Source organism: Antechinus flavipes, chromosome 4, assembly GCF_016432865.1.
Source record: "Antechinus flavipes isolate AdamAnt ecotype Samford, QLD, Australia chromosome 4, AdamAnt_v2, whole genome shotgun sequence".
Classification (NCBI taxonomy): Eukaryota; Metazoa; Chordata; class Mammalia; order Dasyuromorphia; family Dasyuridae; genus Antechinus; species Antechinus flavipes.
In genome coordinates, this window is record NC_067401.1 from 54828151 (window position 1) to 54972329 (window position 144179).

Below are 144179 nucleotides of genomic sequence, written 5' to 3' on the forward strand. Positions count from 1 at the left end.
CTGAGCTGAATCATGCAGAATCATGGAGTTCACAGATAATTCAGAAGATGGTCCACCCTCTCTGATCTCTCTAACAAGTGGTCATCTACCTTGACGAAAGGATATGGAATTTATCTCCTCAAATGAAAGGCTGGTTTACTTTATCATTCACTTCACAACCTTGGGCTGCAGACATGTGAGACCATTGCTGTTATTACTGTTCCTAGGACTTTCTGCCTATTGATTCTTCTATGTTACTGGCAGTCTCCACTGATATTTTTCTTTCATCACAACCACACCTCTCTGTGGTATTCTGCTTAGCAGATGTATGTGGGAAGTGTCACATTATCTCGGAGGCCATAAGAGGCCGTGGAAAGTTTCACAGCTGGGAAGTGATAAATCTTTAAGTCAGGAAAGATCATTTTGGTTCTAGATTGGATCCATTAAGGAGGCTCTTCCTTGATCTCATCAGAACATCATCATCCCTGCAGGGAACCCATCGCTACTCAAAATGAATCCTTTAATTTAAATAGTACTGAAATGGATTGTAGATCAATCGCTCATTTGGGGAGTTCTTTCCTATTGCAGATCACAGTGAGGTGGTCCTATGTGGCTCTCCATCAGGGAAGTTACACTCAACGTGCTAGAGGCCCCCGTCGCTTGCTTTATCCCAAGCTTCCCAGTGCACAGTTCAGGTGTTCAGCCATCATCCTTGTCCCTCTCATGTAACACTTATCTTCTCTCTTATCCTCCAATTCTGTGATGGCTTCCTGTACCCCTGTTCTGCTGGGGCCTGCTGACACCCACTTCCATCTCTCTCCCATTCAATTCCTTCTGCCTTCTGGCTCTCCTCCCCGAGACCTGGCTCCTCCCTGATACCATAGCTTCCCTTTCCCAGACTGACGGCCCTTTGGCTCATTTCCCCCCTCTCCCCCTCACTAGTGGAGGTGGGGGAGTTAGAATACTCCTTGGGCCCTTTCTGACCTCTCCCTCCACCATCAGAACTCGGCAACTTCTTTGAGGTTCATTCAACTCTCTTGTCTTTGGTTTCCCATGACTCTGGAGGGAGTGACTTTGTCCAATTCGGCCTTACTTAAATCCAATTCAAGAGCACTTGTGATGTCAATGGTTCCCTTTGAGAACAAGTCCATCCTTCACTCAGCTGTCCAAGTGACCTTCCAAAAGAGCAGGTCTGACCAGATTATATCCATATTCAAGAAACTCTAGTTGTTCCCTATCATCTCCAAGATCAAGTATACAATCCTCTGTCATTTGGAGCCCGTCATAAAATATCACCCCATTACCTTCCCACCTTCTGGTACATGACACTCAGCCCCTTTTAATCTAGAATCCAGTAACATCAGCCTCCTTGCTTTTCTTCAGATAAGATGTTCTCTTTCCTAATTGTAAGTCACACTTGGAACTGTTGCTTCCTCATCTCACCTCCTGACTTCCCTGTTAAATCCCACTTTCTACAGGAAATCTGTCTTGATCCTCTGTAATTCAAGTGCCTTCCCTCTGTTGGTTATCTCCAATTTATTCTGCATATAGCTTGTTTGTAGATAGTTCTTTTCCCATTTTCTCCTGAATTAGGCTGTCAAATCCCTGAAATCAGGTACTATCTTTTGCCTTTCTTTGTATTTCCAATGCTTAGCACAGTGCCTGGCACATAGTAGGTGCTTAAGAAGTTTATGGACTGACTGACCTATCACATACCTCTATGTTTCTGTTTGTGTGAAAGTTGTCTTAATTCTTTGGAGGCAGGTGGCCAAGTTTCACTGCCACGTGGCAACACTGGCAAATTATGAGAATTGGAAAGGTGGGCCTTTACTTCCATGGAAAGTTTTGCAATTTCCTGAAAGTAAGCCAAGTCTCTCCTCCCTGTTTTCAGTTCTTCTGGGCTCGTTGTTTATCTATCATAGGTATACAAACTAATGTTGAAGTTCTATAGGGTATCTGCCCAAATGCCTGCTGAAATTGGGACAATATCCATCCTTCATCTGCTTGGTCTTTTCTGTGCAGATGGATAGGTTAAACTCCTTTGAATGTTAGATTTCTTCCAGGTGTTTAAGCTTTTTCAAATAAGTTTAAATTCACCCATGAACAGAAGTATCTGGAGCATTTCACTATCTACATTTAGGGAATCCCTCCTTACCCTGGACTCTGTCCTGGAGCTCCTCCATAACAATGCAAGTAAACAGTTCTCTGTTTTATGCCTTATCTGATGTTTATTATCAGTTAAAAACAAAAGATAGTAGTAATAATAACAATTAAAAACAAATAGCCATTCCTGGGGGGTTGTTGGTTTGTTGTGTGTGTGGTTTTTTTTTTTTTTTTTTTTTTTTTTCAGTTTCCAGGGAATTCTATATGATCTTGAGGTATGAATGACCAGACATCTTGATGTTAAAGAGTCTTTTAGATGAGATTTTGATAGAATTAAAATAATAAAACAGACAGAGATGGGGAGAAACTGAGAGGGAGGGGGGAAGAGAGAGAGAGACAGTGAGAAATTGAGAAAACCTGGTATCAAATCTTCTTTTTGACAGACTGGCTGTCTGAGCAAGTCACAACTTCTCAATGTCTCAGATATTTCTCTGAGACTATAATTTGCAAATAAGATGCTGTTCTTCATTAGCAGAGAGAGTTTTGTTGTCTGGAAATTTCTGATACCAGTAAAATTATAGAATCCAGTCTCTATCCCTAAAATAACATGCCAATCGAATGTAATATTGCTACAAGGATCTAATCTATTTTATACAAGAAGGATCTTGGTTTCAACGAGGGAGGGGAAGCAAAGGACATTCTTGATTAGGGTCTGAGACCTTTGAGGTATCCCCTAAACCCTCAAATTTCATGGTAGTCTGTCTTTGACTCCACTCAAGCAAAGATGGGCACTGCTCCTTCTTTGATCCAATCCAATGTAAGGGAATACTGCATTAGTTAAGCTTTTCCTGACTCTCACCTCCAGTGTATCTACCATCTGTATAATTCTCTTTTTGGGATTAGGGAAGACAGGATTGAATTCTGCCTTGGACAGTGGGCAAATCATTTATCCTCTCCCAGACTCATAGTTTTCTTATCTGAAAAAATGAGAATAACAACAGTGTCTACTTCAGAGGATTGTTGTGAAGATGAAATGAAATAACCTATGTAAAGCATTTTACAAAACCTTAAATATGTTATGACTCTGATCTTTTTTTTTTCCTCTTTTTTTTTTAAATTTTTTATTTAATAATTACATTATATTGACACTCGTTTCTGTTCCGATTTTTTTCCCCCTCCCTCCCTCCACCCCCTCCCCTAGATGGCAAGCAGTCCTTTATATGTTGGATATGTTGCAGTATATCCTAGATACAATATATGTTTGCAGAACCGAACAGTTCTCTTGTTGTGTAGGGAGAATTGGATTCAGAAGGTATAAATAATCCGGGAAGAAAAACAAAAATGCAGATAGTTTACATTCGTTTCCCAGTGTTCTTTCTTTGGGTGTAGCTGCTTTTGTATGACTCTGATCTTGATAGGAGTTTCATTCTTTTGATCTCGTGACTTTCTCATAGAAATCAATGAATGATGTGTAAAAATATTTGTAGCAGCTCTTTTTGTGGTGGCAAAGAATTGGAAAATGAGTAGATGCTTATCAGTTGGGGAATGGCTGAACAAGTTGTGGTAAATGAAGGTAATGGAATAGTATCATTTTATAAAAAATGATGAACAGGCTGATTTTAGAAAAGCCTGGAAAGATTTACATCTTTGCAAAACAAGCAAAACCAGGAAAACAACATATACAGCAACAGCAATATTGTGTGATGGTCAACTATGATGGACTTGCTTCTTATCAGTAGTTCAGTGACCCAAAGCAATCCCAATAAACTTTGGAGGGCAAACACCATGTAAATACAGAGAGAGACCTATAGAGACTGACTGTAAAATAACATGTGCTATGTTCACTTTTTCTTGTTTTTTTTTTCTTGTTGTGGTTTTTCCTTTTTGTTCCAATTTTTTCTCTCCCAACGTGATTCAAAAGGAAATATATATTTAAAATGAACGTACTATATTGTCAACCTGCCATCTGGGGGAAGGGGTAGAGGGAAGGAGATAAAAAGTTGGAACCAAAAAAAAAGTTGGAACAAAAGGATTTGCAACTGTCAATGCTGAAAAATTACCTATGCATATATTTGTAAATAAAAAGCTATAATAAAAAATGAATGTACATATATAACCAAAAAATGTTATTTCTATATTTAACTAGGGAAAATAAAATGAGGGGAAAAAAAGAAATTGACAAATGGAAAACAAATCAGTTTGTTTCCTCCCCTTGATCTATGGATCCCCATCAGCCATCAGTTAGGATCTCTCTCTTCCCTTTCATGGGTAAACTCCTTGAAAAAGCCATCTACAATTAGTGTCTCTACTTGTTTTCCCTCTATTCTTCTAAACTCCCTGTAGTCTGGCTTTTCACTAAAATGGTAAATCAATGTTCTCACAATTGCCAAACTTAATAGCCTTCTCCTCCTCCCCCCCCCCCGCCCCCAGTCCTCATCCTTCTTGCTCTCTCTTCTCCGCACCCTTTGCCCCAATCCGTCACTCTCTTATCCTCAACACTCTCTAGGTTTTCATGACACTACTCTCATCTGCTTCTCCTATCTTTCTGACTGTTCTTTCTCACTTTCCTCTGGATCTTCATCCAGATCATGCCCACTAATCTATACAGAGCCTGCTTCTAATTAGGTGATCTCATCAGCTCCCATGGTCTCCATGACTATCTCTATACAGAAGATTCTCAGATCTATTTATCCTGTTCCTCTTTGGCATTTCAAACTCAAAAAAGATGTCCTATAGAAGTCTTCAATTTAGCATATCTAAAACAGAACATATCTTTTCCTGCCTCCCCCCAAAATAAAACCCACCCCTTTAAATCTCCAAATTATTGTCAAAGGTACCACCATCCTCCCATCACCCAGATTTGTAACCTTCCTTCTGCAGGACGATTTTCCCAGTCTTGTTCAAAGTTTCCCCTGAGATCACCTATAATTTATCCTGTTTCTATAGTTGTTTGCATGTGGTCTCCTCTATTAGAATACAAGCTTCTTGAAGGTATTGTTTCTGCCTTTCCTTTTATCCCCAGTGCTCAGCAGATGGCTGTTAATAATCGACTTGACTTGTTTGAATTTCATGTGGCTACTTACTCTAAGTCTCCAGGATCTTCTATAATCACCATTCTTTTACCCTCTGGGTCTATGGCATTAGTTACTTTATTGGGTCTTCCTGCAAGCCAAGCCTCCTCCCTCAACCTGGAGGACTAGATTTGGACTCTGGGAAACCTGGTTCTGAATCTAGTTCAGTTATTTACTGAATGAGCTTGACCTTGACCAGTAAAGCCTGTTTTCCCCGTGTACCCCGGGGATTAGGTGATCTCTGGGGTCAGTTCCAAGAATTCTAAATATTTGATCCCACAAAAAAACAGCCTCTCTTTTCCCTCCCCTCATACTGTCAATAGGGCCTCCTTTGTTGGTCAGATGCTTCTCTGCAGATACTGGATCCAAAAGGGAGAGCATCTGTGTAGCTGTTGAGAAAGATAATTGGCTGGGGGTAATTTCCCAGGCCTCACCCAGTGCCTGGAATATCTCCTTGCCTCAGCTTGCTGAACTCTGTCTCTACTCCCTCCCACCTCTAAACTTCTATAGGCCATTCCTCCCAGCCACCCACCCACCCACCCCCAGCCCTATTGCCAAAACATCATTACTCTCTCCTCCCTAGCCTGATAAGGCTTTCTTGCTCCAAGAAGTCACAGACCTCACTCTCTGGCATGTACCACTGTACTTAATAATATACTTGCTTCCTGTGTGTTTGTTCCTTACTTCCTTGCATCTTCTTGATCTGCCCTCGCCCCCAATTCGTTGCATTGATCTGTCAGTCATCACCTTTCATTTGTTGACTACCTCCTATAGCCCGGCACTTGTGTGGCTGACCGACTTCCACCATTAAAACATTTAAAAAGCTTGGGAGATGCCCAGGTATCAGGAATCCTTTTTTCCAAGTCGGTGGAAAACGAGGGTGTTTCCCTGGAATCCCCTGGGATGCTTGCTCCCCTGCTCATCTGGAACTCCCTAGTCCTTCCGAGGTTCAGCTCAAGTACCACTTCCATAAGTGGTATTTTCTGATTCTTCCAGGGAGATCCAGGTCCTGCTTTGGATAGATATTCATGGGGAAAGCACACATGAGTGGCCTTGGGCATCCTCCGAACATTGTACGTCAAAGAAGAATCGCTGATCTGAGTTGGTAGAGGGAGTTTTACTACAAGGAGTTCTCCACGTTGTTATAATTAAAAGGCTAGACCAAGAAAATCCCCCAAATCTCCCACATCCCACTTCCCCCTCACCCCACCTCTCCATCTTCTCGTCTTTGCCATTTGTCATCTTGAGCTCCTTAATTGGCTTTCCCCATCACGTGGGTGGACATAAAGCCCCCAGAACAGAGAAAGAACTCGTCCAGAGCTGTAGTCTGCTCTCTCACCTCGACCCGGCCCTGGGAGAACCCTCAAGAGAGCAAGGAGGTAGCCGAGGAAAGAAGAGCAAGATGGGGAGTGGAGCCAGTTCCGAGGACAAAGAACTAGCCAAGAGGTCCAAGGAGCTGGAGAAAAAGCTTCAGGAGGACGCGGACAAAGAGGCAAAGACTGTCAAGCTCTTATTGCTGGGTGAGGTAACCAGGGGTTGGCAGGGAGGGAATGGGGAAGGGAATCGCATTATCCATCACTCCATCACTCCCCTATGACTCAGCCATGGTACCTCAGCTCTCTGGCTACTCCTGTGGGCCCCCCTTCCCCTGGAGAATTCTCCTTGGAACCTCCATTTCTGAGAAGGGCCAGAGACCTCATTCTCTGGACTTACCATCCCACCCTCTTCTCCCGACCCAGATTTTCAGCATCCTTTTTATGTTTGGTCTTCCCTCTTTAGAATCTAAGTTCCTTGAGGACAGAGACTTTTTTGCTTGAATTCGAATCCCCAGCATGAGACACATAGTTAATACTTAATAAATGCTTCTTGATGGACTGTTGCTACCCCAAGATTGTTGGTTGATTCTTGCCTGTTCTTGGAGAGAGGGGTTCCCTTATTCTCAGGGTAGAAGGCTCCTGGGAAGAGTTGGAGAAGGTACCAGGATACTTAAATTCAGCCCTCCCATCAGATAGAGCAGGTATTAAGCCTTGAAAACTCTGAATGTGGACCCCTCCCCTCTATGGAGAAGGGATAATTCAGATAAAAAGGACTGGACTAAAAGAACCCAAGTATGAGGCAGGCTATAAGATCTGAATTAGAAAGGGATTCTGGATCATTTATTCCGAGCCCTATGGATGAACACCATTTCCAATAAGTGGTTATTCGGATTTTGCTTAAACCCTTTACTACTTCATCAGAAAGTTCATCCTCCAAGGGATGCTTCAGTGAAACCCAGGATTTCAAGGTCTCAAAACCAGTCATATCTGGCCCAGATATGACAGAAGAAAAAAATTGGGGGGCAACAGAACTGAAGAGCTTTTGGGGGGCCCAGACAGTTGGAGTCCCCGCCAAGGGGATGGGGGATTGCGGCTTGATGAATTCCTCGTAGGCCTCTTGTATGAACGCCGAAGTCTCTCAATCTGTCTAACCACAATTACATCTGCGCCCGAGATGGAAGAGCTCTGCTAAGCACGGGGTCAGCGGGCACCCGAGGCTGAGCCAAACTAAAATGTTCTGAATCCAGGTGGAAGGCTCAGGTCGGCCGCAGGAACCTCAGGATTAATTGGCCGCAGGCAGGCTCCCGATACCACCCTTCCCCCAGCCCGCGGAAAGGAGACATCAGGGCCACTAAGTGATCTCTTCTTAAGCCCAAGCAGCTTTCAGCCAATTCAGAATAAGCTGCTTAGAGGAAAGGTATAATGTGGTGATGAAGGGTGAGGAAAATGGAGAACTGGCAGCAGGTGGGGTAAGGAGATGGCGGCTGCTCCCGAGTCACAGAGGCCACATTCAGCAGAGTCCCTTAGAGTTGTGGCTACAGTGACCTGGGGATCCAGAGGGGAGCCCTCCCCTGGAGCCACAAAAGGAAAGCAGAGCAAGGAAGTGGAGGAAAAACTGCCTCCAATCTGGGTCTACGGGAACAAGCACAAGGGAGACAGGGAAAAGTCCCTTCCTTCTCCTCGGGTCTGAACCCAAGGATAGCAGGAGTATTTCTTTTTGGGGGGGATACAATTTTTGTACAGATCCCTCTCTGTGGAGTAAAGAATTCACAAGGTGGGGTTCAAGGCAAATTGTTGTCTCATTCCAGGTGCTGGGGAGTCAGGAAAGAGTACCATCGTCAAACAGATGAAGTGAGTGAGGACCTCGGCGGGGAGTGAGGGAGGAGGGAGGGGATGGGGCCCAAACATCCAGAATGCAGCAGAGGGATGCTCTGACCCATTCTCCCAGACCCACAGGGGTTAATCCAGCCATCCCTCTGGACCAGGCTCCCAGGGGTGGATTCCCGCGGGAACCCCAGGTCCACCTGAGAACCAGGGTCTTCCTCTCTCCTCTAGAATCATCCACCAGGACGGCTACACACCAGAGGAGTGTCTGGAGTTCAAGACCGTCATCTACGGCAATGTGTTACAGTCCATTCTGGCCATCATCCGGGCCATGTCCACCCTGGGCATTGACTATGCCGACTCAGCTCGCGTGGTACGTGTCCATCCAGGGGGCGAGGCGTGAGTCCTGCTAATGGGGGAGGGGGAAAGGCGGGAAACCGGGATCATTCCTAAGTGACCCAAGGGTGAGGAAAGCGGCTTTGGGGTTGGGGCCCTCGGGCAGCAAAGGCTCCTTTCTGACCTGCTTTATCAAAGTGTTCCTCTCCTCCGTGGTCTGTGGGGTCCCTCAAAATCTATGATCCTATAAAGTCAGGGAACCAAACAAGAAACAAGCAGCCTTTTCCTCTGCATCCCGATGGCATCCACAAGATGCCTCATTTTACCACTCAATGAGATACACGGACCAGCCGAAGCCATACAACGGCAGAGCACAAACCGGAACCTGCCCCTCAGGACTCGCTTCTTTTTCTCTGTGCTTCCCCATCCCCCCATTGTACCACACTCCCTTCTCCCGAAATCCAAGCCCCAAGTCTCCTTTAGTCCCAGAGAAGGCCGTGTGGTCAATCGGCTCCTAAAGAGCCCCACAACCTGGGGTGGTTAGGAAGCATCTCCATCATCATCATCACTTAAAATCCTATCTCAAGGATGCTTCTAAACTGTCCTGAAGCTAAATCCGGTGTCGAGACACAAGCTCCTTCGAACCCTTCGAACCGGCCTTCGATTGCGGGGCCCCCACTTTTCCCCTCGTGGCTGCCGTCTCTAGCCTCAGCCCGCGGGACCCCTCGCCCCCTTTGGTCGGCGTCGCCCCCCAGACCCTTCCCACTGATCCCGCTCCCTGGCTCTCCCGCCCGCAGGATGACGGCCGGCAGCTCAACAACATGGCCGACTCCATGGAGGAGGGGACCATGCCCTCGGAGCTGGTGGTCATCATCAAGAAGCTGTGGCAAGACGCGGGCGTGCAGGCCTGCTTCGAGCGGGCTGCCGAGTACCAGCTCAACGACTCTGCCTCCTAGTAAGTCTGACGCCCGCAGGTCCCACTCTCCCAGGGAGACCAGCTGGCTCCTTGCATTGCTCAGGAAGCCCAGATTTAAAATGGGGGGCAACTGGGTGGTGTAGTGGGGAGAGCAGGAGGACCCGAGTTCAAATCTGGCCTCAGACACTTAATGGCTGTGTGACCCTGGGCAAGTCACTTGCCCCCAATGGCCTCAGGAAAATAAATAAAATGAGATATATGATACTGATATAAGCGCCAACAGTGTCACATTATGGCCAAAAAACAAAACAAAAAAAAAAAACCAAAAACAAAAACCCCAACTGAGCTCTTGGGCTGAGCTGGAGGGCCTAGCTCCCAGGCCCGTTTCCAATCTGCGCTGGTCAGGCCTCCTTTGCTTCCTTCTGGCCCGCACACCTCTTTCTATCCAGGTTCCACATGTGAAGCAGAGCTCTCAAGTCAGAGGCTTGGGTTCAAATCCCACCTCTGGTTTATCCCTGGGTGATGCTGGATGAGGTATTTGGGCTTCCCAGCCTCAATCTCTCATCTATAAAATGGGGGCATAGGATCCCCTTCCAGGTCTGGATCTAGGTCCATATTCTTCTGCCGTGCACACCCTGAGAAGTGTGTAATGAAGGGGGCTCCACGGGCCTGGTCAACGCCGTTTGCCATACTGCACCGACCGGAACCAGGTATCATGTTGGTAGTGATTCCCAAGAGTCGGGAGATCTGGGGTTCAGGCTCCCGGTGGTATTCAGTCTTGTCTGACTCTGTGACCCCATTTGGGACTTTCTTGGCAAAACACTGGGGTGCTCTGCCATTTCCTCCTCTTGCTCATTTTGCAGATGGGGAAACTGAGGCAATCAGGGTTAAGTGATTTGGCCAGTGTCTCACGGCTATTAAATGTCTGAGGCCAGATCTGAACTTGGGTCTTCCTGACTACAGGCTCAGTACTTGGCCACCTAACTGCCCTCTTCTACTAATTGCTCTCGGTGGGACCATGGACAACTCTCATTGTTTCAATTTCCTCTTTTGTAATTAATTGAAAAAGGATTAAGGGAAAGGGAGGTATAGAAACACATTCAACAGTATCAATGAAGATTCACATAAAAAGGAAAATATAATAACAAATATAAGATAAAATGCATTATGTTCTCTACGTATATATTTTATATCACTTTTTTTTCCCTGAGGCAACTGGGCTTAAGTGACTTGCCCAGGGTCACAGAGCTAGGAAGTGTTAAGTGCCTGGGGTCCTATTTGAACTCAAGTCCTCCTGACTTCAGGGCTGATGCTCTAATCACTGCACCAACTAGCTGCCCCCAACATCTATTTTTTGACATTATCATAGTCTCTATTAGTCTTTCTTTCCTCCCTCTCCTCACTCCTGCCTGTTGAAATCCCTTCTCTCAAGACCCAACTCAGATGTGAGTCATTTGAAGTTTTTCCTGATTTTCCTCAGTTAGACCTGGTTTCTCTCTCTCCTTGAATCTCATGCACTTTGAACTTCAAGTCAAACCAGATAAAGCATTTGCGACAGCTAAGCAAGGATAGCTAGTTGGTGCAGTGGACAGGAAGCTGGGCCTGGAAAGAATCCAATCCTGACACTTATTAGTCACTGTTTTCCTCAGTTTCCTCATCTGTAAACTAAGCTGAAGGAGGAAATGGCAAACCACTCTTGTCTTCGTCAAGAAAACCCCAAGCGGGGCCACAAAAAGTGGGACACGACTGAATATCACAAGCCAAGCTCTGTGCTGGGTCAGATAAAAAGGCACGATAGTCTTTGCCCTCACATAGCTCACATTCTAATGGAGCCTAAGTTATAAACAGCAGCTGGAAAGCAGAGGCCCGAATCCTACGGAGTCCCGCTGAGTGGTTCCAGAGTCCAAGGTTCTACAGAGGAGGAGGAGTGATGAACTGAAGGCGGCACGGTCTGGAGATGGCCAGGAACTGTGTGTGTGTATGTGCATGTGTGTGATACACACACACATATACACACACATCTATATATATCCTTATGCATATGTTATATATATTATTCATTTTATTTTTTAATTAAGTTTAACAATTATTGATATTAATATATATTGTGATCTCTATATATCTCCTTTATGTATGTATATTATGATATATATATACACACACCTCTATATATCTCCTTTATGTATGTATATTATGATATATATATACACACACCTCTATATATCTCCTTTATGTATGTATATTATATCTATGTACACACACCCCCCTATATATATATCCTTTATGTATGTTATATAGTAAATTTTTAATAATAATATTATATATGATATATATATATATATCTATATCCTTTGTATGTTTTATATATATATATATAATGTTATATATATATATATACACACACACACACACACACACACACACACACACATACACATCTCCATATACCTCTATAGCTCTCCTTTCTCCCCTTTTAGAGCACAAGCTCCTGGAGGCAGTGTGTGTTTTATTTTGTATTGTACCTTCAGGCACTAGCACGCTGTCTCACACACTGCAGATACTTAATAGGGGTTTGCTGAACTGAACTCCCATTTCAGAGCTGCCCCCTTCGTCCTATCCTATTTAAAAAGCTTGGGAAACCATGGAACAAAAGCAGTTCCAGGTCTGGCCAGCCCTAGGAAATGAGCTCAGTCTCCTGGGCCTGGGCTCGGCCCTTGACCTCCTCCGCCTGGGTGGAAGCAGTGGCCCGAACGGCTCCTGGGCCTGGCATTCAGGGCTCTCCCACTTTGGGCCCAATCTACGCGTAAGCAGTGGGTGTGAGGTCAAGGTCACAGAGACCCTCTAGTTCAAGGTTGGCGGAAGGAGCATGTGTCCCAGGAGGCAGAACTGGAGTGGGCTTTGGGGTGTCTGGGGATCGGAGAACGCAGGCCTTTCGAGGGCCGCAGCCACAGTACTGTGCTTCTCCTTGTGTCAGTTCTGTGCTCTCAGAAAAGTCGCCTCCAGAGGCCGCAGTGTTAAAACACAGGGCGATGGCGGGGCCGAAATTAAAAACATACACTAGAAACGCACGTTCCTGACCACCGGTAACGTCGGCCCCCACTGTGATCTCTCGTCTAGCTATCTCAACCAGCTGGATCGAATAACAGCCCCCGACTACCTCCCCAATGAGCAGGATGTTCTCCGGTCTCGGGTCAAAACCACAGGGATCATAGAGACCAAGTTCTCAGTCAAAGACCTGAATTTCAGGTGGGTGCTTCTCTTGGGCACACAGACCAGAGCAGACACGGGCAGCCCTAGGCCGCGAGGGCCCCAGAGCTGCCAGGTGCTTCTCAGGGGCGGCTGCATCTCCACGATGAGCATGGGGCTTTGGGTCCCAGATCAGCAGCACCTCTGAGACAGCCGCTTCTTCCCCCCCCAGGATGTTTGACGTGGGAGGGCAGAGGTCCGAGCGCAAGAAATGGATCCACTGTTTTGAAGGTGTTACCTGCATCATTTTCTGTGGAGCCCTAAGTGCCTATGACATGGTACTGGTGGAAGATGATGAAGTGGTGAGTAGAATTTGTGCTAAGAAACTCTGGGACGGCCAGTTCAACCAACCCTGTAGTGACTTTCGCTTTAAGCTCTCCTTCTAGGATTCCCCAAATTGTGTAATTTCAACCAGTGTTCATCTTCAGGATCAGATTTCTTTGTGCATCCGCAAAAACAAAAACCCTGCTCTTACTACTCCAAACTCTGGTCTGAGTTTTAGAACCTAAAAAATCCAGCCATTTTTCTTTTTTAGTTCATTTTGTTCATAAAAATATAAAGGGTATAATCTCAGAGTATTCAAGGACTGGGAATATCAGGAGGTCACTAACAGAACCTTTCTTTTCTGCCTTTGTGTGTAGGGAGAAGAGAGGGAATAGGAAAGGACAGAGGAATAGAGAAGATAAAAATGATAACCAGGAAAAAAAAAGGAAGTAAAGCTTGCCTTTTTGTTCAACCTTCCTAGCAAAGGTTGTACAGTCCCACTAGAAGTCTAATAGAACTGCCCAGAGCGAACAGAACTAAATGGGCTAGTAGAGTATGAACTGTTTTTATCTTTGTAAGTACATGTTGAATTTAACTAAATGCTTCCTGGAAAGCAAAAAAAAGAAAAAAAAACTGGTGGAATGAGTTCTCAGAGCTAATTCCTATTGAACTTTTAGAATTCTGCTCAACAGGAGGGGAAGAAGTTGTCAGGTTCAGGCCAACCCCTCATACTGGAGTCATTTCAAACTCAAAACGCAGAGAAAAGTTCTTTTCTCCCAAGTGTATACTCCAGAAACAGGAGAGCCATCTTCTGAAACCATTTCTTTGTTCTTAGGGCCCCTGGCCTGTATCTGTTATCAGTGAAACAGCGTCCTTGTTCTGAATTTATATATTCTGATCCAAGCTTCTCAGTGGCTTTGAAGCAGTGTTAGACATTTTCTGGCTGCAACAGCTGAGCACAGGCCCAGTCCCTATGTACACTAACAGCCTGTGAAGCTTGGGGCCTTAATAGCCTTGGACACAAGTTGGTTTGTAACAGGCTGGGGTGAGAGTGTATATTCATGGAACTCAGATGACAGCATCATTCTATTTAGAACCAGAAGTGAAAAGGGCTTCCATCTCTCACCTTGTCTCTGCCCCTCAGAAGCCTTCTCCAAAACTTTGTTAAAGCACCATTTACCCTCTCCCTTCCTCTTTTTGGTGCATTCACCCTCCTCAAATGATCTATCATACCTGGGTATACAACGTATATTCCTTTAGGAGAATACGAGTTCCTTTTGGGCAGAGACTCTGGTCTTTCTTGCTTTACTCCTGCATAGTGACTGGCCCATAGTAGGCATTGGTATTTGGTAAAGTGAATACTATATTGTTTAAACCAATTTGAGCATGGAAGGTTTTAGCCCTAGTTGCTGAGCCTGAAAGACCTGAGTTATTATACCAGGGGGCCCATCATCCCAAAGTGAACATACAAACAGCTCTATGGGAGGTATGGTCTTTGTTGTAGCATTGAGAGTGAAAGCTTTGTCCCTCTCCCACTGCTGTAGGGCCTGAGGACCCCCAAATTTTCTTTTGCCCCTGAGGCTTGGGAGAATTTACCTAGAATCTGGAGCCAAGTCTCAACCCCACTAATCTAGTATACACTGTCACCTTAGCACAGTGCCTGGCACATAGTGAGCACTTAATAAATACTTGTTGACCCAATAATACTCAAGACCCTCCCTTAGAGATGGGGTTGGGATCTGTGAGCCCACAGCTTCTGCTCTAAACAATGCACAGGAGGAGGAGGGAAAGCAGAAATAGTAACACAATCATGTTTATCAGCATCTTTTCTCCTCCCCAACCATCAAGCTAAGCTGGGTTCCCAGGGAGAGAAATTCCTTAACCACCCAACAACCTGCAATACTACTGTTAACTACTGATCTGACCTCCTCCCTACAGCTGAAGCAATAGCATCTGTGCTTTCCCCAATAATAATCCCTGTAGGAGATGGAGATGTAGCTATTGAAACACAGTGTGGGAGCATCTCCCCTCACCCCCATCTATAGAAAAGCTTTTTTGTTGTTTAAAACAGCTGGTTAAAATTAAGTCCAGCTTTTTCTATAAATTCATAATTATATAGTAGCTAAAACTCAACAAGTTTATATGTATCTAGATAAGAATTTCCCTGTTCCTCTCAAATTTGGAGATCTCAAGATCATAGGAGTCTAGATTTAGATCTGGAAATGTCCTTAGGGAAGGAATTGTTATTTTGCAGATGAGGAAACCCAGAAGGTCTAAAGTCACAAAAGTATTAAGTGGCAGAACCAGGATTTGGTTCCAGATGTGAGTCTTTCTACCCTATCATAGTGTCTCCTTGAAGGGAGATAGGATAAATATCAAGTAGTTGAAGGATTATCACAAGGGAGTAGATATATCCTGTTTGGTCCCAAAGGCAAGCTGCAGGGAGAGAGATTTCATGGTAAAATTTCCACCAGTGGAATGGGCTGCCCAAGGAGATAGGTGGGGTTCCCTCTCACTCCAGGGCTCTGAAGCAAAGGCAGAGAGATGGCCAGGTGTTAGGTCCACTGCCGGGAGTTACAGATTGCCCCAGGTGACTGCTAAGGTTTTCTCTCCATTCTGAGAAGGTGAGCTCCTAAAGGTCTCAGTTTCAACTGATTCCCTGCATGCTCTTGTCTACCTGTAAGAGGGAGGGAGAATCAGGAGCAAGTGTGAAAGGTGTCTGACTTTCTTGTCCACCAGAACCGCATGCACGAGTCTCTGCACCTGTTCAACAGCATATGCAACCACAAGTTCTTTGCGGCTACTTCCATCGTGCTCTTTCTCAACAAGAAGGATCTCTTTGAGGAGAAGATCAAAAAGGTTCACCTCAGCATTTGCTTCCCCGAGTATGATGGTAAGTGTCTCAGTGACCAGCTGAGAACCCTTGGCTAGCAGGGGTAGGGGGTGGGCTCTTATTCAAAAGGCTTATAAAACTCCCGACTCGGGACATCAAGAGCCTGGAGGAAATAACATTTCATTCAGTTGCTCCTCAAAAACATCCTCAGATGTTAGATACTAAAGACTTCCTGAAGATGACCAATGAGGAGGAGGGAAAACCATGTTGTTCAAACCCCTTTTCATCCCTTCACTGCTTTGTTTTTTCTGGAAAAACAGGGAACAACTCATATGAGGATGCAGGAAATTACATAAAGAACCAGTTCCTTGATCTAAATATGCGAAAAGATGTCAAAGAAATCTACAGTCATATGACTTGTGCAACAGACACCCAGAATGTCAAATTTGTGTTTGATGCGGTTACAGATATCATCATCAAAGAAAACCTCAAGGATTGTGGGCTTTTCTAGTTCTCATCAGTCAGCAGATACCCATCTGAAAAAACAGGCAGGGCTGGACACTTGTTTGGGAAATCGGAATGACAGGCCAATGGATAATGGATATATTACCTGCCTTCTTGGTGGGTGGGGGAGGGCCTGGAGAGACAGACAGAATTTGGAACTCAAAGGAAATTTTCATGTTAAAAATGAATGTTTTAAAAAGATTAAAGGTGAAACTGTAGTATGTTTTGTTTTGCATTTTAAAAAAGAAATGATAGGCCGGGCAATTCCCAGGAACAAGAATAGCAAAGCCATTCTCCACTGGAGATGAAGCATGCTTAATTGGCTCTTCCACAACAATCTGTGGCAACATCTTAGCATTTTCTGATGAGGGAGAGGGTTATTACAAGCTAATGGACTTTTGGGGCTTCCTTTTAAGTTGTATCTTAAGCTTTCACAGTGGAAGAGCACAGACACATGGTGCCATTTTTAAAATTCAACACTCAATTTTGTGGAATGAGACATTCCAATCAAAACAGCTTATAAAATGCCTCCAACTGCATGTTTCCATGTACTACACCGCTTTGGTTCCAAGGGGACCAAGAGCCCACGTTAGGTTTTGCAAATTTGTGCATTTTCACGACATACAATGGGAAATTATGATTTTTTTAAAAAATCCTATTTGGGGAAGTCCCAATGAGAAGTTGTAGCCCCCATTTTTTAAAACAGCAGGCACATTAATTAAAAATTATTAAATTTTTAAAATTAAAAATCATTCTAAATGCTGAGGAAATGGAGGCATCGGCAGCCAAGAACTTCAAAGTTTTCTATACTTTTGGGAAGAATGGATACGATTTTATCAATATAGGATGGAAATTTTGGGTATGTAAACTCTTTCCAATACACAGCAACACCTTGCCTGGAACAATGCTCATGGTGGATTTGCTCATAGTGGTAGAATCAAAATGTGTTAAGAGATGGTACCTAAATCCAGATCTTCTGTCTACTATGTAACACTACCTTGTTAGGGAAATGACAGTTGTTTAACAAATGGTTGTCAAATATTGTATTGAAAGCAATGGAAGGAGCCTCCAAAGAGTTACCAAACAAGCAAAAGTAGGTAGTCTCTAGGAAAGGTCTAGGACCACATCAAAGCTATCCACACACTATCCCTGTACCTCTCACAAAGAATACAGAATGGCCTTGAACTCCTGACCATCATTTTGCCGCCTATGTCACAATACATTGGAGGGCGAAGGAAGCTGTTTTTGGTTTAAGCAGAAATAAAATCAAGATAAATTACAGTATGTTAAAGCTGACAGAGATTTTAGATTTCATCTAAGTTCAACCTTCCTTAGTTTACAAAGAGAAAAAGAAGGCAAAAATTCTAAGTAACTTGCCATTGCCATAGTTCTGCTAAGGGCACAGCTGATACTCAAACCTGGTTCTTCTTTTCATCCTACAGAACCATGGATACACTTCCCGGGACTTCCTCTTCTACATTCCCTGCTCTCTTTAGAACCTGGGAAGAAACTAGCTTTACAGTCTGGCTTTCATATACCCATTGTGAAAAGCTCTCATTTCAACTACTGCACATTCCAAGAGAGAACAAAAAGGCAGCAAGTGTTGATTTAGGCAACAGAAAGATCTGCAATAGGGCCCACGTAATGTTGATTGCAAACAAGTAATATCCCCTGTCAGGCCAAGAAAACTGCTCCCTTGAACTCTTGTTGGGGGGAGAGGGGAGGAGGGGAAGGGAAAGAACCTTGGAAATAACTTGACAGGAGGTGTTTAAGTAAAATCCAGATTTAGCAATTGCAAATACCAGTGAGGAATGTTCTTGGCAGTCAAGATTTAGTATATAAAGGAAAGTGTTGATTAAAATGAAAACCTGTCCTTGCCAGAAACATACATTCACACTTTTGTCTGCTACTACCAATATTGATACTATGGAGCCATATGAGCCTGAGATTCACTGAAGAAGAAATGTGTAGCTGTTACAATTTTGTATTTAATGGTCTTCCCCTTTTTCCATTTCCCAAAAAAAGAAACATATTTGTGAGCAGAATCACCACAGAATTAAGTGAAAAAATGTTCAGACTACTTTTTTTTTTTTTAACAACCTGCCAGAGACTCCTGTCCTTGTTACACATCCAAACCCCAAACCAAATCCACCCAAAGCAAACTGTTTTCCCAACTTCTATGAAACTCTAGCTTGTTTTTTTTTTTTTTTAATTACTGTGACCTTTACACACACACACACACACACACACACACACACACACACACACACGGCTTAACATGACTTCTCTGAGACCTGTCCTGATCAAATTTTAAAACAGTATAAAATTTAAAATATAAAAATATTTAGGTTTATTTAAATTGTATCCTCAATAGTTCACATCACTACCAATATGTGATAGAAAATATGCCAAATTCAGAATCAAAAAGATCCGAGTTTAAATACTATTCTGCTAACAACTACCTACGACACAGGACAAGTTACCTACCTTTCCTATACTTATTTCCTCAGCTCTAAAATGAGGGGACTGAACTGGATGACCTCTGAGATCATTTTATGTGATAACAATATCCTAAGGGCAAAAACCATAACCAGACCATCCTTAAGAGTTCCAAGCAGAGAGGTTTAATACTTTTGAGAATAATAATAAGTTATTTATAAGCAAAATTAAAGTTCTCAAAGTATCAGAAATAATAGTCCATGGTTTTACAGTTGAGAGCTGGAGAGGAAGCCCAAGAATTTTAAGCCATAGACAAGACAATCTTGACCTATAACAGTTCTGATTTGTGACAAGAAATCCACCAAATCCCCTGAACCAGTTTTCGTTGCCAGATGCTATGGATGGAACAGACACAACTGAGACCAACCTGAGTGTGTTAACCTGGATGGATGAAGAAGGGCCCGAGCTGATCCCAGCACTGCTTCAGTGTGGACCCTAGTGCCTCCAGTGGACTTGTAGTCCAGCCTGGTCGAGAGGTTTTCTAGGTAGACCAATAGGAGACTGGGAGAGAAATTTACTGTCTCCTTCAGGCGACAGTGATAGGAATCAAAGGTAAACAACGTTCTCTGTCCCACTTAAGTCAAAAAAGCGGAATAACTATATTCAAGCAGAATTCCACTTTAGTCTTCTACTTGTGGTATGATGGAGGAGGAATGCCCTAAAGCTTATTGTAATTATCTGGATTGATCACAAACAGGTAGCTTTTGGACGAGGGAGCTGTCTTGGGCAGCTTGGTGAAGTAAGCAGAGGGCTAGACTTGGGGTCAGGAAGAACTGAGTTCAGATCCTCCCTTCTTATATGATTGTACCTATCAAACCAAGGTAACAAAAAAAAGAGAGTCTTTCTATTTTCACACAGAAATGGTCTCTCCCAAGCTGTGTGAGAGCAGTATTTAAGAAATATGTATAAGATATTACATATCTTCAGTTCAAACCCAGCGCTGGCATTGCACAAGTCCCAGCCTTAAGGGTCTTTCTGTGAATGGGGACAATAAGAACTCCACAGGACTGCAGCGAGCACCAGGTGACAGCCTGTGGAAGATATCCCATAACTGAGTTCTTTTTATCCCTTCTGCTGATCCCACTAGTTTTCACAAAGACAAAAAAAAAGCATCAGAATTTACAAAGTCCTTTATAACCAGACCCCTCCCTCATTGATTCCAATGGCTTCCGCCCCAAGACAAAATAAAGGAACAGCAGAGCCACAGGACAGCAACTCCCCTTTTATCTTAGTACTTCCACCACAGGATTTCCTTTGATCGTTTCAGTTTACTACGCTACTGGCTTTTGCTCTCATCGCTTCCACCTGAATAGCACAATAATGCAAAAAAAATAAGAAGTAACATTGGATTTTTAAAGTTTCTTGTTCATTCATCAGTAGTATTATTCTAAATAAAAATCAAAAGTAGCTAACACCTGTATTGTGCTTGCTTACTGTGGGTCAGGCACTGTGCTAAATGTAATAGCAGTTAACATTTATAGAGCCCTTACCATGTGCCAAGCACTATTGCTGAGTTACAAGAGTGATAATAAAAGCTAATAATGTTTATACAGTGCTGACATGTCAGGCACGGTACAACTGTTATCTCATCGGAGCTTCACAATGACCCTGGGAGGTAATATTATTAGGATGTTATTTTATAGATGAGGAAATTGAGGTAAACAGATAAAATTGGGATAAAGTGACTTGGCCAGGGTCACATAGCATCTGAGGCCACTTGGGTTTGGGTGCTATAGTGAATAGAGCACTAGCTGAAGTCAAGAAGCTGAATTCACATCATTCAACCTTTTTGCTTCAGTTTCTCATCTGTAAAATGGGGACATACTGCCGAAGGCAATGGGAAAACACTTCAGTATCTTTACTAAGAAAACTCCAAACGGCATCATAAAAAGTTGGGTATGACTGAAAAACAACTTTCTCTCAGCCTCCTACTTTATCCACTCTGTCACCTTGCTGCTCAAAATATGGAAGAGTACTGTTACTTTAATGCAGGCACTTTTCACTAACTGGTTCCACATTAATTTCTTAAGTGGGAGAATAGAGTCAAGTACGTATATATCAACAAGCCAGAGGTAAAAGCTTATTTGTTAGTGAATTCTGGGAGAAGTTGTTTCCTAATAAAATTCTTTTTGATGCCTTCTTGGCTAGCCTTTATTTACTGGCATATTTCATTGGTCTCTAGTGATCCTCTTTAATGAATCTTATGTGGCCATGTAAGGGCAGAGAATTGGTCTCTAAGAGAAAACAGAATGGGAATAAACTTGAAAAGGATAAAAATCTAAGAAAACTACAATTTTAGGAAAAAAGTAGATGCTTATGAATTGTTTTATATGATTGTATAGGATTCTATTCCACAAGCATCTGCTGAGAGCCTAGCTATTATTAGATGCTATGGATACAATCACAATACAATACATATCCCCTCAGCACTGCAATACAATCCCCTCAAGAAGCTTCCAGGCTATATCACAAATGTCAACCCTATTGTATGTTGCCTGACATACAATAATAAACGCCCCCCAATATTTATTGATTTAAGAAGTTATGAGTTTGTGGGCAATCATCTCTTATTAACTAAAATAAGCATTCCCACTTTATTCTAGTTCAACCACACCAGCCACCTATTAAGAGACATAAGCCAGCTCTATGAGGACGACCAAGATGGTCACTAAGCCAAAACCATGTCACCCGAGGAGCTAGGCATATCTAGTTTGGAAAAAGAGACCGTGAGGGATCTGATAGGTGTAGTCAATGTGGCTGTAAGGGACAACAATGAATACACTATCTAACACAACTAGAGGAACTTCCAAAGAAATCCAGTCATTTAAAAACAAAGTAGTTGCGTCAAGAGGAGGTAGTTGCCCATAAATGGAAATACAAGTCACTGGGGATGCTGTAGAGGGAAATTCTCATTCGGGTATGGACTGGATTAAATGATCTTTAAGATTCCTTTCAAGTCTAAGTAGTTCTTAATTATTAAATAGTTACCTCTCTTGTGTCCAGGTTCCAGGGAAGGCTGGAACCAGGCTTATTTCTACTTATTCTGAAGCCTGCTAGCCTTTAGCGGAAGACAAATTTATCAAGGGATTATACAAACACATAAAACAAGAAAACAAAGTCCCTGTTGTTGGACGAATTTGGAGTCCACTTAAGTAATAGGGCAATGGAGGGGGTGGAGGGTGAGGGAGGGGCGGTCAGGGGAGAGGGCCCGGAGAGAAAGTCTGTCCCTGGAAGGCCGTGGTGTTCCCTTCTGTCACATACATCAGCACACTCTCTGTGGGCAAATTTACTCCAGCACGCATCTGGCTGGGCTCAAGTCAGCCATAAGCCCTTAAGCTAGCAGCCTGTGCTTGGTGAAGGGTTCCGGCCTTCCCCACCACGGCTGGGGAGAGGAGGCCCACTGGGTTGCACCTGCCGATCGACAGGGACGGTGCAAGGAAGGGTATGAGATGTCTCATCCCGGACCCCGTGGCCAGGACTAAAGCAGCTCTCCTGTTCTCTCCTAGAAGAGGCTGTCCAGACATCTGGTTATTTCCTCTTCTCCAATTCACTTCCCCATCCCCAGCTATGGGCTTCTGACATCACTACTTAGCTGAAACTGCTCTCCCTAGCCAGATGATACCCAGCATTCACGGACCCTCCCATGGTTTGGAGGGAGCTGCCGATGCACCCATTTCACAGACCAGGAAGGCCCTCTTCTCCGACATGCCCAAGATCACCCCTGTCAGTGTCTTACTTGAAGCAAGGCCCTCCCAGGCCCCGCGCTCTGCGCCCCCTACCTGCCAACACTCACAGCTGAGGCTCCTTTTCTCCCACACTGCTTCCCCCTCCCCCCCTTCCCACCAAGGGCTCTCCCCCCATACTCCTCCCTCCCCCTCTCTCCCTGCCCCCCCAGCCTAGTGCTGTCCCATTAGCCGCAACCTGCCTTCTGAGGTCTTCCCCCATTACCAACGTCACTGGACATCTGCATCCCGCCCTCTGGCATCTAAGTAGAACCCATCCTCCCAACTTCCCTCTTTCTCCCTCTTCTCACTACCCCTCTCCCAAGGACCACACCCTCCCTGCTGTACCTGCACACCTCAGGCCCATCCCCTCACACATGCCCTCGCTGCCTCTTGCCTGGACTTCTGCAACCAACAGCTTCCAGGCCTTTCTTTGAGTTCTTCTCCTTGCAGCTGTCTCCCCCCCCAAAAAAAATCATCCTAAAGCCCAACTCAAACCATGTCCCACCTATACTCAAGAAACCTTAGGATAAAATGAAAAACCCAATTTGGCGTTTGAAGCCCTGCAATATCTGTCTCCAGATTACCTTTTCAGCATTAACTATTAATTCTCTTCTCTATATTTCTAGGAAGGCTTGAACCAGTCTACCTCTACCTTTAGTACTATCTACCTAGAAGTAAATCCTTACTTATTCTGAAGACTGCTAATGCTTTATCAAAGGGATAAGCACGCTGAAATAAAACAAGAAAACTTTTTTTTTTGTTTTCTTTTATATACTTTATGTCCGAGTCAAACTGAATTATATATACTTTATGTCCGAGTCAAACTGAATTATTTGTGCCTTGAATTGGACATGACACTCCCCCGTCTCTGCCTCGACACCCTGGTCCCCCACATCTGTTTCCTCTGAGGATGACTGTTTCCTTCACAGTTCAGCTCCTATGCCAGTTCCCATGAGAAGCCTCTTCTCATTTCCCTGGGACCACCATGGATGTATTTTAACTGTTTGCACCAGCAGAACAAAAGTTTCTCATGGACAAGACTACTTTTCATTTTCCCTTTAGTATCTCCAGAATCTAATACAATGTATTATATACAGCAGGCACAGAATATGAAGATTGGATTGGACTGGAAGCTGATTATCTCATGCTTGTGTCCTCCAGTGTCTGTCCGTGGCTAGTCCTTCAGCAAAAGAGGATGCCTCCATTTCTGCATCTTGTTCCAAGCACAAAAATTCCTATACCTCTGCCCATAGGGAGTGGGAAATGGGATCAAAAAGGTGGTGGGTGTCTGTCAACAGCAAAATTATTGGAGTTGTTCCTATGAAGGCACGTAGAAAAAGTTCCTGATTTATTAAACTTTCATTTTCTTACCTTTTCTATGGCTAACTTATTAATTACTCTTATTACCAAGATCATTCTTCGAAATCTTCAGATTCTTCCTGGAAATCTGGCTAGCCCACTTTCTTTCTGATGTCCTTTAGAATATCCCTTCTATTGTCAATCATCTCTCTGAAGTTCATTCTGGTAGTTGGGAAATTCCTTCCCTGTATAAAGCACTTTTAATCCTAAACACTTCAAATTACTTCTCTTTACCCTGAAGGAGTATATGCAAAAAGCATTCCTAATAAAAGGCACATCCCCAGAACATCAAATAAAAACACAAAAATGCATTGGAAAGCCAGCCACTTTTGATTCTTGGTCATTTTAGTGATGTACATACTATTCTGCTGATAGTAACTTATGGTATTCTGTTCCTATGTTTTACAGCCCCTTCAGGGGAGCCCTCTTCTCTCATTCCTTAAAGCCATCTACAGAAGACATCTCCACTTCTCCCTCTCACTCCTTCTTACCTCTCTGCAGTCTCATTCCCACCAAAACTGCTTCTCCAAAGTCACCAATGATCTCTTAGCTGCCAAGCCCGAGGGCCTTTTCTCAGTTTTCCTGCCCATTCTGCAGCCTCCAACCCTGCCCACAGCTCTCCTTTAGCTGCTCACCTTCACCCACCTTCACCCAGGTCACGTCCATTAATGTGGCTCTCTTCCGAGGCTGCCTAAGGCCTCTCCTTTCCTCCCTCTCTGCCCCGTTCCTTGGTACCCTCATCAGCTCTAGCCCTTTCTCTTACCCTCCGGTCTCACATCTCAAACTGGACAAACCTCAGACGCTTTAAACTCAGTGTACTTGATCAAAAATTCCCTCATCTTCTCCCCAACTCTCTTATTATTATCAAAGGCACCCCATCTTCCCAGTCCCTCAGGCTATAAGCCTTTATGTCATCCTGGGCTCCACTCATTCTCCATCTCCAACCTACCAAGGCCTGCAGATACTACCTTTGCAATGTCTTCCCTATGCACCCCTCTTCTCTGATATTGCCTCTATACGGGTTATGGGCCTAAGACCTCACATCTAGAGTACTTCTTTATCCCTTCGGAATACTCTCCCTACTTCCAGTCTCTCCCCCAAGTCATAAAGCACAAGTCTGACCATGCATCTTTCCCCCACCCCCCACACGTCCAGAATCAAAAATAAGTCCTCCATTTGGCTCATACAGTTTTTCATAACACAGCCTTTCTTGCCTTTCCATCTAACTGAGTTCTTCTGGCTTCCACAGACCCTAGGATCCTCGCTCTTCCTTGCACTAGTGCCTTTTCCTTGACCACCCTCAATGTGCAGGATTCTCTCCCTTCTGGAGTCTTTGACTCTGTCCCAGGTAAGATCCCACTTTTTACAAGCAGCCTTTCCCCCCATTTATTTTCTATGTGTTTTGTTTGGGAAGAGCTGTTAGCATATTGTCTTTCTTGTTAGACTGTGGGCTGTTTCTGAGAGAGGGCTGTCCAGCAATGGGCCCGCTGGCTTGAGAGGTCCAATGTGGACAAACCTACTTACTGAGACCACCAGTCACCTGTTGTAGCTACAAAATCTTTTCTATTCAAAATTTTCTATTTTTAAGAGACTTTTATGAAATATCATTCAATACCAATAGTTTTAAGGTTACATCACCAAGTGTTAAAAGTGCCAAGAATATGCTGCTGTAAGTTTTTGTCCCCAAAGCACATGACTACTATCCTGTTATTAGAGGAAAGTTACATGGCTAAAGGGTACAAAGGATTGGAAATAAAGTCATTGCCATGGAGACTTTCATTTTGCTCTAGAGTATTTGATGACAACTGCCCTATAAATAATACAGAAGGAACCTCTCATTAGGCCATGGAAAGAATCCTCCATTTGGAGTCCCAGGGCCTGGGTTCAAATCCTGCTTCTTCTACCTTACTACCTGAATGACTCTGAGCAAGGGCCTCTGCCATTCTGGCTGAAGTCCTTTCTACTATAACTGTTACCCTGTGACAGTAAAACATGGTGGTGGTTTGGCCCACAGCCAGAAGACGAACTTGAAAAATGGCACTGGACTATCACTTGTATCACTATGGCATAGGAACACTGGTTAGGAAATGGGGAGCCGCACCAAAACTCAGCCCTTCTCGGCCCTTGGCCAAATCAGAGTTGACAAGAACAAAAGAAAAGAGAGCAATCTCTCCAGGAAGGACTTGTTAAGCATCAGGAGCAAAGTTGACTCTTTACTCACCATTTTAATACTGCTGACAACTATAACAGAGGGAAATCTGTACAGGCTAACAAAATAGGAGTGAAGATGGGGGGGGAGCATCCCAAGTTGCAAGTTTCAGTAAAAGATGATACTGACTCAAGTTTACTAGAGTTAACAGGACTACAGTAAAAACAATGGCAAACAGGAATTTGGCACCACATTGACAAAGCAAAGGCATGCACTGCTAATACAGATTGGATGTCTCTTCAAAGAAAAAAGGCCACGAAAGATTAAAAACAAGGTGCACCTTTCCCAAATCTCCCCCACTGACTTAAGACAAACATGTAAGAATCAAAGCGGTCAATTTAGTAGAGGTGCACCCACAAAGTCTTTCATCCAGTTTGGAATTTAGCAATTCCTCTCTCTAATCAGCAGCTGTCCGGGATGTGCCCACGCCCAAGAAGCTGGCATTTACATACTACAACAGTCTTAATCTGAAAAGTAGTAATTTGGTTATCAGCATAAACCAGGTCAACCCTCAACCATAAGCTTAAAAAAAAAAAAAAAAAAAAAAAGAGCTATAATCCTACTGCAGAAATCTTCAATATCATTTTCTTTTAGAAATTGTTGTGGTTCTTGGGAACAGGATGGAAACCAAGCTTCATTCAAAAAAAGCCATCGTGGCCAGAACTTAACTTTCACTTGTGGTCATATTAAATTATGATCATCCCAAAAGTTAAAAACAAAGAGTTCCTACTAAGAAGAATACTTTCAAAATGATCTGGTCATATCATGTGCATAGTTAAGTGTTTGGGTTTTTTTTTGTTTGTTTTTTTGTTTGTTTTTTTAAATAAAGTTTCTTTTGCAAACAAAGAAATAAAATTTAGTAGAGTTATATTTTTTAGATGGAAAAAAAAACTTTAAAAATGGACTAGTGGTGGTCTGTTAAAAGAAAAAGAAACAAGAATAAGCTACATATTGAAGTCGTGGAATGCAGCACCTCAAATTTACACCGGCTGTACACGCCTGAGATTGTGAAACCCTCATGTTATGATGATCAAGTCATACTTTAGAGCTGCTCCATTTTCAATGTCTGACTTTAGCATTGCATGTCAATCAAGAGATCTCTTTTACAGAAGATTGTGCTAGAGAATGTGAAGATTCTGCATGTTGCTGTCATTCCCCTGGTCCCGTTCATGCTTGCACAGATGCCCCATGGGGCAGTAAAAGAAGTCTGGTTCTTATACTCCACACCATAATATCTGGGGGGAAGAAAAAAAAAACATATATACATATATATATATTTTAGTTAGTGAAGGTTCATCTGAGCAGGCCAAAATATTATTATAAAGTATGGATACTAAAAACATACAGAGTTTTACCTTTATGAATCCCATTTAATAAAGTCCACATTCCTTTAAGTTGTTTTTAATGATGACATCTGTAACAGCATCAAAAACAAACTGCACATTTTTGGTGTCAGTGGCACAGGTGAAGTGGGTATAGATCTCCTTGGTTTCTTTTCTTCGGTTTAGATCTTCAAACTGACACTGAATGTAGGCAGCTGCCTCCTCATATGTATTAGAACCTAAAAAAGCAGAAGATATTAGATTCTTTCTGATTCATGTCACTGAAGCTATATAAGCTCAACTAAATAAGACAAAACTTCTAAATACTATTACCATTTACTTGTGATATTGGAATATAGGAAACATTACACCAAGATGGTAGTCTTTTTGTGAAAGCACTGTGTAAACCAAATCTTTATGGCATTAATTTTGCATATCTACTACATTTAGTTTGTTCAACACTGTAAAAAGCATATAATTTTCTCAATTATCTTTTTGTCATTTGTTTGATTTGTCATACTTATGTTTGATTTGTGATTGTTCATGGAATATTGAAAATCATTTATCACTATTTTCTCTATTTGTTAAATATTTCTTCACAAATTTATCTGATGTTATTTAGTGTGTGCTTATTTGAAATTTGTAAGCTCATCCTGATTTCTTCATTTATCTTGTATATCTTTCTTTGCATTAAATTAAATGTTTCAAATAGACAAATATTGTTAGGATTCTGATTTTTTCATCTATTTCATAACCTTTTTTTATTGAGAAATCAAATTTATTTACATTAGAACTAGAATTGCTTAAATCCTCTACTATTCTATTAAAAACACTTTATGGATACTTAAAATGAATTTTTAATGTTAATTTATCATTCTTATGTAAATTGTTTTCTCAGAATGAAAAGCAAAAATCTCCTCTTTTATTTCTACCAGTAAATCAAATTGACTAAGACTTCTAAAGGCCATTTTGAAAACTTCATGGGTCCTCATAACCAAATAATTAATCATCTACTGACCAATCTCCTAGAGATGTGTCTCTATATTTGGTGGAACCAGACACAATCTATTTCCAAAATTAAACAAAATTTCTATATTCTATGTTAATAACTCTTTAACATCTAGATACATGCTCCTTTGTCAAAAATAGTAATTTCCTAATGAAACATGTTATCTGATATTAGCCAACAATCCCCTCCCCCTTTTCATCTTCTCCCATTTTTATCTGCAATAAATAACTAAATAAAGAATTCTACAACAGAAACAAGCTAGAATATACACGAAGACTTTAAGTTACTAACAATCACTATAACCTAACAATCACTATAACCCTACAATCTCTAAAAAGTAAAAACCCTCAGGTGGCAACCAGAAAAGGGGGAAAAAAGGGGTGGGAGGGCAGGGGAGGGTAGGAAGAATTGCTTCAGACCTAGAAAAAGAAAAAAAAGAAACTGGGAATAGTATTTCTTAAGTACAATTTAGCCATTCACAACCAAAAATACGGAATGCTCATGCTTCCCATGCTCACCTTCAAGGATCAGTATAGTTTTAAAAGAAGTTAGTATTGAAACTTTGTATTAATTGAGGAGAAGTCTGATAATTCCATTTCAGCCACATTTCCAATTTCTAAAGATAATGCCTGTTACATGTCTGTTTCTTATAAAGCCATGACTATAGACCAAGAATCAATGAAGTGTGAGGGAAGATCAACCCGAACATCAAAATGAAATTTCACTGTACTTTTCATCACAAGTGGAGTGACAAAAACACAGATAACTAATTTTATGAGTGGGCTCATATACCAATCCTAGAGAAATAAGCCACAGTGCAAAAGGGAAATTGCAGGGCTTTTAAGAAGTACAAGCTGCAATTCAAATTCTATTTAAAATAGAAAAGTCGGAAGGAACAGAGAAGTTTTTATCAAAACAAGTGTTTCAAGAATAGAAGGAAAAAAATTGGTGAATATTAACTAGGGAAGAGATTCTCAAGGCATGACAGAGTCTGGTAATGGCTGGAGGGAGGTGGCTCAGCACACTGTGCCTGACCACACTCACCCCCAACTGGAAGGGAGCGTCCTCATTCAAGATGTAAGCAATATTTAATAGATGCCAAAAATCCATTGACAGGAATTTGGATTTAATATGATAGTTGACTCCTCTGATAGGTTTGTAGGAGAGAAGTGACATGGTCAGAGTAGAAGAAAATGATTTTGGCAACAGTATTCTGCATGTCTGGAGCTGGGAGAGGAATAGAGACATTGATCTGGCATAAGATTATAGCAGTGGCTTCTTAAAAGAAGCATCTAAGAGAGTTTTGTTGAAATCCATCCATACTGATGGATAACCAAGATTATAAAAATTCTATAATTGGTTCAAAGTTAGTTCTTTCCAACATTCTATATTTGGCCCGATATTTATCTGTGAGCATGTTAAAATAAAATATAATAGAGTTGAATTTTTTTTTTATTACCTAAAATGTAAGAAAGTATTAGATGCAAATTATGAAGTAACAACAAAGTTTTCAAGAGACTTTTTGGCAAGGGTAACAACATAAATTCATTATCTATCTAAAAAAAGAGCATCTCTCATCTTAAGTCTTAACATATTTCCTGGAGGGTAGATATGTTGAAAAAGGTATACAAGTTCAAAAATCTAGATCTAATAGAAGAAATGGATTCTAGTCAGCTGGAAAATGACTCCACCACTTGACCAAAACTTCCCTCTCCATAAACACCATAAATTTTTTAACCTAACAATCCAACATGGCCTCTCCTCAGAATCTCCTTTCATTTTTAATATGATTAACTACCACATCTTCTTGTACACCTTTTTCCCTTCAGGACATTACACTATCTTGGTCTTCCTCTTATCTGTCTGACCATTCCTTCTCAGTCTTATTTTTACTGCATTATTATTGCTCATACCTTTCTCCTAAACTCCAAGCTCTGTTCCAGGCCCCTTTCTTTGCTCCTTTCAACTGTCTGCTACACATCTTCTCCTGGATGTCCTGTAGGCATCTTTATTGATACCTAAAATGGAACTCATTATCTTTTCTTACTAAACCTTTTCCTCTCTTTCTGTTGTGGTCTCAGTTATCCAGGTTTCTGACCTTGGAATCAGACTTGATCTTTCTCTCCCCAAGCCTCACACCTAAATGTTTGACACATCTTATTGCTTCTTCAAGACCTCCAGCCTCTCTCCTTTTTCTACTGAACTATCCTCATACCTCTTACCTAATTGCTGTCACAGCCTCTCAACTAATCTTCCTGCTGCAGTCTCTCTCCTCTACAATATATTTTTCAGATTGCTGTCAAAACAATTTTGTTCTAAGGCATAGATCTTATCCTGTCCATTGTCCACTACTTAAAGAAAAAGAAAAATAACAAAAAACAATTCTTTGCACCCTAGCATTTAAAGCCTTCATAATCTTGGGTTACCTACGTCTCCAGTCTTAACTTCATATTCCTCTGTACAGGAATTCTATATGCCAGTCAAACCAAAACATTAGTCATTCCCCAAATTCATTATTTCATTTTCTAACTCAGTACATTCAGCACAAACCATCCTCATACCTAAAACAAATTCCCACATTTTTTATTTCTTAGAAGCTTCTTCTTCCTTCAAAGCTTCCTTCAGGTGCAACCTCTTCTACAAAGTCTTCTATGAAAGTCCAGTTGATAATATTTTTGCCTCCTATATTTTTTTTAACTATATGCTTTTATTTGTATGGATTATATAGACTGGCTCCAGAATATGGAGGCTCCTTGAAAGCAAAAAATGCTCCATTTCTGTCTTTGTATCCTCAGTATCTAACATAATACTTTGAACATAGCAGGTCCTTAATATATGTTCCAACTAAATTGAACTGTTGAAAAAATATATGGACAAAGAGTCACTTGTTATTAATCAAATAAGGTTACATTTAAAAAGGACTCTGAAAACCATAAAGCATTGTATAAATAAATATTACTATTATTAGTAGTAAAATCCTCAATCAGGATTATATGTACAATTCTATTATCAAATAAAAATGTCTGAAGTAAAATCAACTTAGTTTGTTAGCAGCATTACTAATTCTTATTAAGTAATGACAAATTCTAATTTTATATGTGTGTATCTTATATCTGTGACAGGTAATCTATATTCATACTCATATGTGTTTATATTATCAATGTCCATTCTCAAGATACCAAACTTGCTGAAGTTACTAATAAACTTTATTAAGAATAATACCTTCAGGGATATTTAATAAGTATTTGGTGCTTTTAACCATATCAAGTGATGCACATATAAAAAGCACATATATAGTTCACAATGAGATATGGTTTATGTGATCAGAAATGCTGATCTAAAACTATTCTTCTGAACCAGGTTGTTTATTGATTTTTTTACCTGTATACTCTGGGTAACAGATGGTTAGTGGGCTCCTTCTTATCTTTTCTTCAAAAAGGTCTTTCTTGTTAAGGAAGAGAATGATTGATGTGTCTGTAAACCATTTGTTGTTACAAATGCTGTCAAAGAGTTTCATACTTTCATGCATGCGGTTCTGAAAAAAAACACAGATTAACATAGCACTAGTAAAACAGATAAAAAATTGACCATTTACCAACTTAAAAATAATATCAAGTTTTAAGAACACAAGCTATAAGAGAATAAAATTCAAAGGAACTCAAGTCAAGCAACAAATTACATAAAAGAATATTCCCCAAATACAGAAATTAGTTTGCATTTTTGCAATGAAAATAGGATTTAATCCTGTCTATGCGCTGAACGCTATTAAATATTTCATTTCATGTTATATTTAGGCAAAAGGTAAAACCAATCAACTTTAGACTAGACAATTTGTGAGATTGCTTCTAACTCAATAAATTATGGTTCATATTTAAAACAATCTCACTGAGCAAGAAAGTAAGTAATGGAATGTGTTCCTGGCAATAGTGAACATTAGTGCAGTTAACACTATGGACTCTATGTGGAGAAGAAGCAAGAGAATCAATCACAAAATTACCAATGATAAAAGGCAAAAGATTAAGAAGGTAAGTCCATAGTTATAACAGTAAGAAGCTAAACAGATATCAAGGCCTTCATGATTAGAGAATGTAGTAGATGGAAGAGAAATATAAAGAAAATATGGGTATCATCTATTCAGTGGTAGATTCAATGAAAAGATAAAGGGACTCTGTTGGGCTCTTGGAAGTTTAACATGAGGGCATTAGTTTCCAGTTCAGTGAAAATTTAGATACATGAAATCACAGAGGTTCTACCTAAGGAAAGACTTTTTAAAATATTCTTTTCCTCTTTTACTCCTCATGCCTTACATTTTTTGACTTTACTTAGAAGCCTATTCGTTATAATTTTATGCAACGTACCATCTCTTCATCTTCAGCTAAGACAAGATCATAATCACTGAGGGCCACACAAAAGATGATTGCTGTCACACCTTCAAAGCAGTGAATCCACTTTTTCCGTTCTGATCGCTGACCCCCCACATCAAACATCCTGAGAGAAGATAAAGAAGAATTCAGTAGAGTTACATAGTCATCCTTGCCTAGGCTCAAGTGGTTAGAAAATTTCTCAGTGAAATTTTCAAAACCCTTATTTAAAGGAAAAGGAAGACCAAACAATGAGCTAATGAAATTCAGTTAATTCCAATTATCTAAGATCATGGAAAAAGGGAATTGCATAAGAAAATGAAATGCAAAAATAATCCCCATGCCTAAATTGATATTTTTGCTACTTCTACTCACTGGTCTTCTAGATTACAAACAACATAAATCTAATTTCTCCTTCACACAATAGCCCTTGAAAGAATTAAACCACTGTTATAACTGACCAACTCTTTTCTCTAGACTAAAATTTTCTGGTTCCTTTGACCCAATTCTCTTATGTCATGAACTTAAAGTGTTTTACTATTCTAGCTGCCAGCCTATGGATAGTCTAAACTTTTAAAATGTTCTTCTTAAACTATGGTGCCCAGAATTAAACACAATGAGATCTGATGATAGCAAAGTACAGTGGGATTATCAGCTCCCTATTCCTGGAAACATGCTCCTCTTAATGCAGCCCAAAATGTTATTAGCTTTTTTGGCCGTCACAGCATACTGCTGACTCATGATGAGCTTGCCAACAATTACAAACTCTAGCTCTTTTTCAGAACAGCTACTGTTTATGTATGCTCAATCTTATATTTGTGACATTGATTTTTTTATATCTAAGCACAAGACTTTATATCTATCCTTATTAAATTTCTCTAGTCTATCAAGATCCTTTGAATTTTGACTATCCATTTTGTCCGCTATCCCTCCCAGTTTTGAATTGTTTGCAAATCTGATTAGCACACCACTAAAACTTTACCCAAATCATTAATAAAAATATTAAACAATGCAGAGTTAGGCACTCGGGACTCCAATGCAGAACTTCTGTCACACTGACAATGAATCTTTAACAACTATTCTCTTAATCTGGAGATTCATCTAGTTGTGAATCTCATTATATTCTCATTTGATCCAAGTCTCCCCATCTCCAGAAGAATGAGATATTTTACCAAAGGTTTGCTAAAATCTAGCCTTCATTGACAATATGTCCTTCATTTATACAAGAGTTTAGTTAACAATGTCAAAAAAGGAAGTAAGGTTAGTTTGGCATGGTAAAGTTATGTAGGCTCTTTATAATCACCATTTACTTTTCTGAATATTCTTGATCCATTCCCTTCAATTACCCTTTCAATAATTTTCCCAGGAATCAAATTTTACTGGCCTATAGTATGCAGATTCTACTTTTCTTCTTTTATATTTGAAAATCAGGACATTTGTCCTTTTCTAATCTTATTTTTTCTTTCCTATTTTTCAAATATCACTGACAGTGGCCCAACAATCATATCAGTCAGTTCCTTCAGTACTCAAAGATAGTGTCCCAGGTGATCTGAATTTAATAGGGGCAGTTAGGTGCTTTCTTCCTATTTCCTAACTTGGATTGGGAATCAACTTCCTATTGGTCATTTTTGTTTTGTCATTTCCAGTATAAAAGTAGAGGGAAAGCAGAACCAAAAAAGACTCAAGCAGCCTAATTTTTTATTGTCCATTATTATCATCCTCTCTATTACTGATTAATTCTACATGGAGGGAAATAGTCCTTTCCCTGGGGAAGCTCACAAATCTACTGCAGCAACACACTATGTTATTTTTTGTTAATCAAATTCAATAGAATTTGAAGCAGAAAGCTGCTTCCTTATTTAAAAAATGGCCAAATAAGTCAAAACCACAACTAATGGCTAATAGTGCCCAAAAGTCTTTTATAATGTCTAAATTTAAATTCTATAAAGGAACAAAAAAGCCTTTGTTATAATAACAGAATTGCAATCTGTTAGAGTGGAACCACAATGACCAATGAATTTAGCTTATAACTGAAAAGAGAATCCTGAAATAAATCCTCAGTAAGCAGTTATTCAGTCTAGAGTCTTCCAGTGGGAGAATCCCTCCTCTCTAATCAGCACACTTTACTCTGGGATAGACATAATTGGGAGAAGTTTTTCTTGACTTCTAAAGCTTAAATCTGCCTCTCTGCAACTTCAACCCATTGCTCCTGGTCCTATCCACTGGAACTAAGAGACCAAATTTAAATCCTCTTTCACATCAGATACCTGATTATAGTTAACATGTCCCATTAAGTCTTCTTCTCCAGGCAAATTATGCCCAGTTCCTTCAACTGACATGGTCTCAAGTCTGACAAAAGTGTCTAATTTAAGGATGGCCTTACACTCAGAACCAAACACGACACAAAAGGGCTCTCACCTCCTTCTTCCCAGAAGCTCTGCCCCTCTCCCTCTCTCTTTCTCTTTCTCTCTCTAAAATGGCAGGGGAAGAGAGTGATTACAAAATTGTGAGAGAGACAGAGACAAACACAGTGACACAAAGAGAAAGACAGAAACAGAGAAGACAGCTTCAGTCTTTAAAATTCTTTTTAATATTATTTTTGGTATTCTTTCCTTTTTCAAATTTAAGTTCCATATTTTCTTCTTCTCTTTCACTCCTTCTGAGATGTCTCTTTCAATGCAGATAAAATCGTATTAACTTTCTTGGCTGCCAACATCATGTTGTTATTTCCTATAGAGCTCATGGGCTTCTAAAAAATCACAGATCTTTTTTCAGACAAATTCTGCTACCTAACCATGCCTCCCCAGTTTATTCTTGTGCTATTAATTATTTTGGACTCACAAGTAAAGCTTTACATTTATCCTTACTGGATTTTATCTTTAAGGTTCAGCCCAACATTGGCCAATCAAGATCTTTTTTGGGTCCTGACTTTGTAATCCAGTGTGTTAGTCTTGTATTATATGAAATCTAATGAGTACGCTATCAATGGCAATCTAAGACATCAAGGGAAATTTGCAAGGTCTTATAAACTAGCTATTTGTAGTAAGCATTAATTAATATTTTTTTCATTCATTATTAAAGAACAAAAAAGATTCTACTAATAGACAACAGCTTAATCAAAACCTGCATATTAGAACAAGAAATTAATTTAGGAGTGGATTAAGAACTGGAGTAAGGGAGAGAAGGGCATAGAAAAAAATCTCAACTTTAGAAATAAAACAGACAAAAAAGGAACCAAAAGCCAGCTCTGATACATATAAAAGTTGTATAAAGAATAATATAACAATAAAATACCTAAACTGTTCGCACTAATCTACTATATGCAAAACTATTGTATTAGACTAAAAAAATTTCTCCCTCAGTACTTCCCCTTTCCCCAAAATACTTTTACTCTTAAGCTATCTCTACATATCACTATTTGAGAACTTTGCCACACATGATGCCGTGCATTGTATCAGTCCAAGGGCCAAGACAGTATCAGCTCCATTAGAAATAAAGGAAAAAAATGCCGAGCAAACAGGAAAAGGATAAAACTATTGGCAAGAAAAAGCACTGATCTTATAAAAGCAAAAAAGCAGGAGAATGAAAGCTGAATAGTTAAACCAGAGAACTGGTAAAGTTCCCTTTAATATTTTTAACCTGTGAAACAGCAAACCATTCAATACCTGTATTGATGATTCCAACGAAAAAGCAGCTGAAAAGATTAAAATTAAAATAAAATAAACTAGTATTCACCAAAATAATTTTACTCATAGGCAAATTTAAATTTCATCTACAACCTAAATCCAAAGAATGAAGTTATTTAAAATTACTTAGGTAGAAAGTATGAATAGCTGAATGCTTGTTTCAATCAGCATCATCAACAGAATGAGAAGTAAATTACTGATTAATAATTATGAAAATATTCAAACTAGGTAGGAATACCCCAGGAGAATTTTGCCCCCCCCAAAAAAAACTACTCAACAGGAGTTGAGAACTCTCTGGAAAACAAAAAAGTCACTTACTTGAAGTACAAGTCTTTGAAAGTGAAATGAGTTTCAACTATGCCTGTTGTTTTCACTCTTGTCCGTAGAACATCTTGCTGGGTTGGAATATAGCTGGTTTGAGATATTCTATCCAAGTCATTTAGGTAACTAAAGTAAAATACAAAAAACTTGTTTTAATCTATGACACCAACCACACACCAAGCAAATTAATAGAAAATGCTAGTAAACTTGTCACCAAGACAAAAACTTCATTATACTTCATTAAGGAAGAAGTACAATATGATCTTTAATCTCAATTTAAATAAGGGGGAAAAAAGCAAGGATATAAAGCTCACCTGAGAGCTCATTTGCAATGACATCAATTTTAATCTCAAAAGTGAATTTCAACTATACTCTAATACTAATGTTCCACATCTCATAGTCAACCACCTGTGACCAGGATTAGGGATAAGATTTATTTACAAGTGATTAGTACAAGAGGATTCCCAGAAACTTATTACAAGTGCCAGTCCCAATGACTGGCGATGAGAGAAAAAGAAAACATAATTCTAATTTCAGTCCATAGCTGACTATTGGTGCGAAGCACTGATATGCAGCAGTCCTTTGGGAATTGGAAGATAGCCAAGACCCCAGCTGCAAGGGATTTTTCCCTCCTCCGCTTGTTCACAAGAACATGGTTATAATTTCACTATGCCAACAAGCTTCCCTTCAAGTTCCTGGAAGGGTTCTACAACACTAAAATGAAACAATTTTCATGAAGCATGCTAGACAGCTGTCTACAAAATGTCTCCTATGCAGATCTCTCTTCAGAGATGAACTTTGGAACTTCTCTGGGGTTCAGAGCCACAGTTATTTCCAGCTATGTCATCACCAAGGAAGATGACTTACTATGAGGCAGAATCATTGAGCTGATATTCCCTTGATCTGCTGAAGCAGGCTTGCACTCCGCCATCTCGCCATAACCGTTTAATTACTCCTGCTAGTTCGGGAGTCATGACCCCCTCTTCAGCACTACCAGCTAAAACAAACAACTGCCGAGCATCATCCTGAAGAAAAGCATTTAATGTGGAAAGATAAATGTTAGGTGAGTCTTTTATTTCCTAAAACACTTCAAGGTTGTCAAAGAAGATTTGTCCCACTGGATCAGAAAGATATGAGAAAGACCAAATCAACTGCCTCTTCTTCCCTGGGAAGATAATTTGAGAAAACTCAAACTCACTTACCTTTCTTCCCCCTTCAATCCCATTTTCTACCTAAAAGGCATTTTGTCAAAGAAATCTTGTGCTGAGTGGAGAAATGATGGTCTCCCTGAAAAGGAGCCCATGGATCCTCCCTGTAGCCACTCAGGGTTACTTATATAGCATGAAACAGAAAGACCAAACAATGAAGGCTCCATGTGTACATCTCCTGGAGACAACAGGTTGTGACTTTTTTGAAACCCCTATGTAGAAAAGTGAAATAGAACCTCTAGGATTCATTAAAAGGAATAAGTAAATTTTTATTAAGAAGATGGGAATAGGTCATGGCTTTCAGTGAGTTTAATGATTCTTAAAATTATCTTTCCCCAATCTATTTTCAATATCAATTGTTTTTCTTATGAAATATTTCCTATTTTCTTCTATTTGTAAAGTCTTTTGACTTTATTATATTGTTTCTTGATGTCTCAGGGAGTCACTTGTTTCTACTTGACCAATTCTAATTTATAAGAAATTATTTTTCTGGGACAGCTAGATGGTGCAAAAGATAGAGCACTGGCTCTGGAATCAGGAGCACCTGAGTTCAAATCACGCTTCAAACACAACACTTTGTAGCTATGTGACCCTGGACCCTAACTGCCTCACATCCTCCCCTCAAATTTATTTTCCTCAGCAAAGTTTTGTACTTCCTTTATCATTTGGTAAATTCTGATTTTTAAGTAGTTAATTTTTTTCAGTATGTGTATATAGACCCACACACATATATGTGCTCTCTTTAACCAACCTATTTATATTTCACAAATTTTTTTACACTGTTCTTATTTCTTTTTTTTTCTCTACTACTAATATTTGATTTTTAAAACAATTTTTAAAAAAAATCTCTAGCTCTTCTGAGAATTCTTACTGGGTTTGTGTACAATCTGCATCTTTCTTTTGAGGCATTGCTTATAATAGTTTTCATATCATTGTCTTCTTAGTTTGTCTCAAACTTCCCTGTCATCATAAAACCTTTTTATGATCAGGGTTTTTTTTTTTTTTTTTTGGCCTATTTTTCGAACCCGTTTCTTGACTGTTCACCTCTGGGAGGAACAGATTAATGTCTGACCTGAACTTCTATTATATCGTTCTGCTTTCATAGCTCAATCTAGCAGCATATAGTTTTTAGTGCCTCCAAAATGGTATGATTTGAGGAGTGGTCTGCTTATTACTTTCTTGGGGGTTTGCACTTTAATCCTTAATCAAATAGGGCTCCTGCTTCTCTATAACCACTACAGTTCCTCTCTGCTCTGGAGTAGTGACCCAGACCTGAGTAATGGGCAACTGAAATGCCAAATGGCACCTGATCCTATTCCTCATCCCTACCCTCCACCCCCTGTGCTGGCACAGATGTCACCTGGGATCTCTTTCTGAGCAGCTATTTGCTCCTCTTACTGACAGTCCTGGTCCTCATGTTGTGAATCCCTCCTGATGCTATCCTCATTTACTGTGTTCAAGGTTTACTTCAACCCCAGTGTCCACAAATCTTTCTGTCCTCTTCAAGTTTCCTAGGGCTGGAAAAATAAATTATTCTGACTTTTCCAGTAAGAATTCTGTTCAGCGTTTTCTGTGGTTGTTCTCTAGGAGAGCTTTTGGAGGAGGTTTGGCATATGTGACCTCTTACTCCACCATAATGACTCCATTCCTCCATCAAGAATGGGAATAGGAGAAAATTTTAGAAGAAATAAGACACTATAATAGATCCATGAAAACAGTTAATTCCTCTAAAGAACTTACATCTAGAACACTTAAAAATAATGAGGCCAGAAAGAGAATACTGCTGATAACCGTAATCTTTTCTTAAATAAACACAGACTTTCAGGAGTTATTTCCTTAGCTAATATCTAAGTTTTCCTCCTATCACAAAGAACAGTGTCTCACTAAACTTAAAAGTGTACACAGGATACTCAAAAGAAATACCATGCATTATTAGGAAGAATGTGAATAAGTAGGAAGGCTGATTTATATTTCTTAATTCTAATTAGAATAATTGTAATTCTAATAGAAAGCAAGTCAATTAACAAGCAACATATTCAGAAAAGGTAAAATTAAGACTGGGAGTTCAAGTGACTTGTTTCTTCCAAGAGTTCATCAAAATGAATTTTCTAGAACTACCCATTTCCTTCTCTTTTTATCAGTACTTTTTAGTCAACACTGTCAATCAACCCTTTTTTGCCATGACGTTTTCCATTTACTATAATCTCTTTCCTCTTCTATGTGTAAGGCTTTTCTTCCTTCATTCAAATTTCACTTCAAAGCCCCTCTCTTTCAAAAAAAAACTTGTCTGTTCACTTGTGTCAGATATTCTTTTTGTGCTGATAGGGAAAAGCTGGAATAAAAGTACTAATCATTAGAAACGTTGGAAAACTCTTGTGCTTTTAAAACATTTTGCATTCACTATTTTCTTCTATACCTACAATGCGAAGCTTTGAGGGCAAGGCCCTTATCTACTTACTTTTTAGGGGGATAAGTTTGAGCCATTTCCCAAACAGTTCAAAATATGTTACAAATAATCTTACAATCATATAGTATGCTATTTTAGAAACTGGCTGTAAACACTTCTCCTCTACTATCCAACCAATTTCTTTCTGGTTTAGTAAGCCATCTAACTACAAATAGCCCCCTTCCAGTGCAATAAACTCCCTACCTGTGTAAGTAGATAAGCAAGAACAGCCCCATCCTGCAGCTGGCTTTGTTCCTGGCCTTCTCTCTTCCAAACCAATCATAAAACAGCCTAACTTCTGACCTGTTTTAGGTAAAGTCAGGCAGCCAACAGGGAAGAACAGAGAGAGGATAGAATAACACTGTGTGCGTGTATAAAAGAGAGAAACATTAAAAATAAATTATAAATGACAGCAGGAAGTACTCTCTGTGTGCTAGAGAACTCAAGGGACATATAAAGTCTAAGAAGGATTAATGGTATCAACAGTGTTTGGTGAAAAAAGTGGCCCATAGATTAATAAAAAGTAATTTGTCAAAGTTAAAAAGAGTGAAAGAGATAGAATAAAATAGTGGGTGAACAGAATTATTACTGTAACCCAAACAGAGGGGGAGAGGTAGCTGTTGCTCAGTCGTTTTAGTTGTGTACAACTCTCTGTGACCCTTTCTGGGATTTTCTTGGCAAAGATGCTGGAGTGAGTTGCCATTTCCATCTCTAGATCATTTTACAGATGAGAAAACTGAGGGAAATTGGGTTAAGTGACTTGGCCAGGGTCACAAGTATTTAAGGCCAAATTTGAACTCAAGGTTTCCCTGATGCTCTATCTGCTGTGCCACCAGCTGCCACCTAATGCTTACGAATACAAAAATGATTTTTTACCCATTTATCAACAATGTCTCTGCTCACATTTCTTCTTACAAGTTAGGACTCTCTGGTTCTCTTTTCTCTGCTTCTGACTTACCAAAAGCCTGCCTTGTCCTTTGAGTTCTAATGCCTTTCACAATCACCCCCCCCCCCCCCCGGATGGCACACTTGCCTTCTCCCCTCCACCTCTCAGAATCTCTTGGCTTTTTTAAAGTTTAGGTGCCACTTCTTCTTATCAGTTCTCCCAGAAATGATTTTGTATTGACTTTTTTACATTTTATACATTTCACCCCCAATACAGAGATACTTAACCTGGGGACCACAAACATTTTTTAAAAAATATTTTGATAACTGTATTTAAAAATAACTTGGATTCTTTTGTGATCTTTTCTACTTTATTCTAGGCATTTAAAAATATTATCCCAAAAAGGGGTCTAGAGGCTTCCCTAGGTTGACTGAGGAGACCATGACACCCAAAAGGTGAAGAAGCCCTGTCCTAATTAGCACAATGTAGGATCATTGAGAGTGGGAAAGGTTCTTGACTTTGTACTCCCAGAGTCTAAACACTATACCAGAAGATATTTAAATAAACTGTTGAATGACTAATAACCCAACCTGATTCAGAAAACTTCTTTAATTTTACATCCCTTCACCCACTATATCCTCAATATCTAACTAGATTAAACTGTACTTTTTGATGCAGTGCTTTTTAGGATATTATTCTTACATTGCTTCATGAATACAAGCTATGCTCCAACTAGACTCAAGGTTTTGTCAGCACCTCAAATAATATTAACTGTCAATTCCAAAAGGCTACTCCAACTCATCCCTATCCTCCTAAAAAGCTGTTTCTAGCCATCACAATTACTGATGATGTCAACAAAGATCCACACTGGAATGAGAGATTTTGATGGCAAAGTTGAAGAGCTGGAGTCAGAGCTCACAAAATCTAACCTAAGATAGTCTACTTCATAGTCTAAACAGCAATTTTTCCTGTAACATTCCAGCAAATGGTCATCCAGGTAATGCTTTAAGACCTCTAAGAAGAGAGAGACTACTACCTTTCTAAGGTTAGATTGCTATAAGGAGCTCCTCCCAGAAGTGATCATAATGCTTTATATGTGTTTCGACTAGTTAAAAATTAGTGCAGTAGGACTCTCACCCTCTGAACATTATACTTTTATTAATGCAGTACTAGACTGCTTAAGTCTTAGAGCTCATGATTACATCAATCAACAGATTATGAATAGGCCTAATACAATCTAAAACATAACACAAGAATCTTAAAATCTAAAATTTTCCACTTCCTCAAATGACAAAATTATTAAAGAGAAAGGGGTCCCTTGAAATAAAATGAAATGAGAAGAGCAGCTGAAGAAACTGATTAATTCAGAGAGTCCTTGGTGCCATTCTAAGCTATTTCAAACTTTTGGAATACCTTCCATAAAAATATCCATTTGCATTTTTCAATCTTCTCTTCATACTTGTCCTGTGGCACCTTCTACAGTGAGCCAAAACTTCTCAGGTTACTACATCTGCACCACTGGCCTATGCTATTGCTTCAACTCTTGTTCCTGACAGATGAAGCAATTTCTGCCTCTCATTGAACAGGACCTACTGAAGAAAAAGAAAGCTATAGGAAGTGAGAAACACTCACGGCTCTGGCAGCTTCCCCAAAATCAATCTTGAGCCGTCCCATGGCCCTTATAATTGCAATGATGGACTGGATGGTATTGCTGTAAACAACAACTTTATACTGTTTACATTCTTCTTCAGAATATCCGTCTTCATGAATGATTCTTAAAAAGAGAAAGAAAACCAAAACCCATTACTACTGCTAAAATGAAAGAAAATAAAATATTATAGATTTAAAAAATGCTAAGTGAGAAAATTTAGCTTTACAAAAGGTTACATTCCAACTTACTTCATTTGTTTCACAATGGTGCTTTTACCAGATTCGCCAGCACCTGAAATATACAGAAGATATACTTTAAATTTTTCAATTACCAAATATTTTAGGTATGACAATCTTATATAAATGATCTCTGTCCCAAAATAATACTTTTTAGACTTCAGTATATGTGGCTCAGCCACAAAATTCAACTTAGCAGTGTATTACAGCCTATTTCTTGGTATTACTAGCAATATATATAGAATAAAGTATTACCTCAAACACGGAAACAATAATGGTTCTCATTTATATAATGTTTGTAGCTTTAAAAATAACACAACTCACACCAACTTTCTGAGATAGGTATTCCAATTGTCATTATTTTAATTTTATAGATGTGAAAACTGAAACCCAATAAAATTAAGTGACTTGCCAAGGGCAGTCACTAAGTAAATGTCAGAAATGGAATCTGAATGTATGCCCTCTAACTATCCAATGGTCCTTTTACTGTACATGAAAACACCATTTTCTATCTGGTCATCTGTCATCCATGCAGAGATAATAAGTCCACACATGATCCAATTTAGGTTAAAAGTCTACCGATTACTCACAACATATTTAACATCACTTCCCTAAGTCAAGGTAATGCAATCACTAAGGCAAATATTAGTTATATAGTTATTTGCCTGAATTTAACCACTGGAAGGAATAACAATTCAACAGTTTCTCTTTTGTCAGTCAGTACACACACAATTTTATCTTGTTTTTGGTACTCACAATCTGAAACTCAGAAGTTAGGAATTAAATTACAAGGCAGAACCAAAAATATCCAACAAAATATTTTCAAGTTAACAGAACAGAATTTAGAGCTGAATAGGATCATCTAGTTCAATCCTTTCATTTTACAGAAAACTGAGGCCCAAAGATGTACAATGATTTGCCCACGTGGCAAAACTAGTATTTGAATCCAGGCTGTGTAATATCAGACATAGTCCTCTTTGTACCATCTACTATACAATTGCACACTCATTTACTTTTCTCCCAGATGATCACTAAAAATGAGACGCACTTTTGTGTCTCTCACAAATCACAAAATTTTTGTCTTCTGACAGCCAATAATTTGATATTAAGAATGAAAGCCTAGGGCAGCTAGGTGGCGCAATGGATAGAGCACCAGGAAGAAACTGAATTCAAATCTGGTCTCAGACACTTAACACTTCCTAGCTGTGTGACCCTGGGCAAGTCACTTAAACCTAATTGCCTCAGCCAAAAAAAGAAAAAAAAAAAAAAAGAGTGAAATATATATTCACTCTAATATAGTCAAAGCACCATACCTACCTGTGTTATACTGTACTCTTATTTATTTTTTATTATAACTTTTTATTGACAGAACCCATGCCTGGGTAATTTTTTACATTATCCCTTGCACTCACTTCTATTCTGACTTTTTCCCTCCCTCCCTTCACCCCCCCCCCTTCCCCAGACGGCAAGCAGTTCTATACATGTTAAATATGTCACTGTATATCCTAAATACAATATATGTGTGCAGAACCGAAGTTCTCTTGTCCCCAACTACATTTTAATCTGGGTATTGAAGAATCCTACACTTCTGTTTTATGCCATTTTTTCTATGAACTATCAGTTCAGCAAACAAAAGAAAAAGTACAGTTAAAGCACACAGCTAACATCATGAAAACTATTTAAGGAGCAGAAGGCATATGTCCAGTATAGCTTTAATCACTACTTTATTAAGGGGAGGGGGAAAGGGGGAACGAGTTTTACAAGATGTTTTCTTATCTTCTGGCAAAGCTAGTTACTTTCTGAGACCAAAAACAATCAATCTGATTAAAAAAGGCTAAGGAATATCCAAGTTGTTGATTTCCTACTGTGTCCAGAATACCTTTGACTACTTCCCTGGAACTGTGATAGTGTACCTGTCTTCTGAATGGTCCTTCTAAAAGTTGCCATCTTTGCCAATTTGATGAGTGTGAGGCAGTTTTTAATTGTCCTATCCCTTTAGTAGTCCTGTGGAACACTTTTTTAGATGACTATTGATAGTTTGCATGTCTCCTTTTAAGATATACTCACACTCATTTTAATAATTTTATCTACCAAGAAATAGCTCTTGTTTTTATAAGTTTTAATCAGTTTTTTAACATGCTGCGAAGGTTCCTTTGCAGACTCCCCCACTCCCAATCGTTTCCTTCTGTTTCTATCTTGTTTGTACAACAAGCTGCTTCAATTTTACCTAATCAAAGGTGTCCATTTTATTTCTCTGTGATCCTCTATCCTTTGTTTGGCAACTGTTCTCCTGTCAATAATCACAGGGCCTTAGGTTGTGGGTCTACTTCGGGTTCTCTGTGATATATTTGATGTTGATCTAAGCCTGACTTCTCCCAGACTACTTTCCAATTTTCCCAGCAACTTTTGTTTAACAGTTTGTGTTCAGTTCACTTTTTGATATAACATCCTTTTTTTTCAGTCTTGTTCCTCCTGGATTTCTCAGTTAACACTGGATAGAAGGGCCACTCCCTAATCTTGGTTTAGATACTACACTCTTAGATTCTCTTTCTACCTCTCTATTCCTTCTCCAGCTTCTTGCTTTATTTTCAGCTTTTACAAATGGGTCTTCCACAGGCTTTGGACATCTCATTTTTTTCTTGCATCCTCTCCCTTAGGCAATCTCCTTCATTTTTACAGCATAGAATTAGATGCCTCCCCAAATCTGTATCTCCAACTATAGGCTTTAGATTTAAATCACAAAATATTAGAACAGAAAAGAATTGTAGAAGCCATGTAGTATAATCAATATACCAGAATCCCATCTATAACCATTTCAATATCTGCCAAGAAAACCCCAAATGAGGTCACAAAGAACCAGACACAATTGAACTGACTGAACACTATCATTGTCATCATTAACTACAACAATATCCTATTATTCCTCTGATCAATATTAAGTGGGTTTCTATTACCTGCCAAGTAAAGTGAAAAATTCCTTACCTGGTAGTCAAGGTTCTTTGGTATCTCCTTACTTTTCCAATTTATTATATTTTAATCTATATTTCAATTATGCTAGAGTAGTCTAGCATCCTCCCTTTAAATATAGCCTATATACATACAATTTATATTTGATATAATCTATATTTCAGTTATTCCAGACTACTATCTGACTTCTTAATGAAGCCTACATTATTTATGTCAAGTGTACCACGACTTTTCAAATTACCCAAATTTATAACTTATATAGTATTCCTCATCCTCTTTCACCCCACGTCTTGTCATTTCTCCAAGTCCTTGTGATTCTATCACTTTCTCTCCAATCACATCATTACCCTAACCTAGGACCTCATCAACTGTAGCCTGTCCTACTGCAATAGCTTCCTAATTCAAGTCCCTCCCCACTCTATTTGATAATACATGACACTTTGGTCTCATTATCAATGTGCACTGGTGCTGGCTATCTCCTATGACTGGAATGCACTCACTCCCATCTCTCAAAATCTCTAGTCTCTCCCTCAAACACCATCTTCTGCATGGACCCTTCCTTCTCCAATCTTCTCTGCTTGTAGTAGCTCCTCTTGTACCTCAAATTACTTTGTTTATGTTTTGTTTATACCCGTGTATGTACATATTTCCTCAGATAGAATTAAGCTATTTGAGGGCAAGGACTGACTCATTCTTGTTTTCTGTTCCAGTCCTGTATTGGATTTCAAAGGAGAGATAAATATGCAACACGAAGTAGACATGGTACAGGCAGCCTGGACAAAGATTTGAGATTGGAATTGAACATAGGGAACAAATCGAACTGGGAAGTAGGGAATGTAGTGGAGGTCTATAAAATAAAAATTAACCTTGTGTCTAGTACAGAGGATTTTGCATCCTGCATAAGAGTTTGAACAATGTCTAGCACAATGCCTGACATAGCAGGTACTTAATGTTTACATATTGATTTTGCTCTCCTACCTTTGTTCATGCTGCTTCATTACATCTAGTATATCTTCCCTCTCCTTCACTGGCTGTTGAAACCTCACCTTTTCCATGAAACATCCCAGTTACCTTTCCCCCTAGTCTTGACTACTACTTTGTTTTAACTTCTCCAAAGCATTTATAATGTATTATTGCAATTTTTTATCTGTACACATGTCTTATCCCTCAACTAGGATGAAAACCATCAGGACAGGATTCACAGTTTATTTGAACTCTGTGTCTCCTCCAGCATCAAGGGCTGTACTTATAACATGGATTTAATAAATGCTTAAAACAAATTTCTCTATCCCCTTATTGGCTATTCATTTCCATCATTAAATCTACATCTCAGATTATTGAAGTATTTACTTTCCAAGTACATCTAATGACAATTTAGTAATTAAATCATGCTTTTTCCTTTATTCCAAAAAACTAATTTACTTAACCAGTTTCTTTCTTGATGACTATAGAAAATACCTCCACCAAACTCCTTATCTTTCAAGCAAAATCTAGTGAAGTCATCTGTGACTCCTCACCACCTCTGCTTTCCTTACATCAAACTGTAACAAAATCCTGCCTCTTATATGCACGAGCATAGCAACCTTCTCTTCTCCATCACCTCTACCAAGTCTCTGAGCCAGGCTGTAGCCATATTGTATCTTGTACTACTGTAACTGTTTAAAACCTCCAGCCTAAAGTCTCTCATCACTTCAATAACATCACTATTAAATAAATTAAGAGCTATTTTAAAAAAATTATTTCTTCAAATTCTTCAAGGGATGCAAAATCCTCTGTACTAGACACAAGATCAATTTTTATTTTATAGAATTCCACTACATTCCCTATTTCCCAGTTCGATTTGTTCCCTATGTTCAATTCCAATCTAAGTCTTTGTCCAGACTGCCTATACTATGTCTATTTCATGTTGCACATTTATCTCTCCTTTGAAATCCAATACATGATGAGAACATCCTATTCTGTTTCTTCTTCCCTCACCTCTAACCTATTTCTTCAAGTATTTAGTGATCTTTTTACCTAATACCCAATTTCCTACTCTCATCCTTTACTCACTACAGATTATTTATCCCCATTTTCTATTTGATATCGTTTCAAACAACTACAAGATTTTTACCTCCTACAGGATATTTTTACAAATCAGAGGAAATATATTTTTCCCCATATCTCCTTAGTCCATCTTATAAAACCACAATAACTTATTACTTCATTCCTTACCCTTTAAATATAACCACTCTCACTTTGCATAAAGTATAGAGTCTTATGTTGACTTACAGGGTTCAACTGTTTAATTACCTATCTAATTCACCTGGATTTATTCAGAAATATATCTTAGAAATGAGATCTTTATCAGAGAAACTCAATGAGAAAAAATAAACCCCTCCCCCATCTGTTTCCCTTCTAATTTTTACTACATTAAACTTTGCAACAACTTTTTAATTTTACATAATAAAAACTGTACATTTTATCTTGTGATCCTCTTTCTATAAGAATACCATTATATCATCTATAAAAAAAGAGATATTTTTGCTTTTTTTTTTTTAATGTTTATCTCAATTTCTTGTTCCTGTCTTATTTCTATAGCTAGCATTTCTAGCACCATACTGAATAGTGATAACAGACATGCTTGTTTTTTCTCCTGATCTTACCGGAAAGAAGTCTAACTTTTCTCCATTCACAGAAAATGTCTGTTTCTGAATTAGATAAATACTATTTACTATATATATTTTTAAAATGTCCTTTTATTCTTGATTTGTAATTTTTAATTGAAATGTTAAAATTCTTTTCAACATTTATTGATATAATGTTTTTTGTTATTTACAGTTAAAATGATCTATTATATCTAGTCTTATGTTGAACCAACTCTGCAATTCTAGCATAAACCCAACTTGGTCATAATGTATTGTGTGTGTGTGTGTGTGTGTGTGTGTGTGTGTGTGTGTGTGTGTATAATCTTATACACTGTCATAATCTTCTAAAATTTTATTTAACAATTTTTGTCCATTAGGAATATTAAGTCTATAGTTTTCTTTTTCTTCTTGGGATCTTCTTGGTTTAAGTATCAAGACTATAGGACTTTATATCACAGAAAGAGATTAGAAGGATTCCTTATTAGTGAAAATCATTATTGTAACTAATTTTTCTCTGAATGTTTGAAAGAATTCACTTATGGATTCTATCTGGTCCTGGGATTCCCCTCACCTTTTGGGAATTCATTTTCCTGATATAGCGCTATTTAAATAGTCTAGAGAAAGTATTTACCTTCTCTAAGCCCAATTTTATAATTGGGCAAAATTTTCTAATAATTTATTTTCTCTCTTTTCTATTGTTTTAAAGTTTTCCTTTTTTAAAAATCAGATTAGCTATTTGTCTATTTTATTAGTTTTTTAAACCTGTAATTTTATTTGCCAATTCAATGTTGCTTTTTTCCCTTCCAATTTAGTCTCTTATTTAATTTTCAGAATCTCTACTTGATATTTATCCAAGATGTTTTTTTTAATGTCATGACTAATTTACTGATTTATTCTTTTTCTCTTTTGCTGATAAAACTATTTAGATATATAAATTTCCTCCTACTAACTGTTCTAATGACAGTTTTTGTAATCTTCTAAATTTTGGTAATTAACTCATTATTACTGTTTTCTTTGATGATATTTTCTACTGTTTTTATATGTTTTTAAATGTATCAACTAAAAAGCAAGGACAAAAATGCAAAGACAAAATAAAAAAATAGGCTTACAGACCCCAGGTTAAGAATCCTTGCTCTACTCATTATACCAGGTTTCCTCTAAGATCTGTTAATAATGTGATTAAAGTCAAGCAATCAATAAACATTTATTAAGTCCCTATTATATACCAGAAACTGCTAAGCACTGGGGATACAAGAGGAGGCAAAAAATAGTCCATGACTTCAAGGAACTCACATAAAACTTTCAAGATTACTAAAATTTTGGCTACAATCTCGTAAGTGAAAGAAACGTTTGTCTACAAGGCTAAGCCAAACTTAATACATGTCTACAAAAACAAACCCAAGCTGGTATCCATTGATAAATCATTCACAGATGAAGAAATATTAACTGTCTTCTTTGGACATGCTCTTTGCCTTGGTATAATATAAATCAACGCTGTCTTATTTTGTAAGCATCATAAATGTCTGAGACTATTTAAATAAATGAAGAGACTTTATTCTTCCACAAATTCTTTTTTTTATTGGGGACAGGGATGGGTAATAGAGAGCTGAATCTCCCTATCTTGTCTAGCTGTAACTGCAGCAGACATTTCCTTTTTTATTGGAGTTTGACACCATCATGCTAGTACACCAAAATGTAAATAAATATAAGGAAAGAGAAGGCACTAAAAATTGAGAGGATCAGAGAAACTTCAAAGAGAACATGGAGCCTGACTTAAGTCTCTATGAAAGTGGATTGTGGAAATTAAAGCTGGAATGGAGAACTAATAACAAGATGCAGTGTCAATGAAAGGAAATAATGCAAAACAAGACTAGAAAGGTAGGCTGGAATTAGATTGTGAAAAGCCTCAAATATCTCTGGTCAAAGAGTTTGACTGAGAGGAGGAGAGGTATTTCTTAAGCTTTATGTGTTACAGACTCCCTTGACAGTCAAAGTCTATAGACACTTTCTCAGAAGTGTTCCTTTAATTAATGAAAGGAAATGCAAAGATGCAATATTTCTCCCTCCCAAGTAAACAACCTCCTGACAGCTGTCCATGGATGTCCATGGATTTCAGGTTAAGAATTTCCACTTCAAGAAGCATATGAAGCTTTAAAGGACATGTCAGAGAGATCCTTGTTCAAGTGTGGACTTCTACTCTTGAGATTCTTTGAGCTACTGAGGGTTTTTGAGCTGGGGATTGACAAGGCAAGATTTGTGTCTTAGACAATTTGTCTTGATATGGATGGATTAGGAGAAGGTAGAAACTAAGACCAAGAACAATCAAGAGGTTATTACAATAGTCTAGGAGAATGTTGAAGAGGGCTTGAACAGAGGTGGTATCTAAGTAGACAGAAGGGAAAAGATGAAGAGATTTTATAGAAGTAGAGCCAACAAGAATTAGATGTCTTAAAAGCACTGTTTCTTCCTCAAATGCCTCCCTAAATCCTTATCTTTATTCAAGGATTCAGTTGCCAACTCCTTGTGAATTATTTCCTGATGCCAACATTGTTAGTATTCTTTTTCTTCTCAAATTATCTTGAATTTACTTATCTATGTATAAACCTAACCATCATCATTGGTTTCTCCTTCTGCACCCAAAAGAGCTTGAAATTCCTTCAGGTAAGGATATTCACTTTTGACCGTATATTCACAACATTTAGTACATAATAGCTAATAAATAACTGCTAAATTGGATGATGGCAAGACTTCACTGCTTCTTTAATTCAATGCAATAAAGTATTTAAAATCAGGCATTTAGATAAGGTAAAAAGCTATTCACTCACCAAGTATTTAAAGGCCATTTGCTTTGCACTACACTAAGGTACACAGTGCTATACTTAATATAAAACTACTTAGTCAATAAAAAAGAAACAATAAACTACAGAGAAGAATCTTTTTTTTACTATTTTCATAATAAGTATCAATTAAATTTCCTAAGTGAATGAACATTATATGGTTTTTTAAAATGTGCGTTAAATTATTTGCAACTAAAAGATTTAAATTAATGACTAGTCTTCAACAATCTCTTTTTCATATACTCTAATAACATTTTATAAAAGGCCAATAAAGTGAAATTCTTAAAAGTTGGTTAACTGAAAGAGAAACAAAAACTGCATTTGCCTGCTTCCAGTTATTATTGTTGAACTCTAAGATCACGCTTTAGGCTTTGCTCTCAACTTACCCCTATAATGGTTCTAAAATGATAGCATGCCTTTCACAAGTGGAATACTGAGTTCCACTTGTACCCCCTTGCTCTAATTAATTTTCTGCCCTCCCTCAAGCTACCTTATATTGTCTTTTAAATTTTAAGGACTATTCAGTGACACACCAATTAAATTACCAAAAGATTCCTTTAGGGAAATAGAAATAATGAAATTTATCTGGAGGAATAAAGATCAAGAATTTCAAAGAAAATAATGGGGGAAAAAAAAAGAAAGAAGGGGACCTACCAGTATCAGCTATCAAACTGTATTATAAAACATTAATCATCAGAATGATTTCATACTAGTTAAGAAATGGACAGACCCACATATAGAAGGAAGTGAACACAGTGGTCTAATGTCTAATAAACCCAAAGATCCCAAGAAATAATTTTGTAAAATGCAATTTAAAGCAATTCTAAGGTTCTACTTCATTCCTATCCATCAGATTGACAAAAAAATGATTAAAAAAGAAAAAATAACTACTGTTTGATGGGCTCTAGTAATATTAGGCACACAAATATGCTGTTAGTCGAGCTATGAATTGGTCCAGCCATGCTAGAAAACAATTTGGAACTATATCTAAAAAATCACTAAGCTATGCAAACTAGGCCTATATCCCAAAGAGATCAAAGAAATTTTTAAAAAGTCCCATATGTACAAAAAGTTGTTTTTGTTATTGCAAAGAGCTGTAAACTAAGAGAGTACCTACCTTCCTATCAATTAAGGAATGCCTAAACAAAGTACAGTATTTGAATGTTATGGGTATTGTGTTAAAAGAGATGACATAGAGAAATTTGGGGAAACTTATATGAACTGATAAAGGTGAAGTTAAAAAGAACCAGGAAAATAACCTGTATAATAACAACACTATAAAAACAAATACTTTGAAAGACTTTTAAGTATTAAGATAAATTAAATGAGCCAATATGACTACAGAGGATCTAGAAGCATTCTACCTATCTCTTGACAGAGGCTTCTGATTCAAAGTACAGAATGAGATACATTTTTTGAACATGGCTAATACAGAAAATGATTTTGTTTGACAGTGTATTTGTAAAAAGAAAAGTATTTTTAAGAAATTAAAATAACTAACATTCATATAATTAAAGTTTGTAAAGCACTTTCTGCAAGGTAGCCATTGTTCCTAATAGCTCCATGAGACAGATACTCTAGGGTATTATATCCATTTTACAGAATCCAACTAAGTCCTGCCTGAAAGAGTCGTTAAGAGACTTGCTCAAGGTCACACTAATATCAGAGGCAGCTCTCTTGGGCAGCTTTTTGAGTCCCAGTTCACTAAGTACCATGTAAGCCAATAGTACCCATCCCCCTACACTTCAATGCTTTATTCCCCTTAGCTACTCAAGAGGCTCTTTGGGGTAAAACTGACACTGGTCATACTTTCTCCCAGCTCAGAAACTAGTGAATAGAATACTGGCTAGCATATGAATTCAAACCCAACCTCAGACACAAGATATGAGACCATGGGCAAAACACTTAAACTTTTCTATCTGGCTCAGTTTCTTCAAGTATAAAATGAGGATAACATCTCCCATCATGGCAGAAAAAAAAAAAAATTAAGCCTACAGTTCAAAAACTTATTCTAAAAGCCGTGTAGAATATTACTTTTTCAAAATCTTGCTTCCTTTATAACCAGGTTGCTCACAATCCCATTGAGCCAATCCAAAAAAGGCTAGCATAGTAGCTTACTAAGGTTAGTCATTCTTGCATTTATAAATCATTTGGAAAAAATATTAATTTGATAAGCATTTAATCATTTAGTTGTTAGGGTCATACCTGAACTAGATTTCTTAAGTGCTAAAGTAAAATGAAAAAAAAATTAAAAATAAAAATAAAAATAAAAACCTCCAACAAAACAAAAGGAAGCAGCCAAAGGGAAGAAAAGCTAAAAGTCAGGTAAGTTAATCAAGGAATAATAAAATATAAACATGGCTACTTGGAAAAGATATCATATCACTGTCAATTGTATGACTATAACATAAAAAATAACATCAGTCACGGACCAAAGGTGACTTATTCTTTTCCAGACAACAAAAACTCATAGCAGTTTAAGGTTGTACAGATCCAATTTTTACTTGACCAAAAGAACTGTCTGTAAGGCAATCAAGTTAGAAAAAACTTCCTCGAACTTATGACATCACATCCCCTAAAAATGCCACAATGAGAGCCACAAGGCTATTCCTTCTTCTGGTGAAAAAGAAAAAAGCCCACATCCTACACCATGTCAATACTCACATACTTCATTAGAGCCACTGTTCTAGATAGTCATTTCTAAGGCAGTTTAAAAAAAAGTCCCATTTCACTTTTGCAGAAGTTCTTAACAGTTCTGTGTCATAGATACCCACGACAGTTTGATGAAACCTATAAATCCTTCTCAGAGAAATGTTTTTAATAAAGATACCTAGGATTATAAAGTAATCATACTAAAGCAATATCAAAAGTTAAAAAAAAAAAAAGTTCAGGGCCCCAAGATTAGAACTCCTGGTTTAAGGAAAGACTGAAACTTCAAAAGTTGTGTCCCAAGAATACGCTAAAATCAAACTTTGGGACCTGGGGCACAGTAAGAGAATGGTATGCGTACCTATTTTGACTGGTAAATTGAAATTAAGCCAAAATTATATAGCATAAGAAGTATAGTATATTTTTATAATGTAAGAAAAAATTGTTTTGACTTTATAACAATTACTATTTTTTGTATTTTGAGACATTTCTGAACCTGATCCAGAGATTGGCCACCTGAAAAGTAACCAGAAGGGATATTAAAAAGAGAAAGATCTTTAAAAAAGGAGGGAGGGGGAAAGGGAGAGGGCATGCAAATTATAAGAATCTTCCAACAAAGTTTTGTGCATTTTCAAAGCAATGCAAATAGGAGAAGTCTAAGTATTAGGGTGGAGAAAAGAAGTTAATTTTAGCATCACAGAATAAAATAGTGAGGAAGTGGTCTGGGACCTAATTATATGACACTTAAGGCAAAAAGCACTTTATTCCCACTGAAAACTCTTCCTCCCATTTAAGAAGAAATTCTGTTTTGACTTTTAAGACTGTTAACTATTACTACTTCAATATTTAAATGACTTCAAAAAAAATTATTATAACAATATATAACATGGGAATAATTTGTTTTGACTTTTAGAACTATTACTACTTTCAGTATTTTCAGACATTAACTCCTTTTTGAACTTGATGCAGAGATTGGACTTAATCTAAATTAACTCCATTTAAACAGAGGAAGAATTCAAGTCTAAAAGCTGACTCCTGAAACATCTAAGAGAACTGAGCCTTAATTCAAGAACAAGCCCAATATAATTAAATTCTTTTTGGAATTTAATTTGGACATCAGATATATTAACGCTTGTTACAGCATAACAACATGTCATGGAAAATAGGACATTTCATTTACATAGGGCACTGTACCAAAACTAGGACAGTTAACAATGATCCTGACACCATGTTATTCAGTTCAAACAGCTTGAATTACAGAAATGATATGATTGGTCACTAAGCAGGTAACAAGATAGTCTAGGATAGATGCAAGGGTTTAAAGATGACTAAGTTGCTGAGCACCAAAATAAGATTACACAAACTGAAAATAGAAAGAAAAATGAGAGATCATAGAACACTATTCCTAAAAGCACAAAGTTGACAGAGAAACTATTTCCCAAAAAGTATTCCTCTTGTGAATTTATGTTCTTAACTACATTTTTAAAAATAGCATCAGGTTTTAGAAACAATGCTTGATAAGGAGCTTCATAAGGGAAAATATTAGTGATAAAGAGTTTGTGAAGTCAGAAGTCAGAAGAACTGCTAGTTCCCTAATGCAAGTATCTTCTCTCTGCTGATTATCTCTAATTTATCTTGTCTATATCTCATTTGTACATAATTTTTGCATTATAGTCTCTCCTATAAGTTCTTTGAGAAAAAGGATTAGTTTATGGCTTTTTTTCTAACATTCTCAATGCTAAGCACAAAGCAGATGCTTTAAAAATACTGGTGGATTAACTAATACTTAGTAATAATGGGCAAATCACTAACTAGCTTTCTCCTTTTCCTTATCTATAAAATGGACATAATTCTCTAGAATCTATTTAACAAGATTAGGAAATTCAAATGAGATATGTTTTGTACAGAAGTACTTTGCAAACTAAGAGACCCATGTAAATATCAATTATTACTATTACAATCAAATTAAAGCAAAATTTTCAGAATCAAAACATCATAAAACAGGTTTTTCAATAATACATTCCATCTAGTTATAAATATTAGTTTTATAAAAACCTCAAAATTTTATCAGTGAAGGGCACCTTAGAGACCTCTTTTGATCCCCTCCCTTTATATATAAAAATTATGAGCCACAAGATTAAAAGACTTGTTCAGAGACATAGCTGAGCTTAAGAATGAAATCTCCTGACCTGCAGGTCGATTAATACCACTATAACACCTATTTAGAAGATATTATAGATTCCAAGAGATGCTCAGTCTCTGACACTGAATAGAACTCAATCTACTGTATAAAAGTTTTAAATACAAACTAGTGGAACCTCAGAAAATCAGTACCTTTGTTGCTTTGAATATAATTAGCATTACAGTTATAATGCACTGTATTGCTATTTTATTCTGTATGTACTCCTTGACTATTTAAAACTCTTGGGGACAGAGATGACAAGGAATCTGAACAACTATTAAAAATAAAAGTCCATTCTTGAAAAATGATTTAAACTAATTCATTCTTCCATAAAACCTTTTCATCTTTTTTTTTCCCTTGTCCTAACGACAAGCAATAAAATTGAAGAAAGTTGTTAAGAAAGGAGTATAACAAAGGGCTTAAATTAAATCTGTAACAAGCTGAAAAAATCAACTTCTAACCCTTCTGAACTGGCTATTCTGACACAATCAGTAAATACCTCTAAATTCTGACTCAAATGTAGAAGTATGCAGTATAGCAACAACATAATACTCATAATTTACTGGGGTATTGTTCTTATTAACTGAGAGAACATAGGGCTGTGCTATAATGGACAATTCTATAATATCTCCATGTTTTCAGTGAAAAGCAGAACGCTTTAAACTAACAAGTGAAATTCCATAATATTTTAAGAGGCATATAGTGGCTCATCACATCCCATGTTTGCTAGCATTATGTGTCCATGTATTTATCTGTCTCTTATCAGTATCACTTTCTCCTAATCAAAATTAGAAGACCAAAGATTATATGAGAGACAATCAAAGGGGAAAGAGAAGAATGTCAAAACCCTATTTTTTTTCTTTTTCATTCACAAGGAGGCAGAGGAAAAACAGATGAACTGAAGACGGGGAAAGTTGTAATTACTATCATAGATTTCTAGACCTATATTTCTAGAAAGCACCTTTTTGGAGAAAAATAGGGACAATTTTTAGGTCAAGGTTAATATGTCAAATCTTTTTGATATAACTGTTCATTTCCTAACTATAAATAAATATAATAAAGGGAGAAGCTAAGAACTGCTATTCAAGAAAATAAATTGTATCCCTGATGATCAATATTAAATATATTTGGTTCTTCAGCAATTCAAGTATCTATTGAGCAACCATTGTTCATTATCCCTTAAGTCCTATGGAAGAAAAAAGGTCCCCTACCTCCCCCTAAAGGAATTTAACATAGACATAAAACAATTAAGAGCACAATATGATTAAATGTTAATGTAAGCAGCACAAATAATGTTATAGGCAGTCAGAGGAGAGACCAATACTAGATTGTGAAGGCCTCAGTCTTCTAATTCTCCAAATGGGACTTGTGAAATATAGAAGTATTGACTGAATTAACTGGACGGGACCCTCAGGGATCGTAGTCTGATTTCCCTCAATTTACAAACGAGGAAACTAAAATCATTTAAGTGATTTATTCAAGGTCACACAAGTAATATCTATCAGTGGGGGAAGGATATTAAGGGCTAGCGGAACACCAGACACTAATACAAAGTATTACATAAGTGACTCAGATTGTTACCAAACAAAATGTTATGAAATTGAAAGGGGGAAGGCTTTTACCAACCAGAGAGACCAAGAAAGGCTTCACACAGAAATGTCTTTTGAGTAGGAAACAGCACATGAAAAAGTCAGATATAAGAACACAAGAGTATATCCATGGTATCAATTTGGCTAAGTATAGAAAATATGTGTGGAAATATAAGATAAAGCTAAAAAGAGAAGATGGCACTAGATTATAATAGGCCTTGAATGCCAGGCAAATAAGTTTAACCTTCCTTTGTTTAGCCCGCAGTAATAAGTCCCCAAAGATCATGGGGCAGCCTCCTCACTCTGGAGATGTCCCGATCACCACAGCTTTCTCCTCCAATTGGTGAGTTTCTACCTGGAATAACTATTCCATGAAGTGCCAGGCCAACCATGTTCATCTGTCTCCTAGGTTTGATCTGGACTCTCTAAATTGCTCTCTAAATTCATCTTCCCTAACTTCTCCAGTTGCCATTTTCCTTTGTTTGAATGTGAGCTCCTAGAGGGTAGAAATTTTTCACTTGAATTTGAATTCCCAGAGTTTAGTAAACTGCCTGGTCTGAGTAAAACCCTTAGTAAATTATCTATCTAGAACAAAGCTTCCTAAACTGTGGATCATGATCCCATATGGGGTTGCATAATTGAATGTAAGGGTCATGAATTTTGACTTATTATCAGAAAAGGCTTGATTTCTATGCTTTTTAAAAATATATATATATACCCATATACCCCAGGATTATGTAAAAATTTCCAGGGGCAAAAAGGGGCTGTTAATGGAAAAAGTTTAAGAATCCTTAATCTAGAACAGTGACATGCTCAAATTTATACAGATTCAGGTTTTTGGGAGATAAACTGAATGGAAGAAAGAGAGACATGTTAGGAAACTGATGCAGGTAAGTAATACCGAAAATCCCTTTTAGATGGGAGCATTTAGATGGCATAGTGGATAAAGCCCTGAAATCAGGAAGACCTGAATTCAAATGTGACTTCAGACACTTAAATGTTCCTAGCTGTGTGACCCTGGCAAGTCACTGCCTCAGGGGAAAAAAAAAGAAAAGAAAAAGAAAATCCCTCTTAGGGTGGATGGTGGCAATGGAAATGGAAAAGAAAGAGCAAATCTGAGTAATTTAACCATCCCACAAAAATTTACTAAGCACCCACATAGGAGGTACATAAAGATGTGAGACATAAAAAGTTCCTACCAACAAGGAATTTATGTTATCAGTTGACAGCATTTTATAATTGAATATAAAAGGTAAGAAAGAAGAAAAATCAAGGGCAAAGGGAATATTTTGAACAAGAAGACAAGAGAAAATGTCATGCCAAATAGAGAAAAGAAAATAAATTCAATTTTAGATATGATGAATTTAAGATGTTGGTGAGATATCAAAGTATGAATAATTATAAATAGGAGATTTGAGTTCAAAGAGATCAAAACTAGAGATAAGATATCCAAGAATCACTGATATAGAGGTAGTATTTGAAACTTTGGAAGTGATTAACATTGTCAAAGATCAGAGCATAGAGGTAGGAAAAAAAAAGAGGGTTAAGGATGGACCCTCAGAGAATCTTACATTAAAAGTCAAGGACAGCCCAATCCCTATATTTTTGTCCACCGGCATTTTTGATTTCTTTCACAGGCTAATTGTACACTATTTCAAAGTCTGATTCTTTTCGTACAGCAAAATAACGGTTTGGACATGTATACTTATTTTGTATTTAATTTATACTTTAACATATTTAACATGTATTGGTCATCCTGCCATCTAGGGGAAGGGGTGGGGGGAAGGAGGGGAAAAATTTGAACAAAAGGTTTGGTGATTGTCAATACTATAAAATTACCCATGCATGTAACTTGTAAATAAAAAGTTATTAAAAAAAAAAAAAGAGTCAAGGATAGTAAGAGGCAGCAAAAAAGAAAGGATAGTTTGAGAGGTAATAGGAAAACCAAGAGAGTGTGGATAAGAGAGAGAAGAGGGTCAAGGAAAGACTTTTTTCTTTGACAAAATAGTAATCAATGACAATGCAATATATGTCTCTGGAAACAATTTTTAAAATGTTTTCTATCCAATCAAACTTTTTCACAACTAATGACACACAATTCATTAAACAAGAAAATAAAACAATTAAGAAGATCCCTAAAATGTGGAACCTTAAAAATTTCCTACAATTATTGTTATCCAAAAGTGAAATGGCTTGCCTCAGAAGGGGATGGGTTTCCTTTCACAAGAAATTCTCCATCAGCTAGATTTCTCAACTAAATTGTAGGGTGGGTTGGGCTGTCCTATTTTTGGTCACAGAACCTTTTGAAATTTATGGATCCTATTCTCAGAATAATTTTAAATTTTAAAAATAAGTAAAAAATTATAAAGAAAACCAATTATAATGAAGATGGAATTTTTTTCCCTATTCAAGTTCATGGATCACCTGAAATCTATTGATGTTCCATAGACCCCAGCTTAAAACCTCTTCTAACTTCCAGATTCTGTGATATTCATCTAAAGAAATATCAGTCTATAGAATAAAATGTGATATCATTTTTATGAAATTATAAAATTATTTCCTTTAATAAATAATGGATGCTAAGCAAGCATAAATGACTGTGAAGTTTTACAAATTTAAATATGCATAACCTGTTTTACAATATAAGAGTTTAAGTGAGTCAGAGGACTCAGATTCTCTGTGTATTACTTCACTTTGTAAAATTACTCCAACAATAAAAACCCATAGAACTATTCATTAATTATATGGTTCCCACATAGTAATGATTTCTCAAAGAGACAAAAGGCTGGGAAGGGGAGGGGAAGAAGAAAAAGATTTTAAAAGGTAGCTGAGTAGCTAGCTAGCAGATAAAACTACTAGATCACTTTGTTATCTGAAAAAAAAAAAAAAAAAAAAAAAAACCCAGCCAATCAACAAACATTTCTCAAGCACTTAACTATGTGCTCAGGCACATAAGTACTGGGGAATAGTAAGATAAAATCACAAGAATCCTTATCCTCAAGGGGTGGTTGTTTTTTTTTTTTTTTTTCAATTGGAGGAAGAAATCTTGTCTAAGCAAACAAACATATACTATATCTATGAAATGAATACTGTATGAGGTAGTTTTAGGAGGAAATGTATAAGCTAGAGGGAAATCAAGGAAATATTTACAAAAACCTACCAGTTGAGGCTTGAAGGAAATCAGATGAAGTTAAAGAGGAATGTCACGCACTTCAGGCATGGAAGACAGCCAACATAAAGGCATTAAGAAGGGAGATGGGTTGCTAAATGTGCAAAATAGCTATTAGAAAAGTGTAGTCAGATCACAATGTGTGGAGGGAAACAAGCTAGAGAATACTAGAAAGGTAGAAGAGAATCTAATTTCATTTCCTTCATATAGCCAGGTTTAAAAAACAAAACAACAACCCACAAGCACAAAATCCAAATTGCCATTAACAGTTAAATAAATTCCCCGTATAACTATCTTCAAAAAAAAAAAAAATTAAAATGGGAGTAGGGAAAGGAGGACAAAAATTAAAATACAGATTTAAATAACAAAGATAAACAGAAAATCAGGCCTGGTGATATAAATTTTCTGGAATCCACAATACCTTACATTTGACTAAAAAAAAAAACATTCAGTGAAGTGGAAACATCTGAGCAATATTTTAATGATACTGATGACAAATGTACTCATTTACTTTTCTGAGATGAAGTAATCTTCATGGACGTAATACTCATTAGCTTCTAAGAAAACAGAAAATTCTTAATTCCAGAAAAAATGAATTTCAGAGTACAATGATTTAAAATGTTAATGAAATTGGTTTGTCTTAAATTCAGTACCTTTTTTTTCCCTTGCAAATTTATTTATTTTTAATACATATTGGAATCATATTGGGAGAGAAAAATCAAAGTAAAAAGGAAAAACCATGGGAGAGATTTAAAAAAAACAGGAAAAAAAAAAAAAAAAAAAAAAGAAGTGAATATAGCATGTGTTGATTTACTTTCCGTCTCCAAAATTCTTTGTCTGGATGCAGATGGCATTTTCTGCCAAAATCTACTGGGATTGCTTTGAATCACTGAACCACTGAGGAGAACCAAATCTTTCACAATTGATCATTCATTGTACGTTCTTGCTATTATTGTATACAATGTATTCCTGGTTCTGCCTGTTTCACTCAGGATCAATTTGTGTAAATCTTTCGAGGCTTTTCTAAAATCAGTTTATCGCTTTTTAATAGAACACTAATTATTTTCATACACCCCAACTTATTCAGCTGTTCCCCAATTAATGATCATTTCATTTTCCAATTCTTTACCACCACAAAATGAACTGCTACCAACCTTTTGGCACATGTGGGTCCCTTTCCCTGTTTTATGATTTCCTTGGGATACAGACCCAGTAATGGCACTGCTGAATCAAAGGACCCTTTGAGCATAGTTCCAAATTGCTCTCCAGAATGGTTGGATCAATTCACAACTCCACCAAAAATATATTACTGTCCCAGTTTTCCCACTTCCCCTCCATGTATCATTATCTTTTCCTGGCATCTTAACCAATATGAGAGATATGAGGTGGTACCTCAGAGTTGTTTTAATTTGTATTTCTCTAATCAACAGTGCTTTGAGAGTATTTTTTTCATATAACTATAAATAGCTTTAATTTTGTCATTTGAAAATTGTTCATATCCACTTATGAATAGAATGACTTATATTCATATAAATTTGACACAGTTTTTTATACATTTTAGAAATGAGACCTTTATCAAAAACATTGGCTGTAAAGATTTTTTCTCAGCTTTGTGCTTCCCTTTTAACCTTGTTCTATTAGCTTTGTTTGTGCAAAAACTTTTTACTTTAATGTCACCAAAGTTGTCCATTTTGCTTTTCATAATGTTCTCTAATTCTTCTTTGGTCATAAATTCCTCCCTTCTCCAAAGATCTGATAGATAAATTATCTCTTCTTTTTCAAATTTGTTTATGGTATTATCCTTTATTATTCCCAAATCATGTGCTCATTTTGATCTTGTTTTGGTATGGGTATGAAATGTAGGTTTATGTCAAGTTTTTGACATATGTTATTTTTCAGTTTTCCCAGCAAATTTTTGTCAAATAGTGATTTCTTATTCCAGAAGCTGGAATTTGGAGATTTATCAAATACTAGATTGCTATAGGCTTTGATTATTGTGTCATGTTAACTAATCTATTCCACTGATCTACCACTCTTATTTCTTAGTACTAAATGATTATGATGATTTCTGCTTTATAATATAATCTGAGGTTTGGTACTGTTAAGCCAGCCATCAGTCTTCATAATTTTTTTTCATTAATTCCCTTCATATTCTTAATTTTTGTTCTTCCATATGAATTTTATTATTTTTTCTAGTTCTATAAAATAATTTTTTGGCAGTTTGATTGGTATGGCACTGAAAAACAGAATTTAGGCAGAATTATCCTTTTTATTATATTATATTCAATACTAACAACTATATTATTTGATTGGCAATACTGAATATTTTAAAACTTTAAGGATCTGTAATTTAATCGAACTACTGCAACTTAATGAAAGGTATGCTGGATTTCAACTCAGGAGAGGCTTGGACTGGACTTTTGCCTTATGACAAGAGATATATTGGCTTTGAGAAGTCCCTTAACTTCCTCGGGCCATGATTTCCTAATTTGTGAAATCAAGATGACAATACCTGTAGATCCTACATCACAGAGTTAGTATAAGGAGCAAATAAGATAGAACAAAGCACTATGTGAATGTGAGCTCTTTTTGTTATTCCCTCCACTAACAATCTCTCTATAATTTTGTCGATGGCCTTAGTTGCAATGACCAAAACAAGAAAAAACAAATAAGCCATCATTCCATAAGCAATCCTCTTAAAACTTAGGTTGGTTGTCAAGCAACAAGAACACAGTTAGTCTTGAGCACATTCAAAGTTTTCCAGTATGGCAGTAGCAGCCAAGGCTTCAAAGAACACCTATACATTATAATGAGGTACCATTAGAGTATAACTTTAGTGAAATGACAAAATTGAATACTAAATTGTCTTTTTAAAAAAATACTAAATTATTAATGGCATCTATATGTTTGTCTAATAAATTGACTTAAGAGCTGCTAATTAACTTAGTGAAATATTTCCATAAATGTACCCTACTATCTTATTTAACATGGTGCTCACTATTCAAACCATTCTACATTTGTTAGTCTAACTATCTCCAAAGCTTACATCTATCAAATAAAGTATTGTGACCTGTGCAAAGTCTTCATGTCACAGGTAGTGTCTGAGCTGAATATTGAAGGAAACCAGGATTTGAAGAAGTGGAGGTTGGGAAAGAAGGATGTCCCAGGAATGGGAGCTAGCCATGAAAAGATATGGAGAAAGGAGATGATTGTCATGTATGCAGACCAACCAGCAGGCCGATGGTCTCTGAAAAACTGTGAGCAGGAGAAGCACCAAGAGGCAGAAAGCATAAACTGTCCAATTTTCAAAAAGAAGACAAATGTCTTGAATTATAATTTCTGAGCCTAAAGTTGGTTCCAGATCAAATTCTTAAGCAGATGAGATAACCTGTGAACCCTTAGAAAGAAAAGAGATGATTTTAGAATCATTAAGACTTAAGAGCTGGAAGAAATATCACCTAATTCAAGACTAACATTTTACAGACCAGGAAACAGAATCAGGGAAACTACATGTCTTGCTCATGGTGACAGAAGTAGTAAATACCAAGTTCAGGATTTGAACCTACATCTTTGAACTGAAGTCAATGATCTTTCCATTATATAATGCTGCTTCCCAACTTAGATTTAATGATAACAAGTCAAGTCAGTCTAATCTAATTTCTTAATTTAACAGGATTACTAGACTCATGAATTAGGGGAATGATACAGATACAGGTATTTGACAGTTTTTACTGTTATTCTTACTAATAAAATGGAAAAGCATAGGACCAATGTTAACCTGAAAAATCACAGGATTTTTTTCAACTTTTTTTTTTAATCACCGTTCTAATTCTAAAGGAAGGGAGGTATATGTGGGTGGGTATGAGAATGGGAGGTGTATACATACACACAAGTTTTATCAAATTTGCAGAAAAAACATAACTGAGAGTGTACAATATACTGCATGGCTGAATTAGTATTCAAAAAAAGTTTGACAGGTTTAAATGCTGGGGTAGAGCCAATAATATGAAATATAATTGAGATAAATGTAAACTCCTGCACCTGGGTTAATTTAAAAAAAAAAAAATCAACTAAACAAAGAAAGGGAAGGAGTGTTCTTAGAACATAATATGTAAGAATAAGATGGAGAGATTTAATAGGTTTAACATTAAGTCTGTAGTGTGTTATTCTAGCCCCCCCAAATAATATTGATCAAATCAAGCTGTTTTAAAGTAGTATAAGCAGGATAATTAGGTGACTCAAAACCATGCATTAAAGATCAGTTGTAGAAAATGGAAATGTTTAGCCTAAAGGGAAAAAAAGGCTTAAGAGGAAATAAATAAGTCTTCAAATATCTAAAAGACTTCTAGATGAAAAAATTTATTTTTGTCCTGCTAAGTTCCCAAAGGCAGAAGTAGGAACCATAAACAGAAGTTAGAAGGAAGCAGATTTCAGTTCAACCTAAGGAAAAATGTTCTAAATTATAGACAGTAAAAAACTGGAAGGGACTTTCTCAAGAAACAGTTAGTGTTCTATCATTAGAAATCTTCCAGAAGAAGTTGTGGGCAGGTAGTATGGCATAGTAGGTAGAGAACTGGCCTTATTATCAAGACCACTTGGGTTCCAAGTTTATGTCTAGTACTAACTGCATAACCATGGGCAATTCTTTTAACCTCTTTTCTGCCTCATTTTCTTGATCTGTAAAGTAGAAATAATATTAGTTGCATGTACCAGTAGAACTTCCCTCACAGGGATTTTGGAAGATTCAAATGAGATAATATAAGTAAAACTCTCTTTTTTTTTTTTTTAAATTTTTATTTAATGATTACTTTATATTGACAACATTATCCCTTGCACTCGTTTCTTTTCTGATTTTTTTTTTTCCCTCCCTCCCTCCACCCCCTCCCCTAGATGGCAAGCAGTCCTTTATATGTTGGATATGTTGCAGTATATACTAGATACAATATATGTTTGCAGAACCGAACAGTTCTCTTGTTGCATAGGGAGAATTGGTTTCAGAAGGTATAAATAACCCGGGAAGAAAAACAAAAGTAAAACTCTCTTAACTACTTTAAAATGTTATATTAATCATTACTGTCATCATTATTATTGCATTATTATTGTAAATAAGGCACATCATAGAGGCATTCATGACTTCAATAAGGATTGAACTGAGGTCCAGTTTATAGAATTCTATGATTAATCTGGTGAATTAAATTGCTTACAATTTAATGTACGTATGGAAGTCTTTTTCATAGTTTGATCTATAAACACTAAAGATTAGACTGTGAGATCAATGTCCAACTTCAGCTGGCCAATGCTGAACTATATATAGTCTACCACCAGTTGTTTAAAAAAAAAAAAAAGAGAGAGAGAGAGAGAGAGAGAGAGAGAAGGTGGGGGAGTGAATAATACTTAAGAAATAGTTTTAGGATTAACTCTGAGGTTCAGATAGTCAAATTTTAAGATTAAGATCCAATACTTATTTTTAGCACTACAAAATAATGTAGAGTGTGAACATGAGTAAATTTGGATAATACACAGTGTTAGTTTTGAGACTTTAATAGATGTTAACGTTCCCCATAGACATCTCATTTCAGACAGGTTTTTTTACACTTGGCCTGAGTACCCATTACTATATCACTCAATCTGATTGCATAAAGGGATGGAGAAGAGAAAAAGGAATTTTTTGATTGGATTACGGTTTTTCATAGATTCATAGATCTGAGCCACAGCCTAAGATATGGACTTATAAAAAGAAGCACACAGATGATCTACAACAGGAGGTAAAACTGACCCAGTACAGATACTAAGAAATGAACATAGGTACCTGGGAGAAAGAGTTTTTCATAAAGTCCACCCCAGGGATAACAGATGTTTTAAGAGAATCCACATGACTCACAGCAACAGAAATAGCAATAGCCAAAGCAATAATAAAACAACAAGAATTCCCTTGATCTAGCCTTCTGGAGTACAAAAGAAGCTTTTCATTGGTATTTCTGAACCAAGACTTGTAGAAAAGAAAAATTTAAAAAAAAGAAAAGTAGAGTCACATGACCCTAGTGACTAAAAGAAGTGCAAGAGACTGAGCCATAACATGACAGAGCAATTTACATCTTTTCCTCTACTACTGAGCAGGTGCAATGGAAAAAAGGCTGATTTAATTTCACTTTCCTTTCTTTTTGTGGGGGAGGAGGGAAGAAGGGAGAAGTTAGGAAAGGCATGACTGGGTCTAGACCACCAATGGACCCAACTCATGGATAAACACATAGAGTCTGACCTGCTCTATTACCAATATGGGTCAGTTTTTCCCCAGACTGCTAGCTCCACCCCACCACTCTCCCCAGGATACACCATATCAATGCTAGACTTTTTGGAGACAACAGAAGAGTTTTAGCCCTATTGCTGCTCAGAACTCCTGAGCTCAAGTGATCCACCAGCTATATAACCTACCTCTCAAGTCTCCCAATAAGATTAAAAGTCATGTCTTATAGACATTAGACAGTAAAATGTCTATATTTTTATATTATTGCTGCTCTTTGGGGACTAGAGTAGCATTCTAACTCTCGAGATCTGTACAGGTTCCTTGGAGACAGAGAGATAAATGAGTCTCTTTCAAAGATGTCTCAAACACACAGTTGTGTCTAGAACCCCCCTGCAGAAAAATAGTATTTAATAAAGAAAAGGAGGAATATACCTTGTATGTGTATGGATTTCTACGAATCCTTTGTGTTTTTAAGTACTTCTGGAGGACAGAATAAAGATTGTTCTATATTTTATGTGATTTTCTTCAAGAGTTGCATTGGAGTTGAGGGAAATTTTATTCATGCATACAGAGATCTTACATGAACTATATTCTGCTGTAACTCTGAGGGACAAAGCACAATGGGGAAAGATATAGCCAAATTCTGAGGTGAACAGAATAATCTCAGATTGAGTATGTGATTCAAAAGGTAATTTATGAGAACTTCCAGATTGAACTCAATTGTGTAAATTCAAAGTATGGAATAATATATCCTAGGTTATACCTGTAACCTGAAAATATTCAAACCATAAAAACAAGTACAGTTGGGGAATATGGCAAATACTTGAAGATCTAATACAACTATGCTTACTTATGTCCTATACTGAGTTCTCTAAAGTTATTTTACAACATCATGAGATTTATGTAATTTCCTTTGAGGAGATTACTCCATTCTTCAGGAGTAATTCAGTTTCAAAAAAAGGAGAGGAAGAAGGAAGCTATTCCAAACCTTCAAATTTTTTTATTCCTAATGAACCTGTAGAAACAATATCAAATTAATGTTGTCTGATATACCAGAACCCTAAATGCCAATTTATTCTGGATGATTATTACAATGTTTGATCCCAAAATACTTCAAAAGTTCAAAGGCAATCTTGCTGAGTGAAAAACATATCTGCCTTCAAAGAATACCACTAAAACCAAATTTCAGATGTCAGAACTGTTAATTTCAGGCTTTGTTTTAAGGCTCTCAGAAAAAATAAGAGAAGAACCAGTCCTCCAAAAGTTTGTTACTCTTTAAAGAAAAAAAAAAACATCACTTTATAGTTGATTTCAAAGTTTATATCAACTTGGATGACTGATTTGTGTTAATTATCCTTTTCTTTCAGTTCAACTCACTCTTAACAGAAAAGCTACCTTTTCTCTTCACAATCTCCTGATCACTCCTTGGAGCTTATTCAACCATCTATAATTCAAAAGGGGGGAAAAAAGAAGTTGCCTGACAAAGTTAAGGCTACTGATACTTCTGTAGCAATTGCCTCAGACATACAGAAGCAGTAGTCTCTCAATGCCAAGACACTTTCCTCTACTTGCAGAGAGTCCTGCCACATAGCCATGACGGTATTGATCTCTCATTCCCACCCAAGCAGGTACTTCTTGTTAATATTCCTCTCTTCACCTTGCTCACTAATCCTAATGTCTATTCTCTATACAATTAAGCAAGATAGAGAAAGAGAGCTGCATCTGAGGTCGGGAATGAGCTGGGCTTAAATTCTAATTCTGACCCCAGCTAAATGATCATGAACAAGGGACTGAACTTTGTTGAAGCCTCAGGCTCCTCCTCTGCAAAAATCAGATAGCAAGAGTATTCACCTCAAAAGGTTGTAGTGAAATTCAAATGAGATTTTTTTTTTTGCCATACACAACAAAAAGACCTTTATCCTTATGTCTGGGGGAAAGGGGAACAATAACAAAAAACCTTTCTTGTGTCTGGTCTTTCTGTGTCAGCATCCTTATATATTTGTGAAGTGTTTTGCAAGTTTTGGAGCAGGGGGTCAGAAAGTATTTATCTGGCTCCTCCTGTGCTAAGTGCTGGAGATACCCTCCCCCAAAATAGCAAAAATGGTGCTCTTGTTCTTAGGGAGCTTTGGGGGAAACTGACAAATCTATCAGCCACGCTGAGCTATTATAATTATTATTACTACTAAAATTATTATAGAGATTGCTCCGGTAAGACAGTCCTGTCCTTCCCTTCCTCCTATCCCCCAACCTCCGCATACAACTTAGCCCTGGTCGGGAGCTACTATAGTCCCTCCCTGGACTTCGTAGGCCATGCCCAGGCTGGGCACCTTACCTGGACAGCCTGCTCCGCCCCTCCCCCACGCCCAAGGGGGGCCCCGCTCAGCTGCTCACTTCGGCCCCCCAGCCCCACCCTCCACAGGCGCGCACACACGAACACGGATACACAGACACACACACCCCGGCCACGCCCTCCCCAGCCCCTACACACACCCCTCCGGTTACGCCCTCCCAGGTTCACAGACTCCCGCACCCCCAGTTTCGGTCCCCCTCGCTTCATCCGACCCCCCGCGGAGCCTCCTCACCAAGTAGCAGTAGCTTCACCTCCTTGGCCGCCTTCTCGCCGTCCTCCCGCAGGTTGCGGTCGATCATCTTGCTCCGCTCCACCGCCGCCTTGTCCTCGGCGCTCAGCGTGCAGCCCATGGCGGCGGTGGGAGAGGGGACCGGGCCCGGGGTCACTCACACAGCACGGAGACCGCGGCTCCGGCTCCTGGGGGATGCAGCTGAGACGGCGGCGGCGGTTACTCTCGCTGGGCGGAGGCCCCGTCCGTCACCTTCCGTAGCTCCCGGGGAACCGGATATCCTGCAGTGACGACACTTCCGGCGACGCCCCGTGGCCGTTACCGTTCGAACTAGGCTCTCGGAAGGAGGAAGGGAAGGAAAGGGAAGTCCCGGCAAGGGAGAGCCTTGCCCTAACTTGTCGGGGGCTCCTAAGGAAGAGTACGGTAACGAACCCCAAATTCTTCCGTCATCATCCATTCGGCCCTCCTACCCTAGCGAGTCACAGGCTCGCCCAGTCCGAGCTGGCTTCTCGGCCACTCTCTTCGTTTTACAGATGGGAAAACTGAGGCCCACAGACATTGAGACTAGAATTCGAACCCCGAAATCCGATACTTTGATATGCTTGCTCTCCTTTTGTCTGAATGGCTACCTACTTGTCAGGATATCCCAGGATGTCATCTTAGAGATCATCCATTCCCACCCTCCTGTTTTATAAATGAGAGACGTGAGTTCCAACGGAAACATGGCAGGATCTGAAGTACGAGACCCTAGATGCAGATCCTGGCATGGAGACTTAGGGGAAGTCACTATAGCTTTGCGAAGCCATTCTGATGATACTCCTAGGCTGAGAACTGAGCGACGGTCTGAGTTCGAATCCCTCGCTTTAAGAATGAGGAAACAGACGGGAAATTAACAAGCTCCTGAGTCTACATTCAATGCTCCTAACACTATACCACATTTCCTAGTTCTGTGACTGGAGACAAGTCCGTGTCCTCACCTGTAAAATGAGCCTTCTAATGCCTCATAGGATTCTTAAGAAGATTCCCAAGAGCATACATTTGTGAAAATAAATATAAGCACAATTATAGAGATATAAATATATATAGCATTATATACATATTCACTATATCTTTTATATTATTATATAATTGTATATATGTATACATATAGTGCACTTATTATAAACCATGTTTCCAAACCTTAAAGCACTATATCACAAATACTAGTTATCATTATCTTTCCTTGTCCAAGGTCACATGTAGAGGGTTCTTGCCATTAAACATCCTTCATTTCAAGCCTGATTCAGCCCTGACATAAAATCAATCTTTCTCTCAGCCAGTGAACATCTTGGTTCTTTGCCCAGTAAAAAGGATTGCTTTGGAAGGCAGTCAGATCACAAGAATGGGGGGACTAAGTCCAAGTCCCTTTCCAGTTCACAATGCTCATTATTTTGGACCTCAAGTCCAGTGCTGTTTTTATTCCATAATGTCTTAGCATCCTCATTTATTGGACTTATGTGCTTTGTACTATGAGTACTTCCACTGAAGTAATGTGAGAGCCTCTTCACTAAAGTTCTAAACTTCCTTAATGTTGTCATCTTACTTTGTAGTACAGTTAGTGCTAAAAACTTCTGTTGCACAAGCAGAACTTTGCAGAGGCCCTTACACATTGAGCCATTTATTTTGCTGTTACCAACACATTATTAAGTCATGTCAGTTTCAACAACCTAAGAAGATTGTACATTTAAAGTTGGGGATCGTGCTGGCTGACACAGAAGGTTGATTCCTTCAGTAATATAGTAGAACAACCAAAGAGACACAGCCTCGTCTGTTCTCATTGTTACCCAGCAAAGACAATTCTACCAGCTTCTCCACATTCAAACAGATTTTCTTTCATTTCTAAATGGTCTTCATGCTAGGAAGGACCAGCTGGTCCAGGTAAATGAGGGGAAAAGAGTTGATTATAAGGCATTTGCATTGGATAGAGAGTTATTTTTGGTTGAGATCTATGAGAACACTGTGAAAGTAGAAAAGAGATCACGCCTAAGAGTCATCCTTCTTGGTCACTTCTCCTTTGGCAAGCTATTGTAATGAAAAGTTCAGGGATTGAGGCAGGAGTAACTTTTACAATGTAGGATATGACAACAAACTCTCTTCATTAATTAATCATCTTAGTGACAGGGAAATAGAATTGTACTGACATTTAGTAAGCACATACTGTATGCAAGGCACTGAGACACAGTTGGACAGCTGAGAGGAATCTCAAGACAATAGATTGGTCCTTACTCTTCATGGGTCATCCAGACAGGGACAGTCTACATAGCAAACTAATCTATGCTTCCCTAAGGTAGTGTGATACATGTACCCTGGAAGAGCACTAGCCCTAGAAGAACATTTGGGTTCATATGCTGTCTCTGCCAATTGATACTTGTGTGACCTTGGAGAAATTTCTGAACCTCATTTTCCTCAATTGTAAGAAATGAGGGAAGTGGGTGATAGGTGAAATGGTCGCTGAGGACCCTTCCAGTCCCAGATCTTTGATCCTGCGTACTCTTCTTATAGCATGGCACCAATAATAATGCCTCATATACTTTCATACACCTTATCACTTTTGACTCATAATAAATCTATAAGGGTTGGAATCATAATCTCCATTTTTTGCAGATAAAAATACTGAGGATTTGAGTAATTAAGTTTCCTGAGGTCAATGACTAATAAATGGCAGAGCCAAGACTAGAACTCAGATATTGCATCTAGTTGAGTGTTATTTTCATAAAACTCCACTGCCACCCAACACCATTGGATTGTGGTGTGAGAAACTTGAGGTGTCTTAGACTGAAAGGTTAGAGAAAGCCTGATCCTTAAAAAGAAGTTCTTGATAAATGTGAAAAAACAAAGGTTGGCCGAAATAATCAATTGAGTGGGCAAGATTAGTTAGCAAAATGGCTCATGGGCACCAGGGGCAGGGGCGAAGGCAGCTCTATTTCTATGTCTTACAGTGCCACCTGCTGGCTCTTTCTGGGAGCTACAAGCCAGCAGCTGTTGAGGAAGCTGCAATTGTTCCACACCTAGTAGAAAGCATCTTCTACATCCACTCTTGTCATAGGAAGGAAGAAAAGAATGTGGAATCTTTCTCACTCCCTTTTTTATCAATAGGCTGGGTGTGAAGTAGGTGCTTAATCAATGCTAGAGAGCCTGCTATTGTCTGGGAGTCATGTCCCATATTTCCTTTCTGCCCTGCCTATCTTTTGCACATTTACACTCAGCACAACCCTTAGAATTTATTATATGATACAGGAAATTGGATAAAAGAATTCAGGCCATTTCTTCAGCCTCTGCTTGAATATCTGCTGAGGGGGAACCTACTGGCAGGCAGGCCGTGTGCCTTTTAGAAAGTTTTTCCTAACATTTAATTCTAGTCTTCCTATAACTTCATCTCCTTGCTCCTGGTGCCGCCTTCTAGGGCCAAGCAGAACAAGTTAATCTCTTGCACTGGACAACCCTTTATATGTACCCCATCTTCTCTCCAGAGTAGAGCACCTTCATGTACTCCATTGGAATCTTGTGGCATATTCTTCAGCCATTTCACTACCTTTGATCTATGGCATTATGAACAGCATTAGTTCTTTTGCTTCCATGTTAAACTACTGACTGATATCTAGCATGCATCAACCAAAATTCCCTGACTTTTTCCCCATAAACTGTTGCTTAACTTCAGTTTTTTGAACCTTACTGCAAAACTTTGCATTTTGTTTTATTTAATTTTATCTTACTCAATTTAATCCATTGTTCTAACCTGTTGAAATGTTCGGATCCTAACCATCATTCAACTTGTTAGCCATTCTTAGCATTGTGTCATGAAAATTTCACAGGCATAACTTCTATGGATTCATTCAACTGACAAAAACTTTGAACAGTACAGGGTCCAATTTCCTTGGACACATCAGTAGAGATATCCCCCTGTTAAGTTGTAATGGAATAATTGATTACTCTCTGAATATGATTATTCAATCAAATTTGAATCTACCCAGCTGTAGTCTCATTTAGCCTAACCTAGCTCTATCTTGTCCAAAAGAAAAGCATGAGACTTACAAATGCTTTGTTGAAATCTAAATATATCATGTATACAGCATTCTCTGATGTAGTTATCCTTTAAAAAAAAAAGGGTCATTCAGCACCTTGAGGACAGGGGTTATATCTATTCATTAATCTGTTTCCCAAATGTTTTCTATAATTTTTCTATATATACTCATCTAATCTGTGAGTAAAACTGCCTGCTGACAGAGAGATTAAATTGAACTTTAATTTCTTGGGACAGGAATTATGCAACCTGTACCCTCTGTCCAAAAATATTCTGTAGGTATTCAATAAATATGTATTATATTGAATTGATAAAATCATTAGTGGTTGCAACATAACTTTTTAAAAAAGAAAACATTTATTGGCTGCTCAAAGAGAAGAATGAGCTCACTTTCTCACTTCACTTTATGAGCCAGAAATTTGGTCAGGTGCTGGCCCCATTACTCTAGTTCTGATGTGGCCCTGTGACCATGTTGAGATACTGTGGGCTCACCCTATCCACCAGTAAAACCAGGAAGAATGGAGTGCGCAGGAAGCTACTGGTAGTTTTCCTGTTCTCACTTATCCCTCCCTCTAAGATTTGGCCACCAGTGGAGACTAACACTATCATTCAAGTCCCAGTTGGTTAACATCTGAGCCCAGTGTCCTGTTTTTCTCTCTCCTGCCCAGGTTCTTGGTAGGAGAGACACTTAAGTCTTTGTCAACTGAAGATGGTTCTGAGATTGATGGGCAGGAGTAGAGAACTAACTGGCAATGCCAGTGTCTGGAAACCCCATTCTCCCCATGCCCCACCTTTGTCTCTTGTACCAGATTGTCCAGGGGGCTGAAGGTGGGTCACTGCCATGAGGAGGGAGATCAAAGAGGCCAGTCCTGGAAGGAAAAGATCATCAGTGTTACTGGTCAGGATGACCACCTGGCTACTATCCCTACAATTATTTTTCATCTATCTGTCCCCATTCTCACCAGTATCTCATTCCCAGCCTCCCAGTACCCCAGCCTTCTAACTCACCAGAATCCCCAGTCTCCCCACCTAAAAGTTAAGGGTTGAGGCCATGCTGTGTTCTTTTAGTTAAACACCCACACTCTTTGCCCTCAGAAAGACAGGGACAACAAAAGGGTTGTTTTGGTGGGATAGAAGAGAAGGGAGCCAAGCAATTAGGAGGAATTAGGACCAGTGAAAGAGTAGCTATCCTGTTTGGGAGCCTCTTTTCTCTTATTCAAGAGGTTTAAATTTTTCCTGCCTTCTCCATCACCTTCCTTATAACCTAAGAATAGTTTCTAGGGTCTCCACTGCCCTGCATTCTACCTCTTGCTGCCTCCTCCCAACCTTATACTTGATTCTGGCTAGATTGAGTCTTGGAGGGCATAGCTTCTACTAGTCCTCTGAAGAAGTCTTAGATATCAAACTAAAAGAAGTTAAAAACTGAAATAGGAACACACAGCCACAATTGTTTTTGACTTAATATGGAAATGAAAGGAGATCGGGGCCATTTTTTCCCTCCCTTGGTGCAGTTCTTGCTCTAGAAAATGCCACTAAAAATGAAACGCCTCAGCCGGCCCCCGAGTCACATTGGAGCGGTTCTGGAGTTTCCCCAGTCCTAAGGCAGGAAGGGAAATTCACTAATAGAGGGGGTTTCCCTTTATGTCTCTTTACTCTTTTCACACACTACAACCACAGCTAAGCACCTTCCTTTAGAGACCCCTAGCTTATTCACACTGAAGCCAAGACTCCTCTCTCAGCTCTGCTTTCTCTCTGCTTCACAAAGCTGTAGGCACCGACCATATACAGGACCCATTACTGGCCACAGCTGGCTAAAAGAAGAATATCCAGCAAAGCAGTCCTTGCTCTCATCCCCTACCCCAGCCCATCTCCCTTCGGGTACTCTGGGCTGCATCATGGTTCAGGCTGGGGTGAGAGGGTCGGATGGAGGAAGCCATCTGACACAGTGATGTCACTAGGAAGCTGCTGCTCCAAGAACTCAGAAGTCTCTTCGGCAATCTGGCCTGGGATTCGGAAGTCCACAGCTGGTGGTTCCTGCTTTGGGCTGACTGGGGTCTGAGGAGCCCAGGGCTCAGTAGCACAACCAGTCCCCTGAAGGAACTGCAGGAAGTTCTCCTCTATGGAGCCCTCCCGGCTGGGGAGCCTCAACTCCTCCTCTGGGGACGGCTTGAAGAAGCAAACAAACTGCTTGCTGAGCTCCCCCCTGATCTGTCGGTTGAGGCAGCCATAGAAGAAAGGATTGGAAGTGAAACAGAAGTAGCCAATCCAGGTCACCACACTCTCTACCTGCTGAGTAGGAAGGGGCTGGGCACTGAGAGCAACATAAAGATGGAAGGAGAAATAGGGGAGCCAGCAAAGTAGGAACTGGCCTCCCACAGCCAGCAGGACCACAGCTGCCTTCCCCCCACCAAAGGTCCTATGGGGGGTGGTCCGTGGGGGCCCTGAGCTGGTCACCATGGTGGAACGGCTGCTGAGTGACTCAGATCGCCGGCGAGGAGTCTCCATCCAGGTTGGCAAGGGCCCGTGCTGCATGGCAGCCACCCGGGCCACACGGAACATACTGCAGTAGACCACAAGAATGAGGAGCAGGGGCAGCAGAAAATAAAGCACAGCAAAGACCACCACAAAGAGTTGGCAATAGGCACTGTGGCTCCACTGGAGGGAGCAGCCAGGAGGGAAAGCGGGGGGCTCACGCTCTGGTGAGGCCCTCCCCAACACCGGCACAGAGGCCATGGCCACCGCCTTCACCCACACACACACCAACACTGACGCCACCAGACCCAGGGTCATGCGCACCTCGTAGCGCATGGGGTGCACCACGTAGTAGTAGCGCTCCACATTGATGGCGGAGACGGAGAGGATGGCCAAGCTGACGAAACAGACACTCAGGAACAGGTAGAGGCGGCAGGCGGTCTCCCCAAAGAGGGCGTGGTCAAAGAGGGCCGAGCTGGAGAGCATGGCCAGCGGCATGAGCGTCAGGGCAGCCAGCAGGTCCACCAGGCAGAGGTGGAAGACAAAGACAAATTTGCGCAGGGCGGGCGTCTTGGCAATGACCGTCATCACAGCCGCATTACCTGCCACAGCCGTCAGGTCCAAAAGGAGCATGAAGAAGAGGGCCACGGACTCGGAGGCCACGTCCCGATGCCCAGCCTCTGGGCTGCCGTTGACCCCTGGGGGGCCCTGGGGCAGAGGGAGCAGACCCAGAGTAGAGGAGTTCCCTGAAGGCTGGGGGAGAGGGGAGGACTCCATGAGGCCGGAAGGGGAGGACCGGGGCACCTGCTGTCATAGGCCCATCAGCCATACTAGTCCAGTGCCCCCTGCGGACCCAGGCAGGAGAGACGGCGGGAACGGCATGCCCAGAGCCGAGCCTCCTTGGTTCCGTGGGGGGCAGCTTCTCCGGCAGTCTCCCACAGTGCTTTCATCGCCAGCCTTTTCGCCAGTGACAAAGTCCTGGTCCGGGTTGGCCGGGGGCTTGGGGCAGCGTGGGCTTCCACCTTTGCCGGTATCACAGCTCCAGGGTCTGGCTCAGAGCCTAAAGAGAAACATAAGCCATGAGTGACTATGGGCCCTGCCTGTCCCCACGCCCCGCCACCGTGCACTCAGCCACCCTTCCTCTTCTCAGCCACGCTCTTTTTTCACAAGGGCACGGAAAGCTGTGAGGAAGGACTGCAGAAGAAAAATGGGATTGTCTCTTGTTTGGAAGGACAACCCATGTCAGTGCTCCATGTTCGTGGCTGCGTGTGGCCCTAACAAACCAGCCTTCCATCCCCAGGACATTACTGGGAACAGCCAACCCAAAAGTTCAAGAAAGGTGGGGTGTGCAGCAGGGGCTGTCTTTCTGCTTCCTCAAGACCTCCTTGTCATGCAATAAGCATGGTATGGATTGCTAATTTATAAGTCTAAGAGTTCTTCAACTTTAAAAAAGACTATTGCAGGCAGAAGAACTGGGCTTCCCGGTCCCCTGTTCCTTGCTTCCTTGCAAGGTACAGTGGGAAAGGAAGCTGGTTTTTGGTGTTGCCAGTGACACTGTTGGTATCAGAGTCCCTATGGGGTAACTTGAGAAGGATCACACAGGCCAATCTATAAAGAAAAGCATGATTGTCAACATGGGCAAATGATTGTGATCGTCAAAGTATAAATGGAGGAAAATATGGGGACACTGAAACAGAAGAAAATTTCTGTCTTGGATTCCATGCTTCCTGATCCAATATAGAAGTGAATTGATAAAATGATGTTTTTTATATACCTTTATTCCTTCTATGCAATAAAGCCTGTACTTTTCTTCCAAATTAGACTATATAGTCCTTGAAGGCAGATGCCATATCTGTGTCTTTTTTTTTTTTTTAATTCTCCAGCACCTAGTACAGAGCCTGGCATGTACTTAATTGTTGGTTATTTAGGGTGTCACTACTGGATTGTAATGCAATTACAATAGATAATTTCATTGATTTATTTTATATGTCCTTTTTCTGAAGTCAGAGCCTTTTAAATTCAAAATATAAATTTAAGCAGCTTAATATGCAAACTGAGGACAGGCTTCTGTTCTGTTAGTCTGTCAAGTATAAAGTCAAAATTCTAGTCAGTCTACAGTTAATTTTATTAAAAGCAGTAGAGCATGCCACTATAACTCTTTGCTTTCCTCATTTTCCCTAAACTCACCTTAGAAAAAAATGGTAGGCTACCAAAGTTTCGAGGGATACAAAGAAAAATGAGCAGAGTTCTTCAACACTGAGGACTTCCTTGTTCCCCATCCAAGGTGGACCATTAAAACTTTTTCCACCTAAAAATACCTGGTTGGTTATATGTCGGGAGCATTCCACAGAGCAGAGGGGTCCTGAACCCCAGAATGAATTGACCACAAAGTTCACATCACTGCTAAAACACATTCAGCCTCTGCAAAGATAATCGAAGGTGATGAGACCAAGGGAAGGACAGTGGTAGGTCAGCCACCTAACCCCAAAGTGGCTAATCACAGGCTTAAGGAGAAGCTCAGGATGGGGCAAAGGGTTGCGTGTTTTGGGCCTTCATCCCCATAGCAGTCGGTGCCCAGGAGTTGGGGCACAGAAGAACTGGCAGCAGCCACGCCGACAGCTGCTACCACCATCATTGTCCAACTTGATAATGGCAATGACCCTGTCTGGACAAATACCCTTGGAGTGTTCAGGCTCAAACCAGAGCGCCGAAGGGTGGGGGAAGGGGGAGCAACGACAAAGGGCACCAGCAGTGAGTGGAGCTCAGAAGAGCCCTGAGAGGCCTCCCCGGGGCCTACCGCTCTCCTTCCCGGGGCCACCAGCATCCCGATGGCTCCCGAGCTTCAGTGGCTCCTCGCCACCTGCTCAAGGCTTACTGCCCCTTCCTTTCACCTCTCTTCTCCGAGTAGGGAGGGGTTCCCTGATAGATAGGAAAAGGGGCGGCCCGGGCTCAAAGGTCTGGTGAAGGGAGCTCCAGGGACCCTCCCCCCTAACCCCTCCTGGGTAGTTCCTACCATCCATGGCCTTCGCTGGCCACTCCCAGCCCCCTGCCTGCAGACGCCTAGCGGCCTCCTCAGGGAGGGACCCCAGCCTTTCCCCAAGTTCTGCTTGTCCCGAGCACAGAGGTGGGCATGCTGCGGAGGTGCCCTGGCCCTGGGCTCTGTGACACAGACACCTGCTCCCAGGTGGAGGCTGTTCTTCCCAAGGACACCAGTGGGGCCTGTGCCCAGGCTGGGGGTGCCTGTGGGGTCTCCAAGGAACAGAGCTCTTCCTGGGGCAGAGACGTCTGTGCCCAAGCAGAGGTGCCCATTCAACCGGGCTTCCAGAGGCCCCACCTAGGGTGCAGCCATCAATCTCTGGCACACGGGAAAAGCTCACTGCAAAATGCACAGTGCTCCTGCTGGAAAGCCGGCAACATCCCATCCCTAGGATGCAAATGCTCTCATCCCTGGGAAAGATTTGCCAGCTGTCCAGCCGTGGAGTGCCCCCCATACAAAAGACCCATCTCTGGGATACCTGGGCACCCACCCCCTAGCCGGACACCCTCCCCAGGGCGCACGCGGCCTCCCTCCGGGCCCCGCTTGGGCCCCGGCTCCTGGCCTAGTCACGACTCCTACCTTCCCGAGAAGCTTTCCGGTTCCCTGGTACCAGCCCCACTCAGCTGATGCTCCTCTCTGCCTGCCGAGGCTCAGAACCACTGCAGTGAGGGGTGAGAGGCAGCAGGCAGGGAAGCAGCAGAGAAGGCTTCTGGGTCCTAAGGACCTCCTGCTTCCTGCCTCAGCCCTTCAGACTTCGAGGGGCAGGCAGGACCCCCAGGGTGGCCCAAACCTAGAGCGGAGGAGGGTGGTGACAGGGCAAGGCCTTTCCTCCCCTTTCTTCCTGAGGAATGAAGCTAATTCCACAGAGCAGGGAGCAGCCCTGGGGCAAAACAAGATGGACCCCCAGCTTGGGTGAGCAAGTGACTGGGGACCCCAGTGCCTTTTTCCAAGACTCTGCTTCCAGAGAGGTCCTTGGTAAAGAATACTCGTGAAAAGGTCAGTCATATGTCCCTTAAGGGGATACCCCACTTTCAAACAGGGGATGACCTCTCCCAACCCATGGGGAGGCAGTCTCAGGGCCCGGAGAGGCCTGCTTTGGGATTAGCTGCTCCCCCTCTTGTGCCCACACTTGGAAAAGAACAAAAAGGGCTCGTGGCGGAGAGAAGTGATGAATTATCCTGCTGGCACCCTCGGCAAAGGGAGGCCTCAGGATGGGCCCAACCAAGCCTGTCTTCTCTCCTACACCCAAATTGGAAGGAAGGGAAACATCCCCAGCCAGGTAAGCAGGAGCAAGCAGGCACCCGTGCCCTCGGTAAGCCACCATCACCATCAATGAGTGGGAACCCCCATTCTGACAAGAGAAGGGAGCTGGGTCCCAGTGGGCCCACCTGTCTATTGTTTCCTCCAAGGCCCCTAGGGTATATTCAAGCTGCCTCTTCTCCAACCAGCCCTCTACCCCTCCCTTACACTGTTCCCCACTTCTCTTTTCTAGAAATGTCTCTTTGCTTGTGTAGTTGGGGCCCCAAAGAGCAAGTCTTCTAGCATCTTCCAGCTACATCAGAGATGGGGAACCAGTCAGATTCCTCTGAGAAAATGCCCCTCCCGTAAACTCAGGATTCTCTGCTACCTTGCCAAACTGTCCCAGTAGGGGGGTCCCAAGAGGGGAAGAACTTGGTGAAACTTCCCCCTATCAAGTCTAAAGGCCACCTTTCCAAAGGACCATCGCTGATCCAGCAAGAATAGCATTTCCATGACCTGAAAACCATTGTGCTTGAGGCCCCAGAAGACTCCGAGACTCAGAAGTATCCTGTCTACTGAACCCCACTTAATTAGCCTCCATTTCCCTAGGCCAAAGAGCTGGATTGTCTCAGGTTAGATCATGGGCATTCCCTTATGGCAATTAAATGATAACGCCCTGCTGTTTTAAAAATTTCTAGCCTGACATTTAGTGAAAACCCCTTCACTATAGCACGAAAGCAGATCACTGCTATAGATGCAGGGGGCTCATCTTCTCATCTGGAACATAAGATTGGATTAGGTGGTCACTAAAGTCCCCTTTCTCAAGAAAATGCTTAGGATTCGTAAGCCTGACCTATGTATAACTACACTGTGCATAAGGGGCAGTCTATAGAAGTATTCTGTGTCCTTAGAAATTGATAGTATTAAACAGGCCCATTGCTACAGATACCTTGAGAAGAAAGAAACAGTAAAATAAGTAAAAATATTATTATTTAATATGTAAATTATAAAATATATATTAAAACTAAAAAATAAAAAATGGTTAAACCAACAAATGCAGAATTTGCTTATTTTCTTATAGTATGCCCAAAGTCATAGGGCAGCTTTAGGTTTTATTTGCTTAAAAGCTTTGAAGACATCCCTTATATTGCAGAGATTGAGAGGTTAATGGGTAATTATGTTAGAGGTATATTGAGAGGTAATGGGTAATTATTTTTTTAAAATATTGGCACAAATAGTCCAATTTTAGCTAAATTCTTAGAATTCATGTGGGAGCAGATTTTATCTATATTTACATGGAAGTTTGGGGGATAGGTATGGTCACGGAACCCAATTCAAGAATTGATCCTCATCCAAGCACCTTGGTAAATGGACCCTGGGAAACATCAAAATGGGATTGCTATAATGATTTCTGGTCAACAAGCAAGTACTAGACACTATGTTCAACATGGGAGAAATAAAGGTAAAATCACAGCTTCTGTCCTCAAAGAATTACCATTCCATTGGAGGAAAAAAAATGTAAATACAAAATATATACAGAGCAAATGCAACCTTGGAGGCTTTGGGAAGAGCCTTCTGCTGCAGCTGGGATTCCAGCTAGTTTTCAGAGAAGTCAAGAAAGAGAGAAAGCAGCAGGGGCAACCATTCAAAGATACCAAGTTGGGAGGTGAGTATCATGGATGGAGAATATTCAAAAAGGCAGTATAGCTGGATTGGAGAGTGGGTAAAGGGAAGTAAAGAGTAAGAAACCTGGAAAGATAGAAAGGAGTCACGTTCTAAAGTACCTTCAGTATCAAACAGAGGACTGTATTTGGACTAAGATGGCATAGGAAACTGAGATTTATTGAGTAGAAAGGTGACATGGTCAGGCCTATGCTTTAGGAAAATCACTTTGCCAACTGAGTAGACTGTGTATTGGAGCAGGAAGAGACAAGACAGGAAGACCACAGAATACAAGTGCATTCATTCTGATAAGAGACAATAAAAGCTTGAAGTAGGGGGTGACTATGTGAGTGTAGATAAGGGCAGGAAAGTTACTAGACACCAGTGTATTAGTGAAGTTTAATCAGATTCTTCCCGGAGAGTGGTTCTGGCAGGATATAGCACTGGTAGTCAATAGCACTGGTAGTCAAGGCAGGGGGGAAAGAGGAAAATGTGCAGGAAGGGGGGTTAAGATGGCAAGACTTAGCAGCAGATTGGACACACAGGGAGAATGCAATCAGGAGCTGAAGACGACCCTGAGCTGGCTCACTGGGTGCCTGGGAGGGTGGTGCTTCCCTCACAATAGCAGGGAAATCCAGAAGACAAGGTTGAGGTGAGGGCGTGGGGAAGACGAGATCTGCTTCGGACAGGTGTAGTTTGAGATGCATTTCTATGGTACATTTAGTTCAAGATGCTCAGAAGACAGGTGGGCTCAGGGGGCAGACTAGGATCACATAGATCTCAGAATCATCCACATAGAGAAGAGTCGGACCCATGGGAACGGATGAAATCTCCAAGTGAGATAAGTAGGAAAAAGAGAAAAGGGCCCAAAGACAGAGCTTAGTGGGAATGACCTGGATGTAAATTCAGCAAAGGAAACTGGGAGAATCAAGAGAGTGGAATATCATGAAAACCTAGAGAGAAAAGGGAGCCCAGGAGAAGGAGATCCATCTCCCTCCAGTGTGTTCCTGTGGAAGGTATACCGGACCAGAGACCTATATTCTAACCCTTGCCTTATGACATCCTAGTTATACAACCTATGACAAGTCCCTTAAATCTTCTGCGCCCCAAACTCCTCATCTATGAAACAGAGGCAGTAATTGTGGTCCTGCCCTGCCTACTTCACTGAATTGGCATAAACATTAAATGAGATAATGAATGTGAAAAATCTTTTAAAAACTATAATACATATTAAATGTAAGAAGTTATTTTATGACAACTTCAATGACATTGACACAGGATCCTAGAAGGCAGGCCAGTTGGTAAAGGACAACCTACAGAGGTTTCCATCCCCTGCCCAGATCAGGTGAGATTAGTCTTAGGGAAAGTTCATCGTGCTAATGTAATCAAATGTAGATTCTCAGGAGCAGAAGGATAGAAACCAGGGTAATCAAACAATCCTCACACAGAAAGAATTTGTATAGCTTACTAAAGACCAAAAGACACTATGATTCAGTCCCTGACAGACAGTGGCTCCCAGGACAAGGGACTCAGAGCAAAGAGCTTCTGGGGGCTAGACATCCAAGCCCAAGAATCTGGATCAGAGAGGCATAGCAGAGAGCCAGGCAGACAGCCAGCTTGGACCAAAAGCCCCTGGGAGCCATGCAGAGTCCCAGGAAGGAACCCGAGAAAGTCACATACACCCCTCAGGAGCCTGGAGCTCCGAAGGGAAAAACCTGGGGAAGCCTGCCCCTCACCCTTCTGCCCATCCTTCAGAAAGAGCTGCTTGTGTGACTTCCTTATTGGACTTAGGACGTTCGGGCTACAGTGATCTAGTGATTTCTCTTTTCTATCCAGGCTTGCTACTTGGTGCAAGTCTTTAGTGTCCCTGGCTTTATACTATTTTATTCTCTCTAATTCTTCCCCTGGCAGGACCAGTCTCAAAAAATATTTTTAACTTCTACTAAAATGCTAATAACAAATAATACAATATATATTGCTTCTCTGATGAGTATTTGCACTTTAACAAGAAGCAAAAATCTTAAGGCAAAGGAAGTAAAGGTGTGATCATAGAATAATGGGAAGAGGAAAAAAGGATGGGATATTTTGATGATATTATGAGGGTCTTCCTTCTTGATGTCCTTAAATCATACCCAGGGAGACCTCTGCTAGGGTCTCTTGGGAATGTCAGCATCCTAGATCCTCCCTCCCAGACTAACCCCCTGTAAACAGCATGGCTTGCTCCCAGCTGAGCTTTCCCCATGACAGACCAGCTGCCAGCTCTCCAGGTCCACCTCAGGGTGATACCAGCTGAGCCTCCTACCCAGCCAACTCCCCCCCAACCCTAGCTAACACAATTGGAGGATGCTAGGGTGAGAAGGGGGGAGCCCTTAGCTTCCCCTGCAGTCTTAGCCCACACCCCCCCTAGCTGGAGCCAGGACCAAATGGTATATTCAAGCTGCAGCTGCTACTGGTCATGTGAGCCCATTGCTAGGTTACAAGGACCCAAAAATAAATCCTTCTCAACTAGATTAGAAACTGGGGGCCTCCTATGAACTGGGCTCCAAAGAGTGGCAGGAACACCCACAGTACAGATACCAGACCTGGGCTGAAGTCAGGACAAGGAGCTCCTTCCCACTCCTTCCTTCCATGAAGCTATGGTTAAATTATAAGTTCTCATGTCAAAAATTCACAAAAGGGATTTCTTGTTCTTCATTAACTACAAAACAAACCGCTATCCAGGAAAGAGGAGCCCCAACCCCACTGCAATTCACAGGAACGGCATTCCTACTCATGTGCCCATCTCTTCCTACCCTATGTCTTTCTTTTGCTTCTTCTGGAAGAGCAAGGCTTCCTCTGCCCCAGGCAATAGGTTTAGTGACTCAGTGGCTGTGAGATGATCCTCATTTGGGGAGTATTTTTAGGGAAGGGAGAAAACAGTAAGTGTGGCGATGACTTGGGGACATCCCCCTCTCCTCCTCCTCTGGAAAATTCTTCTGGTGCTTGTTTTTTGAGGGGGATCTCTCTACCTGGCCTGTGCCGGGCAGGTCAGTCCAGCCCAGCATCCAAAAGGCTTTGCTTTCTAGAAGCAGCTTGTGAGATAGAAAGAACATTGAATTTGGATTTAAAGCCTCTTGATTTAAATCAAATCTTTGTCTTTCCAAGACAAAGCATTCAGTGGACACCCCATCCAGCAAAGAACACAGACAAGATGACTTATGAACCCATAAAAGACCATAAGCATCAGCCCTGCCTTGGCTTGATGACCTTGCCCTAGGCCAGAGAATCATCCTGGGCTATGGGCTTTGCTTCTGGCCTCAGCTCACTAGGGGAAAAAAACCATCGTTCTTTCCAAACTATAACTATGGCCTGAACCCTCAAAGGAAAAACATACAAATATAGCACTTTATAAAGTGCTGTGCACCCCAAACTCACTGGATTCTCCCAATAATTTTGTGATGCTGGTAGTTTAGATATTGCCCCCATTTTACAGATGAAGAAACTAAGGAATGGAGAACAAATTCTCTTGCTCAAAGGTGACTTGCTGAAAGTCACTTACAAATGACAATAGCAGAATACAAAACCAAGTCTTCCAACTCCAGATTCCAACAGAATATAAACTCCTTGAGGAGCAGCGTACTTAGAAGAATGCCTGGCAGATAGAAAGCATCATGCTTATGTTTGCTGGATTGAAATTCAATGTCTTTTCCACAACAGTATCTTCTCCAATCAATCAATATTTATTAAGCTCTTTCTACATACCAGACACTATGCTAAGCACTGGGGATACAAAAAGAAGGAAACGATAGTCCCCGGTCCTTAAGGAGCTTTTAGTCTAATGGGGAAGACAAAAAGCAAACAAATATATACAGGAAATAAGTAACAAAGGGAAGATAATGAAATTAAGAGGGGTTAGGCCGGATGGGATTTTAGTTAGGGTTTAAATCTAATTTTTTTTTTTTGACTAGGCAATAAGGTTTAAATGACTTATCCAGAGTCACACAGCTAGTAAGTGTTAAATGTCTGAGGTTGGATGCTCTATCTACAGCACCCATCCAGCCCGCCCCTAAACATAGTCTTCTTGACAAGAATCTAATCCCGTCCCAAGTTGGCAGCAATTGACCCTGTGACTATGAGCTCTGCAAGGGATTCTAGGCTGTGAGCCCTGCTGCCAACTTCAGGGTCAGGAGTATCTCTATCAGGGTATCTTGGTTTTAGCCCCCAAACAAACTTCTCCTTTCCTTTGCATTCCAGACCACTAGTGATTGTTTTTCAATGAATACTTATTTACAAGGGCAAAGAACACTCAAAGAAATATTAGTAGTAAGCTATAGGTAATAAAAAGGGTATATAAAAAAAAAAAAGTCTACCATAGACTGGAAGGTTCCCAAATTTCCTAAACTATCCTATCTAGCTAACATTTCCTCCAGCTGAATCAGCCTGCCCTGATTTCTCTAGAGGCTCAGAATGTTCTACCCAAAATAAAAGCTAGTGGTTCCCCCCTCCCCCCAGAACACCCTACCACCGAGTTTCCTCCTCTGTAAACTGGTTAACTGGGTAATCGCTAAGGTTTCCTGCAGCTCCACGTCCTCCCATCCTACAATTTGGAATCAGCCTAGCCAGACTCTGAAATGAGGTTCATTCATCCTGCTTGCATTCCCAGGCTCTCAGCCAACCAGGAAGCCTCCTGATGATGGTGGGCTTTTAGTGAGCCAACCACACTTTCCCACTTAACCACTAAGAAACCCCAAGGGAGAGCGTCACGTGGCCTGTGATACAGCATTACAGGAACCTACAGAAGAGAATTCCAAGGGTATAAACGCTGCCCCTCCCACCTGCCCAAAGACTCTGCCCTTGTTAAAGTTCCTTCTATCCGGAGCCTGAGTAACAGCATTTTCCCTGAGCTCAGTTGAAGATGGGGAAGATTTCCCTTTGTACTGTTTTGCATAATGTGTGTGTACTTCCCTGCTAAGCCCCATCAGTCTGGTCCCCCAACGCCTCCAACCCCAGGGTCCTATGAGAGACCGGGTGATTTCCTCCGGTCCATTGATACACCATCTTTGACCCAGGTTTTTATACACAAGCATTCTCTTCTCCAGCGCCAGGAGCTTTTAGATCTCTTAGGACACTTCCTAGCTTTTCCTCTTGCCAAACTCTTGGTCTCCATATCCTTTCCCCTTCGTAATTAAGCAACTTTCTTATTCTCTTTAGAAATCTGAACTTACTATCTCTAAGGATCCCTAATCAGACTCCTTTTCCCACTAAAGTAGTTCCAAGGAGCCAAGAGAAGTTGAATTTCCCAACCTATTTTTTTCCTGAGAATGGACTTCTCGGTTCCAGAGGTGGGTGCTGGGTATTGGGAGCACCCGTCATCATGGCTAATCCGTCCTTGCCTTATATGGACACTCTCACTTGGTCCTCACGTCGGCCACGTGAGGCGAGTACTACAGTTATTATCATGCCCACTTTATAGTAGGAAACTAAGGCTGAGTTTAAATACTTGCCCAAGATTGCACAGCAAGCTGGTCGGGGGAAGGGGGGAGGGGAAGGCTAGGATTCAAACCCACGTGCAAAGCTTCTCCCGCTTGTACCACACAGCCTCTTCGTCCTCAATAGCCGTCTGGGTCAGCCTCAGCTCCAGTAACAATCTAAGAGAGGAAAGCAGCCAAACAGCTTCCAACTAAACCACGAGACTCCCAGAAGTGGGGTGAGATGAAGGAAGCCTCCAGACGCCGTGGTCCCAAACTGGATTTTCTGAGCCGCCAGGGAGCGCAAGGAATAGCTGGCCGAATCACGATTACAATCCGAGTCCCCTCCGCCTGCAGAGCCACCCTTCTCTCCATTGCCGCAAGTGGCTTCTGTGGCTGCCCAGTTCCCCTCCCAGCCAGGCAGGACTTGGGGGCGCACACTGAGTTGTTCTCGCCTCCACTCCTGGAGAGTTGGGAGCGAGAGCCTTCCTTCTCGGGTTCCCAGCCCGACACGGGGGAGGGGTCCCCCAATGCTTCCCCTTCCCATGGAGCCTTCTTGCCAAGAGTACCCATATGAGGGTCCTTTACTCAACCCAGTTTCCTCAGCTCCTGCTGTCTGGGGGGAGGGGGTCCCCGGGGAAGAAAAAGGCTGAGCTTTCTCTGTGCTCCTCGGGGGTCATGGAGCCCGGGCTCTGGACTCTAGGGGGCGCTCCTGCTCCATTCTCTCCCGGACCAATCTGCCTGGGCAGCATCTCTAGTCAGAACCAGCCTCCTCTTAGGCGCGGGTCCACTAACCAAGCCCCAGGGAAAGCCCTGAATGTGGGCGCAGGACCTGGGTTCAAATGCCGATCCTGCCCTATACGGACTAGGGGACTGGAACAGCAAAGTGAGCTTCTTTGGACTTGTGGGTGCTTGGTTCTAAAACGAGGCGGCGGAACTAGATTATTTTTGAACTCTTCAGTTAATTCCAGCATTCTGTTGTGTGGTCCCAGGGTAGCCTCCCCCTGCAGAGACTCCGCGGTCCGAGGGAGGGCGCTTGACCTCTCATGCAGCCTTTCCCAGAGTCCTCTGCAGCTCCAACTTCAGAAAGAACTCTAAGGGAGTCTTTGGGGGGAGGCAGCTAGCAAGGGGAGAGCCCCACTCCTAGGGGCGGGGAGATGGCCAGCGAATCCGAGGGGGCCCCCAGGAACGAAGAGCTGAAGGCGTGGCAGGGGGCTGCCCATCAGCCGCAGGATTCCGAAAAGCCTTCCGGGGCAAGAGATCCCAGGCTGTGGGAAAGCTAAACTCCCCAGGCACTTGCTTGAGCCAAGGTTCAGTTAAGTGCCCCGCGTTGCACTTGCGACTGGCAGCCACAGTGGGGCAGTGTTGACTGCAGAGTCGGGGAGCCGGCTGGCACTGCAATGGCGGGGGTTTAGGGGAGGGGGGGAGAGGTTTCCCTCTCCTTTGCAGGCAGCGGACGCTTGGCCTTCCCAGAACCACACGACGCAGCCGTGAGGACAGGGCCCCGGGACCCCGCCTGTCGTTGCGTCTCTCTGCCGTTTACTTATGACGTAAAGGTCCCGCCTGATGTAGTACTAGCAGCTGACATTGACACGGGGCTTTTACACATGATGACACCTAACTATCGAGACAGGCTTGTGAGACACTGTCGCTGCCACCATAGAGAAGGGGAAACTGAGGGTTGGCGAGGCCGCGTGGCCGTGATAGAAGGGGAAACTGAGGGGTGGCGAGGTCACGTGGCCGTTACAGAAGAGGAAACTGAGGACTGGGAAAGCCAAGTGATCGTTAAAGAAGGGGAAACTGAGGCTTGGCGAGGTCACGTGGCCATTATAGATGGGGAAACTGAGACTTGGCGAGGTCAAGTGATCGTCACAGAAGTGGAAACTGAGGACTGGGAAGGCCAAGTGATCGTCACAGAAGAGGAAACTGAGGACTGGGAAGGCCAAGTGATCGTCACAGAAGAGGAAACTGAGGATTGGCGAGGTCAAGTGGCCGTTACAGAAGGGGAAACTGAGGCTTGGCAAGGTCAAGTGGCCGTTACAGAAGGGGAAACTGAGGCTTGGAGAGGTCAAGTGGCCGTTACAGAAGAGGAAACTGAGGCTTGGAGAGGTCAAGTAGCCGTTACAGAAGGGGAAACTGAGGCTTGGCAAGGTCAAGTGGCCGTTACAGAAGAGGAAACTGCTTGGAGAGGTCAAGTGGCCGTTACAGAAGGGGAAACTAAGGCTTGGCAAGGTCAAGTGGCCGTTACAGAAGGGGAAACTGAGGCGTGGAGAGGTCAAGTGGCCGTTACAGAAGAGGAAACTAAGGCTTGGCAAGGTCAAGTGGCCGTTACAGAAGAGGAAACTAAGGCTTGGCAAGGTCAAGTGGCCGTTACAGAAGAGGAAACTGAGGCGTGGAGAGGTCAAGTAGCCGTTACAGAAGGGGAAACTGAGGCTTGGCGAGGTCAAGTGGCCGTTACCAAAGGGGAAACTGAGGCTTGGCAAGGTCAAGTGGCCGTTACAGAAGAGGAAACTGAGGCTTGGCAAGGTCAAGTGGCCACTTCAGAAGTGGACACAGAGGCTTGGCAAGGTCACGTGTCCATTATAGAAGGGGAAACTGAGTCTTGGAGAGGTCACATAGCCACTTCAGAAGTGGAAACAGAGGCTTGGCAAGGTCACGTGTCCGTTATAGAAGGAGAAACAGGCTTGTCAAGGTCAAGTAGCCATTACAGAAGGAAAAACTGAGGCTGGATAAGATTGAAATTCATCTAATTTAAGTGTCTGAGGGTAGGATTGGGTCCAGAACTTCCTGATTAAGTCATGATGCCTCTTCAGAAAAGAAAGAGCACCCTGATGTAGGCTCTCTGGGTACCCAGTGCCCCTCATGGCAGAAGCGTCATCAGCTACAGCAGAAGGGCCTTTCTGCCGCCTCCACCCAGATGCTTGGGAGAAAGGAGCTCTTAGTTTTAGGACTGACAGAGTCACTGCTGACTGGCCTGTGAGGAACTCCAGGTGGTCTGAGCTCAGCAGATCCAGTGGCCTCCATGGGCATCACAGAGTTATGACGTGGCAACAAAGAGCTGGACAGCAAGTCCAACAAAGGGAGAGGTGGGAAGATAAAGGGCCCTTTGGGAAAGGGCCCAATCCCTGAGCCTCCTTGGGTCAGTCCCGGCTCCAGGAAGAGCATCAGAAATGCTCACTGGGCATCTCGGAGAGCTGAAGAACCAGCTGAATGAGGTGAGATGAAGAAAAAGAGAGAGGAGAGGGAATTAATAACCTAGTATTCAGAACATGGCACACTAAACAATAATCAAAGTATGGTAGCCATTCTGGTCTTTGTTCTAAGGACCAACATTTGCTGGGATGGGAGGAGGGAGGGGGAGAAAAGGACAAGGAAATAAAGATTTCCTAAGTGCCTACTATGTGCCAGGTGCTTTGCTGCAAGCTTTGGTCCTCATTTGATCCTCACAACAAGCCTGTGAGGTGGGTGAGGAAAGCAGAAGTTTAGGTGATTTGCCCAGTGTCCCAGATTTAGTAAGTGAGGTCAAATTTGAACTTGGGGTCAGGGCTCTGTCCAGTTCACTACTTAGCTGCTGAGCTGTATAGAAGGTATGGCTGGTGCCAACTTTATCTCTGAGAGCCCTTTGGGCAGGCAGGGCTAGGGGCACATGGGTGGAGAAGGGGGAACAGTGTTATTAGCTTACATGGTATCCCCTTGTAAAGATGAGCTCTTTAAGAGAGGGGACCCAAGAGAGTATCTACCAAAAGCTCAAGATGCTCCAATATAGCCTAGAGATCAAAGGAGCTAGATTGGAATGAGTGTGGACACTCAGAAAGAATCCTAACATTTGTATTGCCCCTCACTGTTTACTGTGCACTTTTACATCCATTATCTCAATTGAACCTCAAAATAGCCACAGAAAGCATGTAGGAAGGCAGAGCAGGGATAAGTTTCATTATTTTGAAGATGAGAATACAAAGACACTAAGAGTTTCAACAATAACACAAATACTAAGCCTCAGAACCAGGGCCAAAACTTCTCACACTTAGGTCTGGACTCCTCGCTACGCCATACTGCCCCATTCCCTCTTGGGATATTTTCTCTCATATGTACCCTCTTAGTTAGCCTTAATCCTTATTGGGTTTTTCCTCAATCAAACTTGAGACCAGTTAAAAATCTTTGCTTAAAAAAGATCTCATTTGATCCAAGGCCTTCTCTAGTCGTCCTGATCGATCTCTGGCCACTGGGCCCAGATGGCTCTGGAGGAGAAAGTGAGGCTGGTGCCTTTGCACAGCCCTCACTCAATTAAATCCAGTTCACTTGCATGTCACAGCATCACCTCCCTGATATTATGGTTCTCCTCAAGAATGAAGGATAATACAATATCCTAGAATCTCTCACCCCTCCCATATTTTCCCAGTACCCTCATAGCTTTCATCCTTTATCCTCTCTCACTTTTTTTCTTTGGGGGGAGGGGTTGGGGCAATCGGGGTTAAATGACTTGCCCAGGGTCACACAGCCAGGAAGTGTTAAGTGTCTAAAGATTTGAACTCAGGTCCTCCTGACTTCAGGGCTGGTGCTCTGTCCACTGTGCTACCTCTAAGTTATGGAAGCTAGTAAGTGTCTGAGGCTGAGCTTGAATCCAGGTCCTCCTGCCTCCAAGGCGACTGCTCTAGCTCCTGCTCCATCGAGCTGCTCCCCTCTCACTTTCTTAGCCTCTCCTTGGCTCGGTTCCAGTTTGTCATTGCTCCACTCGAGGTCGTTGCCTTCTTTTCCTATCAGGATCCTAGGAGAGTAGACTCTCTCCTTCCAAATGAGCCATTTCTTATCTAGAAGATAAGAGAGCTCTTACCTCAGGCCACCTTCTCACTTTCATTTTTCCTTCCCCTTAGAAGAGACACACAGATGTGTGTGTGTTCATAGGCCCAAGTACACACGTGTGGATGAACACATACGCATATGTATTAGACACAACAGACAGAGGAGCGCACAGTTCCGCTTCTCTCGCTCCCTGCTCTGGCCATCTATCCCCCCCCACCCCACCCCTCCTCCCCAGCAACCAGCAGATATTATTCTCACTTGTGTAATTCCACACTGACCCCGGGCTCTCCTGCTCAGTGCCCCAACTTCCCTGCTACAGCAGCTGATGCTTTGCCCGCAGGCAGGACTGGACGAAAGGGCCACCAGGGTTAGAGCTGGAGTCCCAGATTTACTGTATCCCTTTTCTTTATCTGTCCATCTCTCATCTTGTGTGTGCACATGCGCATACACATATCTATCATATCTATATATACATAGAAATAGTTTCTGTTTCTCTTTTTTGATCTTTCTCCAAGTCAAGATCTCTGTATCTTATTCTGTGTTTTTCTGTCTTTTTGTCTTTTTTTTTTTTCTCTTTACTGCTATGCTGTCTTTTACCATTCATCTCCATTTGTCTGTCTGTCTGTGTCTCTCTTGCTCTCTCTGTCTCTGTCTGTCTCTCCCTCATTTTCTCTGTCTCCCTCCTTCCCCCCTCCCTTTCTCTCTCTCTCTCTCTCTCTCTCTCTCTCTCTCTCTCTCTCTCTCTCTCTCTCTGCCTCTCTGCCTCTCTTTCTCTCTCTATCTCTGTCTCCTTCCCTCTGTCTCTCCTCTGTCTCTTTGTCTCTTTCCCTTTCTTTTTTCCTTTCTTTTTCCCTTTCCCTCTATCTCTGTCTCTCTCTTTCCCTTTCTTTTTTCCTCTCCTTTTCTCTTTCCCTCCCTCTTTATCTTTCTGTCTACATCTCTGTGTCTTTCTGTTTCTCTCTCCCTAGCTGTCTCTCTCTCCCTCTCTGTCTCTTTCTTTCCTATTTCTCTTTTCTTATCTCTCTCCCTCCCTCCCCCGCTTTTTCTCTCTCGCATTGTGTCTCTGTCTCTTCCCCCTCCTCTCTCATGTTTTCTTTGTCTCTGCATCTCTCCACTCTCACTTCCTCTGCAGATTCCTGTTAGTACATTGAGAATCTGATCCAACCCATCCCTGGTCTCAGGGTATAAATAGCAGGAAAAAAGCTGGGCTTGGAGCCAGACTATTTGCCAGCATCTTTCTTGCAGTCCTAGGGCCTTGAGCAATCAAGATTAGGAGTAGGAAAAGCACATATAGAACAGAAACTTCAAGGGGCTAAGAACTAAACTTTAGACACCTGGGACTCTGAAGAGTCTGAAGAGATCCATGAAGGGGTTGAGAGCTATTCCCTGACCTGGGAGGTGGAAGGGGGGAGGAGGAGAGAACATCTGAGGGAATCAGGACAGAACACAAACAAGGACCATGCTGGAAATAGGGCCAAGGAGTTCCAATACCAAGGTGAGCAGTCTCACCACCAAGAAGTGCAAGTACATTCTCTCTCTGATCCAGCTCTGGAATGTCCAGTTCTCCCAGTAACAGGATTTGGATGATCATTTGTCCCCTCCCAATAAAACAAAAGGGGCCTTAGGGAATCCCTTTTTGAGACTTTCCCAAAGGATCCAGGAGAGAACCCCTGACCTTCTCTCCTCCACCCCCAACCAGGAACCTCGAGCCAGCTGCCAGAGCCCAGGTGGCTGCCAAAAGCAGTGGAGGGTTGGCGTAGGGGAAGCTGTGCCTTCAGGAAAGAGACTCCATTCCCAACAGAGTCTCACCCAAGCCAGCTCCCCAGCTTAATTAGATACTGGAACTGGCATTGATCTGTCCCTGAGCTCATTATGTCACAGCTGGAGAACATCTGGCCAGTATTTTTCCAGGCCATTAGCTGTTTTCCGGGGTGGAGGGGGGGAGTGGGGTGTGAGAGAGCACAGGAATCAATATTGTGTCTGGCTGAGCTGGTCCAGGAAAGGAGCTGCTGGGGCCGCCTCCTTCAGCACTTCTGGCTCTGCAATCATAGGAGCTGGGATCCTTCAGCTCAGACACAGAAGCTCCCTTCCATCCCTGTCAGGAGACTGGCTTCCCGGGGCCCCGATTTATGTTTCCTCTGAGGTTTGGCCTGGGGTCAGTGAGTTCATCCTGGAATCTTCAAGCAGAATCCTTAAGAATCCTTCTTGCTACTTCCCAATAACTTCCCAAACAATTGTCCTTGTTGGCTAAAAGCTCTCCATTCTCCATCCTGGGACCAAGTCGAGTTTCATAGTGAGTTTCATAAGAACCGCTCAGATTCTTGGTGGGGCAAAGATAAGAACCCATATTTGCAGACAAGCATTCAGCTCCTGGAGGGGATGCTGCTGATCGGGAGCTGTCCTGGGGCTGCAGATCCTCAAGAACATGACACTCCAAGGGTGGCTGAGGGTCCTTTTATTCAAATAGGGTTTTGTTTTTGTTTTTTAGTTCCTATTCAGTTTTAGAGCTGGCCTGTTTCTATATATCACAGATTCTTTCTTCTTCAGGGTTTTACATGTAAACTTCAATCTAATCCTAGAGATTGTGGGAGAGACTGGTTTTTTGTAAGAACAGACTTGCTAAACTTTACCTCTGTCCTAGCCCTGCCCGAGTCTCCCTTAGTGGTGTCACAAACCCCAAAAGTCCTGGATCTTCCAACTTTGCCCATCCTGCTAAGCAAGTCATTAACTCTACCACCATCACTCCTCTCCTCCCCCATCCCCAGATGCTACAAGAACTTTACATAATAATTTTAACTCAGAATAGCAATCTGCCCAACTTGTTTAAAGTTTTTTGAGCTTCCAAATAAAACAATGCTTGACTTCGATCCTCCCCATCCACTCTGAGTATTTTGGAAGTATCAGATGGAACCCACCCAGTGGAAATTCCCTTTGCTGCTGCCCAAGTTGATCCAGTCCCAGCTGAATACCTTGGGTTGGGTTGATCTGGCCAGAACTCTCCCAGAACTTGTTCTCATTAAGTCACAGGGCAGGGGTGGGATGGATATAGGCAGGGAGGGGAAGATAAGTCTTGGTTTGCTACTATTCAAATTACCTCAGTAAATTTAGCTGTAGGTTCTCAGGAACGTCCCTCACTGTCCAAGGTGTAGTTGAGTCTAGATCTATTAAGTAATGATCAATCAACAAGCATTTATTAAGCATTTCTTATGTTCTAGACACTATGCCAGATGCTGAGGATAGAAATATAAATGTGTGACAGTCCCTGTCCTCAGAGTTTATATTCTACTGGATGGGGTGGGAAGGGAAACGTATATAAATCACATTGGAGATTAGTGGCCAAGGAAGGAAAGTTAGGTCTCCATAGTCATAGAGATCTTAGATTGTCACACATTTACAAGCAGTAATGTTAACATTTGATTTTTATTCTCTAAGAGGGGAAGAAGGAGAGTGGTTGTGCATTGGGACCAGGAAGATGGCAATATAGTTCTATTACCTAGACCCTGTTATTCTGGCAAATGACTGGATGGGATGCCATATTCTCCCATCTCCCAACAGCTCAGAATGAATTCTGTCCTTCATGTTCTCCAGAACAATGATCCTGGACTCTGAAGCAGGTGCACTCTCCTCTCTGCCTCCTCCACCTCCACCATTGTTGATAGACGTGAACTTGGGAAATCTCTATAAGTCCTGCTTAAGGCCCATTCCCAGACCTCTGAATATTGCATTTAGTAAGTTCTTAATATATGTTTGGTGAAGGAATGAATGAATGCAAAAAGCCTAACTGGATTTATTTTGACACAATGACTTTGAGATTCCTTCCATATACTCAACATATTATACCAGAATTACTGAAAAATATTTTTTAATCTTTCTGTCAGATAATGGGATAATAGTCCAGGTGTTATCTCATAACCCTGAGCTGCTAAAAGAACAAGAGTCGTCATTTGATAGAAATAAAATTGATAAAGAAATGGACTAAGAATAATGCTGTTAGAAGGTATAGACAGGTTCCAATCTACACTGTTAGAGGGTAGAAGTTTTCAAAAATTTTGGTCTCAGGATTCCTTTATACTTTTTTGGGGGGAAATTTTTTTAATGTATATATTTTAATTGTAAAATAATTTAACATTCATTTTTTAAAATTCTGAGTCTTAAATTCCTTCCCTCTATCTTCCCTCTTTCCCTTCCTTGAGAAGGCAAGCAGTTTAATGTAGATTATACCTTTACACTCTTAAAAATTGTTGAAGACCCTAAAAGGCTTTTATTTATGTGGGACATATCTGTTTATATTTACTGCATCAGAAATTACAACTGATACATTTTTTTAAAATTACTTATTAATTTAAATACAACAATAAAACCATTAGACATTAACAAAAATATTTTCATGAAAAATAACTATTTCCCAAAACAAAACAAAAAATCTCATAAGTGTCTCTGACCTAGGCCACTTGGTTCAATCTCCTGTGACACGGACCTGGTTGCATCAAAATAAAATCTCATCATACTTCACCACCACTTCCATTTTATTTGTGATTTTTGAACCTAAGTGTAAGATTTTACATTTATTCTTGTTCAATCCAATTTCATTAGATTGAGTCTCATGTCATAGACTTTTTTTTTTCTGATCCTGACTCATACATCCAACAAGTTAGCTATACCTTTCAGATTTATGTCCTCAGCAAAATTGATTAGCCTTTATCTAAGCTATTGAAAAAGTCAAATAGCACAAAGCTTGAATACAGATCCTTGTGGCAATAGATATGCTTCCAATTCAAAATCAAACCTTAATCAAATGCTTTTTTGGCCTAATCATTAAACTAGTTTTGACTCTACCTAACTGTACTTTCATCTGACCTCTTTTCCATAATAATGATGTAAAAAACTTTGTCCAATGCTTTGCTAAAACTCTAGGTAGAGTGTAGGAACAGCATTCCTTTGATCTACCAGTCTTGTCAGAAAAGAAATGAGGAAAAGGAAAATTATGTCATGATCTATTCACGATGAAGTTATTTTGTTGCTTAGTAATCACTACTTTCTTTCCTAGATGTTCACAAACCTTCCCTTTAATAAAACATTATAGAATTTTGCCAGAAATCAAACTATAAGCCTATTATTTGCAGATTGAGTAGCTTATTGTTTACAGACTCCATTTTTCTTTCTTTTGGGAAGTTAGGTCATTTGTCTTTCCCCCATTTTTACAGCTACCTCTTTATGATCTTCCACAGATCACTAATAATGGCACAGCAACCCCAATCTATCAGTTTTTTGTTTTTTTTTTTAAATGTCCTAAGATTAAATAGTTCCTCTTTCCTCCCTTGTCTTCAGTTTCCTTGAAGAGGATTTAGGCCACTAGATTTCTAAAATTCCCTTCAGTTCTAACCATTCTGTGAGTCTTTGAATTTTACTAAATCCTAATAATAGATTATTTTAATGTCATTACTAATAGGACCAGGTGCTATTATGATTTACATCCAGACTTTCTGAGCAATTAAAATAATAACCATTTGTATTTATATAACACTTTAATAAACCTGCTTTCTCATTTTTTCTTCATATCATTTTTGTCGATTGGGTGGAAATAGGGACTACTCTGCATAGTAGATAAGAATAGCCAGCATTGCTATATCACCTTAAAAGAGCTTTACATCTTATTTCCTCACCATAGTGCTGAGAGGTCGGTGCTATTATTATCCACATTTTACAGATGAGGAAACTAAAGCTAATGAATCATCCAGGGTAACAGAGCTAAAGCATATAAAAGATAGGATTTGAACTGGGATTTTCCTGATCCAGCTCTAGCAGTTTATCCACCATACCACCTAGCTACCACCTACATGGGGAAATCAAAGTCTGGAAAGAACAGGAGACTTACCTAAAACCATACAGCAAACCAGAGATAAAGCAAGCGTCAAACAGAAAGCTTTTCCCCTCAGTCAGTCTTGGAAATCTCTTGATGGGTGATACTGAATTCATGTCTGAGTCTGTTAAAAGTTCTGGTTTTCCAAGTGCCATTTTGCCCATTGCTAGTCCCACCTTCTCTCAAACTGTTCTTTGCCTTGATGAACTTGCAGCCCAGGCTTGCTCTGTTGTATTAGAGTTAATTGTCTAGGAAATGTTGAGAATGATTTGTGTCTCAGCTACCTCAGTGACTCAGCTGTCTTAGAGGAGGCTGGGTGGCACAGTGGATAGGCTCTGGACCTGGAGGTGGGCAGACCTGAATTGGCATCCAGGCTTGGACATTTACTAGCTGTTTGAAGTCTGATCCTGGACAGGTTAGCCTTTGTCCTACTCAGTTTCTTCATCTGTAAAATGGAGATACTAATTACACTTACTCCAAATGTTGTTGGGAAGATCAAACGAGGTATTAATTGTAAAGCACTTAGCACAGTGCCTCAAAAGTAGTAAAATTTTTTTTCCCCTCCCTGCCAATTCATTTTCTATTGGTCGAACTTCTTCCACACACGTTGGTGATGCAGATCCATAATACCACAGAGGAGCAAGGAAAGAGTTCCTCATTTTCCTATCATGGGTTTGCATATGGACTGCTGCCTGGAGAGAGATAGAGTAGGGCAATCAATGTACATAAATATCATACCACCATTTCCCCCGTCCCAATTTCCCTATCCTCTTGCCAGTTTCCTAACTGATAGCTAGTCTCCCAGGATCTCAGACCTCAGACTCCTTGAAGTCTTCCTGAGTCAGAGAGGGAGTTCCCAGCCTTCTTTGCTCTGGATAAGTCTTCATGATTGAAAGAGCTGGAGACAGGGAGCTTTGGTAGAAGGAGAAGTTAAGGACTAACTCAGCCTGATCAAGTGAGCAAGAGACCTTGGAACTTCACAAACCAAAGGGCCCAAGTGGAGAAGAATGAAAGAACAGGGAGACTCATCAAATGTCAGAGCCCCAAGGAACTCCCCCCCTCCCCCCGCCCAGGTCTCCTTGCCTATCCCCCTCGTTTTCCAATTAAGGCCTCAGAAGACAGAACAAAATACCATGGTCACACAGGTAGGTTAGTGGCGGAGCCCAAAGAGTAACCTAGGTCTCATAACACCCTGCTGGCTCTCAATCAATGGGAATGTCCTAACACAGGCTGGAAGAAACGGTGTAAAGCCTACAGCTCTCTGCTGCTCCAGTCCCCAAAAGCCCCATCTCTCAGTCAGGGGCCTTCCTAAAAGTGTTATCCATCATAGAATGGGTCCCTGTCACCGTCATGATGAAGATTCCCTTGGACCAAGTGAGAATGTCTAAAATAAATGGCATGAAATGGAAAGCAGAGAGACTCGGAGGCTTGAGGAAAAGAGGATGTCTACCTCCATGAGACACCAAGAAAGGGAGACTGAAAAGGGATGGAAATTTCCCCATCCTAACTAAGAAGCAGGCTTGGAATAGTATCAGCCTGCTGCACCACCACTCCAGCCCAATCTCGTTAGTAAAGGCAAGCAGCAATCAGGGAGATAATTAGCTTGCTGTTATTTATTCCCTGCACTAATCAGCGGCCCACTGCTAGCAGAGCAGAGAGGGCTCCCGCCCCCAAAGCAGTAGGGGGTTCTCGGGGACCTTTAGTAACCAGCCAGGAGACAACAGGCAGAAGACAAAGGGGATCGGAGGCAGAGAGAGAGGGAGGGAGAGAGAGGGAAGGAGGAGGCAGAGGCCGGGACCCAGGGACTGAGGGTGTCTACACAGTCAGGGCCGTGCTAAGAATCAGGCTCAGGTCAATACAGGAAGGCTGCTCCCGGCTCCCTGTTCGGTTTCACTGCAGTCAAATCTCCTCTTTCCAAAGCGGCTTTCAAAAAAAAGATGACATTTATCAAAGCCTGCTGAGTGGTGACCTTGGAGCCAGGGAGGGAGGCAGAAAGGGAGGGAGGTGGCAGGCAGTGTCTGCAGGAGCAGGAACGGAAAGGGGATGGAGAGGCAAGGGAAGCTGAAGGGAGAGAGAAGCACAGGTGCTTCTTTAATTAAGAGAGGTGCAGGTAGGGAGAGCAGGGTTTTTAAAACCTTAAAGTGATTGGGAAAATTCAGGGTAAAGATCATGGGTTTTTGATGATTTCCCTTCCCTCTCTATCCAACTCCCGTCATTCTTCTTTCCTGTAGGTATGCAACCTCAGCCAGTTACCGTCCAGTCTAAAGAAATTGGCCAAAGATCAGGCTACCAGGAGGTTTGGGGGAGGCAGAGATACCTGCAGGTAGCTCTGAAAGTTCTAGGTTCATAGGATCAGTTCACTCAAATTTAATAAATATTAATGCAAGGGAAATATGCCTTGGGCCCCCAATCCCCTCTGCAGGGATTATCCTCTTGTCTGCTCATCCTATTATTGATGTTCCCATTAGGATTGTGGACCATGTGGTTGAAGCCTCCACACCATAATCCTTAGTCAGTTGCTTTCTATGTGGTTCAGTTCAACAAACACTGACCTAGCACCTGATATGGTTAGATTGCTTACTATCTTCCTCCCCACACTCACCTATCTTCCAAATTTCCCTGTTTCTGTCCAGATTTGCAAGTTTTGTCGTCTTCCTTAGCTCCTCTCTAAACTTCCTTCCATCGCAGGTCAATTAACTGCACATCTCATGCATCTGTCTCCTTATTTACACATACATAGCCATACACTTCAGAATGTGTACATACACTCCTCGCTTCATTCGTTTTTTAAAAAATTTTATTTAATTTTAATTAAAGCTTTTTATTTACAAAACATATGCATGGGTAATTTTTTCAACACTGACCCTTGCAAAACTTTCTGTTCCAAATTTTCCCCTCCTCCTCACCCTTTCCCCTAGCTGGTACGTAGTCCAATGCATGTTAAATATGTTAAAATACATGTTAAAATCCAATTTATGTATACATATTTATACACTTATCTTGCTGCACAAGAAAAATCAGATCAAGAAGAAAGAAAAAGAAAAACTAAGAAAATAAAACGCAAGCAAACAGAGAGTGAGAATGCTATGTTGTTCTCACTTCATCCTTGCACCATTGCAATGACTTAATTGTGTCTCTATTTTACAAGTATGCAATCACACACAGAATCTCATCACTTCATCCTTGCAATGATTCCTGCTTCAAATCTCTCCCCATTCCAATCCATTTTCCCCACAGCTACCGAAAAAAACTTTCTAAAGCATAAGTATTACCACGTCACTCCCTTGCCTAATAAACCTTGTTGGTGCCTTAATACCTCTAGTAACAAACATAAACTTTTTTTTCACTACAAAAAGTCATTCATAGCCAGACCCCGTTTCCCTAGCCTTCTTACACATCATTTCCCTTCATATATTCATCGGTTTGGCCAAACTGATCCAACTGTTGTATTTGGCACTCCATCTCCTTGCTCTGGCTGTCACCATGGCTGGAATGCACTTCCTCCTAACTTCTCTCTCTCTTAAAATACTTGGTTTCCTTCAAAGCTCAGTTCAAAAGCCAGCTTCTAGATTTATGAAGCCTTTCCTGACCACTTGCTCCACCCCCTCCTCCAGCTGCTAATGTCTCCCTTTCAAAATGATCTTGTTTCTATTTTGTATATTATGTATATATTGTCCCCCTTAGCTAGATTGTAAATTCCTTAAGGGCAGAATCTATTTCACATTTGCTTTTGTATTCCAAGTAATATTACCCAGTGCTTGACACATAGTAGGCACTTAATAAATACATTTTAATTGACTCTGGGACATTGACTCTTCAAGTTCCTCTTTAGGAAAGCCTATGTATGTCTTTATTTAGTTCACAATTTCTGGCACCAAGGGATGGACTGGGTCAAATTGTGAATAGCTCCAAGGCATTGGAGAGAGTTGAGTTGGCTAAGAAATGGGATAACAAAGACGAGTCCTTAGGAAAGGAAAGAGACAGAATTAACCTTTCATCCCCCGCACCCACTAATCCTCCTATCTCCCCACTTCCCAGAATGAGCCCTCCTCTCCTAGTCTCTTCAATCTAGTCATCAGCACAAATGTTAGTGTCGCCATGGCAACTAAACTGAGACACATTCTGGTCACCCCAAATACCAAACCTGGGCAAGGAACAGCTTAGTGATGTCTGGTTGGGAAGAAAAGGAGGAAGAATGTCAAAGGTCAGGAGCCCAGATTCAAATCCTGGGTCCAGCTGATTAGAACTCCATCAGCATTCAGAGTCTCAGAGTAGGTTAAAAGTATCTAAGGGAACATCAGCTAGGAGAACCCGTGTATCCCTTACACAGTCTCTAGAGTCTTTTAGGATTCACCTAACCATAAAGATGAGTTCAAAGTTGGCCTCAGACATTTACTAATTGTGTAATTCTGGAAAAGTCATTTCACTCTCTGCCTCAATTTCCTCATTTGAAAAAAAACATGCCAGAGAAGGAATGGCAAAACACTTCAGCATCCTTGCCAAGAAAATCCCAAATGGGATCATGAAAAGTTGGACACAACTGAAAAGATTGAACAACAAAAAGCAGGAAAAGGGAAGCACTGCCAGGCTCCGAACTATGATAAAGTATATTCTCCTAATGCCCTGGGGGTAGAGAGATGGAAACTCCTAGGGAGAGGAGTTCAGAGGCAGAATCATCTCTTCACCACACACATGCATCAGCTCTCTCTTTCTCATCACTTCCCATGTCAGGAATGCTGACCATACATCAAGAGGGTGGAACATCACTGGTGATAAACTAGTCCCATAATCTTCCTTCATTTGGGTCCTACCATCTCCTCGAGCCGGGGTCCAATGTCTCTCCTAACTTTCACAGCCTAATTGGCAGAATCAGCTGTCTACACTGCTCTCTCTACTTTCTCACCTCCCACTCACTCCTCATCTCTTTGCATTCTGGCTTCCATCTCCACTACTTAATTGAATCTGCTCTCTCCAAGGTAACCAATGAGATTTTCATTACAGAAAGCCATGTCTGTTGCCTTTATCCTTCATTTGGTCCTAGTTACCACACCTTCCTTCTGGACAGTCCCTCCATTCCTGCTCTCCCTACGTGTAGGATTGATGCTTCTCAACCTCCTTTACAGGATTATCCTCAAAATGCTTGTTTCCCATCCATGAATAGAGCTCCAGGGCACTCTTTTCTCTCTACATCCTCTCTCTTGGTGAGTTTATCAGCTCTTTAGGGGTCCATCTATCATCTCTTTGCCAGTGACTCCATGAATTAGTATCATTGTACATTTGTAGGAATAAATGCAAAAGAAAGATGATCAATCTCTCCAGTCCATATTTCCCTAACAGTTGGAAGCAGATGATGTCTTAAATGAATGATTTTGTGGTAAGTCGACATCCACAAAACAAAAGGAAAGAGCCCACATGTAAAACATGCAGCCAAATAAGATTTTTTAGAAGACTAGTCTCTTACAGCTACTTAGAGTCTCAGAAAGGCTTATGGAGTTTGCAGATCTTAAAGTCTGTGTCTTAAGGTGGGCCTGTACCAGCCAGTCAATAAGCAAATACTGTGTGCCAGGCACAAGCTCTGGGGGTACAGAGAAAGCCAAAGGAGAATCTCTGCTCCCAAAGAGATCACAGTCTGGAAGTGGGGGGAGGCAGGGGAGAGACCACATTCAAACAACTATGTACAATCAATCAACATTTGTTAAGTACCTAGTAAGTGGCACACGTTGTACTAAGTTCTGGGGTTACAGAGGTGGGCAAAAGGATCTCCCAGTCTAATGGGGAAGCAGCATTCAAATAATTATGTACAAATGGGATGTATCCAGGATAAACTGGACATAACCAACAGAGAGAAAGCACTAGCATTAAGGAAAGGCTTCTCTTAGAAGATAGGATAGATACTTCCTGTGGTCTTAGATCAGCTCATGAGGGTGCAGCAACAAAGATATCTCCCCAGCATTCCCTTTTCATGCCCAAAATGTCCCAGTTCTGATGTACGTCAGGAGTCTTTTACCACTTTTCTTCCGGAAGATGGGAGAGAAATTCTCAAGCTGAAACTGATGGGGAAGAAAGGGGTTATTTGTTACTTCTGTTCCCAGATCTATGTCTTGAGATCTTTGAGCACTGCAATTGATTGAAAGGGCAAAGTACAATAAAAAAGGGGTAAAAGAATCTGGCAAATACCGCTGCTAACATTGAAGATTTATTGAGCCCATTTTTATAGAGATACAAAGTTGATCTCATGGTTTTGGCTAGACTCTGAAATCCAATATATAAATTTCCCAGAGCCCAGGGGCTTGTCCCTGCCCACAAGTGGTTATTAGTTCATAAAGAGTTTCTTGGCAAAACAAAGAACAAGGGTACCATTGTAAGTTCATGGCCTGAATGTCTGATTTAACTATTAACTCTTCTGTGTCAACCCGTAGGTCCTAAAACAGTTCTCAAGCTGAAGTCTATGAATATATATATATATATATATATATATGTAACTATTTCAGTATAGTGTTTCCTTTAGAATCCTATGTATTTTATTTTATATATTTAAACATGTCATTCCAAGAAGGGATGCACAGGCCCCACCAGACTGCTCTGCCCACCAGACCAAGACACAAAATATGATTAAGATCCCCTGGCCTAAAGCTTGCTACTATGCAATAAACAGCTTGACATCTATTCAGGGCTTTGAGGCAATGCCAATTGGGGCGGTATAGTGGAAAAATTATTGAACTCGGAGACAGAAAGTCCTGAGTATGAATCTTGCCTCAGATATGTACCAGCTGTGTGAGGCTAGGCAAGTCATTTAACCTCCTTCCACATCAGTTTCCCTATTTGTAAAATAAGGAAAATAATAGCACCCTTTGGAGAAGACCCTAGACATGAGATAAAACTGAAATTTTTAGCATGCTAAGAAGGAGTTTTTAGGAGCTGGAGTGAGAAAAAGGGAAATCTAATCTCTATCATTAGAGACCAGACTTCCCCGGGACTGAACTTGCATTAGACCATGTACATGGAAGGAAAAGCAATGGACAGAGCATCCCAGCATTCTGAGCTCATTAATGATTATTTTTAGAAGACACAGTCTCTACCTTCAAGGAGCCTACATTCTAAAACAGCACAACATATACTGGAGCTAGGTTGTTAGGAAAGGGTGAAATCACAAAGATGATTAATAGGGCAGTTGAGCAGTGGAATAATGTGTCTTTCAGAAGCAACAGTAGTTTTCATTTTATTTTGCTCTCAGAACAAAAGGTATGAGGTGATTATCTCTGCCTCTCATATCTCTGCTCCCTTCAAGGTTAAATTCTAGTGCCACCTTTACTTTCTTGACTTCCCTAGTTCTTTATTTAGTGTATTTATTAGAGATGATAGAGTTAACCATGAGTTTTGGTTTTTCCCATGCTTGGAACCTTGCTGAAGGACAGGTATTGCTAACAGTTCTTGGTTGATCTTGGTTGGTATATTTATTTATCAAAGATAATTGGCAATACAGCCAGGAGGCACCATCCTCTCAGTAGTTTATAAGAATGATAGAAAAGCTCTGAATGGACCAGAGCTTTGGAAGATATATCTTCCCTTTGGACTTCCAGAAAGGTGAGAAAAGAGAATTTCTCTTCCTCCTTCCCTCCCTCCCCAGCACCTCATCCAACAGCTTTGGCAGCCCAGAGTGAATACATGACACTAGGCCATTAATGTGGACTGGCCTAGGTGAGTCTAAAATGGGGACTCAAGTCCTTGGCTGCTTTTTCTACTTTGTATTGCTTTCCAGAGCATAGCTCACTAAATGGTGATCTGGAGAAATGGAGATTTCTAGCTTCAGCAGCTACCTCTGTGTTTGAGATGACTCATGTTTCTATGTTAGGGCTGGTTGCCCAGCAGGATATGATTCTTGCATTATCCCATTGTTAAAAGAGAGGATAGCCATTACCAGGAGGATGCTGTAGCTGAAAGAACGAAGTCCCAAGCCACGCCTGGCTGTCCAGAAGAAAAGGACTTTTGTAAGTTATTGAGATAGTACAGATCCTAGGTGAATATGAACTATCAGAATCCCACAAGTCTTTCTTCTGGGAATCTTCACTTCCTAGGAATATATAATAATCACTTACTAGCTATGCAACCTTAGGTAAGTTACTTAGTTACCTTAACTATAAAATGTGGATAATAGTGGCACCTACCTCCCAGGTTTTTGTGAGTATCAAATGAGTAAAATACCTGATACAAAGTAGGTTCTTAATGAATGCATATTACTTTCTCTTATTTCCCTAGAACAGAGCTGATGAGTTATCATTTCATATTTTACATATTTGTTAATGAACACGTATGAATCTTTTGTGTTTAAAGCATTTACTTTGTGATAGAGGAACAAAGAGCTGTCCTGTAACTTTTTATCACCTTGTACAATGGTTAGTACCTTTTCTAGAAATGATCTTATTCATCCATTCTAGAAGAAACTCTATCCAAAAGCCATTTCTAAGTTTTCTTTAAGAGATTGCCCCCAGAATTGTGGGGTTACAGGGAAATACTTCAGAGAGTTCAAGAACAAGTGTGACTCCTCTTTTTTAGGATTCAGGCTATCCCAGGATGAGACCCAATTCATTTGAATCCAGAGGTGGAGACCTTGTGAGTAACATCTCATACACACCCAGATAAAAAAGTTATATATATATATGTATATATATGTCTGTATATATTTGTATATATATGTATATACACACACATATCTATGGACATACTTTATTTCCTCAAAAGAATATGAGTTCCATGAAAATCATAGACTGTTTCACTTTTATATTTTTATCACCCATACCTAGTTTGGATTGTTGATTGAATGATTTATAGACAGAGGCTTTTCCCTAAAAGCCAGTATTTTCTACACAAATAAAGTCAGATCTAAACAACTGGAAAAATATCAAGTGCTCATAGGTAGGCTGAGAGAATATAATAAAAATGACAATACTACCTAAATTAATCTATTCAGTGTTATACCAATCAAACTCCCAAGACATTATTTTATAGATCTAGAAAAAATAATAACAAAGTTCATCTGGAAGAACAAAAGGTCAAGAATTTCAAGGGAATTAATGGAAAAAAAATGTCAATGAAGGTGACCTAGCTGTGCCAGACCTAAAACTATATTATAAAGCAGTGGCTTTATACTAGCTAGGTATTTGGTACTGGCTAGGAAAAAGAGTAGTCAATTAGGGGAATAAATTAGGTTCACAGGACAAAATAATCAATGACTATAGCAATCTAGTGTTTGACAAACCCAAAGACCCAAGCTTTTGGGATAAGAACTCAATATTTGATAAAAACTGCTGGCAAAATTGGAAACTAGTATGGAAGAAACTAGGCATTGACTCACACCTAACACCATATGCCAAGACAAGGTCAAAATGAGTGCATGATTTAGACATAAAGAATGATATTATAAACAAATTAGAAGAAGATAGGATAGTTTACTTCTCAGATCTGTGGAGAAGAAAAGAATTTGTGACCAAAGAAGAACTGGGACTCATTATTGAACACCAAATAGATAATTTTTGATTATATTAAGTTGAAAAATTTTTTGTACCAACAAAAGTAATGCAGACAAGATTAGAAAAGAAAATTAAATTGGGAAAATATTTTTACATTTAAGGGTTCTGATAAAGCCCTCATTTCTAAATATATAGAGAATTGACTCAAATTTATAAGAATTCAAGGCATTCTCCAATTGATAAATGGTCAAAGGATATGAAAAGATAATTGTCAGATGAAAAATTAAAACTATTTCTAGTCATATGAAAAGTGCTCTAAATCACTACTAAACAGAGAAATGCAAATTAAGACAACTCTGAGATACCACTATACACATCTTAGAATGGTTAAGATGACAGGAAAAGATAATGATGAATGTTACAGGGGATGTGGGAAAATTGGGACACTGATACATTGTTGGTGGAACTGTGAATGGATCCAACCCTTCTGGAGAGCAATATGGAATTATGCCCAAAGGGCTATCAAACTGTGCATACCCTTTGATCCAGCAGTGCTACTACTGGGCTTATACCCCAAGGAGATACTAAAGAAGGGAAAGGGACCCATATGTGCAAAAATGTTCATGGCAGCCCTCTTTGTAGTGGCAAGGAACTGGACACTGAGTGGATGCCCATCAGTTGGAGAATGGCTGAATAAGTTATGGTATATGAATGTTATGGAATATTATTGTTCTGTAAGAAACAATCAGGAGGATGGTGTTAGAGAAGCTTGGAGAGACATTCATGAACTGATGCTGAGTGAAATGATCAGAACCAGGAGATCATTTACAAGGCAACCAGAAGATTATACAATGATCAATTCTGTTGGACGTGGCTCTTCTCAACAATGAGATGATTCAGGCCAGTTTCAATAATCTTCTGATGAAGAGAGCTATCTATACCCAGATAGAGGATTATAGGAACTGAGTGTGGACCACAACATAGCATTTTCACCCTTTCTGTTGATGTTTGCTTGCATTTTGTTTTCTTTCTCAGTTTTTTTCTCTTCTTGTTCTGATTATTCTTGTGCAGCGAGATAAGTGTATAAATATGTATAGCTATATTGGATTTAACATAATATTTGAACATACCGTCGAGTCTAGTGACTCGAGTATAAGCCGAGTTTTTCTGCCCAATTTTTGGGCAGAAAATCCCCTCCTCGGCTTATACTCGAGTCACTAGATAAAACATGTGTAAATATCCCTTTGAATGCCCCCCTGCTGTGTAGTATACAGCGCGAGTGCCGACTGTGATACTACGGGGCCGGCCGTTGCTACGGTGATGAAGCTGTTCCTGTAGTATCACAGTCGGTAACCAGACTGTATACTAATGCTGGCAACCGCTCTACATACGTATACCGGCACCCGCTCTCCTCTGCGGGCACCAGTGCGCTACCTAAACCTACTGATATAATAAGTTTTCCCAGATTTTTGGGTTAAAATTAGGGGCCTCAGCTTATATTTGGGTCAGCTTATACTCGAGTATATACGGTATTTAACATGTATGGGACTACCTGACATCTAGGGGAGGGGATGGGGGGGAAGGAGGGAAAATTTGGAACAGAAGGTTTTGCAAGCAATGTTGAAAAATTATCCATGCATATGTTTTGTAAATAAAAAGTTTTAATAAAAAATAATAAAAGCTGGTCTCCATATCTAGTTATCCCTTTGGACCAGGAGCCTAAATTTTCTCAGATAATTATATCTTTGAGTGTGGTCAGAGGAGGAAACTTTTGTAGAGCTATGTTATGAACAGAACACCACTCTCAGCTACAGGTAATGGTATCTATGGGTAATTTAATTTTCCTTCGATGGAATAAGTAGTATGCATACTGTTCTAGGTTTAAAGGCTGGTTACTGATTAGAGATAGAGTATTTTGGCCTATAGAATACTTGGCCAGGCCCAGAGGGCCCATAACTCAAAATGGAAAAGTGGACTAGATAAGAGAGGTAAAAGTGTGGCAGGGTCCTTCTCACTCTACTATATCTTGAGGGAAAAAAAAATCAGATAAAAGATGATGGTTCAGAAACAAAGGGGTTTGTTCAAAGTATTATGCAAAAGTCAGCAAATATGTTAACCAAAATAGACTCAATGGATTTGTGATCTCACAGATATGAATACTCTATCCAAGGATGCCAGACACAACCCACCCATGCCTTCTCATCATGTGCAATTCTCATCCAGGTCTTGCCATAAATCTATTAGAGGGTCCATTCTACATGCCGTAATCTCTTGACAGTACATAGGTCCTAGGACAGCATCCTTACTATCCATCTGTCATCTGTCACTCTTGCTAAACTACCTGCCCACCTTCTTTTTTGATGATTATCATTTCTACCACATTTCATTGTTCAATTATATGCTGCAATCTATTTATGCCCACCATGTATCTCTCCATTCTCCTTTGGATGACCTACAATTTTGATTCCTCAGAGATTGTTTTATTCCACAATTCACAGTCAGAAGAACATTAATGTTAAAAAGCCAGATTATTTCAGGGAGAAGTGTGAGGCAATTGAAAGCACTGTACCATTTCTCAAATACACTGTCTCTCTGTGACATAGCAAAAGGCATAATGTTACTAGGATGATGAGACAAAAACTGAAGCAAAGAGGAGGATCAAAGCAAAAAGATATTGAATTGGAAAACATAAAAGATGGAAAATAAAGATCCAAGGCAAGAGTTCTTAACCTGTTTACTTAACTTTGAATTTGTTTTCAAAAAAATATTTTGCTAATTATCTTTCGATATAATTGGTTTCCTTTTGCAATCCCTATGTGTTTTATTTTAAAACTTTTCAAAAGGAGTCCAAAGTAGCAAAGGCATCCATAATACACAAACAAAATTAAGAATTCCAAAGACTCATCAAAAATGTTGATATAATTTTCTTTCCTAACTTGGGTTGGTGTTCCTAATGACTTTTACTCAGACATCAACTCCCAAACAAGTACAGGTAAACTAGAGAAATCTAATGATCAAGCTGTTTGCTGTTGTCCCTAACACAGAGGCCTTCCCCTTGGAAGAATGAGGGTAGGCAGCCCTACTTGCAGCTGTTGCCAATTAAATGGGATAGGATTAGCTTCCAGTACTCCAGTGTAAAAGTCATCAGTTGGGATCACAAAGAGATGGACATGACTGAAATGAAGGAATAGCAACAAGAGTTCAAGGAAAAAGATAATGCTCAATTCTGGACATGTTAAGTTTAAGATGTCTATGGAACACCCAATTGGAATTTCCAATAGGCAGGTGGAGATGCAATTGTACATATCATATATGTTTTTAGACATTTTCAATTTATGGATCTGGTGTACTTTTTTTCTTCAATTAAAAATACTATTTATCATATGGGGTAATTTTCAGGGAAGGCAGGAAGAAAGGATACATAGAATACTATGTTGACATATTCTTTTTTTTAAAAGCTTTTTATTTATAAAACATATGCATGGTAATTTTCAACACTGATCCTTGCAAAACCTTGTGTTTCAAATTTAAAAAATAAAAGAAAAGAAAAGAACCAATGCTGGATTAAAGAATATACACAGTTTGATAACTTTTTAAGCACAATTCCAAATTGCTCTCCAGAATGGCTGGATCGGTTCACAACTCCACCAACAATGCATTCATGTCCCAGTTTTCCCACATCCCCTCCAACATTCATTATTATCTTTTCCTGTCATCTTAACCAATTTGATAGGTGTATAGTGGTACCTCAGAGTTGACATAAAATTTCAATAAAAACTTATTTAAAAAAAAAAGCCAAAACATCAGAGAAATAAAGAAGGATGCAGGCTGAGAAAAGACTGTTAGATTTGGTGCTTAAGAGACCTTTAACTCCTGTTAGCTCCTAAGCATCTCATATTCAACATATCTAAAACAAACTCAATCTTTTCCTTGAAACCTACTCCTCTTCCTAACTTTCTTACTTCTGTTGATGGCACAATCTTTTTATTGGCCTAGACTGCTGTAATATTTCTCCTAGTCTCCATTAATCTTTTCTCTGTCCCCTATTCAATCATCCACCCAGATGCCAAATCTGGCATTTCTAAAGCACATTTCTGATCTTGTAACTCCTCTTGACAAGAAGCTTCAGGAGCTCCCTATTGTCTCTGGGATTTAAATAAAAAAAAATCCTCCTCTTTTGACATTTAAATCCCTTCACAATTTGGTTCCCTCCTGTCTTTCTATACCAGTTTCTCATTATTGTCCCTTTCCCTTTCCCCAATTAATTTTACATTCCAGAAAAACTGAATTACTTGCTTTTCTTGATGTAAGAGACTGAATTTCTTGTTTCCATGACTTTTCAGAGGCTGTTCTCCTTGCTGCTGTCCTTCCTCACATCCACTTCTTGTACCCCTAACTCTCTCCATGGATCACTTCAAGTATTACCTCCTACAGGAGGTCCCTCCAGTTCATCCTATTAAATTTGTTTTAGGTTTACTTTGTATAAGGATAAAGATAACTGGTTACTTGATAAGAAACTCCTGAATGATAAAACTCCCGGTACCCATGCATGTCACATACTTCTCCATAACTTAGGGACTTGCATCTACCAGAATCTCTAAAGGGGAGGGCCAAGTCTATTGGGAAGATAGGGTCTTATTCCACAGGGACTGTGGTCTGACCCTAAGTGGGGAGATGGGTAGCATCTTATTGCTTGTTTCCAACAGTCTCACCTACTTTTATCCACCTGCCCTCCACTTCATCCCTTCTCTTGTGCAAAGTCCCAACCTCCCAGCCCCTGAGTCCTTCGGGGTTCCCAGGCATTCACAGCAACTGCTGCACAGATGCCCTGAAGAGAATTTTGCTCCCATCACCTGTTCGCCAGATCACCTTGTAACTGAAGCAGTTGCTACAGAGAGTCACAGTGACAAGTGATAGAGTCTTGCCTTCCCCCTTCTCAAAATGAGTCGTGAAAAGTGAGTCACGCAAAATGAACAAGCATGGATGGATTAACATTTGAAAGATACCATTACATTATCTGTCTCTCCAAACTCGCTCCTCTTTCAAACTCCCCAACTGTTGCTAAGGGTTCCACTCTCCTTCCACTTAGGTTGGTTCTCACAGTTTCAGAGCCATCTTTACTCATTACTTCTTTCACTCTCCTAGAATCTTGTTGATTCTCCCTCCACATTATTTATATTTGTCCTCTTGTTTCTTTCTTTCTGATCTATTCTCCATACAACTGCGAAAGTGATTATCCAAAGGAAGAAGGAAACAAATGTTTATCAAGCACTTACTATGTAGCAGGCATTGAATTTTTAGGAGCAAAAATAAAAACACTCCTTCCTCTCAAGGAACTTAGCTTTTATTCTACTGGAAGAAGACAAAAATAAGAAAAGGAACAGAAAGCCAGAGGAAAATAGGAATATGAAGGTACTTGGTGAGGGACCATGTTTTTGAAATCTGAAGTCAGGAAGAAGGTCAGGAGGAAAAGAAGGCAAATTTGTTTGTGCTATTCCACACAATGGAGACTCCAGGAGGAATGTACCAATGGGAAAAGGGTAGTGGACATTGTATTTCAGGATGACCTGACCACAGGGATAGAAGGCTGTACAGGTCAAGGAGATTGCAGTTGCTGAGGGAATTTCCAGGATAAGACAAGAGTAAGAATCATGGTCTAAACCTAATAGACAAATCTGACCATATCAATCACTTTTCTATGCAATAAATTCCAGTGGCTCTATATTGACTCTAGGATAAAATATTATTTAATCTTTATCTCATATTTTAATTATATTACGTAAGTCATATAATGTGCACAAATATTAGTACAATAGTGGGTGTTTACAAATAAACAAATATGCAGATTGTGGATGTATACTGAAAATGTTTTTATTGATAGGAGGGCAGAATCAAAAGTTTGGAGATCACTGAAAGGCTAAGTATTTTGTATAGAATCACAGAATTGATATGTATAAGACTCAGGGCCTGAACCCAGGTTTTAATGATTTTAAGGCCAGATATCTATTCCCTTTGCCACACTGCCTTTTATTTATTTTTTATGTTGATTTATCTGTATATATTATTTCTCCCCAATAGAATGTAAGCTTTTAAAAGGCTGTTTTCATTTTTGTCTTTGTATAACACAGTGCTTAACATAAATTTTTGTTGAATTGATTTGATACATATTCCAAAGTAATGGAATCACCTTGCTTCATTCTTGTCTTCTAGGTCCTGGGCTTAGCCAAATGTTTACTCCTTCTAGTAGAGCTCAAATTCTCCAATCATGAATCCTATCAGACACTGGTGAATTCAGGAGCCCCTCTCAATATTTTGTTCTTGAAATTTGTCCAGCAAGAAGTCCTAAGTCAACCCTGGATCCCTTCCATAGTAATAGAAATGATTGATGGGCTCTCTCACTTGGTCCCATCATTCAGCTATAAGCTTAGTCAATCATCAGTAAATCCTGTCCTTTATAACTCATGGGTTAAAGCTCACAAATTCCCTGCTAGAGATTCAGTATTGGACCAGATATGATCCACAGATTTCCTGGAGTGCTCAGAATATTACTTCAAACTGGGATTATTATGCTTAGTTTTATAGGGATACAATCTGTATGAAGGCTAATCACTATCTTCCACCATCAATTTAATATGTGATCCTTAGTTTTCTCTTAGTTGTAGGGCTTAACTGTCCATCAAAAGTAGATGATTAGATAATACCATGATAAGAAAAAGTAGGCTAGCATATCATAAATTAAATCTAGTCCCATTCCTCCCCGCCTACCTCCACAAGATTAAAATACTACAGGAAATACAAGGAGTTATTTAGAATTCAGCAGAAAAAGAGAAACAAGGTGGATAATTCCATATAATTAGATATATCTAATATAATCCAATGGGAACCAGGAAGTTTCTTCATTGGGATTTCCCCATATCAACTGTTTTTTGGTTATTGGATTTTTGGCTTGATCCTCACATAACTGGAGGAATTTCTGCTTGTAGTAGGATTTGGCATTAATTTGTTAATTGTAAGTTGAACAGAGAAAAATCCAGAAAATAACCCTTAATAAATCAAGCCTCTCAGGAGCCTCTAGAACAGTAAAAAGTCATAAACATTCAAATTAGTCATGAGTTAGACATTGGAGAGACTACCAACTAAAAAAAAATCCAAAGGATAGAAGCTCATTCAAGCTAATAGGGAGGACAAAGGCTGTTTTTGAGTGAAATTACTCAATGTTTCAATTTCTGCCAAAAACAAATAATAGCTTGATATTGGCACAAAGTTTAATTTGGATTTTACCATACAGAAAAAGGGGGAAAGGGCATAGAAAATTGCCCCTACTCTCAAATTATTCTTTGAAAGAAGGGGAAGTACTTCAGAAAAGAAACAAATAAAGGGGATGAAAGGAAAAATAAAGTGATGAAGAGGAATCCTAATCTCTCAGGAGGTTGGAAACTGGGAAGATATGATACAAAGAAGCAAGAATAGAAGAATCATTGAACATTTGGAGGTATGGAATAAATATGCAGCTATTCCCATACAGGGTTGAGCTCTTTTCTCTAAGGAATATGGAGCTCCTATCAGATGGGAGACTACCAGTAACAGTCATAGCTAGAAGAGATGAGTAGAAGTAATTGGTGACTCCTTGGTAATAACATTTTTATGTTGACCTAAAAAAATACATAAAAATGTGCTATCTTCCTAAGGCAGATAATGCAGACCTCTTGCTCTGGGAAGGGAGGGGGAAAGACAGGAATGTCAGTTTAAAGACTCTTCAAACCTCAACTCATACTGACAGCCTTTCTGGAGACTAGCCTGAGAGATTAGGGAGTCTTTCTAGTATTCTAATTCATAGTGTTTTTGTTATTCAGTTATTTTCAATCGTGTCCAACTCTTCACGATCCCATTTGGAGTTTTCTTGAAAATAGAGTAGTGTGCCATTTCCTTCTCCAGCTCATTTTACAGATAAGGAAACTGAGACAAACACATCTAAGTGACTTGCTCGGGGTTACACAGCTAGTAAATGTCTGAAGACAAATTTGAACTCAGGAAGATGACCCATATTGATTCCCAACTCTGGCACCCCATCCATTGTGTCCATTATATAACTCATGAGCCCTTCTCAATGAGCCTTCCTCAAACAATGTTTATCAGCTCAAACCACTGAGTTAATCAGCTTTTAGAAAGGAATATTTCCTAAAGTGGTACAGTAAGAACAACTGGTCCAAAACATCCTCCAAAGAATTTCTGTGACATACTTTCTCACCAATATATACACAGTCCAGGGGAAAATGAACTTAGACAGTACATAGGACAATGTGGTCACTCACTCATAGCTTCCAGTTGCTGGGAATTCTTTTTTCCTCTTTGTGGAGTTCCCACAAAGTTCCCCTTAGGCATCTTGTGCCTTTCTGCTAGATTCCTTGTTGAGTTCTTAAACTGCCTTTCCTCAGTGCATCTAATTTGTCCTCAGACCTTGCTGCAGCCAGTGCGTGCCTTTGCTATCTGAGGATGCTTATAGGATGCTGATAAAAAGTCCGGATCCTCCAGCCTTCTAATATTCACAAGGTCATCCTGTGATAAAGAAACCAGGAGAGCGACTGAAGCTTTTCTCCCCCACACACACATCCACACCCATAAGCAATTCTCTCGGGGTTTGTCTCCTGTTCTCTTTCCTGTGTCTCACTGCAGGAATCTAAGGCTTGTTATATTTCACAGAAGACGAATAGGGCATAACAAAATCTTTTCAGCTAATACCAATACAGCTAGTGAAAATGCCTTTGATCAAGGAATAATCCAATAAAAAACGTCTGGACCTTATTCACACCTAGCTCATGGCTCCATTTGATTTGAATCCACTAAGAAATCCCTGATGATCCCTACTCGTACACTAGAATGAATGATGATTCCATGGGCACAACCCCTAATGCTAAAAGAATTCCACCAATCCCTGCCTTTATCCTTATCCAGCCTACTTATTTTTGATGTATTCACCGGCATCTAGGGTCTGCTTATCCAAGGTTGATTATATCTATAAAAGTCTCCAGCTTCCTTTATCCTTCATGACAGAACAGTATTAAGATTAGATCTTAGAGAATAGCTTTGGTTGTCTCCTTTAGAATGTGAGCCTCTAAGGGCAAGGGGCATATGAAGCCTTTGGTAGGAATTCCAGTTGGAAGAAGCCAGACCTATTATTTCCTATTGCTGAACAGTTTTTAAACTGTCCCTTAAGGTCAGATGTAATTTGACATTAGAAAGTTCTGTGGTAAAAAGGAATTATCATGTAATAGCTCATTAGACTTATAGGAAAACTTTATTAGTCTAAAGACAGGAGTGATGTTGACTATTTTTAATAATGGCAGCAAAGTTATGAACCTTATATCATAAAATCATAGAATTATATCTGTGGACTTGGAGGTACCTCAGAGGGTATCATAGCCAATCTCCTAATCACAAATTCTTTTATTGACTTCCTGAGAATAAGTTATAAAGTGTTATATTATGATAGCCAATATTTAGCAAGATATATTATAAGTTTTGAATGTCACATATGTTCTATTCATTGAGTCACACTGATGCATTCAATATATTATTTAATAATGGACTATGTGATTAATCCCTGGAAAAGCCCATTCATAGGTTTCAATACAATACAGTAGAGCTATTTAATTATTCCAGGTTAGTAACTAGGGATAAGCAGCTGAGTATTAACTTTACCATTCAAGTGACTATCCTGTTATCTTTGTTCCCCACCCCCAGAATAGCAAAATGACTAAAAGTCTATACTTTAAGAATATGAAAGGCTGAAATATTCTAAACAGTCAGAGTTTGAGCTGTGAGAAGTGATGCCAAGTGCTGGATGCACCAGGTCCAGTCTATAATACTGTTATCTAGTTGTCGGGTATTATAAAGGCTTATTAGACTGTCTCAGACCTATCAGGCCTAAACAAGTTATCCCACAATCATGATTAGATTGAAGGCTGATCAATATTTCAACACTAAGGCAGACTCTGTTTCCATCAGAGGAGGTCACCTGGGTCTGATATGGCCTAGTTTTTTGGTTAGATCATCAATATTCAATCAGTACCTAAGAATGCTCGAGCCAATATACTAACACAATGACATTAATACTGCAGGTTGTTAAATATTTTGCCAATAGCTCAAAGAAATATTTCTGGTTATCTAATTTTCAGGAAGCAAGTAGTTATACAATATCTTATCAATTATCAATATCTGGTTATCAGACTGCTATTTTGTGTATGTTCTCAATGCACTCAGGGGTACCCATCTTTATTCCAAATTCAAGATCGAGTCACTCAGGGCAACAGTGCTTTTATGCTACCATTAATTTTACAGATGAGAAAACTGAAGACCAGGAAGTTATTGACTTGGCCAAAATCACACAAGTTTTGAAATCGAGTCCTCCAATTTCAGAGCCAATGTTCTTTCCACTGTTCTATCCACTATTGAACATAGCTGTGAGGGAAAGGGAGGATCCAGAGGAAATTTTAATATATTTCTTGTCAGTAATGCTAAAGCTGATTTAATATTATCAAGGCTAAAATGAAAATTAAAGCTGTGACTAAGAACTTCTTGGTCTTGAAAGAATTTGGTGGTGCCCTTTGACCCAGCAGTGTATCTAGTGGGTTTATTTCCCAAAGAGATCTTAAAGGAGGGAAAAGCACCCACATGTGCAAAAATGTTTGTGGCAGCCCTTTTTGTAGTGGCCAGAAACTGGAAACTGAGTGGAAGCCCATTAATTGGAGAATGACTGAATAACTTATGGTATATGAATGTTATGGAATATTATTGTTCTGTTAGAAATGACCAGCAGGATGATTTCAGAAAGGCCTGGAGAGACTTACATGAACTGATGCTGAGTGAAATGAGCAGAACCAGGAGATCATTATACATGGCAACAACAATTATACGGTGATAAATTCTGATGGGCGTGGTTCTCTTCAACATTGAGATGATTTGGATCGGTTCCACTTGTGCAGTGATGAAGCGAACCATGTATATACCAAGAGAGAGAACCATATATACCAAAAGAGAGAACCATGGGAACCAAGGTGGAACACAACATAGCATTTTTACTCTTTCTATTATTGTTTGCTTGCATTTTTGTTTTCCTTCTCAGGTTTTTTTTTCTTTCTAGATCCAATTTTTTCTTATGCAGCAAGATATCTGTAGAAATATGTATACATATATTGGATTTAACATATTTAACATATTGGACTACCTGTCCAAGGAGTGTGGAGAAAGGGATAATTTGGAATAGAAGGCTTTGCAAGGGTCAGTGTTGAAAAAAAATGACCCATGCATATGTTTTGGAAATAAAAAGATATAATAATAAAAAATAAAGAAACAATTTGGTAGGAGCAGGAAAACCCCAAAATTATATTCCACTCCAGCCCTCACCCTTTCCTCCCTAAGTATGGAGCATGATATTAAAGCTCAGCATAAATGAGGTCAAACTCAGGAAATTTAGCAAATAAATGTTTTTAAAGCTTTTATGTTTCACTATTAAATTGATATCTTTTTCTATGTGTCTTTATATTGCAGCACATGATTTTTAATCTTTTGTCTGTTTGGATGCAGATACACTAGTGTATTGGATTAGTTTATAACGTCACTGTCACAAAACCTGAAGTATGAGTTAGATATTTCAGATTAAGACATTCCTTGTTATCCAAAGAGAATTGGTACTAGAAAAAGACCACTTAAACTGAATCCATTTAAGAGAAGGATGAATATTTCTAATAAATTATAAACTAAAGGTTTTCATCTTGGAAAAAATAAAGCTAAATGATATTTCTGGAAATATGTATAAAATTGCACATGTTTAATATATATTGTATTACTTACTTGCTGTCCAGGGGAGGGGGTGAGAGGAAGAGAGGAAAAAATTTGAAACACAAGGTTTTGCAAAAGTGAATGTTGAAAATTATCCATGCATATATTTTGAAAATAAAAAGCTTTAATTAAAAAAGATAAAATTATAAAAATGAATTTATCTTACACTTAGCAAATCTAAGAATGAATTAAGAATAAATAAAACAAGTGTTGGGCTTTTTTGTCATAATTTTTTCTTACAAATTTATATGGTGATATTAGAAAGGTGTTTCATTCTTCCAAGCCCCAACTAATATAATTAACAGTATGCTCAATAATGCAATATTTTTATCTCAGGAGATACTTTTGATTGAATTATAAAAGCAATTGATCAATTAGATGTATGAACACCTCTACTAAATCAATCAATCAAAGGTATAAACTAGATGCAAAGCATGAAGTCCTTCAGTCAGCTATCAGTTGAAGTAAGACTATGAAATGTATTGGGAATGGTTAAAAAAAATCAGACATACTTCTGAGGATATGTATTTCAGCAGAGATTACAACAATAATCCTGCTTTGAGGATTAAATACTGTGAGCTCCCAGGTTCTTGTGCCTATAACCAGAAGGCAGGAAGAAAGAAGTAGAATGAATCCAGAAAAAGGTCCCCCCTCCCCCTCCTCATCTTCCACCCCCATTGCTGGAACTAGCAGCGAACAGAACATCTATGAGAGACTGAAGAAAGGACAAATCAGGTATGCTGAAGAAATGCAGCTCTGAGAGAAGTGCAGTTTCAGAAGTCTACATGGTCCCCAAACCTGGGAGCCCCACAGAGAATTTAATCCAAGAATGGAGAAAAGGACTTTCAACTAACCACATACAATCACTTACTCATTTGTCAGATGCTATCTAAACAAACTCATTTTTCTCTGTACTCTCTAAGTCCTTGTAGGAGAATGTGCCCCATTTTTTGGGGGAGGGGCTGGTTTTTTTTAACCAGCTGCTCTTACTGGAAGAAATGATTCATTGAGTACCCCTACTCAAAACTATAATCAGTTTCAGTTCATTATGACTTTATAAGAGGTAATTATTGTTAGTAATGATTTGAATATATTCATTTAGTGATACATATCCAGTTAATCACCTAATAATAGGTATGAGAACAAGCAACGTACTAATCTATACTTTGTATAAATCACGCAGGAATATAGATTATAGAGAGAGATTATAGAAGGGCCCTCAAACTTTAACATAATGTTCATTACTTGTTTACCAGCTGGAGAGCTCACTTGCATAACCTCAAGAATGCTGACAAAGATATCTCCATCCTGTTTTGCTCAAATTTGATGACCAAACCAAGCAGAGGTGGTGATATGGTACAAGGAGTTTCCTGCTTCCCCCCCCCCCCCATATGTCCTTGGAGCATATGTAGAATGTGTCCCAGCTAGTCTTGCTTAACCTAAAGAGGAGCCCATCCATCTTGTGACTGCCTGGTCTCCAGAGATATTCCTTGCTTCACCCAGTTTGTAATCCTACTGACCGATCATTTTTTGCTTATTTTGGGTTATACACCATATGTAAAGCAATAAGATTCTATATTCTATTACATGTCTTTTTTGGATATTTGGGTATCAAACTCTATAACACAAGGTCCTGGAAGAAGGGAGCATCACAGATCATGAGGAAGGTCTGAGGTCCACTTCATGAGAGGGACCCTTTAAGAAAACATCATTGGCCAATGTCTTTTGTAAATCGGACAATTTTAATCCCTGCTTTTTAGTAGTTCCATTTTAGTAAATACCTGCACCAGGTTGATTGGTAATCAAAAGGGAGCAGCTCGGATGGGAGCCTGTGATCAATAGTACTAGAAATCATGAGACCCCCCCTGGTGAGAAAAGTTGCCAGCTGCCAGCCCTCTTGGAATCCAACCTGCTAGCCCAGAGGGGCTGGAAGAGCAGTTCCAGAGGAAGGGCTACACAAGTATGTGAAGATGCCTTTCACTTCATGTTAGATTTTCACAATCATGTTGTTGAGCTGTATCAATCATGTCTGATTCTTCAGAACCCCATCTGGGTCTTCTTGGCAATATTCTAAAGAGGTTTGCCATTTCCTTCTCCAGCTCATTTTACAGATAAGGAAACTGAGGCAGAGTTAACTGACCTGTCCAGTGTCACACAGCTTGATAAGTGTCTGACGCCAGATTTGAATTCAAGAGGCTCTGACTCCAAGTCTAACACTGTCCACTGAACCACCTTACTGTCCTGGAACACTCCCCATGGGCTTTTCCTTACCTCAATATAGGGAAATCATACAAAAGGGGGTGGGCTGGCTTTCTCTCTAGCAGAGCTGCAGAATAAAAACAATAAAACAATAGCATATCCTGAAGGTCTCAACTTTTCTGGATTTGAAGAACCTCTTATTCTGATTAGAGAATGTAACCTTGTTGACTACTAGTTCTTGCTAAGATATAATTAAACAGGGGGAGGGAAAATAGCAGATTTATCCCATACACCTGCAACTCCTACCTAATTTTCTAGCAGTTTATCTGGTCTCCAGCTAGCACCATTATATCTGCATTCTCTCTTTTTTTTTCAATTGAAGCTTTTTATTTTCAAAATATATACATGAATAATTTTCAACATTCTCCCTTACAAAACCTTATGTCTGATTTTTTCCCTTCCCTTCCCCTATCTCTTCCTCTAGAAGGCAAGTAATCCAATATATGTTAAACATGTGCAATTTTTCTATACATATTTCCACAAATATTGTGCTGCATGAGAAAAAAATCAGATCAAAAAGGAAAAAAAATGAGAAAGAAAACAAAATGCAAGCAAACAACAACAAAAAGAGTAAAAATACTATGTTGTGCTCCACATTCAGTTCCCACTGTCCTCTCTCTGGGTGCAGATGGCTTTCTTCCTCACTCATTGGAACTGGCCTGAATCATCTCATTGTTGATGAGAGACATGTCCATCAGAATTGATCATCATATAATCTTGCTGTTGCCGTGTATAATGTTCTTCTGTATACCTGTATTCTCAAAGCTCTTTGATATATATAGGATACTTCATAATATAACTAGGATACAAATCTGAATTGCAATTTTAAAGGGTATTGTTTTGTTTCATGTAATAGAAGAATCCTGATTATATTTGTCTTGGTGGGGAAGGAACCTGTAATGATGATGATGATGATGATGATGATGATGATAACATTTACATAATGCTTTACGATTTTAAAATGCTTTGTAAATATTATCTCACTTTTATTCTTACAACCACCATGGGATGCAGATGCTATTATTATCAACATTTAACAGATGAGAAAACTGAGGCAACTACCACCAGTTAAATGACTTGTCCAAGGTCATACAACTGTTAAGTATCTGAGGTCACAAAAGTATCAGGTCCTCCAAACTCCAGGTCCAATACTCTATCTACTGTGCCAATCAGTTGTAAGCTCTAAGTAGGAAGGGAGAAATGATGAAAGAGAAGCAATGATAGATGAGATCAGCAGCATGTGTGAAAGAGCTGGCCTTTGCAAAAGGCCATTTCATCTTCGGAGAATGGAACAGAGATGGAGAAATGGGGAAGTTTAGAAAAGTCATTGTATAGAATTTGATTGGGGGGTGAAGGGGAATGAAAGTACTACCAGGCTATAATGAGGACCTAGTTGAACTCCAGGTATTTCTGGTTGAAATTATGTAACATGAAATTGTTAAAATTCAATTAAATAAACATTCAAAGAGAGCTGTGTTGGGTCCAAGATACACATAAAAATAGTTGTTATTCAGTTCCATCTGACTCTCTGTGACCCCATTTGGGATTTTCTTGGCAAAGATACTGAATCAGTTCATTGCCTTCTCCAGCTCATTTTACAGATGAGGAGACTGAGGCAAACAGAGTTAAAGACTTGCACAGGATCACATAGCTAGTAAGTGTCTGAGGCCGGGAAGATTAAGTCTTTCTGACTCTAGGCCCAACACCCTGTGCCACCTAACTGTCCCCATACAAAGGCAGAGGCAAGCATAATATTGTGTCAAGAAGCCTGAATTCTGAGTCAGAAGACCTGGGCTTGAGTCCCAGTTCTTATTAGCTATATAACTTTGAATGGAATACGGAGCCTGCTATTTACCTTTCTGCTCTTCATCTGTAAAACAAGAATAACACTGCCTGAGATACCTCTTCACACAATGGCTATTATAGGGACTGAGTGTAATGTAAAATGTAAAAGACCTTTTTAAACATTGAAGCATCATATTCACGCCAACTATTATTATTAGATGAGCAGCATCTGAGCTCTGTTTTACATATGGGCCCCTGCACATTTTCTCAGATTTGAGCCATGTTGTGGATATAGTTCAACATGAACTCCAGTGACATTTCTTTCAGTTGCCAACCAAAGGATGTAGTAGTTCAAAGCAAAAGAGATGTTAACAGCACAGCAGAGTAAATGACAAAGCTTTCTCCCAGATACAAGTGACTGAGACACCATAAGGAGACAGAATGCAGGGGACACACCTGACCAGAGAAGGTATAAGCTGGGAAAGATACACATGTCCTGGGCAGCTCACACTTCCAAGGTGGGTAGGTTCCTTATGTCCTCCGGTGTCTATAAGGATATTGTCAACTGAACTCAACTAGCCTCTTAGCTGTGGGTGGCCAGAGTGGAGCAGAGCAGGCTAGAGACAGGAGAGTCAGGAATCAAATAGAAGTTTGATTTCAAAGTGAAGGAAATGACTTTAAACAAGGAGGGGATCTAGGTGCATGTGACAGGGCCCTGCCCCTAGTGGGAGTGATCTCAAGTGTGGGGAGATCTCAAGACTTATACCTGGGGCTATACAGTGAGCTCAGAGAATACCTGATGTGGGTCAAAGCAATACAATAATTATGTGCAAAGGATATTGTTTTGTTTTGTTTTCAAATAAACACAAAGATAGTTTTCAACTCTCACCCTTGCAAAAACTTGTATTCCAATTTTTTCTCCCTCCCTTCCCCCATCTCTTCTTCTAGACAGCAAGTAATCCAATATATGTTAAACATGTGCAATTCTATACCTATTTCTACAATTACCATACTGCATAAGAAAAATCAGATCAAAAAGGGAAAAAATGAGAAAGAAAACAAAAAGCAAGCAAACAACAACAAAGAAGGTGTAAATACTATATTGTCATCCACACTCAGGCCCCACAGTCCTCTCTGTGGATACAAATGGCTCTCTCTATCACAAATCTATTGGAATCTCCTTGAATCACCTTATTGTTCAAAAAAGCCATGTCCATCAGAATTGATCATCACATAATTTTGTTATTATTGTGCACAATAATCTACTGGTTTTCCTCATTTCATTTAGCATTAGTTCACGTAGGTCTCTCCAGGCCTCTCTGAAATTCTTCTGCTGATCATTTCTTATACAACAATAATATTCCATAACATTCATATACCATAATTTATTCAGTCATTCCCCAACTGATGGGCATCCGCTCAGTTTCCAGTTCCTTGCCACCACAAGAAGGGCTGCCACAAACATGTCTGCACATGTGGATCCACAAAGGATTATTGTTATGTCAAACTAAGGCACAGCTTGTTTTCTGGGCCTTAGCTCTGGAAAGTAGGTTGTCTCCTTTATCTTGACAATATCATCATAAAAGTATGGCATTTTGTTTTGTTTGTTTTTATTGCCCCCTATCCCTGGACTCTGTACACTTTGCCATACTTCTTTGGGTTCAACATCCCCCATTACTGGTATTAAAGCTCTTAGGTGACCCAGTGGATAGAGTGCCTAGAGCATGTAAGACCTGAGTTCAAATCTTGCCTCCTGTAGTTTTCTGCCTCAGTTTACTCAATTGTAAAATAAAGATAATAATAGTTCCTACTTCATGGGGTTATGTGGATAAAATGATATTTGTAATGTGTTTTTCGATCAGTCAATACATATTTATTAAGAGCCTCCTCTATGCTAGAAGGAAGACAGATGACTCAGTGGATAGAGCACTGTGCCTAGAATAAAAAGGACTTGAATTTAAATCCGGCCTCAGATACTTATTAGCTGTGTGACCCTGGGCAAGTAGCTTTAATCCACTGGAGAAGGATATGGCAAACCACTTCAGTATCTCTGCTGGTGCTACAATCCACTGGGTCACAACTGAACAACATGTTCTAGGAACTGGGCTAAGTGCTAGGCACACAAAGCAAGACAAAATGGTTTCTGGCCTGGAGGAAATCATAGTAAAATAACTATGTACAGACAAGCTATATAAAGAATAAATTTAAAAATAATCAACAGAGGGAAGGCATAAATATTAAAAGGGATTGGGAAAGGCTTTCTATGGAAAGTGGGATTTTAGCTGGGACTGAAAGGAAACTAGGAGGCATAGATGGGGAGGGAGTGCATTCTGTGTTTGGGGGGATAGCCAATGCTTTGAAAACCTTGAAGGGCTATGTAAATGTTAGCCGTCATTATTATTATTATTACTATCTCTTTTGGTAGCTCTCTGCTACCAATAGCTGACCGTGAGCTATTACATATCCTTAAAGGGAGGAGATTTCAAGGTCATTTATTTGGTAATCCCAGAGATTATTTTGAACTCTTTTGTGAAGCACACCTTGCCCTCCAGCCAGATGAACCCAGTCAGACAAGTAAAATAACCCTTAATATATATATGTACACATACTATTTTTTGCCTTCTGTCTCTTGAAGTATCACAATCTAAACCCTTAACCCAATTTACTCCAAAATTCTTTTTAAGTCATATATCCTGGCTCTCTCTATCGTGGGTCCCCTTAACAACATTATGACTCAACCATGTTAAAACTACAGAGGTACTAGGTGAAAGGAATCTTTCATCTCTTTTGTGTTCCAGGTGGAGTTGGAGACTTTTGTTCTATATTTCTGCCTTTGTTATGTATTTCAGTCAGCACCAAAACCTCTGATCTTCCTACAAATCCCTCCCATCTTTTTCTCTTTGTTTAAAGAACTATAGCACCTGCTATTGTGTTACATACTATATATTTAAGTTTGGAAGAACCAATTACCACTTAGGCAAATAAGTCAAGAGGTAGCCAGCACTTCAATGTTGATTGAAATTTGACTATTCAAAAACAAGTTCCCAGTGTATTAGATATAATAGCTCCCACCCAAAATCTGTAGAGGTAGAGACTACCTTCTGGGCAGTTTGATTATCATCATTATTATCAAGAGGATCATCCCGCCCCCCTTTCTTTTCAGGGCTGGAAGCATGTTCTCTCATATTGATATTTACATTATTGTAACCCAGGATCCCAAGTTCTATATGCAAGACTTGGCCTATTCCCCCACCAAATACTAGTTCCATAATGAACACACATAGCAAATAATAGCATGAGAGAGCTCTCTCATTAGTAGACAAGCATCTAAGCTCAACCACATCTCACCCAACTGGAGACTTCTTGAAGTGTTTAGAGTAGCAAGCTGAGGGTAGAGACGTGATGGAAACTGCCAGATCTTCCCATGTGTTCTCAGGTCTTTTCCTTTGGCAATTTCAGTTGGAGTGAAATCTAAAATTTAACCAACCCCAAAAGAGGTACTGCTGAAAACTGAAGCTCTGCCTCTCACCAAGGCAGGGCATTCAGCTCCACCAATTAGGAAAGAAACCCATACCAATGGGCATTGGTTTGCACTAGTTATAACTTTGACTCATTCCTTCTCCATCCTTGAGGGTTTTAAATGAAATCGATTTTTTCCTATGGAGTACCATAGAGGATGCTTCCTACTTTGTAACCTATATACTGCAAGATTGGACCCACAGCTTGGGTATTATTTGGGTATATCCCACTAGCTGTCAGTTGGTAACAATAAGTCTCATAAAAGGGTAGAATGGGTTTTTGAAGTAGTATTTACTTATACCACCTGCCAAATGTTTTATGGCCTCAGCCCACCAGGAAGTTATATATTAAAGGAAAACTGAGAAGAGAAAGGCAAAGAAGAGGAGTGGAAACAAAAATTCAGCCTGTATTCTTGCCTGCTTCCTCAAATCAAAATGAGAACCAGATTCTGTTAATAAAACTTTTGAAATCCTTGCCTAGTGTTCTGGGAAGAGACTAGGCAGCATGATTAAATTTCCCTCATAGGAAACAAGGACCTTTAAGACAATATAAAGAGGTTTACATAGAACAAGTCCAAATATGCCCCTGCTTTTGGCCAATCACTTGTGACTCAATGATGAGGGGGCTTAAGATTTTGAGGTCAGAAGACAAATAAAAGAAGGACTCTATGACTCCGTTGATCTTTTAAAAAGGGAATTATTATTCTTTTTCCTTTGTCCTTCCAGGAGTTATTAAGTCATTATTGGTGTACGGGGTTCTTGGGGAGGGGGTTCTAACACCTCTGGAATAAGGGATGCTCATCTACCTTTGGTGTTCACCTAGATTCACCCAATGCTCACCTGTGAATCCAAGAAGCTATAGCATGTTCAGCAGCCATTTATTCCTCGAATAAAACCATCTCAGCAAACAAACTAAACCAGGTGGAAGGAAACCAGCAGGACTTAAGTCCATCAGTGAGGTAGGGAGGTGTCTACCCCAAGTATGTGAAGATTTCTCCCAGTGGAATGGGAAGTGAGAGCAATCTGTTCCAATGGCCATAAAGGTGATTGAAGCAGGTCTTGTGGAGCTCTAGATGTCTCCCAGGGGAATAGGGAAGTGAGAACAATCTGTTCCAATGGCCATGAAAGTGACTGAAGCAAGTCCTGTGGAGCTCTTAGAACTTGATCAGACACCAAAGATGCCAAGGTCATCTCCAGTCATGTTGACTTTTGTCCTGCCACTGAACTCTGGAAGAAAGCATAAAGCTGACAACTTTGTAACTCTGACTCACTTAAATCCAATTCATGTGCATGTCTTTGGTCCTCTTTGAAAATGAAGGGAAGAACCACAACCAGAAACTATACAGAATGAATGAATGAGATCATCCTCCCACTTTGGATTTTCTAAAATTAGTCAAATGACTAATTAAACATTTGGGCAGCACCCTTGAAAAGTTTTTGCCCTGACTCCATCCAGCAACTCAGATGTACAAATGGATATGCTTTGTCATCTATTCGAGAGATCCCTGCAATGATGTAGATTGCGAATCATCTGTCCCTGCCTATCCTTGGTGATTCCTGAGCATCTCAATCCATATATCAAAGATCCTCCCTTTCTCCTTACATTGTGGGGGCACCAGATGAGCTCTCTGATCATCCCTCAGCCAATCTTTTCTTCCTATCTTCACAATTCCTTAATGACATTTCTTAATCATATTCTTCTTTGGATGGCCTCATTGATTATATGTTAGCGTCTATTCACACCCACCATATACCTTACAAATTCCTTCTGTATGATACTAACTTTTAATTCTTGGAAGTATACCATGTCTCAGGCAGTTAAAAGGCATAGGGCACGGTGTCAGGAGGATCCAAGTTCAAATTTGTCCTCAGATACTGACTAGCTATATCATCTTGGGCAAGTCACTTAACCTGGTTTGTCTCAGCTTCCTCATCTGTAAAATGAGCTGCCAAACCCCTCCAGTATCCTTGCCAAGAAAACCCCAAATTAAGTTATGATGATGCAGACACAATTGAAATGACTCAGCAACAAAAATGTCATATCTCACTGTCATAGACCAGTGAACTCTTCTTCTACTTGATCTTTCATATGTGATTAGAGATCACCTCCATAATGCAAGCAGCACACTGATCTATCAACAGGAGCATCTGGAAAAAAATTATCTACAAGAAATTCCTCTTAGACTTGGACTCTGTGTTAAATTTCTTCTATCACAATGGTCAGTAGCTTAGGTAGACAAACATCTCCCAGTTTTAAGTTTGTTTATTATCAGAGATCATTAAAAAGGTTATTTCTATAGTCAGATCTTTCAAAGGCTCTTGAATGTTTTTAATGGAAAGATGCAAAATACCTTGTTGTAAAAAGCCTGTAAGGCATATTTCTGTTCTAACAAATCAAATGTTGTTGTTTGTAATCAACAAACAATAAATACAATAAAATCTTATGTTCTCTATAGCTTTCAGTTAATTATGTACTACACCACTACAGTTGTGAGTACAAAGAAACAATCCACTGAATATCACTTGTGAAAGCCTATTTGTTCCTTACTAATATCCTTATTGAGAGTGTCATTAGTTATATATGATTCTCATAAAAGATTTTGTATAGGCTTATAGGTCAGTGGTTACTGATGTTCTTTTTTTTTCAGTATTATTAAGGTCCAAAGTTGTTGTTTTTTCCCCCCATGCCTTTCTTAAATTTTCTTTCCTGGGATACACCTAAGTATACAGATACAATGCTGGAATAATAATAACTAGCATTTAGATATCACTTTGAAGTTTGCAAAGCACTTAACAAGGATCTTATTTATCCAGTCTAAAAAGTAAATGTTATTATTATGTGCATTTGTTAAATGAGGAAATTGAAGTAGCCACAGGTTAAGTGACTTGCCCTGAATCACACAGCTAATAAGTATTTGAGAAAAGATTTCAAATACTGTCTTCTTGACTTCAGACCTAAAACTATGTCTGTATACCTCAGAGTATATGAAGGAATGGAAGACAAAAAAGATATGGAAAAAAAACCTTTGGCTCTGAGTAATACTGAAATTGTACATAAGAATATTATGCCCTCTAATTGCTTGAAACCTAGAATTCAGAAAACCCTGAGTTCAAATCCTACCTTAAATACTAATTAGTTATATGACAATGAGCAAGTTATTTAATTTTTATCAGCCTCAATTTTCTCCTCTAAAAAATTAAAATTAAAATAGCAACTGTCTCAGAAGATTGTAATGAAGATCAAATAATAATAATATACAGGATGTCCCAAATGTCAAGACTTTTGAGATACCCTGAATATAAAATAGTTCACAAAGCTTAAAGCACAATATAAATGCTAGCCATTATTAATTATCATATGTTAACTTTTAGTAGCTTCAAGTTGCACTAAAACCTTTAATATGGACTGTATCATGTATATATGTAAATTTAAACATGTACCTTTATGTATGTGTGTCCCGTAACATTATCGATCGATTGAAATTGGTGCAATCCAGGTACTTTTTCCATCTTTATTTTTTTTAGGGCCATTTCTATCTTCTCTGTGAGCATATTCAGGTCAGTGATGTTAGGATCCAATATGAAGATTCTATTGTCCTTGCACCAAAAAATTGTTTTTAATTTGTCTTTCATTTTCATCCTTGAATATTCCTTGAAAGGACTTTGCTTAATTGGATGCATTGTTAAGTTTTCTATAAACTAGTTTTACTTTCCACTGCTTCTTTTTGCTTTGTTTTTTTCCACTTTTTCCGCTGTTTGCTTTTTGCATTTTAGCTCATCATCTTTCTTCCTAAGATTTTACAAACAATTTTATATTCTAGCTCAGTTTTGTCTTTAAGGGCTGCCATCTTTCTCCACTTGTTAGATAAGTTAGATGTTGGCTAACTAAGGTACTTTCTAGGTTCCTTTGGTATCCTTTGTTGTGGCAATTAATTTTCAGTGGGTAAACTTCTAGATAAAATTATTATAATTGATGTCATTTCTGTTGTATACTTCCCATTTTTAATTGCTTGTTTAAATAGTTCAGGGTTAAGTTGTTACAATTTTATGTCTTGCCTTTTTTCATTATTCTTCTTGCTTTTTACCAATTCTGATTTTAATTCTAATGATTAGATGGTCTGATTGCATATAAACAATATAACTAGATTTATATGACAGCATAACTCCTGCCACAATAATATGTTACTTTCTACCAGTCAAAATAAATCTTTATATTAGAATACTATTGTCCTGTATGAAATGATGAAGGAGACAGTTTTGGAGAAACCTGGGAAGGTTTGTATGAAATGACACAGAGTAAAATGAGTAGAACCAGAAGAACATATATACTATAACACTGATACTATAAAAACTACATACACAAACACATATATGTATGTATATATGTATATGTATGCATGCACACATACATAAACAATATATATTGTGTTGACATGACCTATTCAGAAAGATGTTACTTCAATATACATATTTAGAATGTTTAATAAAGTTTGTCTTTCCCATTTGCATTCCTAGCACTGCTTTGCACACAGAAAGTGTTTAATAAATGCTTGTTTCATTCAAGGGTTTTGTTTTGCTTTCTTTTTCAATGAAGGAAAGAAGAAAAAGAGATGAGCTTTTATATAGCACCTTCTATGTGCCAGGTACTATGATAAGCACTTTTTATAAATATAATCTTATTTTATCCTCACAACAATCTTTTGAGATAGGTGCTATTATTATATTTGTATTTTACAACTGAGGAAACAAACAGAAGTTAAGTTACAGAGCTAGTGAGTATGGCTGAATTTAAATTCAAACTTTTCTGTCTCTAGGCCCAGTGCTCTATCTACTTTGCCATTAGCTGTCTCTATCTGAGATAGGTTGGAAAGAAAGTAGAAGTTGGTTAATTGAAAATTATAAAACTTAATTTAAATAAAATCGATATTTTATAATACATTATTCTTTAATAGCATCTACACAGAATAAAGACTACATTTATGCTATAATATCTTTGTCAAGGAATAACATTAAAGAATTAGCTAAGTAAGTTCTATTGTAATGGAAGTCAGCTAGGTGGTACAGTGGGTAGAGTGCTAAGTCTGAAGTCAGGAAGACTCATCTTCCTAAATTCAAATCCAGACACACACACTTAGTAGCTTTGTGACCCTGAGTATATCACTTAATCCTGCTTATCTCAATTTCGTTATCTATAAAAGGACCTAGAGAAGGAAATGGCAAACCACTCCATTTAGGCAAACCATTTGCCTAGGAGATCCCAAATTAGGTCACTAAGAGTCAGATATGACCAATCAGTAACAATAGATCTCATTTGTATTTTGGGCTATGGAAATGGTTATCAACAAGCAGTCACAATTGGATATCTGACTTGGATTCATGCTTACTTGTGTTGGTTTTATGAAAAAACCAACAAAATAGATAAACCTTTAGTTAATTTAATGAGAAAAGGGAAAGAAGAAAATCAAATTGTTAGTCTCAAAAATAAAAAGGGAGAACTTTCCACCAATGAAGAAGAAATTAGAACAATAATTAGGAATTATTTTGCCCAACTATATGTCAATAAATTTGACCTAAGTGAAATGGAGGAATATCTACAAAAATATAGATTGTCTATATTAACAGAAAAGGAAATAAATTACTTAAATAGTCCCATTTTAGAAAAAGAAATAGAACAAGCTATTAATCAACTCCTTAAGAAAAAATCTCCAGGGCCAGATGAATTTATATGTGAATTCTTCCAAATATTTAAAGAACAATGAATTCCAATAGTATACAAACAATTAGAAAAAAAAATAGGGAAAGAAGGAGTCCTACCAAATTCCTTTTATGATACAAATATGATGCTGATACCTAAACCAAGTAGGGTGAAAACAGAAAAAAAAAAATCACAGACTAATTTCCCTAATGAATATTATTACAAAAATCTCAAATGAAACATCAGCAAAGAAATTACAGAAAGTCATCCCTAGGATAATACACTATGATCAAGTAGAATTTATACGGGGAATGCAAGGCTTTCAATATGAGGAAAACTATTAGCATAATTGACTCTATCAATAACCAAACTAACAAAAATTATATGATTATCTCAATAGATGCAGAAAAGGCATTTGATAAACTCCAACATCCATTCCTATTAAAAATCATTAAAGAATATAGGAATAAATGGAGTTTTCCTTAAAATCATCAGCAGCAAGTATCATATGCAATGGGAATAAATTAGAAGCATTTCCAGTAAGATCAGGAGTGAAACAAGATTGTTCAACTATCGTCATTACTATTCAATATTGTATTAAAAATGTTAGCTTTGGCAATAAGAGAAGAAAAAGAGATTAAAGGATTCAGAGTAAGTAATGAGGAAACCAAATTACCACTTTTTGCAGATGATATGATGGTATACTTAGAGAACCCTAGAGAATCAATTAAAAAACTACTAGAAACAATTCACAATTTTAGCAAAGTTACAGGATACAAAATAAATCCACATAAATCATCAGCATTTTTATATATTACCAACAAAGTCCAACAGCAAGAGATACAAAGAGAAATTCCATTTATAATAACTTTTTAAAATTTACTGTCAATAATATAAAATATTTTGGAATCTGCCAAGGCAAAATCAGGAACTATATGAACACAACCACAAAACTCTTTCCACACAAATAAAATCAGATCTAATCAATTGGAAAAATATCAAGTGCTCATGGATAGGCCCAAGCTAATATAATAAGGCAATACTACCTAAATTAATCTACTTATTCAGTGCCATATCAAACTTCTAAGAAATTATTTTACAGACCTAGAAAAAATAATACAAAAGTTCATCTGGAAGAACAAAAGGTCAAGAATTTCAAGGGAATTAATGAAAAAAATGCAAATGAGGGTGGCCTGGCTATACCAGACCTAAAAAGCAATGGTCATTAAAACCATTTGATACTAGCAAAGAAATAGAGTAGTCGATCAGTGGAATAGGTTAGGATCACAGGACAAAATAGTCAATAATTATAGCAATCTAGTGTTTGATAAACCCAAAGATCCCAGCTTCTGGATTAAGAATTTACCATTTGGGAAAAATTGCTGGAAAAATTGGAAAATAGTATAGCAGAAACTAAGCATTAACCAACACCTAACACCCTACACCAAGATAAAGTTGAAATGGGTTCATGATTTAGAAATAAAAAGTGATACTATAAGCAAATTAGAAGAACTAAGGATAGTCTACTTCTCAGATCTGTGGAGAAGGACGGATTTTATGGCCAAAGAAGAACTACAGTACATTATGAAATGCAAAATAGATCATTTTAATTATATTAAGAAGTTTTTGTACAAACAAAACCAATACAGACAAGACTAGGGAGGAAGCAAAAAACTGGGGTGGGGGGGAATATTAGATCCAAGGGTTCTGATAAAGGCCTCATTTCTAAAATATATAGAGAACTGGCTCAAATTTATAAGAATTCAAGCCATTCTCTAATTGACAAATGGTCACAGGGTATGAACAGCCAATTTTCAGATGAAGAAATTAAAACCATTTCTAGTCATATGAAAAGGTGTTCTAAATCACTATTGATCAGAGAAATGCAAATTAAGATAGTTCTGAGGTACCACTACACTCCTCTCAGATTGGCTAAGACAGGAAAAGATAATGACAAATGTTGGAGGGGATATGAGAAAACTGGGACACTAAAACATTGATGGTGGAGTTGTGAACTCATCCAACCATTCTGGAGAGCAATTTGGAACTGTGCTCAAAGGGCTATCAAAATGTGCATACCCTTTGATCCAGCAGTGCCTCTATTGGATTTATATCTTAAAGAGATCATTAAGAAGGGAAAGGGACCCATGTGCTAAAATGTTTGTGGCAGCCCTTTTTGCAGTGGCAAGAAACTAGAAACTGAATGGATGCCCATCAGTTGGAAAATGGCTGAATAAATTATGGTATGTGAATGTGATGGAATATTATTATTCTGTAAGAACTGATCAACAGGATGATTTTGGAGAGACTTACATGAACTGATGCTGAGTGAAATGAGCAGAACCAGGAGAATATTGTACACGGCAACAAGATTATACAATGATCAATTCAGATGGATCTGACTCTTTTTAACAATGAGATGACTGATGCCAGTTCCAATAATCTTATGATGAAGAGAGCCATCTACACTCAGAGAGAGCACTGTGGGAACTGACTGTGGATCACACAACATAGCATTTTCAGTCTTTTTGTTGTTGTTTGCTTGTATTTTATTTTCTTTCTCATTTTATCCTTTTTGATTTGATTTTTCTTGTGCAGCAAGATAATTGTATATAAATATGTATGCAATATATTCAATGTATGTATATATATATATATATATATACACATTGAATTTAACTTACTTGCCATCTAGGGAAGGGGAAAAGGGGAAAGAAGGGAAAATTAGAACACAAGATTTTTCAAGGGCTAATGTTGAAATTTATACATGCAAATGTTGTGAAAATAAAAACCTTTAATAAAAATTTCTTACTTGTGGGATTCCAACTGAATTGCTCAGATTAGGACATAGCCAGATGCCAAGAGTTTCAGGGTGACTGAGCTGTTGACGTCTTTTATGTATACCTAAGATTGCTCAAACTCCTCCAAGCAAGAGAATGGATAGTACCAATGGATAAAGAATCTTTGCAATCTGGGGAAGTATGTGCTTAAGGGGAATAGGAAAGGCTGCAAGTCTACTGTAATACCACAGTTTAGAAAGAATACTAATGAACTTTCAAAACATTCAGAAAAGGGCAACCAAGATGCTTAAGAGCCTTGCCTTCATGCCAAATGAGAATTAATTGAAAGAATTGACTCAAGGGAATGTTTGTCCTGGAGAAGAGAAGATTGAGGGGCAAAAATGATACTGTTTTCAAGAATCAGAAAAGCTTTCATATGGAAGAAGAAATAAGACTTGTCCATCTTGGCCTTGGAAAATAAAACTTGGAATGATGGATAGACTTCATAAAAAGGCAAATCATAACTTATTGGTGGGAAATTTTTCTAACAGGTCTAACAGTTCAACAATTTAATGGCCTCTCTCTGATGGAGACCCTCTCATTAGAGATTTCCAAGCAACAGTCACATGGTCACTTAGTATGTTGTAGTGGAATTCTTTCTTGGCTGGTTTGACTAACTGGCTCCTGAAAGTTCTTCTGAATTTGAAATCTAAAGATTATGAGCAGAGAAAATAGGTCTTTGAAGATACCAGCAGAGATATGGCTCTTAGTGGAAGAGCTTCTTGAGAAGCAGTCATTGGGAAGGGATTGATCTTGTTCTGTTTGGCTTCAGAGGGCAGAAGCAGGAACAATTTGCAAAGAGGCAAGTTTCACCTTAATGGCAGGAAGAACTTCCTAAGAATTAGAGCTGTTAAAAATGGAATGGCCTACCTCAAGAAGTATTGAGTGTCCTCTCCTAGTACATCCTCAAGTCAATGCTAGATGATGACTTATTGGGCATACTAGTATGGGAATTCTTTCATTAAGAGGTTGGACAAGGTGGCCACTGAAGTCCTTTAGATTCCACGAGAAAGTAAGAGATGAAATGACCTAATGATGGGAAGAAAAACTTAATAAACCGAACTAAGAATTAGCAATGCAGCTACTGCAACATGACTGAAACTCACATTTTGATTTCATTCTGATCCTTCTCCTGGTTTTACTAAAGTATCATGAAATCATTTAGCAAATAACAGGTTCTTGACTTCTCTCATCCAGGATCTGCAGGTACCCTGTTCTAACCAAATATGACCAGATAGTCAACCCAAATATTGACTCTGATTCTGGGTCCACCTTTGGATGCCTCATTCCGGCAAATAAAATACAACCATCCCCATAATGGTAGGGGGAGGATTTCCATCAATGACTATAACCCAGAGTGTTAAAAAAAAGTGTTAAAAGAGTTAAAAGTGATTAGACACCAGTGGGTTGCTTTCTGAAAGGGCAGCCTCTCGAATGCATCCCTGCTCCTTCCTGGATGACATCACCACTTGTCTACCAACAATGTGCCCTAACTCCATTGGCCAGCAACAGAAACTGGTGACCGTCACTAAGGGTTCTGGAGAGCTCTGTTTCCATAACTGTGAACTCCTACTCTTGGTAAGGATCAATTCTCCCTACAATGCACCAAAGGCAGTGAGTCTGCTAATGCCTCTGGCATATTATCTAGGCCTTCATTTTGGCTTTTGCTAGGAGTTCCTCTGGTGCATGATTTTATATTTGGAGGTATGGGTAGTGTATGGAAGAAATAATGCTGTATTCCTGAAAGGAACCTCAGTGGCTTTATTAATGTATTTCATCAGTCAAAGAATAGATTGTTTAGATTGGGCCTCTTCTTCAGAGGGAAAGAGAATCACGTAGAGTATTTGTTAGTCAATCAATAGGCACTTATTAAGTATATACTGTGTGTTAGAGACTCTGATACTTTCTAAAGCTACAAAAACAAAAATGAAACTATATCAGCCCTCAAGGAGCTTATATTATTTTAGGGACAACATAAATAAATTTAATGGCTAGATGAACAAATGAATAGGTAATAAATAAACTAATTAACTGGCAAGTAAATAAATACACACACCTACACATATACACATGCTTACATATGTATGTATATTTATATATATACATGTATGTATCAAGTAAATTAGAAAGAATACCAGTTACCTAGGGAGATCAGGAAAGGCTTCATGTAGAATATGGCTCCGGAACAAAGTTATAAGGGAAATAAGGCCTTGAGTTCAGGCTAAATGAGAACTGATTGAAAGAATTGGTCCAAGAAACAAGAAGGAGAAGAAAGGTGAGTAACTTATAGAAGAAATATCTGAAAGGATAGTCAGAAGCTTTATTAATGTATTCCAAAGGAATGTTTATCCTGTGAAAGAGAAGATTCAGGGGCAAACTTGGTCATTGTTTTCAAGAATGGGAAGGGCTTTCATGTGGAAGAGAAAGTAGCCTTGTCCTGTGTGACCCTAGAAAACAAATACTCACAATTGTTGTACTGGGAAGTACCTTTCTATATTTATAGAAAGCTGTCTGTTCCCTTCATTCTCTTGAATAGAAATCCGCGATACCTTAGGTCACTCAGAATTGTCTACACTCCTGGAAAGAGCTGATTTCCTGGGCTATGGTGACACATGAGGTGTCATTTCTCAGAACTAGGACAAAATAGAGAGTCAGGGTGACAATGAAACAGAAGAACATGACTCCTTCTGTCCCTTTCACCTTCTGAGTACCCCACCAATGCTTTGTAAAATTTATCAATAAGTTTTATAATTAGATTAGAGGAGTCTGTGGTTACATCTCTATTCCTTGAAATCCTGAGATAGACCAGCAGAGCAGATACCTTAAATGTTAACACCTCTTGAGATTTGTTAATATCCTCTACAGTCTTAGTGATTTATTTAAGTACAAATGATATCTTGGAAGGAAAGCATTGCTGAACATTATAAGGTCTTAACATTCTTTTTTTTTTTTAATTTTGAACTCAAATTTTCTCCTTCCCTCTCACCCCTCTTCCTCCCATCGAGAAGACAAGAAATATATCAATTATATATATGAAATCATGCAGAGCATATTTCCATATTAAACATGTTATCAAAAACCCCAAACAAATAATAACAAGAAACATAAAAAGTAAAATGAATATTATATTTTTCAAAAGCTTTTTTCTATCTATTGAAATAATATATCTTTTTATTGTTTTTTGTTATTGATATAATCAATTATGCTGATAGTTTTCCTAATATTGAATCAGTCCTGCATTCCTGGCATAAATCCCACCTGATCATAGTGTGTGATCTTTGTGACATATTGCTGAAATCTCCTTGCTAATATTTTAACTAAATTTTTAACTAAAATTTCATTAGGGAAAATGACCTATAGATTTCTTTCTATGATTTTGCACTTTCTGGTTTAAGTATCAAAATCATATTTTTGTCCTAAGAGGAATTTGGTTAGAAAGATAAATCTTTAAGCCAAAAAAAAAACCCTTGAAGAATTTAGAGCATAGGTACTATTTTCATCAATCTTGAAGGTATAAGATTTAGGAAAAGAAGGGAAACTTGCTAAGTGAATACTAACTAAGATGATGGATCATGGTTTGGAATATAGTCATAATAAACTTTAGTCAAGGATGGAGTGCTCCTAATGAGGACCAATGAAATATACAATATTAGCCTAGAATTTCATGAATGTGTTCAAGAAGATTTTGAACCAAAAAAAAAAGAGAAAGAAAATATCTCACGACCATATCAGATGCTACAGATAGTATTAAGTATAACACAGGAAGAATAGAAAGAAGTACCAGAAATTTATAGAAGATAAATATAATATAGGAGATAAGATATAGAAGATAATTACTATTTTAGTAGTGAGCCTACAATGGAATCTATGACCTCAAATAAAAAGGGTGTTCCAAAAATCTTGGTGCAGTTTTTAGCTTAAATAGGTATCTGTTAATAAAAGTGAACACAAGACCCTAATACAAGGAGTCAAATTTAATCAAGTAAGTTAATATTAAGATTTGATAGAATGGGGCCCATGACTGGAATATGGTTCTCTAAGTGCTTTCCTTCATCCAAGTAGAACAGAGTAAATAAAAAGAACTGTGAAGTATAATCATAAATTAACAATAATAAATTCCTGTGAGAAAATGTTGGGGCCAAAGGGAAAAACATGACAGAGAGGACATTTAAGTGATGATCAACAAATAGAGAATCAAAAGTCATATTAAAGAAGTATACTACAGGCCAGAAGGAAGAAACAAAAGAGGAAAATGGAGGAGAAATCTTAACTAAACTTTTGTGATAGATCACAAGACAAGATTATATGATGATTAAGTCGGATGGACTTGGCTCTTTTCAACAATGAGGTGATTCAAGGCTATTCCAATAGACTTGTAATGGAGAGAGCCATCTGCATCCAGAGAGAGGATTATCACAAGTGAATGTGGATCACAACACAGTATTTTCACTTTTTGTTGTTGTTGTTGCTTGCTTTCTTGTTTCTTTTCTCTTTTTTTCCTTTTCTGATCTTATTTTTCTTTTGCAGCATGATAATTATGAAAATATGTTTAGAAGAACTGAACATGTTTAACCTATATTGAATTACTTGCTATCTAAGGGAGAAGGTGGGGGGAAGGAAAGAAAAAACTATAGAACACAAGATTTTGCAAAGGTGAATGCTGAAAACTATCTTTGCATATATTTAAAAAAATAAAAATCTATTAAAATAAAAGAATGCTTGTGGTAACTCACAGATCAGCATATAAACCAGTAGAGAGTAGCAAACACCTCTCTTTTAGTTCATATCACCTTAGAAGACATGAAAACTTAAAAACTTCCAGAATGTATTCTGAAAACAGCTGCACAAAAAAACCTGAAGCTTGAGATAGTGGCTCCTCCATTCTGGGAACAGAGCCCAACTTTAACATCAAGTTCAAAGTCAAGAAATGAGCTGGAAAAATTGTCTTTTATTCATGCAAGACTCTTCATGACCCCATTTGGGAAAGATACTGGAATGGTTTGACATTTCCTTCTCCAGCTCATTTTACAGATGAGGAAACTGAGACAAATAGGATTAAGCTATTTGTCCAGGGTCCCACAACTAGTATGTCTAAAGCCAAATTTGAATTCAGAAAGATGAGGTTTCCTGACTTCTAGCCCAGTACTCTATCCATTGTACCACCTACCTAGTCCTCTAGAAAAATGAACAACAATGACCACCACCACCACCAACAACAACAACACTACCACCAAAGAATCTGACTATAGAAAGTTAGTGAGGTGATAGGAAAGAGCAAAACACAAACTCAGAAGACAACAAAGTCAAGACTATTACATCAAAAGCCTCAAAAAAAATGACAGGAAAAGATAATGATGAATGTTGGAGGGGAGGTGGGAAAACTGGGACACTGATACATTGTTGGTGGAATTGTGAATACATCCAGCCATTCTGGAGAGCGATTTGGAACTATGCTCAAAAAGTTATCAAACTGTGCATATCCTTTGATTAGCAGTGTTAATCATTTCTGATGAAAAAAAATGCTAAATAGAAAATATGAGTTCAAAATACAAGATTCAAGGGAAACATAAAAGTGATGAACAAGAAAAGAAAAATCATAAGGGATTCAATAAGGTTAAATTGTTCACAGTCCTCCATGGGAAGACCATACTTATAATTCCAAAAAATAGTATCATTATTTGGCAATTTTCTCTAATAAAGTTCCCATTTATCAAACATAAGGGACAATTGAGCCAAATTTAGGAAAATAAGACCCATTCCTAGGAGCAACTAGGTGGCATAATAGATAGAACACCAACTCTGGAATCAGGAAGATCTGAGTTCAAATCCAGCTCCAGCCACTTATTTGGGCAAGTCACTTAATCCTGATTGCATTTAAATAAATGAAATTTTTAAAAAAGCCATTCCCCCATTAGTAATTGATCAAAGTATATGAACAGTCATTTTTCAGTTGAAGAACCAAAGCTAGCTATAGTCACATAACAATAATTTAATTCACCATTCATTAGATAAATGGAAATTAAAAAACACTGAGGTACCACCCCACATCTTCAATGAAGAGGGAGGAAAGAGAGGGAAGACATGTTAAACACATGTTAAAATGTTTTTACATGTGATTGGGGGAATTTTTTAAAAATGGCTTTAAAGTTTCCATAGCATTTTATAAATAGTTTCATTTTATCTACATAATAACTCTGGGAGATAGATACTATTATTATTCCATTTTACAGATAAGGAAACTGAGGCAAGGCAGAGGTTAAGTAACTTGTCTAGTGGCCACACAATTAGTAAATGTCTGAAACAGGATTTGAACTCAAAATTTCCTGACTGGATTAGGAAGCACTCAATCCCTTATGTTACTAAGTCGCCTCTATGACATTCTTAACAAATCAATTAGCCTTTGTTTGAAAACCTTTAATGATTAGGAAACAAATATTTCTGGAGTCAGTTCATTCAACTTTTAGTCCTGCTCTGAAATATGTCTTTGAATCAAGCTTACTGCTTCTAGTTCTGCCTTCTAGGAAGAAGTAGAACAAATCTAATCTCTCTTCCAATTTAATAATAGCCCTTCAAATACTTTAAAACTTCCCTTTCCTTCCTTCCCTTCTCCCAAATATTCTCTTCTCTTTTCAGATTATATGTGCCCTTATATGGCATAATCTCAACGCTTGACACATTCTCTGTTTGTGCTTTGTTTTGTTAACATCCTTTCTAAGCGGTGGTTTCTAAAACTGTATGCAAGATTGTCTCCAGAAATGGTAATATTATAACAAAATATAGTACAAAAGGGGAGGGTTTGATGATGATAGACAATCAATCTTGTTTTGGACATGTTGAATTTAAGATGTCCGATGGGCAGCTAAGATGTAAGCCTGGAGTTTAAGAGAGAAGATAGGGGTGGATAAATAGATCTGAGAATCATCAGTACAGAGATGAAAATTGAATCCATGGGAGTGAAAGAGATCACCAAAGCAAAATAATATAGAAAGAGAAAAGAAGAGTACCTAGAATAGCACCTTGAGAAAAACCCAACAAGTATAAGCTAGATGAAGGTCCAGCAAAGGAGACTAAGAAGTAGCCATCAGACAGATAAGGAGGAGAAACAGGAGCATCAAGAAAACCCTAGGGAGCAGAGGATATCCAGAAAAGCAGGATAATGTCAAAGATTTCAGAGATATCAAGAAGGATGAGAATTGAGAAAAGATCATTAGGTTGAGCAATTAAAAGATTACTGGTAACTGGGAAGAGCTATCCCCTATCCCATCCCTGTCCCCAAATTCATGTTATCTGATCATTGGAGGCCCTTACCTAAATCCCTGATGAAAACGGTTAACAGTACAGGGTCAAGCAGGATCAATAATGCACTCTACTAGAAACTCATTCCAAACTGGCACCAATCCATTAACAACTACTCTTTGGAGTAGTAGCCATTCAACCAATTCCACCTTTGACCTCTAACTCGCACCTTTCAAATTTGTCCACTACTATAATCAATAAGATTTTATAAAATATTTTCCTAAAACTGAGGTAAACTGTATCTATAGTTTATCTATATCCATTCAAGTAACCCTATCAAAAAAGGAAATGAAGTTAGTCTGCCATGAACCATTCTTAACAAAACCAGGCTGGTTTTTTGTTATTGCTTACTTCCTTTTTTTAAAAAGAGATGTTCATTAACCATTCCTTTAATATCTTCTAGAATTTTGCTAGGAATTGAAGTCAAATTTACTGATCTGTAATTTGCAGACTCCATTCACTTCCCTTTTTGAAAATGGAGACAACATATCACCCTTCTCCAGTTTTACAGTATTGACCATTCTCCACAATCTTGTAGAAACTACTTACAGTCTTAGAAATAACAGGTACCAATTATTAAGTCACTGAGAATATAGTTTTTAACTCATAACTTGAATTCATTGAAGGCAGCTAGGAGACTTATTTCCAACACAATATCTCTTCTATTTTTCCATCATTTGTCTTTGTTACACTACAGTTCCTCCTTTCTAGGATTTCCTCATACTTGTACTATGTGAGGGATGTCATAGGG

The 144179-nt window shown here is 39.5% G+C and overlaps 4 protein-coding genes across 17 annotated transcripts; 2 read left to right on the top strand and 2 right to left on the bottom strand.

Annotated features, from left to right (window-relative positions):
* The first annotated feature begins 530 nt into the window (after positions 1-530).
* Positions 531-18642, top strand: GNAT2 (G protein subunit alpha transducin 2). Its single transcript, XM_051993122.1, has 8 exons — positions 531-6673; positions 8278-8320; positions 8525-8666; positions 9427-9584; positions 12663-12791; positions 12964-13093; positions 15795-15948; positions 16209-18642. Exons 1-8 carry the CDS (start codon positions 6556-6558, stop codon positions 16397-16399), a joined length of 1065 nt encoding a protein of 354 aa, XP_051849082.1. The 5' UTR covers positions 531-6555; the 3' UTR covers positions 16400-18642.
* Positions 18643-26180: 7538 nt separating this feature from the next.
* On the bottom strand, positions 26181-70454 carry GNAI3 (G protein subunit alpha i3). Its single transcript, XM_051993133.1, has 9 exons — positions 70157-70454; positions 43323-43365; positions 43056-43197; positions 37751-37908; positions 36881-37009; positions 32874-33003; positions 31897-32050; positions 27540-27745; positions 26181-27419 (listed from the first exon to the last, which is right to left on the bottom strand). The coding sequence occupies exons 1-8, from the start codon at positions 70272-70274 to the stop codon at positions 27555-27557; spliced, it is 1065 nt and encodes a 354-aa protein (XP_051849093.1). The 5' UTR covers positions 70275-70454; the 3' UTR covers positions 26181-27419; positions 27540-27554.
* Positions 70455-74547: 4093 nt separating this feature from the next.
* Positions 74548-99397, bottom strand: GPR61 (G protein-coupled receptor 61). 5 transcript variants are annotated; one of them, XM_051993136.1, is made up of 3 exons: positions 98746-99397; positions 77010-77745; positions 74548-75082 (listed from the first exon to the last, which is right to left on the bottom strand). In XM_051993136.1, the coding sequence occupies exons 2-3, from the start codon at positions 77460-77462 to the stop codon at positions 75068-75070; spliced, it is 468 nt and encodes a 155-aa protein (XP_051849096.1). In that variant the 5' UTR covers positions 77463-77745; positions 98746-99397; the 3' UTR covers positions 74548-75067. The 5 variants fall into 5 exon arrangements, with proteins under 5 accessions (XP_051849096.1, XP_051849097.1, XP_051849095.1 ...); XM_051993137.1 differs by lacking the exon at positions 98746-99397 and adding an exon at positions 88170-88272; XM_051993135.1 differs by lacking the exon at positions 98746-99397 and adding an exon at positions 80302-80401.
* On the top strand, positions 88682-91366 carry LOC127559381 (golgin subfamily A member 6-like protein 6). Of its 10 annotated transcripts, none has more exons than XM_051993128.1 (4): positions 88682-90095; positions 90138-90221; positions 90261-90302; positions 90345-91366. In XM_051993128.1, the coding sequence occupies exons 1-4, from the start codon at positions 89678-89680 to the stop codon at positions 90791-90793; spliced, it is 993 nt and encodes a 330-aa protein (XP_051849088.1). In that variant the 5' UTR covers positions 88682-89677; the 3' UTR covers positions 90794-91366. The 10 variants fall into 10 exon arrangements, with proteins under 10 accessions (XP_051849088.1, XP_051849091.1, XP_051849087.1 ...); XM_051993131.1 differs by having other exon boundaries at positions 90387-91366; XM_051993127.1 differs by having other exon boundaries at positions 90138-90344; positions 90387-91366.
* Positions 99398-144179: the final 44782 nt, after the last annotated feature.

Excerpts from the sequence above, each read along its gene's own strand:
- GNAI3 (XM_051993133.1), bottom strand. The coding sequence starts at position 70,274 with ATGGGCTGCACGCTGAGCGCCGAGGACAAGGCGGCGGTGGAGCGGAGC. Across the intron at positions 32,051-32,873 it reads TAGCTGAAGATGAAGAGATG|AACCGCATGCATGAAAGTAT; the intron begins GTACGTTGCATA and ends GTTTTTTTTCAG. Across the intron at positions 27,746-31,896 it reads CTGTTACCCAGAGTATACAG|GTTCTAATACATATGAGGAG; the intron begins GTAAAAAAATCA and ends CTGCTTTTTTAG.
- LOC127559381 (XM_051993123.1), top strand. The coding sequence starts at position 89,678 with ATGATGACACCTAACTATCGAGACAGGCTTGTGAGACACTGTCGCTGC. Across the intron at positions 90,096-90,137 it reads GGAAACTGAGGCTTGGCAAG|GTCAAGTGGCCGTTACAGAA; the intron begins GTCAAGTGGCCG and ends AGGCTTGGAGAG.
- GNAT2 (XM_051993122.1), top strand. The coding sequence starts at position 6,556 with ATGGGGAGTGGAGCCAGTTCCGAGGACAAAGAACTAGCCAAGAGGTCC. Across the intron at positions 12,792-12,963 it reads GTCAAAGACCTGAATTTCAG|GATGTTTGACGTGGGAGGGC; the intron begins GTGGGTGCTTCT and ends TTCCCCCCCCAG. Across the intron at positions 13,094-15,794 it reads TGGTGGAAGATGATGAAGTG|AACCGCATGCACGAGTCTCT; the intron begins GTGAGTAGAATT and ends CTTGTCCACCAG.
- GPR61 (XM_051993134.1), bottom strand. The coding sequence starts at position 76,946 with ATGGCCTCTGTGCCGGTGTTGGGGAGGGCCTCACCAGAGCGTGAGCCC.